This window comes from Seriola dumerili, unplaced genomic scaffold (assembly GCF_002260705.1).
Source record: "Seriola dumerili isolate Sdu_G_001 unplaced genomic scaffold, Sdu_1.0 BDQW01000108.1, whole genome shotgun sequence".
In the NCBI taxonomy this organism is placed as follows: Eukaryota; Metazoa; Chordata; class Actinopteri; order Carangiformes; family Carangidae; genus Seriola; species Seriola dumerili.
Genome location: NW_019174363.1, coordinates 243,311 through 387,489, shown reverse-complemented (window position 1 = coordinate 387,489; position 144,179 = coordinate 243,311). Strand labels below are relative to the sequence as shown.

The 144,179-nt window shown below is 39.7% G+C and overlaps 2 protein-coding genes across 2 annotated transcripts in view; both read right to left on the bottom strand.

The window, feature by feature from the left end:
• Positions 1–24,230: 24,230 nt before the first annotated feature.
• LOC111222796 (neurexophilin-1) lies at positions 24,231–82,786 on the bottom strand. The gene is made up of 2 exons (XM_022746649.1): positions 82,369–82,786; positions 24,231–26,149 (listed from the first exon to the last, which is right to left on the bottom strand). Exons 1-2 carry the CDS (start codon positions 82,420–82,422, stop codon positions 25,412–25,414), a joined length of 792 nt encoding a protein of 263 aa, XP_022602370.1. The 5' UTR covers positions 82,423–82,786; the 3' UTR covers positions 24,231–25,411.
• Positions 82,787–100,608: 17,822 nt separating this feature from the next.
• The window catches only part of LOC111222791 (thrombospondin type-1 domain-containing protein 7A-like), a 227,496-nt gene continuing 183,925 nt past the window's right edge, over positions 100,609–144,179 (bottom strand). The window contains exons 18-29 of the mRNA XM_022746644.1: positions 142,749–142,902; positions 135,550–135,691; positions 135,347–135,462; positions 135,136–135,253; positions 129,129–129,274; positions 127,224–127,398; positions 121,966–122,139; positions 121,693–121,788; positions 118,801–118,883; positions 106,794–107,007; positions 105,207–105,294; positions 100,609–100,696 (exon numbers count right to left, since the gene is read on the bottom strand). Coding sequence (XP_022602365.1) covers positions 100,609–100,696; positions 105,207–105,294; positions 106,794–107,007; positions 118,801–118,883; positions 121,693–121,788; positions 121,966–122,139; positions 127,224–127,398; positions 129,129–129,274; positions 135,136–135,253; positions 135,347–135,462; positions 135,550–135,691; positions 142,749–142,902 — 1,594 coding nt within the window. The remainder of the gene's footprint in view (positions 100,697–105,206; positions 105,295–106,793; positions 107,008–118,800; positions 118,884–121,692; positions 121,789–121,965; positions 122,140–127,223; positions 127,399–129,128; positions 129,275–135,135; positions 135,254–135,346; positions 135,463–135,549; positions 135,692–142,748; positions 142,903–144,179) is intronic.

Below are 144,179 nucleotides of genomic sequence, written 5' to 3'. Positions count from 1 at the left end.
AGCCAGTCAACATTCAAGGGACGGACATTGAGGTGGTGCACACTTATAAATACCTAGGTGTGCACCTGGACAGTAAACTGGACTGGTACCTGAACACAGATGCCATCTACCGGAAGGTGTGGAGCTGGTTCTGTTTTCTCAGGAGGCTCAGGTCCTTTGACATTTGTAGTTAAATGCTGCATATGTTTTATCAGTCAGTGGTGTCCTTTTTTATGCTGCAGTCTGCTGGGGCAGCAGCATGTCAGATATGAACACAAGGACAAGCTGGTCAAAAAAGCTGGGTCTGTGCTTGGCAGGAGTATTGACTTACTCAGGACTGTTGTGGAGAGACGCATGCAATGTAAGATGGAGGCCATCTTAGACAATACCAACCATCCTTTCCACATCATTCTGGCGGGAAAAAGAAGGATCCACAGGCAATGTCTCATCTTTCTGCACTGCAGAACAGAGAGGTTCAGAAGATCCTCAGTCCCCACTGCCATCAGGCTGTATAACACCTCAGCCAAAGACAATTAACACATGAAGTGGACTAATTAAACTATGATTGTTTATTTATTATTAACTGTTATTATTATTGTTATTATAATTATTATTATTATTACTAATGAGCTGCTGGACACTTGAATTACTCCTAGGGCACACGTGTCAAACTCAAGGTCCATGGGCCAAATCTGTCCTGCCACCTCATTTTATGTGGCCTGCGACAGCTTGCAAAGATTATTATTTTCTTATAATACAATTCTATGCTACTTTACAGAAGTACAGTGATGATAAACTACATGTCCCACAATGCATCTCAATTTTGTTACCTGCTTACTGAAGGCATCTAGCAACTAGATGGCAGTATCTCAGTAGCAGCCTTTTTCTACAGCGCTTTTCTGGTCGAGTGATGGGGTTGGAAAAAAAACATGAACAGTCCCAAAATGTCCAAGAAAAGAAAAGTTGATGCAGAGGGAAGTGCTTTACAGAGACAAGCCGGTATGTCTTCTTTGCTATGAGACAGTGGCAGTGCTCAAGGAACACAATTTACATCGGCACTTCGACACCAAACACAGAGCAAGACAGCATGCATTCTTAGCAGAATATGACTGCAAAAGTTACAGCAAAGTGTTTTTCAGAAGGTGCATGTTTAAAGCAGTGTTGCATGTTGAAGGTATGTGGGCAGGTGTGCCCTGACCAGAAACAGGCTTTTAAGTACGACACCTTGTCAAAAAACACTATTGGAGACCAAGTCAGGGAACTTGTGGGAAATCTGACGTCACAGCTGGCGTTTTCGTTAGCTTTTGACAAAAGCACTGACAATATTAATATAGCACATCTAGCCATTCTTTTAAGTTGCGTGAAGGCAGACTTGTCTGTTAGTGAGGAACTCTTGGATATAGCTGCCATGCATATGACGACGACAGGGAGGGACATTTTCAATGTGGTGGAGAAGTCAGTAACTAAAATGAAATTTGGAAAAGTTGGTGGGGATTATTACTTATGGCACACCTGCAATGTGCGGAGAGAGAACTGGCTTAGTTGGACTGGTGAAAATAAAAATAAAAAGTAGCTGCCACACACCATTGATGATTTACCATTGCATTATCCACCAAGAAGCTCTGTGTGGCAAGATTCTGGTATTGGATAACATAGTGACCACAGTCACAAAAACGTTGAACTTCCTTTGGGCGCAGGGCCTGAATCACGATAAGTTCCAACTATTTTTGAAGTAGGTGGACAGAGAACATAGATATGTGCCCGTGTTCTGTCCATGTTTGGAAGCACCTACCTGTGCGAGCAGATGTTTTCAATCATGAATCTGAACAAAACCAAGCACAGATCACACATCAGCAATGACAACCTCCACACTATTTTACAGATTGCTGCTGCACAGGACCTAAAGCCAGATATTGACAGAATGACCTCAGGAAAACTGTCAGTCATCCGGCCAGAAAATTAATAGGTAAGCATTTTTAAAAACCTTCAGGTATATACAATATCCTGAAATGTATTTTGATCAAGAACCCCAGAACCCTCTGGATACAATGTAATATGTGAGCATTCTAATGGTTGTGCTTGCATTTTGTTTGTCTGTTGTTTGTTGTGATATGCAGAGATTGATCAGTGGATAAGGTTGGTGTGTTATATGGTGTTTCAGGGTGAGGAGGGATTTCCTTGGTGTGTACAGGGCCAGGCAGTATCACCTCAGGGCGGCTTCATCTGTGCATCTCCAGGCACTTCTGACAAACACCAATGTGCTTGTCCAGGGAAAGGATGGTCTGGACTTGAGGCCTGCCTGGTGTTGCGAAGCAGTGTAAAGAAGATCAGGCTAGGGTCCTGGTTGAGGCAAAATAGGGTTGTTTCCAACAGCTCCCCCCGACTAAGTGTGCTCAGTGCTTTCTGAAAGGAGTTATGAAATATTAGTACACGATCATTTAACCTTCCTCTTGTGTTAGCTTTCTGTTACTATCTCTTATGTTAACAGGTCGGTTTTGACCTGTGTCTTAAATCAGCCATAAAATACCCTAAAAACAATTATTTATCATCCAATTTGTTTCTTACCCCTTGGTTACCTTGTTAGGCTTCCTTATCCATGAAAAGATTGGTTTTAATATTTTTGTTGTGGCGCCCTGGGCCTTTTGACAGCATACCCCTCGTTTTCAATATAAAAAAATTGTCAAATGAACCTCAAGAGAATAATATAAATAAATAAAAGGTTGTTATGTTACCTGACTATTACTCAGGGGTATTAGAACACATCTCTTAAATGTTCAAAAAAAAATTTTTTTTGATTTTAATATTATTAAGTACAGCAACATCTATGGTGTTACGGGTCAATTTCGACCCATATATATTTACTTCAAGAAAAAGGCAAAAAACAAGTCTTTTTTTTCAAAAATAGAACTTTAATACAAATACAAAATGAAAAGCAGAACTAGTAATAAATAATAAAAATAATAATAATAATAAAATGTAGATTTGCAAGGTCAAACCAACAACAAACAACAACCAATCAAGCAAATCAAACCAACAGAAATCAAGTACTGGTTCCATAAAAACTCTGTGTTCAAGAACATGCATGTGTATTTGTGTATTTTTAAATGCATGTGTGGCAAAAAGTGACAGTTTTAGTGTGTTCTTTGCAGAGATATTTTTTGCAGGTGAAGCACAATCTTTTTGTTATTTTGTCCTTATTGCTAGGGTAGACCTGACACCTCTTTCTTTTAGAATCAGGTGGTCTCACTGGGGTTGTGGTTGTGGCTGTTATGGTTGATGTTGAGGCAGGGCTGACTGAGGAGGATGCTGGAACTGATGCTCTTCATGTTGCTGTGGGCGTGGATGGAGTGCTTGGTGAGCTCTGCAGCTGTCTGACCAAGGCTGCAGCGGCTGGGTCTCGGGGCACCCATTCCCATTGCTCAATGTGCGCCTTGACAAGGGAACTTCCTAGCTCCTCAAGAAACATTCTCCGCTTGTTTTTTTTGGTTGAGTTCCAACCTTGGTGAATTTGGGTCCACAACACAAATGGATTGTATGCAGACATATCGAGGATGTTGTAAAACACAGCCATTGGCCGTCTCCTGGTCATCCGCTGGCAAGTGTAGGTGACAGTCAGCTTGTCCAGGTTGTCCACTCCTCCATTGTTTTTATTATAGTCCAGGATGATTATGGGCTTTTTGTCACTTCCTCATGACACAGCTGCATCTTTGTGAAAAGTGGACATCAGTATCACATTCTGTCGTTTTTTTGTACAGTATGAAACAGCAGTGGTGGTGTCTGTAAAAACAAACTTTGAGGAAAGTGGAGCCCTGTCCTTCACCTGCAACATTTCAGCGAGCAGCTCAGGTTTATTTTTTTTACTGTGCCCACCATGGTGAGTTTCCTCCTGAGAAGTTCTTGTCCAAGGTCATAGCTGGTAAAAAAAATTGTCACAAGTGATGTTGTGACCCTGCAGTCCAGTAGTCATATCGAGGACTACACGTTTTCCTTGTTTTTTTTCAGGGATGCCGCTTGCAGACTTGCCTGTGTAAATCTGTAGATTCCATGCATAGCTGGTTTTTGCATCACAGGCTGCCCAGATTTTTATTTACTGGGCATGTATTGCCAGAAGGGGCATTTTCCACAGAAAGGGAGAAAACATTCATCTACTGTCACCTCTGGCCCTGGGTTGAACATCAGTGGAAGGAGCTGCACCCATCTCTCCCAGACATCCTTGAGGGGAGCAAGCTTGTCAGATTTTGCTCTGGTGTCTCTGTTGTCAAATCTGAGGACTCTTGATATCATTTGAAAGGTCTGAAAATATTCCTGCCTGTCAACACGTCCCAGAGACTATCAGTGGCCTCATTGCTGGATCTGTACACTCCAGCAAGGAGAAGAACACCAATGTAAGTATCCAGGTATTCCTCATCAATGTCATTCCACATGTTGCCGTGGACTTTTTTTCCTTCAAGGCATAGCAATGATTACTTTTTTTAGTGACAATGGCATAAACAGATCAAAACATGTCTTGATGTCACAGCAAACCTCGTAATCCCAGGGGTCATTTTGATGACATTTGTAGCAGCTGCCCTTATAAACTAGAAGTACACAAATGAAAATAAACTAAGAAAAGGATTAAATTTAAGTGTTCATTGAGTGAATCAGAAAAATATCAATACATACTCTTTCGGTGTCAACCCTGGCTGTTTGATGTTCTTGCACACATACTGCTACAAGCACCTCTCCCTACTCTCCCTCTACCGCAACAGAATCCTGGTCTTCCCCTGCCCTGTCCTGCAGCTCTCACTTTTCCCTGACCACGTCCAGTTGGTTCATCTGCCTGATGTGAACTGTGATGGAAAATTATAATATTACACCAAATCAAATTAAAACTAAATTCTGACTGACAGCAGCAGCTTCATAGCTTTGGTGTCAATTCAAATAGTTTGCTCACAAGTTGCCATTAGCGAACTCATTGCCTTTAAAAACACTACTGTCTTGTTTCGTACTAAATGTACAAAAACCCAGGATCACACTGGCGTGATATAGATCATAGTTTATTAACTAGTTTGGGAGCAACATGTGAATCGCATCGTTAGTCATTACACTCAAGATAAATACCGAGCATGCGCAGAAAGAATGCAAGTTACAAATGATGACGCACACTGATTGGCCAATGAGAACAGTCATCTCATATAAGTGATGCTTTTAACTACATTATCTATTATATTCAATGTGAATATTACAACTACAACCAATTCTCAGTTGCTCTATTCATATTTGCAGGTGATGTTATAATTGTCTAGTAAGCCAGCTGTGTTTTATCTGCTCATTGATAGCTAGCAATGAGCAGATAGTAAATAGTCCCCGACTTCAATAGATGGCTGGCAAGCTACACTTATTGTCAGTGTTTAATTTTACTGTGCATACCTGTTTGAAGTAGATGAGCCACTGCTCTCCATTGCTGCGATGGCTGATTTTGTAAGGTGTTAGGACGAAAACCAATGCGCATTCCTGTGGTGACATGGGACGTGCTATATGTACAGTATGTGTCTTTTTTATTTAGGGTTCTTTTGGAGGAATGAGCGAGAAACACAAAACTTGGCCAAACACGTGGAAATGATGTGCACTCAATGTGCTCTACAAAAAATTGATAATAATTTGAAAAACAGTGAAATGAATAGAACTTAATGAATTTTAAGTTTAGCAACACCAAATTTGGAACACAGGCTTGGGGGACTAACAGACAAATTTCTATTATAAATGAGCAAGATTCGTCAAAAAACATAGCCGCCATCAACCATAAGTACTATTGGCCATAATTCATTAACCATTGGTCCAATCATTATGAAACTTGGTCCATATCTTTGTGTCATGACAGGGAGTAGGCCTACCAAAGAATTTTGAGCCTGACCTCTAGGGGGCACCATAAATACTAAAAATATGAACCTCAAAATCTGGTGAACAGATTTTCATGAAAATTGGTACACATGTTCTGGAGGCGAGTATTAGTGAAAATCTGAAGTGTAAGTGAGCGAGGCCCTTTTTATCAATATAAATAAATAAATATAAATATATATAAATATAGATAAATATATTTATCTCAAGCCTTTGCTCAATTTGCAGAGAGCTGGAACCAGCCAGATCAAGAAAATTGGTATCATAAGTCCAAATGGTGTGTAAATGCCTCAAAAAAAATATGATCCCGTTCGGCCATGTGGTGGCACTATAAATAAGAGTCAAAATTGTAAAAAATTACCTCACACTTACAGGCCCATATTCTCTACAAAAAGCCTTTATGATAATAGCAACTACCATTATGGATTTTGAGCTAAGTAGCATGACATTAAAAACAGTAAAATTAATAGAAATTTTTGAATTTTTACTTTATCAATACCAAATTTGGTATATAGCCTTGGGCGAATGAGAGGCACATTTCTATTACAAATGAGCAAGATTGGTTGAAAAACATGACCGTCATCTACTGAAGAGTCTTTGCGAAGGGCGGGGCTTAGCTAATATTGGCCATAACTTATTAAACATTTGCTCGATCATCATAAATCTTGGTAGATATCTTCAGGTTGTTATGGGGAGTAGGCCTGCCAAAGCAGTAATTAGCTATAATTCGGCTGCTTCTCTCCATTGAGTGCAAAATGGTTGTATTGTAAATTACGGCTGTAATTTATTTATTTTATTTTATTTCACCTTCTCACTTGTTCATGATAGTAATTTTTATATATTTTCCTCAGCTTTGTTGTCCTTGTTTTTGCTGTGTTCATGTGTACCTTCCTGACAGAATCTGCAGTGTCTTTTTACACAACAAAAATTCTGGACACCATTGAAGTGTGCAGCAACAAGAACAACAATGGTTTACTCCAACTGCAGGTGTATACGGTATGTAACTTGAGTCAGGCCTTTGACATCTCATGTCATAAAGAACCCCCCTAAGAGCTTGTTATTGATGAATACAGCAAGCAAACAAACAGATTTGCAGCTTGTCTGCTTGCAAGTCTCAAAATTCATGGTGATATCAACATCATCAGAATAAAAAACTGGGGCTATTGATTTAATTGGCTTTGGATACATACAATGTATAGAAACAAATTTCATCACCGTACATAAAAACACAACAATTCAAAAGCAGCAAGGTTGCTGTGATGAGATGTCTTCTGATTTCAACTTGGAGATGTCTCCCAACATATACAACATTTTGTTCTACAAATCCCAAATGTAATGTGAATAAAACAAATGAAAAGGGAATATGAAGGTATGTGGAATCACTTTTTAAAAAGGTAATAAAAAGCAGAATCAGGTCTGAAGAAACAAGATAAACAGTCTTAGTGCTGCACCTAACGATTATTTGTTTATCAATTACTTTTTCGATTAATCAATTAATTGATTAATTGATTAATCAATTAATTGATTAATCTATCAATTTATCTATTATTTTTTATCACTTGATTAATATAACAAATAATTTACCCAAAATACATTTTTAAAACTTTTTATTATATAATGTCATGTATATTTCACTATTACAGTCATGTATATTTCCCTATTACAGTTCCCTCGTAGGCCACTGTGATGTCATAGACAGCATCCAGGTGGCCCTTCATGGTCACGATGGCTATATGAGACGCTTTCATCCTGGGTGTGAGCGTGTGCTTCAGAATAGCCAGTCCCTCTTTCGTAGCAAAAGCCTGACTGTCTGCAATAACTTTCATGAGCTCTGGAATACCGAGTTCCTTCTGGGAAGATAACAAGGTACATCGGTGCTCCAGATTGAGTCTGAGTGAGGAGCTTCTTCTTCATCGCTTGTAAATGAAACTTTGCACTTCGTTTCACATACTGTAACCCCGTGTTCCAACCCCTTATAAACATTCATATATCATTTAGAGCTGCAGTTGTGTGTGTGTACAGGATCACAACAAAGTAAAATTATTCATCTCCTTTAATTGTGTTCGATTGAGTAATAATTGTGAGTACTGTATGTACTGTATCTTTAATACCTTTGTGTTGTTCCTAATAAAATTTAGAATCAGCATAACCTCAGCTAATAATTAAATTAAATGTCACTCAATAAAGACTTCAGTATAGTATAATAGAGGTTAATAGGCCATAAAACAAAAAAACAAAAACAAACCTTGATTTTTTTTTTCCTTATTTTATAGATAAAAACATGTAAACTGTAAACCTGTTAAACATTATATAGAAGAAAAAATTCATCACAGAAAATTGTATTTTTTTTTTTTTGAGTTGTTCTAGAAGTGATCTGAAGTTTCTATCTTTATTTGTTCATGAGATATGCTCATTCTCTGGAGCAGTATTTATGGGCGTTTTTGCCCGGTCCCTGAAAAATCAGCTCCAAATCCTCTACTGTACTAAATATGTGACTGTCACAACCTTCTATCTTTATTCTGTCACTTCAGTAAACTCTAAACAACTTCTACTCACTTTGATGATAATTCAGTCTGGGTATAAAGCCAAGGCAGGCCAAGCCTCTGAAGCACTCTGATTAGCGGTGACCTCACCAACTGGAGCCAATAGGAATATCTGATTCAGTCACGTGACCCTAAACGTCACTGGCGAAGAAAGCAGATCAGAATCGCTCAATAAACACAGACAGAAAGCAACAATGTGCCAGAAAAACAGTAAAACTACTCCAAATATTTATTAATCTTCAATGTTAGTGTCTCGATCTCAGTCAGTGATGACACACGGATGATCAGGGGCTTGACTGAAAGCACTGATCATTTAGTTTAAGGAGAAAAAACAGCACAATGGTCGCAGAGCAATGAGGCTCTACAGACAACGTGAAATTTGGAAGCGCATATGCTCCAATGGGCTTAAGAGGGTTAAAACAAACAAATATGATAAAGTATGCACTGCAGGGCATTATTCCCCAACAAAAAATAGCCCAGTCTTAACTGGTAATCTATGTTTTACAGTCCGATATGAAGTCTCTTCAAAATAAGGCTCCGCTCCAAATGCTCGAGCATGGTGGTAGTACTGCTGTGATAAGCCATTTCTAATTTGTAGAGCACCATGTTGCTCGGTCCCTGCTTAACTTACTCCCACACTTTAAGATGATCGTGGGCGAGTTGTTTTTGCTCATCTTGCTCTTCGCTGGAGTCCATACTCTGGTACAGCCATGTTACTTCCTCCTTGTGACGTGTCGATGCACGTTACGTAAATCAACATATTTGCATAATCGATAACGTTGATTACGTTGACGCACCGCCACAGCTCTTATCATTCTTGAGTCCTGGGACAGTCATTGGACTCAGGCGAACCTCTGGTTCAAAGTCAAAGTAGAGTAGATATAGTGTGAGTGAAGAAGTGGACCACAGTGCCAGCCATGACACAACTCACCTTAAGACTCAAAATACTGTGTGAGAGAGCTTTCTAACCCCCAGTCAGAAGACATCTAATTGCTAATCTATAATCCTTTTAATGCGCTTTTGCCTTTTTCCGATTGATCCTTTTCCAACCGGAACAGCAGCACTGGGGGCTACATTAATCCTGTTATTGAAAGCCTGGAGTGTAGCTCTAGAAATCCAAATAGCTCTTTTACCCTTGTCACCCACACTCCCCACCCATCGGGTCCCCTGTTATTGTGTGTAATTGATAACCCCATCAAAATGAAACAAAAGGAAGTTAAGGAAACAAGAGCTTTGTTCAGCTGCAGAGGAGTGGAATTTTCTCTGCATTGTATCTGTTGACAAATCTTTCCTTTTCATGAAGAAATATGTCCTGCAGTCTGTAAATCATTACACCTAAACACACAACATTCATGGCATTTAACTGTCTGTAAGGTGACTCATTGAGTCAAAAAGTGGCAAGGGAGTATACATTCTGTGAGGTAGTGAGAAGAGATGAATGTTATTTCTATGTGTATGTTTTTTTTATTTGCATGTACATAATGGTCATATGTTTATTTATCTTTTACCATATGTACCATTTGTCTATTTTATTTTATTTACCTAATTACTTCTACATAATAGTCATATGTTTACGTTTCTTTGTTCAGCTTTGTTGTCCTTGGTTTTTCTGTATGTTCATGCTTAAACTCGTGTGTGTCAGAAGCCCAATCTGGTCACTTGTGTCTCTGATTCCTATGCAGTGGTGTGAACTGCTCCAAATAGAGTGTTCTTACATAGAGTCAGCCTGCAGACTCCCCAATCATGTGTATAGTGTAGTTCAACCACTGGGATTATTTAACAATGACGTGTCTGCATTGAATTAGTGAAACAGACTTATAAAAGACTATTCAGTATCTGAAACTGATTACTAAATATTTCTTCCCCATGGTTTGAGCCCCTATGCCTTAAGTCAACCGCTGTCATCAGTGCACACATCAAAAGCGGAATTGCCAAAATTCTGGCAAACAACAAAATGGTGAATATTCCAGTCACTCTATGTTTTTAATAAAGAGCTACTAACAAATAAATTGTTGTTACTGCATGGCTTTCAATGAAGACGAAACAAAAAATAAGTTAGGATAATTCTGTGTAGCCTGATATTTATGAGATCAGATGTTTGTGTCCCTCATAATAAATACAACTATCTGACACACGGCCAAGTGTGCAGGAGACATACAGAACAATGTGTTTAATTTCATCCATTAGAAAAATAAGTTCTGTTTGTTCATGCTGTGGATGGTCATGTAACATGTTTCACTCTGACACCATATATGTGGCAAATGTGGTGGTCTCAGACTAATAAATATTAATATTTGACCATGGAAGTAGCATTTCATGAACCCTTAACAAGCCTGTTCAAATTTTACTGAAATGTAGCCACTAGTGACATTAATGTGAGTGTCAGAGGATAAAATAGATAGGAGTTGCCAGTTCATAAAACAAGTAGTATAATTTCTATGTAAATAACTATGTAAAGTTTGCATGTTTTTATTCTCTTGTGCTGATTAAACAAGATGTTAACATGTTAATTAGTAAGCTTTAGAGGTGCAGACAGAGCCCAGGTACCTGTTTACTCCTGTCCCCAGTATTTGTGGCATCTGCCTGGTATTTACAGAAGAATGTCAAGGTAATTATTATAATAATAATAATAATAATAGTGTCAACCCTCTCATCTAACCCTCCACCAGGAAGCAACCTGAGCCAAAGCTGAGCCAAACAATAGTTGCCCTGCACAGAGTTGTGGGTATTCTGTCAGCTGCTCACAGTAGTGGTTCATCCATACAAATGCAACATTGGAAACTCAAGGAAGGAGTTGTTTGGATGCAGCTTGGGAGATCTCTTGGTTTTTCTTACAACAGAGCAGATGACAAAACAGAAGAAGGGCCCTGATCTGCCAGGTCAAACTGAGCTGAGGATTTCACAGTTTGGAGTAATGGATTTATTATCTCTTATGAGCTTTAGTGTCTTATTTCACCTAATGTGTTAGGAAATGTAAAACCATGGCATAAGATAAAAGGTAACAATGGTCTCAGAAGTTTACAGTACTTGTACCAAGGTATTAGTATTAATGTGACAATGATCCATTGGTGCTTGAAACTGATTCATGTAGAATATTTAAAAGGAAGCTTGTCAAGCATTTACATTTCAAGTTAGTATTTTCTTTTTTAGATTTTTACTTCTGCTTATGGCTGCTAGCAGACCATTTTAGACCATAGTGTTAGCACAGAGTGCAGCATCACTTTCATTTACTGATCATTTACTTATATTATTAAAAACAAATGTTTTGCCTGACCCCTGAGGTCATATATGTGTGTGGAGAATGTGACCTGTCATGCATTTTACTGTATTAAACTACAGTACTACAACTACAATAGAGCACATTACTACTCCTACTGCTGAGTTCATCAGGCAAAAAGTTTTTACAGAGCAGCAGTTTACAGTAGTTTGTGCTTAAATAAAGGAGAAGAGAAAGGGAAAGGTCAAAAAGATAAGGCCTGGAAGGAGTGTGGCAAAAAGGGGTGTGTACTTTAGCAGGTAATTAACTCTCCTGGATTAAAATGCTACATGTTTCATCAGACATTTTCTAAGGCCCTGAGGCAGTGCTCTTTTAGACAGAATCAGTATTAATTAAATTGTTTTCCATAGTGTTATTGAACTTTTAATAGGGATAACAAACACCCATTGAGAGGCCCTGACAGCGCTTGTGAAAGCTCTCGAGTCCCTTGGGAAATGTATGTCATTAAACATGAGGGTAACTTTTTATCTCTGTCATTTCAGGCTCCCTGATGTACAGCTGCATTCATATATCTTGCTTATAATTAGAGTCAGTTTTTGATTTAATTTCAATCACTGTCCTTATAGATCTACTTTGAAGTTTGAAATGTGATAGGAACAGGAAGCAATGTATATCTGACTCAACAGATCATTTGCTAAAATTGTGATTACAGCTCTAAGAAAAACTATAATTATATTGGAAAGACAATATACTTGCATATTGACATGTTACAAGCTAAATATAAACGTATAATATCTTTCCACACATTTGTAGTAAAATTACACATCTAAAAAGAGGATACTTTGTTTTCATATGGCAAAGACACACAGGCTGTAGTTTAGCAGTGGAAAACTGATAGTGACTAACTTTAACGCATTACAATTATAAATGAACAACGTGATCCAGTCTTTGAGAATGACGCTGCAATTTCTCATCCTGGATTGCAATATTGTCGAAGTTAAAAGTTGAACTGTGACCAGCGAGTCAGCTGAAAGCATATGGAGATTTCAATTAAAAAGGAAACATGCTGGAATTTGTGTATGGTATTGGATTTAATTGAAATGAATGGGACAAAAAGTATGTATTTAAAAGTGTAATCTGAATTTATATGTACAGTAATCACACAGTGCTTTGTGCGACTACACCATTGTTCTTCTGTACAATATTTGGTCTCAAAAGAATTTGTGGAAACAATGGTCACTGCCATTCTCCATGAAAAGTTTCCTGCAGGCTTTTAAAATAAATTATTATTTTTTGGTTCAAAATGTCTCTTTTTTTTACAATTTTTTTTACAAAACAAATTTCCCAGAAAGTAGAAATAAAAAGCCACTTTTAGTTCACTTTTGCCCTTTAAAAATGTTATGCAAATACTGTGTCATCTTTTTGCTCAGTCACAGTCAGGTAATATTCAGTGACTAATGCGTTCTGCTAATGAAAGAAGGTGGACAGGCTCCTGCTGAGAACAAATATGACGGATGCAGAGGGCCACACGGACACACGGATAAAGAAGGCCTGCTTGCTGGGAGAATTCATAGAGGTTTAAATATCTAATCCTGTGGATTTTTTTCACTGTGGTGAAGAGACCTCAGGGGCTTCTATCAAACATCTTCCAGAAACAACTTCACTTACTAATCCAACAAAGACTGCCTGGGATGCAAAATAGAAAATAGAAATTGATGTTATTATTATATCAATATTTCTGTAACTATATTGGTTCTTTCAGGTTCAGTTTAATGCCTCCCTGGAAACTGTTTCTTGGAATTAATGTTACCTTTAGGTTACTTTGGTTACTGAAATTCTCTTCAGCAACTGAAATTCTCTTCAGCGATTTCTCTAAAAACAGCAAGAGAAACCTGGAGACCAAACATCTTAATGAAGTATACATTTGTCCAACCTAAGACCAACCTTTCCATCACTTAGAATTCCATGTGCTCTCTGTCTCGGCCGGCATCATCCAAAACCTTCCGGAAGCGACAAGCAACAGTTTGGAGAGGAGTTGTAATGGCTGGTGTCTACTGTTAAGATTTGGGAGAGATTAATGAAAACTAATATTTCATGGAAATTAAAATGATTAAAGCTGGAGGGCTTTATGCTGTTAGTCTGAATTGCTGTAGGAATGAGGGGCAACAAAGCTGAGAAGCAAATTGCATTAGTAAGTTGAGGAGAAGTGTATTAAAATGCAAATGTACAGCTGTTAATCGTTCTTCAAAAACCAATAATCCCCCACAGTCATGTGTCAAAATGGTTAATGGAAAAATATCCCAGAGGCATGGAGGGTCCTTTTTCCATTCCACTTTTGATTAAAGCAGAAATTCTGTTCGGGGAAAAGCACAGTTTAGGTCAGGATGGGATTGGCAAAGATGGCTTAATGTGGGCAGGATCCCAAACTCATTGTTCTGATGCCCTGATTTTGCAGATATGTCTCATGGGAAGAACCTTTATCATGAACAAGAGGACACCAGGGTGCATATCAGATCTGCAGTTATTACAGGCATTCATCATACAGCTGAGTGGGACAAGCACATTTTGAAATGAAATAATGTTATGTGCTGTTGAATGAAGACCTAGGGGTTTAGAATGTGCAAGTGGCGAGACCACTACTAAATACAGGGCTTAAAGTAAAAAAAAACCTGAGCCTGAAATGTTGTTGGGGTGAGGGTGAAGGTATTTTTATTTAAGAATATTATATGTCAACAGTAACAGTGCAACAGGTCTAAAGTGCAAGCAACTTTGAAAAACTTCTGAATAATTAGAATTTGGGAAAAAAGATTTGCACATATACAATATGTGCGTCGCACTATTTTTCATAAAAGCATGTGCAATGTAAAAGACAACTGTTAACAATACTGCAATACTTTACAGCAATGTTTAAGTGTTTCCTTCTGAAAAACAGATTGGTTAAGTTCAGTGTCTGGTTAGGTTGAGAGCAAGAGCTGCGTTCCTCTCATACCATTGGTAGCTGAACTTTATTACCACATGATAAACCGCATCCACAACAAATTCCCAAGTGTATTGACTTTTCATTTTTCATTTTTTCCTCTTACAGAATACTTTAAGCCCTGGAAAAACATATGAATGAAATGTGTTGAGCCAGCACTAAAGATATTTTGTCAGAGTTAAAGATTAAAAAGGTCAATGTTAAAATGAGAGTGGCTCATATTTTATTTGAGTATAATTATAGTATAACACCCCATGTTATTAGCCACATTGTACATCACATAACAGCAATTAGTCTAATTTGATTGTTTCTGAGAAGATTCTGTTATTCAAATATGTAATATTTACTATACTATACTATACTACTACACACCAGCCTGTCAGTTCAGCAGAGTGCTGTGCTGTCACTCAGCTTCCTAGTCACATCCCATAATGCCCCTATGCTGCCCCTAGTGTTCATGTGCATACTGCATCTTCCATATGTGTAGCATTCATTTCTGACAATGTGCACAGCTGACACTCCATACTGGCACAGGATATGCGAGGTAGCCTACTTGTGCACGTTAAAGTGTAGTTAAAAGCCAGTATATCTCTGGCTTCAAAGTAAACTTTAAAGTAAACTATCAAATACTGTGTGGTTCTAGAGAGCTTGTAGCTTCTTTCTTTCAAGGAGGGCAGTTGTAGTCAGCTTTGATTTTCAACTGTAGTGGCCAAGTTTGACATTTTCCAGTGTCACATCCGCTCAGTAGCAGATGTTTCAGAAATCCTTTTTTGAAGTAATTAGAAAATATGAATGTATTATAAACAGTGTAGCATCACAGCACCGCCAACATGACTTAAGACATTTGTCTTACAACAAGCCTACTGTGTCAATGGTATCCAGAATCTACACACAAAGATTTCTATAAGAAAAAAGAAAAAAAAATACTGCTGAGGAAATGCAACAACGAAGCAGAAGCCCAGGCTGCTGCCCAGTGAGTATTCAGGCCTGCTGGCTCTCAAGCAGCCTGCCTTACTGCAGCATCACCAATCCAGTACAATATTGTACTACACTGTGTTCCAGTTGCCCCCCAATGCCAAGTGAAACCGAGTCATTATCCAGCAGTACACTATACTGGACTGCTTTTGTTGGATTTTGTTGCTGATGTGTCCTTTGGGCAAAAATAAACTGAAATTGAATGTGAGAACATTTGTTTCTCTGATGTTATTGTAGCACTTGTATCGACCAATACAACAATAAAGCTACTGGACCAGTTCTAGGCTTGAATGGAGTGGGGGTAGCAGTATAAAAATAGACCATAGACCAGATGATTTAAATGCAAAAGCCGGCACTTTACTGAACATTCATAAGACAAAACCATAAATAACAATCAATCAACATATATTAATAATCCTGCAGGTACCCAAAAGGTAAGCAAAATTCATAAAAGGTTAGTAAGAGTCACTTATTCCTTTTTTAGACACTTTAAACTATGTTTGGAATAGTTTAGTTCAGTCCGGTCTTTAATTGACTATTCTATTTTAGGTAAACGTAGTGTCATGGGTTTGGCTCGCCATCTTGTCTCCAGTTGTGTGTGTGGCCCCACACGCACAGCATGGAAAGATCCTCACTCTATATCCAACTTTGAACAGGTACACGAAAAAAAACCTGACCTGATGACAGGTCATGAAGAAAATAAATTAACTCAATAAGATTTTACATTTGCTGTGTAATATTACTGCTAAGCTGTTCAGCCAGGCCCAATATAGCAGTGTAACATTATTGCTATGTTGTTTACACAGACCTAACATGGCATAACATTCCTCTCACTCCTTAATAAACTAGAAATATCAAGCCATAAGGAGTTTATAATGTTTATCACCTTCTACACACATTTATTTTAGCTTTTAGCTGGCATTCATTCATTTGAGTGTAAACATTACAGGCAAAGTGCATCATGAGCAAAGTTTCAATTAAAGGAGTCAAAACTCACCAAAACTGTTGTGGTTCATAAAGATAATGTCCTCATGGATTGCCGACCAGGTAAGTATTGTTTCACAGGTTATACAGGTTCAACTTATAATCAAATATTTCACTCCTTAAATTCCTCTGCTTCTCTCCTGCTCCGCCCTCTGCTGTCAGCTCCGAGGTCTGAGGCAAAGATCCTCTATACAGAAGATACTGCATTGCAGGCAGTGCCAATGCTATGAAGTGGGACACAGTTCCGGTCTCCTAAGTGGGCGTTGTCCCTCAACCCCTCCTTCAAGCTAATATTAAAATCTATCCCTGTCTAGACCATAGGTCTAGACTTACCTCTCTGCATCCTTTGGGAAAGAAAAGACAGATCTATTTTTCTAGTTATTAGAGCCTATTGCTGCACAAAGCTTGGGCATTTGTAACACTAACTGATGGATTACTTGTCCCTGCCAAAAGAATACAACAATAGACGATACAACATGGACAAATTTAATAGGCTAATAATCTGTTTTAGCAATTGTTAAGCAATCAAAGTTTTATTTAAGTTTCAAAGTTTAATCCATGGTTTAACGTATAAATAAGTCAACCCAAAAATAACTGGTCCATCTAAACATCTTGTTATCGGTTGGCAAACAATGTCAGCAGTTGACAGATCTCGTGAGGGTATGGCACTGAGACAGAGGCAAGTCTCCAATAAAGTTAATTTTCTCCTGATCTGTTCGTCTGAAAAATGTCATTTTGATGTCAGAATGTTCTGAAGATGTGTGACTTGTGAAAACTGGGTCTAATTTATTTTGGCGACTATGTAGCGAAAGAATCTGTAACAATCTGTGATCTCCTTCACTTCGCCCATTGAAATGAATACTCAGACCTGCTTCCGGTCTCCTAAAGGGGCCGGGAGGTGGAGAAACTCACGTCACACAGATACAGGAAATAAACGGAAAGGAAACGTCTCGGTTTCTCTACTGTCGCTGTCTGAGGTTAAGCTGCCGTAACAAGGTGCTTTGATCCTCTAAAGGGGAAGCATCAATACCATTTTTTTTGTAGGCAGACTTTTAATTGTTCCTATTAAAACTTTTTTAAATTGACTCTTAATCAATGAAATGTACACATTTTAACCATTTAAATTTAATTATAGATTTTAATCACTTATTTATCCATTTTATTATTATATTAGTATTTAAGCAATTTAATGACTTGTTTATGCATTTAAATGGCTTTTATATTTATTTATATCAGTTTTTAAGATGGGTTACATTATGAACATATAACATATAACTAGTTACATGTAACAGGATTAAGTAATTACATTACAAAATAAATGTATTTGTCATCTGTTACAGTTACTTGTAGTTAATTTACAGTTACTAATGAAGATGTTGGTGATTACAAAGGTTTTACATCAGAATATATTTTTTTTGTTAAAAAAGCTGAAATGAAGAATAGCGCATTCATTCTGTTGCTTTGCATATTTTGTGTGAACGGGCACAACCTCTCCTTCCTGTGCTATATCTGCAGACAGCACAGGTCATACAGGTGACACGTGTGCTTCATTCAGCTTTGTGTTTTCATTAAATATTAACGAGGAGAAGTCATTAGGTTGTGACATTTCTACAGGACACCAACAGAGTAAAGATGGAAGGAACTCAAAAGTCATCAAAAAATAACCAAATGTAATAAGTGGCATTATGTAATTAATTAAAACTGTTTTAACAGGGTATTTAGTGATCTGTAACCTGTTATATTTCAAAATTAACCTTCCCAACACTGGTTACGAATGAGTTAGTTAACAACATTACAGCACAAGTTAAGACCAGTTACGCAATTTCAACATATAAACCTTACACTGATCTCAGACAGGGATTCATAGTATTCAAGGTCCATATTCACAAAATTTGTTGCTTTTATTTCTCTGACATGTCTGTGTCACTACACAAGTTGCACATGTGGTGATAGGTTCACAGTTAAGTTCATGCAATCATAGACTATATGTGCTATTGTTAAGAAAATTTCAAAATAAACTCAGGAACACCGTCTGAAAATTCACAAGAGCAGGATATTTATTCTTGCAACAAGGGAACAAGTTACACACAAGAGCTCGCAGTGCAAATGTTCAAAGAATGCAAGATTCACACAGAATTTATACACAGAATATATGAGAGTGACCTCACATTTTTGCTGAAATGAGATAGACACAATAGAGACTCGATTCATGCCTTATCATAGCTAATGTTTGGGTGTAGTGGCTAGGAGGAACAGCGAAGGTCACTGCACTCCTCTCTGACAACTGCTGTCTTAAAAGTAAACACAATAATGAAAAGTTCTATTCAGGATAATACAGTTATATATATATGCTATTCTATACTGTGCTGATAATGTACCTTTTTTTTATCAAATGTTGGATGTTTGTCATATTTGGTTTTCTTCAAGACCAACTCAAATTCAAAATCCCAAGGAAGTGGCTGAGGTGGATGATGGGTGTAGCCATGGGTATAACCACAGGACAGTGACACCAGAGATCAGGGTTCACCTCCAGACTCTGGTCTGTGGTGAGGTTTAGGCCACATAAGTACTTTGGTTAAGAAATATTACATTAATAAACTGTCACTGTGGACCAGACTACTGCTGCCAGTGTCTTACCATAACCATTAAAAAATGTAATAATGCTGTAGTTACTACAAATTGATCTTGTACAGACATCAGATATTATAAAGTTAATCCTAATATTGACCAAGTGTTTAGTTGCCCAACCTTAACCCTGCTCTAGCCGCAGTTGATTTTCCACGACCACAGTCATTGTAAAAGTAAAACTTTTGGCATTGAACATTAAAGGACATTTAAGACACTTAAAACCCAGGCTCAGGGAGAACATGAAAACTCCACACAGAACGCCCTCGGTGAATCTTACTGCTGCAAGGCGACAGTGCTAATGACCACCCTTTATTTTACTCTGCATAATTTATCAATGTCCATACAAAATGTAATGTTCCCTTTTGGATCCTCATGAAAATCAAATCAAAACATTTCCTCAATGGCACCAGTAAAATGTTGAAAAAACTGGCTCTATATATTCGTTGCATTTACAATTAACAGGAATTGTTGTGTCATGTGTTTGCTTCTGCTCTGATGGTATTTAGCCATATACTATCACATGTTCAAGAAATCCCTGCAGGCTTGTTAAAGTGAGCATGGAGGGCAAACTGAAGCAGCTCCTTAATGAGGACAGCGATAAAAGTACCCTGCAGGCCGCCAATGAACACACAAACCTGGCATCCACTTTAATTACTGATAAGTTGTGAGCTAGCTAAAGGCAGCGGATTTCCCTCCCCCAGAGGCTCTAATCTGTTTAAAGCCGACTGCTGATCCTAACTGCCGAGTTGGAGGATTCGATGGCAGGTGCCACTGTGAAGTCCCAAAACAGACGCTATCAGTCTTGCATCCCAATCTCCACATCTCCCAGGGACTGAAATACAAGTTCGCCTCCATGTGTCCAACTTTCTGGCATGCTTGATTATTAGGAAATCTGCTCAATCACACATGGTGCGAGATCAGAAGGAGCTCCAAGAAGTAATTATAGTCAGGCACAGAGCTTTTGTGTTCTGGGTCGCTTTCACTGTGGGAGCAATGTGACGCTTTCCACAGACTGTTTACATACTCTCTGTTTGTACACTATACACGTGGGAAATATGGAGATAGATAGATAGATAGATAGATAGATAGATTAGATAGATAGATAGATAGATAGATAGATAGATAGATAGGTAGATTGACCTATCTACTACGTGTTTAAATGAAAATATAGGGCAGACTATATAACTTGTACTTTGTACTGTGGGAGGAAGCCAGAGTGGCAAAGGAAACCCACGAGAACATGAGAACATGACAACATGCAAACAGACAAAAAAGATACAGAAACATAATTTTTTGTTTATTTGTTGCCTTTTTCCAAACACGTATGTGTAGTGAGGAGAGATGTCTAGTGGGAAGCCTGTGTGGAGGATGCACACTGACAGGAAACAGAATTGAAGTTGCCAGCCTGTAATTAACTATTTTATTTTTGGGATGAAGTGGATGGTTCCACTGAGGATGAAGAGTACAACAGTGAGTCTTAGGCTTTGTGTGAACAACTGAAAATTTATTTCTGGATCTCTACAACAAACCAGTTCAATAACATAACCTATAAATGCTTTAGACTGAAGTTAAATAGCTTTATTTAAAATATGATGCATTGAAGAGATTGGTGATGTTAGTTTTCATTGTAACTTCAAAAATCCATTATAAAAGCATTTGAGTGAAAACCTATGAGGCAGAAAATAGTGAATAGCAAAGTGACTGTGTCTGATTATTATTCATTATTTACATTTTCCATCACATCAGAAACACTCAGGTCTGTCCCTGTTATGCTCTTTCTGTCATGCGTTTAAATGCTAATGTGCACGTTTATTCTCTTCATATAACTGGCTGATGTGTTTGTTCAACAAGCACAAATACTTGGACCAGATGACGTCTTCATTGCAGTCAAGTCTTACCAAAGTTGTTCTTCTCTGATACACAACATGAACTTTAAAAGTGATTGTGTCACTGCCAGACTCCAGTGTGTATTGTTTCAGCAAAGAAGAGATAATAATGTGGGGCTGAAGTTGCATTTGGTCAAAGTATATTCACACTTCTCTTGGTTTTCTTAGTGCTTTTAAAACACACATTCATGCGAGATAACCCAACATAAACTTCTTATGATTACCTAGTCAGTTTTAATTGGTACATCTCTTCTTGAATTAAAGTGATATGCGTAGTTGATCTGAGAGAGTTGTGTTATTATAGATTAATAATGAGAAAAATCACCATGGAAACAGGTAAATTAAGAGCAGAGACAGTTTTTTAATCCAGTGGAGCTATAAGTATCAATGTGTGACCATTCACATTGATCTTAAAAAACACAGCAGCAGTAGCAATGAAAGGGGCTTAACACTTAAGCATAGTTGCAGACTTTAGGTTTTTTGCTTTAATGTATATGAAGTAAATCATCGATGTTTAGGCTCGCCTCTGTGTGCCACTGGGTCTGAAATCTCCCAGGAAAATAAAGGCTCAGTTTACAGCACAAATGAAGTGCTGCCATTGTTCTGCCATTGTACAACCAAATAACTAACAAAACACAATGATTCATCCCCACATTTTCTGTATAGCTGCAAAAGGAATCCTTTATATGCAAATTATTGTGATAATATACCACAGTATACTATAACGTTACTATTACAAACATTACCCAGAGTAACTGAAATGGTTATGTTTAAAAAAGGATTGGCTTCATAATAGGGGCAGAGCATCAGGTAGAGGTTATTCACAATAGTCTTAAGTTACTGAAGAACTCCCCATGCACAGCCATTGTTAGTAATCAGGTGCCAGTTTGTTACAGGAACATCTTCAGTAAATATCAAATTTAACCATCGCACATTGAAATGACTTGCATTAAGAGCATACAACGCGTTTGACCTGTGGCTTTGTCAGGTTTGCTCCGGTTTGTTTCTTGCTTAGCGAACATGAATGGACCAGAAGGGAAAAGCGTTGTTTGCTTTTAATAAAAGTTAGAATAAAGGGGCACCTCGTGGCTCACCTGGTAGAGCGCGTGCCTTCAGTACTCAGTCCGCAGCGGCCTGGGTTAGAATCCGACCCTAGGCCCTTTGCTGAATGTCATCCCCTCTCTCTCCCCCAACTTTCCTGTCTCTCTCTCACTGCTACTGTAATAAAGGCATAAAAAGCCTGAAAAAATGCCACAGTAAAGTAATTCCAGTGTGTAAGTACTTAATTTTGATTTTGTCTTATATTCTTCACTTTTTGATTTTGCATCTGAGGGCTGGTTGAAAAGGGACCAGTTCTTTGTGTCCGCTGTATCCTTGTACAGGCACCAAGAGTGGGATGGAGAAAGGAGTTTTGGCGCGAGCTGCAGCCATGTGACACATATTTTGTTTGTCTTCAGCTTTAATAAACTTGGTTATCTCAATGAATGTTATGTTGTGCCAGCTCTGAATACAAATAATAAGTGCAACAGTGTCCGTTTCACCTGTATGCAGCATTCAGCTTCAAGGTTCTGCTCAAGAAGGTTCCATTTCTTTATTGTACATATGGATAAAAGATCACAGTTTTTCACCCCCTTGTCCACCCGTCAGTGACTGTGAGGTTTCTGACTGTCTGCAGCCACAGCGCTCTCACAGTTCTATGGCTTGTAGTCACAGTGCAGATTTCTGTACATTTTTGTCATGTTTTGCTATGGCAGACACTTTTTGTTAGTTTTGTTTGGACTTTTTGCACTTCCTGTTTTATTTTGTAATTGGTTTCCTTGTGTGTCTCAGTGTTTTGCTTCCTGTCTTGGTCCTGTTTTCTGTGTGGTGATTGTCTGCCCCGCCCTAATGTGTTTCACCTGTGTTCAATCACCCTTGCCTCCCTTGTCTATATAGTCTTTGTGCTCCCCTTTGTCTTGGTCGGTTCGTCTGTTGTCTCTCTGTTGATTTCTGGGTTTGTCCTCAGTCTGTTCATGTTTCTTGTACCTGTTTCTTGTTTAAGTTCCTGTGTTTCCCTGTTCTTCCCCCGTGTTGTGTAAGCCTTTTTAGTTTAATAAACCTGTCTGCACCGTCTCCCATGCGTTGGCTGCATTTGGGTCCTACTTGCCACAACACCCTGACAATTTTCACTGATCTGCATAACTCGCGTCAGTTGTTCAGTTGTTGTTTTTGTGATACAGTACAACTGGACTCCATGATAAGTGAAAATAATTGTTTTAAATGAACAGAAGCCTCAGCAAAGTGATATAATGCCAATGCCACTTTGTTTGCTAAAACAGTCGCTAGCCTGAAAAACAAATTCCTTGCTTCCTTCCATAAACAACCACTGTCCTTTGGGTGAGCAGACTTGAGGAGAATTGGGTGAACAATTAATATTATCTTTTTTCAAACCATAGGTACAATCTTTCATGAAGCATAGCCCTAACCCCGACCCCGATGCTAGTGAACTAACCCTCAAACTTGAACCATAGTTTATTTGGCATAACCATGATTTTCCACTAATCTTATCATACGTTACTTTCTATGTGCAGCTATTGTAAAAAAATCTTTTTGAGGTGTCATATTGATTGATGGATGTGAGTGTGGCCTATTCATCTCTCTTATGTCATCAATTCGTGGCTGCCATTATTCAAAAAACTTCCCAAAGGGCGAGGCTTAGCAGTAGCAGAGGGGACACTATCCTGAGCACACGCAACAAAATGCTTAATACTAGAGAGTGTAAGATACACACTCCATTGTGATGATGAAACAAGTATGTGCTTGGGCTTGCTCCTTCTGTAAACAATTAGTTAATTAATTAGCTGAAGTATCTACCTATCTATCTATCTATCTATCTATCTACAACTTGAAACTACTATGATGTAATTCAGTCTGTCCCTAGACACTGGTGCCTGGTGTTGTCGCCCTTTCTTCTTCCACAGCTGACAGGTACACTGATATGTAAACTTCAACAAATCATTTCTGACTCATTAGGACGAAAGTCACAGTAAGAACTCCAATGTACCAGCATTCAGTTGATAAAATTTAATTCATATGTACATCTCCAGTCCCCACCCCCACCACCCCACCACCCCACCCCTCAGTAAAGAAAATTTCAATGAATACTTTTAATATATTTAGTCAGTTTTACAGCTTATGTACAGGATTGCTGTTTTCATGAAAATCACATCTAGGGCAGCAACATCATTTTCTTTGCTAGAGGAGTCAAGAACGAGCATAAATGAGTGAACAAGAGGACATAGCGGGAAGTGGAACACAGCTCATGGGGGCATGTATAGAAGTAGCGCAAATGGGATAAACTATGTACAATACAAACCATTCATACAAATTAGGCTCTAAGATATAGAATTCAATACATTACATTTGATATATTAAGTGACAATGAGCAAGCCCCATCTCCCTGAACAAATCACTGATCAATCAGTCATGTAATCAGACATTCAATCAGCCAAGAATGAAGCAATCACCCAACAAACTCAACATCTGTCTGCACTAGCAGGAGCACAGCTGAGGAGTGACAGCGTTTCAGTGTCTGAGCGCTTTACCACATTTTCTCTCCTGAATGAGACTTGCCTGAGGGAGACGTCTGCTCAGTCCAAGCTCACCACTAGATAGATAAGACCAACTTACATTTCTAAAAGCATCAAACTCACATTTAAATCTCCACTGTCTTCTTCAGATGCCTTGCAGGTTTTGTAAAAAACATCTGAGCTAGCTATTTTGTTTTTTATTCTTTTTAAATGAGGAGTTAATTTTGTTTTCTATTTATGCAGGATGAACTGCAGAGTGTAAATAGCACAGCAGGGGCAAACAGTCAATATGTTGTTGTCCAGAGAGTTCATGTATTACATATGAAATATGCTAAAAGAGGAAAACATGGTTACAAACATGTAATTTGATAAAGAGTGTGAACTAAACATGAAGTAAAAACAAAGGGCAGAATTTATAGGATAAAAAAAGGATTAAAAAAAACAAATGACCAATAAGCCCTAGTTAGCTACACATGGTTCAACAGGGATAAAACATAATTCAGCAACAAAATTCAAACTGATAATAATTATAGTAATCAGAGTTTTTCAGGTCATTTTAAGCACATTACTTTCTTTACATACTTTCTTTTAACAACAGTTAACAGATAAAACTCCCTCAAAATCCAGAACAGTAAATTGGAAAATCACTTGGGATGGTTGACTCGCTGGTGTGGACATGTTTAGGGACATAACGGCTAACATACACATTTCTCTGGAATGGGTAGAGGCCCCAGTCTGTACTCTGCTTGTCCATGGTGAAAGTGAGTATGGGACTGTCACCCAGAGGGGAAATAGGGTGTGTCACTATGGTAGTTGTAGTCTGGGCACACTTTCTGCACCAGTTTGTAGTCGGTGCTGTAGAAGGAAATGAAGATGCAGATGACTTTGAAAGGCTTGGAGCAGAGCCAGGAAACATGGCTCTGGGTCTGCTCCTGGTAGCAGGTCTTGGATGGGTCGAAGTTGCAGAGCGTGTTCTTGGCACCTTTCTCCACCTTCTCATACTCGATACGGCAATTGAAGGACTTTGAGTCCTTTGCATCGATGACAGACTGCTGTGAAGCCACATCGAACTCCACTATCTTGGTGGGTGGGACCAAGCTGACTGACACGTTTCCCTGACCAGTGGAGTTGTGGCGGAAGTAGACACTGAAAGTGCCATTACCATGATCCACAATCTTACCAGTGATCAGCAAGTTGAGTTTGACCGTCTTGATGTTGGAGTGGAAATCTCCCCAGCCGAACATCTTCTTGAATTTTCCTGTCTTAACCATGGGCCGCCGTTTAGCCCGTGGCCGCGAGTCCTGCAGGTCTGTGGAGTTCCTCAGCCAGTCCCACAGGTCCTGCTCCGAGTAGGGCTCTGGAGTGTCATAGTGAAGGTCCAAGGCTGTACTGTTTTCTTTGCCATGCAGAGTCTGTGATAGCAGCCTACTGATTGACATATCCTTACTGCTTTCTGTCCATATATGCTTTAGCGTTGATTTGGGGCTTCCTGACTTCACATGGGCACTTGTAACCTGGGGAAGAGAGAGAAAAGCATCCATCAGCTGATATATCATATTTTTCATGTGGTTGGCTACGTTTCTCCTTGAGTCTCCTGTTCGCTTTACTGTTCGGTTGCAGTAACACTGTGTGTGTACTTGAGGCCTAAAAATGTGTTGAATTCATTCATTCTTTCTTCATAAAAAATTTGCAAAGCCAATGCCTGGACTAATTTGAAACTTGCAATGTTTACATGCATGTTTGCTAACTAGCTAGTCTTCTTTGGTAACACTATCATATGATGCCCTTATAACTTCCAAGAATTTTCCCTGTCTAATTTAATCTGTGTAATTTAGAATTAATGATAGGTAAAGTTCAGTTCTAATTAACAAATTCTGCTAATAATAAATAATAATTCTTTTGGTCAGAGCCCAGTTGGTCAGCAGAACATGGTGTTACCATGCAAGCATAACAATTCATCATATATATAAAATAAAATTATCCATAATAATTCAATATTGAATGAATATTTGCTTGGGCTTAAATGTAACTGTTCTGTTACTCCCATATTATATGAGGTGTTACTGTCTTCTTTTGCTCTTTACTTGCACATTAACACATTGCTTTGTAAGCTACCATCACCAACTGTGCATCAGTGCAACAGGATAGAACCAGAGGTGTGTGTACTATTTCATGGACTTCTGTGGGTGTTAGTTGAGACCAGCTCATTAAAACATTTCTCCACAGGGCCACTGGTGGTCAAACATTCCATCGAGTACCTTTCACAGCACAGCGCCCCCTGCCTTCAGCCTGAGGTGAGGTCTAAGTGAAGTAAGTGAAACTACTTGTGTTGGTGTAGAGATCCTATAAAGGGCTGTCTTTGAATTTCTAACAACACCCAGTAGCTCCCCTAAATCCATCTTATAGCTTATCTTTTATATCAAGGTGGTCAATGCTACATGTACAAGGTCAGGGCGCTGGATTTTTTTAAAAGTTCTGTTCAGTATTTAATGTTCCCAGTGCCGTTATATAATATGCTTGTGATGTAATATGCCTGTATGTATTATTTAAGAATTCTGTGGAATTTCAAGGAGCTGGATGAGTGGAAAGGGGGTTACAGTTGAAGGCCCTAGAAGGGCTTTAGCTGGCTCTTCCACTACAAGAACATATTTCTGTAGTGGGTGAAGTGATGCGTCATGAGATATTACTTATGTTTATCATCTATATCATCTATATCATTATATCATTCAGGAAATATTGACTTTCACATTTGAGCATGCCATTTTGACAAAACTGACCAATCAAATATATTCCATGGGGGTTAGAGATAATCAATCTTTGCTTCAAGCTTCAATTTCAAATGCCGACAGCTCCAAATTAGGAATTATAGCCCAACAAGCTGTGCGAGAAAGAGAATACAGCAATCAAAATAAAACATATTGCTCCCAGGGAGTATCTGCTAGCTCACACAGATAAAGGCAGTGGCTGTTCAGCAGTAAAAGACCAGACTATTAACTAAAGAGTGCCCCTTGAATTGATGATTGATGAACCCAAGGGTTTTCACTATTTAGCGCCAATGAGTGGAATTATGTTCATACAGGCCCCACTGGAGGTATATGACATTGATTGCCTGATTTCTACTGTAAGGCGTGACAGCAGATTTGTCTTGCTGAGATTTTTGCATTTTGCTGGTTGCCCCCACGATCGATACTTGGAAAATAAGGTTTTGCTACCAATCACCTGGTCTTTGAATTGAATTGCCTCACAGTGTGTCTCTCAGGACCATAGGGACATACAGTCTCCTTTACACATACTATTACTAGGGGAATGTATCTGTACTGTAAAGTATGTCACAGCAACCCTGTCTTCTACAAATTACATTTCTATACAACTAAACTGCAACATTATCACTGGATTATGTTTAAAGGGAGGATATATTTGAATGAATGAAGTGGAATATTTATTAACAGTAGCTGAGTCGCTTGGGTGTGGATGGTGGACGTTCTAAGTGCACATCTGTCATCTGTGTAAGAAATGGATGGATGGATGGATGGATGGATGAATGGATGGATGGATGGATGGTGATTTATAAAGTATCAGTATCTGTACAGATTTGAATGATTCTGGTATTACATTCTATCAGGTTGAGATCAAATCATGCAGTATTACTGCATGATTTGATCTCACCCTGATACAATGTAATGTACAATGAGTTTGACAACTGGATTTACAGAAGAGAGTAAATCTGTTGTATCGCTGTGTGGTATGTTAAACTGCCTTTTCTGCTAACCTCCTGTTAGATGAGAACAAATGTAAACATGCCAACATCAAGCGTGGTGACAGCTTCAACCTCAAAATACTTAAAAAATATAAAAAATAGATAGATAGATAGATAGATAGATAGATAGATAGATAGATAGATACTTTATTTATCCCCTATGGGAAATTCATGTATCCATCAGCTCATTGTTGATAATAATAAAAACTGTTAATAATAAATAAACAATAATAATTAAATTAGTCCACTTCCTTTGGCTAAGCCTGATGGCAGTGGGAACAACGGATCTCCTGAACCTTTGTGTTCTGCAGTGCAGTGCGATGAGATGTTTGCTGCAGCTGTAGCTGCTTCTCTGTCCTGGCAGAATGATGTGGAGAGGATGGTTGGTATTGTCCAAGATGGCCTCCATCTTACATTGCATGCGTCTCTCCACAACAGTCCTGAGCGAGTTCAGACTCCTGCCAAGCACAGATTCAGCCTTTTTTACCAGCTTGTCCATGATGTTAAATTTCACTGATGAAAACTCTTAAACTCTCTTAAATTTATTTGATCTAAAATCATAATATAAATGTAATTAAAAAAAGACACTAGACCAAAGTCAATTGCCAAAATGAATAGTAATCATTAGAAGCCAAGCTTTGCATTTCACAGGTACAAACTGATGAATAAAGAGTTAATTTAAAAGGGTGTAACATTAAAAGGACATTCATTATATCCAGACCTAATTGTATACTAAGTGTAAGACTGTTGAATAACAAACGTCACCCCCCGGAGAATATGTTCTACAGTAGACATGAAGAAAATCAAAAGTGAAGAAACAAACAGAAGCTGATTGACATTAACAGCCCACTCAGTGGCGCTGAAGAGGATCTCAGGGGATCTGTAGCCTGCAGGTTTAAGCACAGAGAGCACTTGCCTGTGTGAGGCAGACACACTCAGCAATCATTTCCTATTCAAACAGTCTGAGGTGCCCTTCTCATACTGAAGAATATCACAGTGTGGTGGAGAGTGAGGATTACATTGGAATGGATTTATGATAATATGACTGCTTATGAAGAGGATCTGGAAAAGTCCCTTTCTCAGAGTGCATTCAGTAGAATTTACTAAAAAATGAACATAAAACACAAGACAAAGCGCCTGAGATGCAGTTGGATCTTTTTTTTCTTTTAATCCTCATAGAAATTCAGTTTTTCTAGTCAGCTGTAGAAAGTGACATAAAAACTATGTCACACACCAGCAGAGAGAACTTATTTCATTTCATCTGAACCAGTGGAGGAAGACAATTTATGGACCTTCACTTAAATAAAAATATCAATACCAATACCAATCAATGAAACGCCTTACAGTTTATATTACAGAGTGATTATTATTTGATGCATTAATGTGTATGCAGTATTTTTAAGGTGAAGCTTGTGGAGGTAGGGCAAATTTTATATACTGTTGGTTGAAATAATTTACTGTATAGGATTACATGGTATTCCATATGGACATTACTCACTCTTAAACTAATCTGCAAAGTAACTATAGCTATCAGAAAGATGTAGAAGAGTAAAAAGTACAGTGGATTAGAAGTTTATCTTAAAATTTAAATACTTGAAGTACAATTACTTTGTTACAGCAGGGACAGATTAACTCTCTTAGAGCCCAGGGGTGAAAATTAACTATATTGGTTAGATTGGGTAAAAATACACCAGCCATCATAGAGCTTTTACCATTTGAGGTTTTAATTGGGCTTTAGTGGTGCATGTTACTAAACGAATTTGTAATTAATCTGACTGCCACAAAATAATTGCCTCACAGACAACAGAGGGCCTTCAGGGCCCATGAGAGTCTTGATTCCCTGGGCAGTTTCCTGCGTCCTTTAACATTTGTTAAAAACTACACTGCACAGCTGTTGTTAGCCTGATATATAAATTGAATTGTTGCAGTTAAACAAAATGTTTAACTGCATTCATTCAGTCTGATGTTCTGTTACAGAATGGGTGTGTTTGGGAGGGCCAGTGTCATTTTAAGTCAACACAGAAGCTGCTAGGAGTTACTTTAATGTTTTTCACAAAGATCTAAGAAACATGCCATTTTAAAGTTGTCATATATACACATGTAAGTTGACTTAAAACAACCTGTACAACTGCAACAATTTTATCATAAATTTAACACTATTTATAAGCCCATTTTTTCTGTCAGTATTTTTCATGTTGTAAGGTCTTGGCCTCACCCTGTAAGTTGCTTTGAGATAATGTATGTTATGATTTTGCGCTACACAAATGAAAAATTTAATCGAATTGAATAGATTGAATAGATGTAGGAAAATAATAAGCCTTTTCTTAATCCTGTTCACAAAACTCTGATTGGTCAATTATTTTTCCGGCCAGTTGTCAGGATCGAACATCATCCAGTATGTTTTGGCTGAGGGCCAGTGGGTTTGCTGGATCCTGGAGCTGCCAGCTGTAGTATGCTCACCTGAGGGAATGGTGCATCTGGTAAACATGGCCAGCACAGGCCTTGCACATACCTGACAAACAGCCAGAAAGCCATTTGGTTGCCTCCAGGCAAGGAAGACTTCTGGGCAAGTCAACCAGCACTGTCTTTACTCCAGACATGACTTTACTAAAGTTTTTGTCTTTGACTATAATTTCATAGTTATAAATGCTGGTGTGACTCAGCTCTTAGGCTGTGAGTTAAGCTTTTTTGTTTTATATATAGTACATAAAGAGATATTTGTGTGACAGATCCTCTGTTGGTGACTCATTCATTAACCGGACATAAAAGCCCATAAAAGCTGCATGCTGCTTTACAGTGCTATGAGACTGAGCTGTCTATTCAAGTGAATTTTATCTATTTTTATTAACAAAAGTCATCTCAAGGTACTTTTCATACAAGGTAGGTCTAGACCATTACTCTTTGTAATCTTATTTACAGAGACTCAACATGTCCCCATGAGCAAGCACTTGGCGACAGTGGCAACACAAAACTACTTTTTAACAGGTAGAAATTTTGAACAGATCCGGGGCAATCTGTCTCAGCTTGTTGGGTGAGAGAGAGGGGTAGAGAGAGAGAGAGAGAGAGAGAGAGAGAGAAAGAAAGAGACACTCCTGCTTCTCCATGTCTCACCTGTCCTTTTTTATATTACTTGACCTTTTGACTTCAGCTTTACACCCACTGCTACGTAGCAGTTTCAAGTTGTCTCAGCTGCTTCCAGTTCCAGGTCATTTGGCACAGGAGGTGTCATTGTGTGTGTGTGTGTGTGTGTGTGTGTTTGTGTGTGTGTGTGTGTGTGTGTGTGTGTGTGTGTGTGTGTGTGTGTGTGTGTGTATGTGCATGTGTATGTGTATGTGTATATGGTGTAAGCTGTCTGATAACCACAAATGCTTACTCTCTGACTGACTGACTATCACCACTGACAAAGCCATCTCTAATACAGTCCCAGATACATGATGTTGTACTGACTGTCTGCAGTGAGACAGGTTTGTAATGTTTACATCACTTTGACAATAATGTTGTAATACATGCATAGCATCATACAGTATGTCTACATCTACTGTCTACTTGGAAAAAACAGCCTTTAAATCAGAGTTCACAGCATGACATCAATTTAGCATAGCTGTTCATACACTCACTTTAATATTCAGCACAGGGTGGACTGGTAATCTGGTTGTTCTGTCAAAGCCCAGAATTGCTGGTGGAATTGTAATGTTATGTGGCCATCAATGACCCAGATTGGGCCTGCAGTTTTTATTGAGTGAAAGTTTGAGTGAAACAGCAGCCATCTGGATTGTTGTCTGAGGTAAATATCAGTAAGGTTGTGTGGTGAAAGATGGTGTTATGCTGCTATTTATGGAGTCAACATAAGAGAAGTCAGATGAAGTTGAGTAGTTCTTTCATGCCACTGGGGGAAAAAAATCTGTGTTGATTAATGATGTCAGCTTTGTGTCTCTGACTATTTAGTGGGCAGCTTTCAAGGTTGGATTCCTGAAATTCTGGCAAAAACAACCACAAAAATGATTGAAAACAGAATTTGATGGGAAGCTGAGCTTCGCTGAAACTGGAGCTGTGCACTTTGTGTACAGCTGCTCTCGGTCAATCTCAAAGACTTAAGATCCAAGATGTGTAGGTTGACTGCTGGGATGGGTGCCATCTTACATTATATTAATATTATTACCCATACAGTCTGCATGAGTTGGACCAGTATAACTTCATTTGCAAAGAGAACTTCCCAAATCAAGCTGTGATGTATCTAATTAGCAGAAGTGCCGCTTGTGAACAGCAAAGGCAGGCAACTGCTTGGGGCCCCAGGGATGTTGGAGGGCCCCCGCGGACTGACAAACTTAACTCCAATGTCTCAAAATGCAGCTCCCTCCCCCTTAAACAATTTGTAACGACATCTCAGAGACAGTGTTGCCAATTATTTTCAGTAAAGCCTTTTAAATCTAATCATAATTAAATTAAACTAAACTGACTGAAACTACATATATTAGCTTTTTTAAGGAGCTCAGTGTACATCTAAATCCAACATTCCAATATTAAAAATTTTAATTCTTTTATTCAGGCTGAGCTATCATTCGGAGGTGGTCTGGGCCACATGTGTCCACATTCTTTTCACAGTGTGAAGACAAATGCGTCCTGGCCACATTAAAGGACCAGCTACTCTACTGACATCCTCTGTCACAGTCTAATTAGTCCCAATTTTATTTTATTATTTACTATTTCAAATGGATAAAACCTTATTTCACTGTAGAGCTGTGCACAGCACATGATTTTTCTCAACCCCTCCTTGCCCTGCTATCTCTCTCACTCCTTCCCTCTCTCTCTCTCTCACTCTTTCTCACTCACACACACACTAACAACGAACTGTCTCTCAATTGGCTAAAAACAACAACACATACCTGTTTATTTGGATATAAAGGTGGGAAGTGTTCAATGGAGACAAACGTGAAGACGCATTTTAAAGCAGGTGTGAACTGATGTACTTAGGGCTGATCACTTGTGATCGGATCACTGAAGACGCATGTTAATACTAAGTCTGAACAGGGCCAGAGTCGGCGCATTAAGGTCAGACGTCATTGTAGTCTGCTACAGAGACAACATTTATACTCCAGGTCAGTACACCATCAATAAATACACAAAAGTATTTGTACAAGGAGGCCTAGAATATGGTTTCACTCCTCTGATGGTAATCATCACACTATGCTACAGATCTTTAAATAATAGTAGTTATTATAGTTATAGCCTCTACACTCACTATACACTCAAAGTAAAAATGACAATGCATTTTTAGGAACAGAAATTATCATAGAATTATCTGAGCTGGAAGGAACAGCATGTAAGTCCAAAGACATCCTGTAGATCATCCGGCTCCAGGCCTCTGTCATCTCACTGCATGATTTCAGCTGGAGGCTGGGGAGGCCAGGTCAGAGGCCTTACTGGGACAGGTGTTTAGAAGAAGTCTCTGAACTATGTACAGTACATGTGGGTCGTACAGTTAAATGCAGGTAATAAATATCTTGAGCTACGTTTGGCTCTTGTGAGAGATCAACTTCACATCCATCTGGAGCGGCTTCTAAAATTATTATTATTCACCTACAAAATAAGAGTCTCGACCAGGTAAGATGCACACACATACACACACACACACACACACACACACACACACACACATATATTGATAGAAACACACAAACATCATATCCACAAATTGGATTAACCTTCAAAATAAGTCTCAACATGTTTTAGGGAAGTATTGGCTGTTATACAAAACCTTAAGCAATTTATACTGCCAAACACAGAAGCACAGACACTTTCAAAGTAAGAATCTCAAAAAGGTAAGAGGTAAGATAGGTCATAAAAGTTCGATCTTAGAAGCTATGGTCTATATGGTCTACATGGGGATATAGTGGTATAGCTTTATTGCAGATCAACTTCTGTTTGGGCATGTACATGTGTCAAATGATGCGCTGACAACAAGTGGCAGTAAGTCCGCGTAGCTCATAGTTTTTTGCAATATACTGTATTTGTATATATTAGCATATTTTTTGTCGATTGATGTTTTTTATTCTAGATCGTTTCGTCTCACGATGGACAAAATAATGTACATCAAGGAAGAACTCCTGGCTTTGAAGTTTACCAGATATGGAGTTAAACATCCCATACCGGCTGAGCTGAAGAAGCCGTACTGTGGATGCAGAGCCGGGACTAATCTAAAGGCTAGGAGATGGAGATACAAGCCTTTTCTACCATCAATCCTCATGAGAAATGTCAACTCCCTGGCTAACAAGTATGATGAACTGGAGGCTCTTGTGAAGAACCAGCAAGCATATCGTGAGTGTAGTCTCATGTGTTTCACAGAGACCTGGTTTAACGATAACACTCCTGACTATTGTGTGGATTTAACCGGCTTCACTGCAGTACAAGCAGACAGAGACGCCAGAGCAAGTGGAAAGAATAAAGGTGGAGGACTGGTCCTGCTTGTGAACAATAGATGGTGCAACCCTGGTCATAACACAGTGAAGGGGAAGATCTGTTGTTGGGATATTGAACTGTTGGCACTTGGTCTTAGACTATGTACCGAGAGAGTTCTGACACATCGTCGCAATTGTTGTTTACATTCAACCACGAGCAGAGCCTGCAGACGCTTGTGACATCATTCACGAGACTGTTGTGAGACCCAGCACCCTGATGCATTCATTGCAATATTGGGGGATTTTAACCATGTCACTCTCCCCTTTCACCTGACTGGCTTCACTCAGTATGTTGACTGTCCCACACGGGAAAACAAGACACTAGATCTGTTGTATGCTAATTGCAAGGAGGCCTACACTGCGTCAGCTCTACCACCACTTGGCAGATCAGATCATAATCTGTTTTTCTTCAGCCTTCCTACAAGCCCTGTGTACTGAGGCAGGCTGCAACCACCTGCTCATTCAGGAACTGGACCCCGGAGGCCAGTGATTGTCTAAAACACTGTTTTGAGTACACAGATTGGAATGTACTGTTGGAGTCACAGGAAAATGATAACAGCAAGGACCCTGACCTTGATAGTGTTGGGACTCATTCAAGAGACCAAAGGTTTCTTTGCTCCACAGACAAAGGAACTCTCTTCCCCACAGTTCCTCACTGTTCACAACTGGGGACGACCTCTCCCCCAGGGACCTCACTGACCAGTCAGTGTGTGACATACGACCCCACAGGGTGTCACCAAACAAAAGCAGATCTCCTTCTCTCTCTCTCTGTTCTCTTCTCAGCTTGCCCTGGAGAGCAGCTCCTGCTCTCCCCTCTCAGCTCTTCAAGGGGCAACAAGGCCCCAGCCCAGGTCAGCCCTGCTACCTGACACAACAGCTCTCTTGCCGGCCTGCTCATGGCAGACTGCAAACACTCTTCTCCTCAACAGCAGCGACCTGCTTCGGATAAACTAAGAGTAAACCAAGTTCTCTTCAGAAACAACAGCTACAACGCAAGGCAAGCCAGCTGATTTTCCAAGCAACAGGAGTCACAGCAGAGGTAGCATGGAACAGCTAACTCTGAGGAGAACAAAGGAGATAACAGCGGAAGCCACACCGACAGACAGGACTTTACTCCACCAGGAAGCCACCCAACTCACTGGACTTTACAACAACACTGGAAAGGACCTCTTTGTTTGTTCCAAGGACTGGGTAGCGTTAACTGACTGGGCCTAACCTCTCCTAGCTTAGCATAGTACAGCACTACTAAGCAGCAGAAGTCTTAACTTTGTTAATGTACATGTGGATTAATGTCTTGTTGTTGAAATGTTTGCTTAGGTTGTGGTCAGTTATACAGTTAATTGGGTACTTGTATGTTCACACACATACCTGTAGTACGTCTCAGTTCTAGAACCTGCATGAAGCTAACCTTTTCCCTCTAACCTGGTACCTTTAGATTACATGAGCTAGGCTAACAAAGAAACTCACACCTTCCCTCCCACACACACCAGGTGGTCTTAGTGGCCATTTTGAGTAGTTTCTTTGTTTACTGCCATCTTGTGTAGCCTTCTTTGTTCAGGTCATGTGGTCACAGTGACCACTTTGAATTGGCCATCTTGCCTTTGTTTGTGTCCCCACAGACACACACACATACCCCTACACACACACATACACACACATGTATATACTATATTAGACATTGTGTTTTACTCTGCTCCATTGTAAATAAATGCCTTTAAGTATAACTACTGGTGTGTTAAATGTTGCACAAGCGTGAATATTCCAACCTCTACTTTGTAGAATTCCAATCCTTCAACTTTAACTTACTGTTGATATGGTAATTTGGTTATAGTTAGTAAACTCTAATTGTTAATCAGAGTTCCAGATTAATGGTAATAAATTGAGACTGAAACCATATTGGCTATTTTGCCTATTAGTTTAGGCTGGTGCCCCGAGGACTTTAATTAATTTTAAAGTTATTATTTAATATTAATATTTTTAATATTAATACATTTCTTAATTTATGATAGCCAATAAATTGATAGACAACCGAAATCCAACATATTTGGTGTCCAGCTCATGAGGTAGAGCTCAGACCCAACAATAAACAAAACTCTATCTACTCTATGAACGTTGTTTCATGTCAGTAGCAGAAATAAAAAAAAAAACTTCAACATGATAAAAGTATAAGTACAACACAAACACAAACACAAACAGCCACTAAAAGCTGTGTACCTCATAGTGTTGCTTTCGTCAACGAGAATTATGACTAAATATTTTCGTCAACGAACCTTTATCACGTGACGAAAACGAGACGAGACGCAACGTAAATGCTGGTCATGTGACGATAACTATAATTAAATATATAATGCAATATTGTTGACGAATAAAAACGAGACTAAATTTGGTTTACAAAATAAATACTCTGCTAAAATGTCTCTTTATTTTCGTTGACTAAAACGAGACGAGACGAAATGTTATAACGTCATTTCGACTCGTTTAGTCGAGTTATTATTATTTTGCAGTATTTCTGTTTCCTGTGTCTCACATCATCAGGTCGCACTGCGCCGACGCATGCGATGTCACTTCCTCAATCCCCACTCGCGGGCGGCATTTAGAAGTTGCAGCTGCAGTTGAACGACAATTTCAGAATCATAACGCGACAGAGAAAAGGACCGATGGCCGGCAGCCAGTCGGGGTTCTTCTTTGGAAGAAAAAGACGAAATGACATTTGGACACACTTTCATTACATAGAGGTGGAAAAAACCCCAGAATGTGTTGTGGAAAAAGATGGGGAGAAATGCGACCACAAAATCACAGGAAAACACGTTTGTAAATTCAAATCAGAGCGTCTTGTGTGTCTGGAATGGATGTATTCTTGAGTCTATAAGGTAACAATAATATAATAATAAGATAACCTTGTTTGAACTGTGAAATGGGTTTGGCTAAAAGAAAATTTTGGTTTTGTCCATACTACTAGGTACTTATACTATACTGGGTTAAATAGAATTGCATTACTAGAAAGGGACTAAAATAAAATTTTCATTGACTAAAACTAGACTAAAATGTCATCAGTTTTCGTCGACTAAAACTAGACTAAAATAGTCATGGATGATTCTGACTAAAATAAGACTAAAATGCTCAGACTTTTAGTCGACTAAAACTTGACTAGACTAAAAAGAGTATGAACGTGACTAAAACTAATAAAAACTAAAATGACAGCTTGACACAAAGACTAGACTAAAACTAAAATTAAAACAGGCCGCCAAAAACAACACTAGTACCTCAACCAAACTGTAGCAGAAATCTCTCCAAAGTTTGCCAGCAGCAGGAGTTATGAGTAATATCCACTGGCTGACATCAGGCTGACTAGCACTGAGTTTATTGTTTGTCTCTCTTACATGAATGAATCTGGTGCACCCCAAGGCTCCCAAGCAGCCTCTTCGGCATTCTTTAGTGTATGTGGTGCAGTTCAGCGTTTACAGGCAGTGTCACAGAACTCAAGTGTGTGGAACAGCTGGTATCAGCAGCAGCCGAGTCTTCGTACTGGTTTGCAGTACTGAACAGTCTCTGTAGTGCAGACAGCTACAGTAAGCCCAGGAAGAAAACTGGATGCAGTCAGTCATCACCTGCAGTGCTTAAAGCTAAAGTTTATCAGACAGTACTCAAGTGAGTCTCATTATACAGCTGCAGGTTTGTTGGTGACATATAACAGCTGTACAGGTGGGAGAAGGTGAGAACATGTTGGACTTTGGAGTGCAGCATGTGGTTATTTCCTGGAGTTAGTACATACCAGTGTAAACTTTTGATAACTTGCAGATGTATGTGCAGGGAAGATTAGTTTGTTCACTCTTGAACAGCGTCAGTCATTTGGATTGAGGAAAACCCCTGATAATAAAACTCATAAATACAGATTTACTGCAGTGCCCTTAAATTTTCTCTCTTTAGAAGAAATCCAGGGAGTTCTTTCATTTGTTCTTGTAATTAACTTTTTGCTGAACACACAGGTATTATTGATGTGGCCATGTTATTGCCAACAGCTGCGGAGAGGGACAATAAATCAAATCATAACACTTGCATTGCGATCCATGTTGTATTGTGAGCACTGTGGATATTTGCTCCTCAGTGACTGGAGAAAGAAATGGCCTGAGAGCGCAGATTGTATTAATTCATACTGTACACACTGTAGTGATGCAAAAACAGATATGATAGGTAAATGACACCTAGCGAACCATATATTGTTAATTTTAGTTATATGACAAGCAGAAAGCAGACGAACAGAATCTAATCCCTGGCTTTGGTTTCTAAAGAATGAGCAGCGTCGACACCATTTCATTTGCTTTTTTACAGTCAAATAAGACAGAAGACAAAAGATCTGAGATGAGATGAGCTCCAGATTCTCTGGCTCTTTTGAAAATTTCCAATCATCATACACAGGCAGAGGGAGCTGCAAAGCAGGGCCAGAATAAAATGCTGGGCAAAGAATGAAGGCCTGAACACAATGTGGTGCATGAAAGAAACCTTATGAAAGCTCCAGAGAATCCAAACAGAAAGGAGGAAGAGAAAAAATTTGAGGGTGTTACAATATAGGAAGAGGAGGACTGAGGAGGACTGACCCTGAACATATGGACTATTAACCTTCAGTTCAGCAGAGTGTAAGAGAAAACGGAGTTCTACACTGGCTGTACACTGATAAATGAACATACTTGATAGGCCTGTAAGGATGTTTGATTCACAGACATGGACATGTACTATTAACATGTTTTCAAAGGTATAACAATTTACTATTTAGATAATTACACATGGAACTACACACTGTGCAACTGTTTTTGTCATCCACCGTTTCAGCTGGTGGCAATATGTCAAAGTCACTATTAACATGTTTTAGTTTAGATAGTTTCCTGCTAGATCATATGGTAATGATGCTAACACATGAATATTGTACTGATACATAACAAAGTTAAAGGTGTGTTGTGTTTGTGTCCTGCTCTGTGTATTTTAGCAGTTCCTCATTAAAAGTGAGTGAAAAGTAGTGACCCTGCCCCTGAACTCCTCTCTAGTACACTGCACACCTTTTACCCATCTTAATATTAGCTTGGCATTATTCATGTGAGGACCAGTTACAGTGTGGAGTCAGTCTCATGAACAGACTCTTTGTGATAACAAAGAAGATAAATAACCACATCAGGTTCAGTCAAGTGCAGCATGATCTGCCATCAGTCATCAGAATTAGATTTTCCTATGTGAGCATGGAGCACAGATGATGCAGAATGACCACCAAAACCAAAACTTTCCAATCAGTACATTAACTCTAAGTCCATTTGACTTCATGTTTACAGCTCTTCATGTGTAATAAGTCAGTATGAACATGAAATTGATCAGAACTAAAATTAACTAGGATGTGATACACTGCAATTCAGATTTTACTGAATTTTAAATATGCGCCATAAGTGAGGAAGGCTACAAGGATTTTAATGGATTCAAATTTGGGTGCTTTCAATAACCCTGTATGTGCACATGTTCTCGTCTAGACTGGTGGTGTAACACCTCACATTTCCCTTACACCACATCTTTTTACATTGACATTGAAAGCAGTGACAGTAACCCCGGTCTTCAAGCTGAGAGAGATGTCAGCAGATGGGGCAGAGGCAACGGAGAGTGACAATATAAAGGATGTACCAAGAACATCATGGATTTTTCACATTCCTTGTCTGAATTAATTTGTTTTTCAGTGAAAAGGGACAAATAACTGTGCCAATGAACACTATAGACTTGGGCTCAACAATATGCAATATACAAAAAACAAAAAAAAAAAACATATACATACTGTGATTGCAGTGACTCATGATTTTAATGGAAATGATCAATTTTGCATTTCATTTTCACTGGGAAAAAATATAGAAATGATATGGTTTTTGCTTGGGTCTGTGCCAAACAAGACTGTTCCCTTACATCTGGAAAATATTATTTGTAGGCTAGAGCGTCTCTGTAGCACCACAATGCTTCATTTATTTATTTTTTCACATGTAACCAGTTACATGTGAAAGGATTACATAATTAAATTACAAAATAAATTTAATAGTACAATACTTAATTTAGTTGCTGCTTACAAAGGTCAGAATATATTCTTTTTGTTAAACAGATGAAATGTAGAATATCACATTCATTCTGTTGCTTTGCATCTTTTGAACAGGAACACCTTCTCCTTCCTGTGATATATCTACAGACAACGTGGTTCTGACAGGTGTGAGGTCTAATAACACTTACTATCTTCATTCAGCTTTGTGTTTTCATTAAATATTAACAAAAAGAGGTCATTAGGTTGTAAAAGTCACCAAATGTCACCAATGTACTTTAATGTAGTTATTAAAACAGGTAAAACAGATCGATTACATTTTAATCTATTACATTTCAAAAGTAACCTTCTCAACCCTGATTATAGACTGTTATTTGATTCAATTAATAGTATAATTAAGTGACTATAAAAAATAGTGTGTTAGGGTTGTGCCGATGGATGATCACCAATCAGATGAAATTTGATTTGTTTTCCCGTTAATGTAGTAACTTATCATTTGTAAATAAATACATTTAAATAAATTTAGTATTAAATTAATACTAAATTTAATTTACTTGCCACAGTTTAACATATAAAACCGCATATAACCATCATTGCAATACGTGCACGCACACACACTGCAGTTGATTGTAATGAAGTGCTGCTTGTAATGCGTAGGAGCTGTACTGTAATTCAAGAGTGGAGGTGATCGACAGACAGACAGAAGATTTCATTTAGTTCGGTTTCTTATCCAAGTTCAAGTTCAAGCGTATTTTTCATATGTAGGTTTACACAAGGTTACAACGGTGCAATGAAATGTGGTGGATAAAATCAGGTCAACTCAGCAATAAAAACATGCATAATATAAATTTGAAATAATAAAATAATTTTTTTTTTAATTAGATTAGATTAAAATTTTGTATTGTAAAAGTGCAGTCACAATGGCAGAAATGGCATGAGAGAGTGTTAATTCAGAGAGTTAGTAGCCTGATGAACTGATGGTAGAAACTGTCACTGAGTCTGTTGATACATGCAGCCAAGCTTCTGTATCGTCTGCCAGACGGTAACAAGGAGAACAGTCTGTGTACTGGGTGATGGAAGATATCCTGAATGTCAGGGAGACTGTTGCCAATAATGTGCTTTCACTACACTCTGTAGTGATTTACTGCTTTGGGCAGAACAGTTCCCATACCACCGCGGTGCACCTGTATTGAGGATCAATGAAGAGGAGGTGTAGCTAGTCTCAGTCTTAAAGGTAAAACATTGGTGAACACCTCTGCCAGTTGATTAGCACACACCCAGAGTGCTCAGGTTGGGATGCTGTCCAGCCCCAGAGCTTTACAAGGGTTGACTCTTTTAAATGACTGTCTCACATCAATCATGGTCAGTGTGGCAGCCTCTTCATCCAGGTAGACTTGTGGCAAGCATTGTGTTAACTGCATCGAACCAAGCATAAAAGATGTTGAGCTCCTCCACAAGCAATGCGGTGAAATGAACAATGTCCTTGTTTTTCATTTTGCAGTCCGTGATGCAGCATAGTCCAGTCCACATCCATTTGGTGTCAGAGTTGTGGTAGTTGGACTCCACTTTGTCCTTCCCTCTTGGCATCCCTGATGGACTTCCGGAGGTCATATCTGGCTGCTTTGTAGGCGTCAGGGTCTCATGAGTTAAAGATGGTGGTCTGTGCTCTAAGGGCGCGAATCTCCCTATTGACCCAGGGTTTCTAGTTGGGGTAGGTACAGACAGTGGGTTTTGGAACCATGTCGTCAATGCATTTACTTATTTAGCCTATGACAGAGTGTATATTCATTGATGTTACCATCAGCTGCATCCTCAAACATCTGCTAGTCAGTTGTCTGAAAGCAGTCCTGTAAGACCCCATCAGCCTCTTTGTTACTTTTGTAAATTACCCTGGAAACCAGTTTTACCTGTTTCAGTTTCCGTCTGTAGCCTATGTGGGTTATAGTCGAATGGAACAGTGGCCTGCTTTTTCAAAAGTGGGACGGGGGATGGGTTTATAGCAGTTTTTGAATGGGGTATAGCAGTGAACCTTCTTCATGTTGGCTCTGTTAAAGTCTCCCAGAACAATGAACGCAGCCTCTGGGTGTGAGTTTTCTACTCCAATTACCATCCTATAGAGTTCGTCTAAGGCTAATGATTTATTAGCCTGTGGGGGGATGTAAACAGATGTACGGAGGACTGAACTAAACTCATGGGGGAGGGTCTAACTTTGAGTCAGCAGCTCCAGAAGCGATGAGCAATTCTTAGTTAAACCACAAACTCCCTGGCCAGCAAGGAGTTAACCATTAAGCACACAACCCCACCCCTCGACTTGTCAGAATGCTTAGTTCTGTCATGCCAGTAGACAGTAAAACCCTCCGGCATAACAGCGCAGTCTGGCACACTTTGCTCCAGCCATGTTTTGGTGAATGCTAGAACAGGAGGATTATTGTTTCTCTGCTGGTTTATGCACAGGTTCGCTGGGGAGTTCAGCATCCGTCATGTAGAAAGTCAGTTTAAAGTCGGATCTGGGTGGCAATCGTAATTCCAAAAGTGTTTTTTGTTGCCGTATTGAATATATGAAAGCGCTGTATAAAGAGCAACCAATGAGAATAATATATACATAAGTTTGCTGAGGTGACTCGGAGCTCTCGTTAGTGCGGCCAACGAGGAGGCGCAGAGGTCCTGTATCCTGCTGCTTTTTATGGTGGTAAACAGAACTTTTGGACAGTCAATGAGGGAGAGAGGCGAGCAAAACAGGACACACTCACTTTTTTGGTCATTCCTCTTTCTCTCGTAACATAACAGTGAATTAAATCATGACATCGTGACATGTCGCATAAAAAGCACTATGTTATGAATTAATAAATTCATGAGTTTTTTTTATAAAGATCAGCTATACCTGTGAATAAGACAGAGCAGAGGAGTATAATCGCTTGTTGATTGTTGGAATGAAATGCACTTCTGGACATGGAGTCCTGCAACAGATGGTCTGATCTGAACATCATAGAGTCAGTCTGGGATTACATGAACAGACAGAACACAAAATTGGAACAACCAACTTGCCAAATACCTTGAAGAATGCACAAGAATACTGAAGATAACTGGTACTGTTTTAAATACAATAGGGGGTTACAGCAAATACGGATTTGATTTAGCTTTTTTTCTGTTTCCTGCACCTAATATGAAATTCATCGATAAATTAAAAGTGCAGCACTCACCTATCAGTGATGGTGCAAAATGATTGTGTCTGTAATGTCTTTTTACTGCTAACACTGTTCTATAGTGAACAAGAGAGGGATTTCAGACACAGACTGGGTGTTTGCCTAAAGACTCAAGTTGCAGCTGCAGTTCATTCTAAATAGTCACTGTTTTTCCCAGACTGTCCTCCTGAAAAAAACAAGCCCACAGGTTGTCTGTGCAGCAGGTTCATATGACCCATAGTAAGATTTTGTTGCTAGGCGACATCTAGTGGTTGTAGTAATTATGACAGGAGCAAAGGAAGAGCGGTGACGGTGTATAAAAAGAGACAAAGGCCACGTCAGGAGGATTTATAATTATATGTTATAATTATAGTAACCATGGTGATGGAGGTAGGTATGCACTCTCAGTTCAGTCTGCGTGTTTATTATTGTAACCATGACAACCAAGGTCTGGTACGCTTGCAGCCGTAGAGGCACTATTTCAGGAGACACTCCTATGGGTTGTATTGTTCAGGTTGGAGGAGTTGGGTTTTTCCCATTTCACGTGATTTCTTTGTGGAAGTTTTTCTCTACTCAGCTGAAAGCTTTCATGTACAGTAGATGCTTAATTTGAATTTGTCAATAAAACCAAGTCACATTTATCAAACAAGCACTATGTGATTCAATATTGATTCACAGCTGATAAATTCTAGTAAAAGTCAAACACAGTTCCCACTCCCATTGTCTTGGAGTTTACATTCAGAATTCTTGCCAGTGAAATTCAGAAGATAAAATGTCCTGAGGTACCATAAATCAAAGCTGGCTTTATTTTGTCTGCACACAGATGGCCCAAATATACAGCTCACCTCAATTAAGAAGTGAGGAGGGGAGCTAAAAGAGAAAAGTGTTTGGAGAGGAAAAAGGGCACCTGTTCGCCTGTCATATCTGCAGCTCTTCTGATCAGTAGCTCGAAGCTTCCCCCTGAGTTGGTTCAATGCTGAATTAATGATGGCAAACAAAGCCAAAGCCTCCTCACAGCCCCTTTGTGAGTTCATTCTCTTTCCACTTTGGTCCCTCTCAACTAATCTTCAGTGTCACACTTAATGAGATTTTCAGTTTGTAAAGTAAGTGGAGCAATAACTCCCCCAGCACACACCACCATTGCCATTCCAACTACTGCCTCCAATGCTTTTAAGCAACCACTTCTACACCTTCTGTCTATTCCTCCTCTAAGTAAATGATGCATTATGAAGGATTATTACTCATAAGAAATCACATTAAATTATTCACACTGCAAATACACAGCTGAAAGTACAGTATGCATGTAATGTGCAGCATTATTATTTATAATTAGCAGTTTCCACATTTCTCCAGTCCCGAAGAGTAACAAACACTGAGTCATTAAACATCATGAGAATGAGATAAATATTTAAATCAATAGTTTAGTTAGTTGAATTGAATAGAATATCTGTTAATTCTTTTGCCATCTGCAAAGGGGGATTTATTTCATTAAATTAGTGTTTTGATTAGTGTGATGTTAAATGTAATCTTTTAGGCTGCTGAGAGGATCTCATAATGAGCAGCACATTCAAATGTTGACCTCTGTGTGTAGAGATATTAACTTTGAGGGTTAGATCCTGTTGTTCCCCTCTTGCTGTCATGATATTGTATTAATTAACCTAAGTTTTACTTTTTTTCAGAAATTCAACCTGTTCATGTGATGACCGGGAACAAGTAACACAGTGGAACAATCAAGCTAAACATCATCTACACACACAAATCAACACATTACACAATTCATTTGTTCAATAATGCTGTGCTGCGAGGTATAAAGATATGAGACATAGCTCATAACATCAGCGCATTTTGTTTGCAGAAATAATTTCTCCTGTTCATACCAGCTAAATTCCCTTCTGAACGCACTTTGAATGTGGGTGATGGACAACATCCACAGTCCTTGTTCTGTGTGAAAATTTATTTAAAAGTTTATATAAATTTAATATGAGGCCCCAGCAGTGGAGGGATGGTAACTGTGTAAACTGACTAACTGTGGAACATCCTCACTTGATGTGAAGCCTCACATTAGCCTCAGATAAACCTTTGAATAAATCTTTGTACAAAATGAGCACTGTGTATTTTGTCCCCAATCACCTACATAGAAAATGCATTAGGATGGATTTTTTAATGGCCAGTGAACAGGAGGAATGATTACAGCAGTTTTCATAAGGATACCTGAATATTATTTTAAAACAGACTTGAAAACTTATGAGGCCATTCCTTAATGTGTTTGAACATCTTAAAGGGGGAAATACTTCTATATTTCCTTATATTAAAATCTTGTCATCTAATCTGAATAGATTACTATGTAATATTTAAATAAATCTATTTAAATAATTTATTGTATTTTTTTTCAGAGGCTTTTGAAAGACAAATTCTACAGATATAAATAATCTGACATTTGTTCTATACATTATGTTGTTCTATAAATAATGACTTTTAATTGAATTTGCAGAAAATTAGATATTGCTCAAGGGATAATTTATCCCAGTTTCACACATTGTGTAAAAAAAAAAAAAGTTTTTCTTATATTTATAGAACAAATGTCGGGGGGATTTATGTCTGTAGAATTTGTCTCTCTGAAAAAAATACTAAATTAAATCTATGTAAAGTCAACAGGAGAAGTTCAATGTTAAGTTCTGTAACCCCCTTTTTCCCACTTTATTAAGGTGTTCAATACTGTGTGAATAAATTAAATATATTGCTCCAATGTTATTATTAGCATTGATCTCAATAATAGCAATGGAAGTAAATGAAGCCTTAAGTTAATGAAACAATTCCTACAGGTTGATGACTGACAAACCCTGTGTCTGTGGTAGTGTTGAAACAAACTGTTACTATAGCCTCTGATGTGTTTTTAGGACCATACTGTACTGTAAGAGTATATTTCTCTCAGAATGGTGAGACAAGTAACAAAGGAAGACTGGTTGTGTCAGGGCTTCATCCTACAGCAAAATAATGAGCCACAACACTGGAAGGAAAAGAACTAGACGGCAGCTTCACATGATTAAGACCAGCACAGTCTCCAGACCTGAACCCCGTGGAGCTGGTTTGGGATGAAATGGGGTTTTTGACTCGTCTTGGTATGACTTGCTCTTGAGACTAGTGGTCTTAACTTGAAGTGAACAGTTCAATGTGGGACATGTCTTGGACATAAGTCACCTTTCCCACTCTGCTTTCCTGACACCAATATACCAATATATAGCTACTATTTGAAATTTCATATACATATTTCATATGTTCTATAACACAAGACAAATATTGCACTTGTCTTGCCTGAAAAATATGCTTTCCTTTGAATCTCTCAAATAACACAAATGTTCCTGAATCTGAAGAACATTTTCAACACATAAAGAACAGACTTGAGAGCAAAACAGTTCAATAAAGTATTATTAGTGTATTTATACTTGTCAAACATCTGAGCTGAACTCTGAGGTGAAGGGTGCAGAGCTTGTTTCCCTTTCCCAGTTAGTCTGCTGCTGCTTGCGCACACACACACACACACACACACACAGACGCACATTAGTAATTATTTTGAGTACTAATTTAGCATTAGTCTAATTCAGAAGTCAGTTCAACACAGCAGGGTTGTTGTGTTTGCTCCTTCCTTAACACATGCTCTGCACTAAATAGGACATTTGAGGAGAGACCTATTGGCACCACTACCACACCCACTTGTATTGTAAGTCCTCCCCATTTAAAGATCATCTAACCACAGATACAAATCAGTGTGACTCATAGTTTGATTTGCAATGCTTAGCGATTTTGGTGTTGAGTGTGACTCCAAAAACTCTATGTCGTATTACAGTGTTTCTCATTATGCAAATTAGCCTGAGACCGTTTAGTGCTTTGTAGACAAGTAGTAGGAATTTTAAAATCTATACTTTGACACACAAGAAGTCAGTGCAGTGATTTAAGGAACGGTGTGCTGTGCTCCACTTTTTTGATGTTAGTGAGGACTCTGGTAGCAGCATTCTGGATGAGCTGCAGCTGCCTGGTTGATTTTTACTAAGACCTGTGAAGACACTGTTATAATAGTCTAGCCTGAATGCACGAACAGTTCAGCTTCAGTTTTTTTCTGCTCAGTTGTAGGAAATTCTGGCACATCCACCCATTGATGTGTTCAATGTACTACTTCAGCGAATGTAAGGGATGTAGTTACCTGGTGACACTGTTGAATTGTGTGTCATCTACATAATAATGGTAAGAGATAATAATATTCCGTAATCAAAGCAGTGTAGATGTTGAATACAAGAGATCCAAAAATTTCCAATAATCTTTGTTTGCTCAGTTTTATAATTACCAATTGACAGAAAGTACTCCATGTCTTATATGATTTGAACCAATTTAGAACAATGCCAGAAAGTCAGTTTTCAGTCTGTCAAGAAAGCATTAAGTTGATGAAAAAAAGCCTTTTAAATGATCTTTCCTTAAATAAGTGCAGAAGCTGGGCCAACACTATAATTGCCAATATCCAAGACTGTCTGACTGGCTGATTGAATGACTGATCGTAGTTCCACCATTGCTCAGCCAAATGTGTGATTGAGTTTGATTTCCTCCATTGGCTAGTGCTCTTTCAAAATGAATAGGCACAAACAGGTTCCATTAGCAGGGCATCTACAGCAGCAGTGTTGCCAGCGTAAAACATTTGTCAGTAGATTTAGATACTTTTTTTCAACAAAGCACATAGTGTACTGCCCTCTCTCTGCATCTACTCTGTTCAGTGAGTGGCAAAGAGGTGGCGCAACAGTTTGTCACCCAGACGGAGGTGTAAGAGACAAGATAATTAAGATATTCTGTTGCTTTTAATTTTCTCACTCCACACATTCTTGTTTGAGTAGATTTGCACTGAGCAGTCTGGATCCAGTGATGTGTGGATGAACCCTATCAGGTTTAAATGGTCTTAACAGTTTAAAAAAATATTTAAATTAGTATAAAGTACAAACTTTATCCCTTGGGTGAGGCCCACCATTATCAGCCATGTACTCACATCAAGGAGTCTGCTAAAATATTTGATCCCTTTCCACAGAGTTGGAATGGGGCCTGATGAATACATGATGAAAATGACAGTTGCTCAGTTTCTCCAGGAGCAGGGAAAAGCCTTTTTTCAGGATCTCACAGAATGTCAAAAGACATCGCTTGATAATAATCTTCATATTGCCTGGATGTGTAGACAGGATAACTGGCAACCACCCCGTTGCTGGCAACACGTCCTGTCCTTGACAAATGTGTCAGCTAGAGTTTGATTTTCATTTTTTTCCATTTTTATATGCCTGGTTATAGAGTAGCCACTCAGAATAGTGTCTGGCTGAGCTGTGCAGCGAGCAATGTTTCTTCTGGTCCGTGGCAAAGCAAGTGTGATTAGTTTCCCTGGTATCAACATTGTTAGTAGTGTCACATACAGTATTTAATTTGAGTGAGTGGATCATAACATTTTGCAAGTTCAGGTGGGGGAGTGAGCATTGATGGGCTTTTATTTGATTCTCTTCAGCATCAGACCAAGTTCTGGTTGGAGTTTACAGTTTAGCACCAGCAAGAAGTGTCATTAGCCAGGGCTGGTTTGGGAGCCACCATATATACAAACTATGGTAGCTGCTACGGACTCTCATTTATTTGATGTAGCATTTCAATCTTTTCAAGATGATTTAACCTCTCAATCAGCCGCTCACACTCAGCAACTTCACTGCGTTTGGAGACATACAGAGGCTTTTATATTGTCTTTTGTTGGTCAGAGAAGCTTCATATGCTAGACTACACTAGAAGCTTAGTCTATGGCACACCTCTGAAACTTTGCCATCCTTTCTGCAATCCACAACAGACATTTCCATTAGCACCAATGTAACTGGTAATAGCTCCCTTTGGTAGATTTAGGAAACTGAAAATGTACGAAAGAAAGTGCATTATAAAAGCATATAGAGTTGAGGAAAACACATCTGTACTATAGCACAACTGAAAGCTCACTCTATTTCCAAACATTGACTGAAAATATCTACCAAAATGACTTGACAAATCATTAATGACTTAGACATTTGTCGATTTGGAGCATGTTTCTCTTAATGTTTGTGCTTTCTCTCTTGTATGTGCTTTATCCTTAGAGGTCACCATAGTGAGATGAACATTATACTGAATTTATCAAGACAACATGGAGGAAAATCTTGATCTTGATCTTTCCCCTAACAGGAAACAGCAATAACAAATTAAAACAAGAGCAGGAAACAGGTAGGCTTCTTGCTAAAAGCACATTGAAATGAAATATAGGGGCGTCGAGTAACTCAGTTGGTTGAGCATCCGCCCCATGTGCAGAGGCTATGGTGCTCGCTGCAGTTGGCTCCGGTTCGAGTCCCGCATTGAACAGCCCTTTGCTGCATGTCATTCCCCCTCTCTCTGCCTCCCCATTTCCTGTCTCTCTCTACTGCACTGTCAATAAAGGCATTAAAAAAAAAAGAAAAAAAGAAATATAATACAGGGGGAAATTTCAAATAAAGGCCTGTCCTTATGATCCTGTTTCAAATAAAGGCCTGGATCTCTCTGCAGTTCAAGTAAATAATTCAGAGTAATTGTTTTTATTACATGTTATACTGCTAACATGAACCTTATATAGAATTGTACTTATTTAACCCTTAGTCACAACATCTTTTTCATCTAACTCTCTTCTGTCAGATTTTAATACAAATAGCCAGATTACACGTCCTGGGATTCATGAAACCAGACTGAGGACAGAGATGGACAGAGATGGAGTGGAACAAGGAGGTCAGGAAATCTAAACAGTATGAGTCTTTAGCACTGCGATGTGAAAAAATGGCATTTAGTCACTAATATACTTTTTTTCCTTGAAGATAACTATGATATATGTTTCCCCAAACCATAACAGTGCTTTTAAAATAAAGTATATGTATTAAGTACAGTAGTTTGAATTATCTTGGTAAAAATAAAGAAATATTATCATGAAGACATTTAGGCCTTTGTTTGAGAAACTGATACAGCAGAAGCAGCCATAGATGACTATAGTCATCTCAACTTTTACTTGCACACTATAATTGAACAGTGTGAGATGTCTGAATGTATATTCATCATTATCCAAATGTAGGCAGGGAAAAATTAAGGTCAGCACTAAAGGGTTGATAAAGTTTTTTTTTTTTTTTTACCTAAATGCCACATATTCTATGTTAAACTTCAGACTTCCTTTATAACTTTGATCTTTTACCAGTTACATTGGAAAATATATATTCAGATGGAAACTGGTCTGAAACTTTATTTGATTTGCTATTTCACACACAATGATATTTGTTCTTCTCCCAAGAACAGAGATGTAGAGAGATGAATTGGGAGTGTGCTGGAGCTGGCCTGGGGTCAGTATTAGCATGGAGTCAAGTAAAGAAAGAGCCACAGGACTCCATCCACAGCTCATTGCTATGCAGAGTTTTTGCCTGAAATCAAATTAAACCAATTATCCAATAAACTATTCAACTGAACCATTTTTGCTTCCACTGACCCCAAAGGACCTCATGATGATGATGATGTCATGAGGTGACATTAAATAGGAAGGTGCCAATGTGTTCTGTGGCAAGAAAAAGAATGTGAACCCTTTGAAATTAAATGGTTTTCTGCATGAAATGGTGATACAATGTGATCTGGGCTTCATCTAAGTCACAATGTGCTGAAACTAATAACACACAATTATAATATTTTGTGTCTTTATTGAACGCAAACATTAAATGTTCACAGTGCTGGTGGAAAAAATAAGTGAACCCTTGTATTGGAGTGGAACTGGTTGAACCCCCTCTGAAACCAGATCTTCCAGTAGCTGCTGATCCGACCTGCTCAATGTTCAGGAGAAAGTTTGGATGATTCTTCTTTATAGAGCTGCTTCAGCTCAGGCAGATTCTCATGATGTCTGGTGTGAATGTTTATCTTGAGGTCGTTCCATAGCATCTATGTTGGCTTAAGGGCTCTGACAGGCTGACTTCAACAAGTGGATTTTCTTTTTCTGACGTCATTCTCTAGTAGATTGACTTTCTTTAGTCATTGTCCTGCTGTATCACCAACCTCTACTGAGCTTCAGCATGTGCCACCAACAGCCACCCTGATAACTTAATTTTCTCTTGATTATGATGATGTCTTAAATGATGTTTTCATGTTGGTATGCAGTGCTGTTTTTACACCATATGTAGTGCAGCATTTTCTCAAAATCTGTAAAACATTTTCCTCTGTGGTGTCCTGCCATGGACACCATGCCATAACCATAAAGGTAACCACAAAGAGCTAGTTAAAGTTCAGTTCACAGGGGCTAAAATGAAGTAGTTGACATTCAGAGTGGCTGCTGGCTCGTGGTATGACCCTTTCTTAATGATTTCTTGTGATTATCATTCACTCAGATATTTCCAAAGATGCTTTAACTCAATGTGTCATTTCAAATGCGTTGCCCATGTGGCTGAAGTTCGTACAATTTTTTTCAGACATAGAAATCTGGAATGTGAAGCTGTTGTGGTGTCCTGTGGATGAATACGTGCTTCCTGTACCTTCTGAACTCCAGCACCATGCCTTTGGTCTCATCAGCATGCTAGCATTTTCACAGTAGTGCCTCACAGTGCCGCTAGCAAGGCTTTAGACTAAGTTTTGTGCTCTGTAATTACTGGAATTTTAATGGATCAATCCATGAGAAAAACTTTGTTTGGTCAGCGGAGAACTCTGCAACAGTTGTCGTAATTCCTATTTGTATGAATACAAGACATGAAGCAGAATGTTGTAATTATAATGAAAACTCAAATAATCTCAAAGAACTTCTCAGAAGTCATAAAATGAAAGTATTCCAACAGCTTTTTTTAAAAAATAGAATCAAATTGACAGCCAATAGATGGCTTTAGCCAGTTTCATCATTCTATTCCAATTAAATTCTCACCAGCTGCTTCCTATTCAAAGCATGTTGCCCAGCTGCACATCTTAAAAACACTCCTGTGAGGAGAGTTCATTTTCATTCCAATGAAGCCAACCAAGTGCTCACCTGGATCTCAGAATTGCAATAGCCTCTGAGAGGTCAGGATGAGTGGATATGAGGCCCGCCACACAACATCAATGTGGAATCTGGGTAAGCTGTAAATGAACAGATTAGCCCTTATCAGCCTGACTGAAGCCCCTGTGTGGGGGAAGGGAAGGAGGTGGTGCAGGTTAGCTTAAAACTATCTCCACTGCTCATTTTTGAACATCATAAGCCAGGTAGGTTTAAGCTGTACATCCTCTATTCCAACTGCTAATGTGAAAATCAAAGGCCTGTGTTGCATCTGAAGCCAGAGGGTGCAGGGTGCTAAGTGAACGCTGTACTTGATTTCATGCCATGTCTGTCTTTCTCTCTGTGTCTCATCAAAGCATAGCAGCAGAAGAACGTGAGCTCTTATCCATTACCTGGGGACTAATTGGTCCTATCATATCATTGCTCACTTCAGTGGCTCTGAACCAACTGAGTGGTACACAGTGTCATTGAATCAAGGTAGTCTGTTAAGGTATGGCGTAGAGCAGACCTATTAAAAGTCATCCAACCTTTTCAGGAGGTGTATCTGGGGGCAGTAGGGTATGAACAGGTCACATCATTGCCATACAGACTTTCACTGTGACAAGCTGTCTAACAGAGAATAGGACCAAAATGACCTGCAATGCTTTGCTGCCAAATTATATGTGACATGAAGGAGGTCAAATGTTTTCTGATTATTAAAGGCACTGATTTATGTTTAATTCCCTCAGCGAACCAACAGCAGGATGATACTTCTCACAAACCTGGTGTTATGAATGTAACTTAAGAAAACTAATTTGTCTTTCACACTAAATGTACAACAGTACATTCCCTGAAGTAGAGTGTAGGATTAAGAGTATTATGTAAAGCATTACCCATTTTATAAAGAAACCACTAGGATGCTACACACTACGTCAGAATGCTTCAGAGGAAGTGCTGAACAGTGGCTGAAAGCTCCACTCAATCACAATCATGCATACTTTACATGTGACTAATGTGTGGAGGTATGAAAGTTGAACTTCTTGTCACTGAGTGCAACACGATGAATGCCTTTGCAGAGACACTTACTGAAAGTGTGCAACGTTATTTCTATTCGTATAATTCAACATGTCAGGACTTCAAAGATGCAATAGACCGAATTTTTGAGACAACTTGGGGAGGCAGCTAGAAGGAGGCCATGACATGATGACAGACTCAGCATTTAATTTGGAACAGGTACAGTATAAACATATGTATAAACATATCTGCCTGTAGACATGGTTGTGAAACATGTCCTAATCTTACAGATTGATATCTCCATCCTTTCTGATCTTCCATCTTTTTTAGGAAATTGTAGTGTTGATCATTAGGGCCCGAGCACTGAATGGGCCGAGCACATTTTTGAGGGCCTTCCCATGCTCAGAAACTGATGAAACTTTGCTTGTGAGAGGCTGGTTATCGTCATGACCATACAACATTTCCACACAAGCAAGCAAGCAAGATTTCCCACATGGACCACACAGCGGAGGAGAAGGCGATTTTCAGAGTGAAGCATACTAAGTTGGTAAAGCATTTTCTGACCAAGATTGGAGAAGATTGGCCAAAATATATAGGCATTACAATGACTTGACACCTGAGCCGAATCCCCATGGAATTTTGTATTTCGTAACCGTCCGCAAGAGTGCGAGGGCCCGCTCAACACTGCTTGCAGTTTTAATTAGGGCCTGAGTACCGGAGGGTCCTTGCACCCTTGTGTGCTTATTGCATGGTCTCGGGCTCCACCTGGTGGACCCAATTAAGAATGCATATAAAAATGCTTTAAATCTTTTCTGCTGCCACACAGTCAGTGCAATAAATCTTAACACCTGAGCACAGTGTCCAGCGCTCATTACGATATGCGACTGTTTCAAATGGCACGCTGCGAGCCCAGGAGCACAGGAATGTGAGGGCCTACTCAACGCTGCTTGCAGCTTTAATTATTATTATTTTTCTGCTGGAAGATTTGATTTTTGAGGGCCTTAACATTCTCGAAAACTCACAAAAATTGGCACAGACCTCCAAACGGTTACTAAATACAAAGTTCCACAGTGATTGGGCTTGGGTGTCACAAGCGGGCTCCATAGCACCCCCGAACATAGGGCAATGTCAACATCGAGGTCCTCGGATGTTCATGAAATTTGATGGGGTGATTCCACATATAGTAGAAGATTTTTTTAGCCAAACAGGAAGTGGGCCATTTTGGATTTCTGAAGTCCTCCTAGAGTTTTAATCCGATCCACTCCATGTTTGGTGCATACCATTTTAAGACCTTTGTGATCTTAAATTGTGAAGCTTTTTCACGGTTGTTGAAAGACGTGTCCATGGCAGCATGGTGAATTTCGATAGTTCGCTAACAGAGGAATGTCATGTTTCACAGTAGCCCCCACAGTAGGATTCACCTAGATGTATGAAAATTTGTAGGCATGTGTAGTTCATGGGAATCTACAAAAAAGCCTCTTGGACCCACAAGCGAAATTCGATTGGAAGTCTGCAATTTTGAATTTAGTATGCTTTTTCATTTTTTTGCCATTTTCAGCTGTGGTACTTTAATGAACTCCTCCTCGAAATTTAATCAGATCAACTCCACGTTTGGTGCATACCTTCTTAAGTCCTTTGTGAACTGAAATCGCATAGTTTTTCACAGTTGTTGAATGGCGTGTTCGTGTTGGCATGGCGATTTTTGATTCTTTGCCATGACAGAGGAATGTCAAGTTTTACAGTAGCCCCCCGCTACTGAAGGCATGTGTACCCCATGTTTGATAACAGTCCTGGCCTGAAGACATCTTCATGCCCCTATTTAGAAATACTCATAACACCACCAAATAGCAAAATTAAATTTACTCTTTGATTTACTCCTCCTAGCAGGTTGTCCTTGATGATGTTTTATTGCAAATATTGTGAGTTGTCATTTAAGGGCAAGGCTCTGGCGGCATGGCAAATTCCCAACAGAAAGTGGTTGTAAGTCTAATATACATTGTCCAAAATATAGGCATATGTAACACATGGAGAGATTTTCCAGATTTCCAACGAACTCCTCCAAGAGAATTAATTAGATCTACATCAATTTGGTCAGTCTAATCTCAAGACCTTTGCAATGCTAAATTGCTAAGCTTTTGAGTTTTCGTCAGAGGACCTACTCATGACAGCATGGTGAATTTCGATGATTCACCATGAAAGAGGACGTTATAACTATTAACTATAACACCAACACACATTTGCTTCTCCTAGCAGATTGATCAACACCACCCCAAACTTGGTCAGACTTGCTGGACACCTTGATGATGCCTGCCATGGCGGTGTGGTGAATTTAACGTTTCATCATGAACAATTAAGTTGTTTTAACTCCAACATACATTGTCCAAACTGCCATAAACTTTATTTGTTTGATAAGAGTCCTGAAGACATCTCAATGCATAGTAAATATAATGTTTTATTTACTCTTCCTATCAGGTGGTCCAGACCCTACTCTGACTTGGTCAGAAAATACTTCTCCCTTTGATGATGACTTTTCACGTAAGGGCGTGGCTGTGGCAGTGCAGCAAATTCCCAACAGGAAGTGGCTTTAACTCCATTATACACTCTTCAATCTTCCCCAAACTTGGTCAGACCTTGCTTAACACATAGAAGATGTTTTATCTTGAAAATTTTGGGTTTCAGCTGAAAGACGTGGCTCTGGTGGCACGGCAAATTTCGATGTTTTATTGTGTGGTCTGACTCACAGACATATAATGTGTGCATATTGCATGGTCTCTGGCTCCACCTAGTGGACACAATTAAGAATGCATATAAAAAAGCAGTACATCTTAATCTGTGTAGGAAATGTTAACCTGAAAGTTCAGTCGCTACCAACCAGCTAGCCCCCAGCTAACTTATGGGCATGTCTCCCAGGCATACTTTAACTCCACCATTTGTACTGCATCTGGTGACAGTGGTTCTTGTTCTGCTCAGGTGGAGAACTGCTATGTGCCACTACGCCAAACTTGTGAGGCTGCAGAGCAGAACAAGGACTGACATTGCCAGCTGCAATTAGCGGGCTAGCTGCTAGTTTTCAACAGTTGACAGTGGGCTTGTTAGCAGTGACTGAACTTTTGAAATTAAATATCTAAATATAGCACCTTTTATTGACGCGAACTGTATGATTGATCTGAAAAGTTGATCATATGCCAAAGTAAGATCTACAGATCACCCACCCCTACGAGCACCCCTGAGGTGCACAGAACAGCAAGGGCCTGCTCAATGCTGCTTGCAGCTTTAATGTAAAATTGTATTAACCTGAGTCCTGATAGAATCAGAGAGTGAAGTTACATAACTCTGGAACTTCTGCCTCCTTTCAATGTTGAAATCAACAATTAGACCTCTGGCTGATAATCAGGACAACATGCATTACAAGCTGCTTCACAATCCTCGCAAAAAATAATGGCCTTGCTCTGCGAAATGTCATATTTGCACATTTGGTGAAAGCAGGGTAAAGGTCCAAAGCCCTTTCAGCATCGCTTGGAGGAAGAAGTTTTCATTATGTTCAATACAAACAACTGACTAACAAACAACTGAAAATTTTCCTGTTCTTACAGCATATGCAATAGTAGGCCTAATAATGTGAATTCTGTCAAGAGGGTTGCCACAAATGAAAGACCATTTGGTAATTAAAATCAGAACAGTTTGTCCCCACTTGGGTGCATGAACATGTTCAGCAAATTCCACGACTCTTCCCAAAGGTGGAGAAAGGTCAAGGGGTCAAAAGGGTGCATTGGATGAATTTGCTAAGAATATTTCATGGCAATCTGTCCATTTCACTTTTATATTTCTTTTTTACAAGTAAAAATATTGACTCGGAAAGGCCCCTCAATAGGTCACTATAGGCTCTGAGGGTTGATCTAACGTAGCGTAGCCCAGTCCCGGCTCATTGTGCCCAGGCACACAGACAGGACCATCATCGCGATAAATAACCAAACTGGGGGGATATATTGCTTTTTCACTGTGAAAAGAAAAAATACATTCCAGTTTTACTCTGATGACCATGAATACCCACTCAAATTTACAGTTTTTTTCGATTACTTAAGCACGATTTTGGAAAACAGGGCCCAGTTTTTTAAAACACTACACACAATTAGCACAACCACACCCCCAATTAGCAGAACACCTCAGTTCCTTTGCAAAATGAAACACTCTTGTAAAAACTATACATTAATTTATAAAAAAATATATTTTGTTACCATATGAAACACACACGTTTCACATGACTTAATTCTGTTTGAACTACTTACACACTGCTGTGCTTAACCTAAAACACTTTTAGCAATTATACTTGTCAGTGATTAGGGTACAGTAAGTGAAGTACACAAAGATCATAAATCCTCCACCGCCATGCCAAGAAAAACTCTTCGATCTGGTTTAGAAACGGAGAGTATGATGGAAGGTATGGTACTGTAAACTGTGGATAGTGTTGAAACCAGTTCTGGACCAGAGCAGAGCCGTGGAATGACACATTGTCCCAGATGACAATGTACTGCATTTGGTGCATTTTGTTTACTGCTGTGACAATGTTGTGCAATCGGTTCAAAGATGTGAGAATGTGAGGTGTGTTGTAAGGGCACATATTGGCATGATGGAGGAGGACCCCATTCTGTTTAATGGCAGCGCAAAGGGTGATGTTACCCCCACGTTGCCCTGGGACATTGCTTATAGCCCTGTGGCCAATGATATTTCTGTCTCCTTCTTGCTTTTGTGAGGTACCTCATCTATGTATATGAATTTCCTCAGCATCTGTAAAACTCTCTGAAATCCAGTGAAAGACAAGATTGTGTAGTTAGTAGTTAGTAGCCTAGATCTAGTATACAGTAAATTTACACGTAAAAGGGTTACGTGTGCAGTATGCAACATCACAGTGCTAAAGTGAACAGTACATACCTCCACATACTCATGCTGCAGCTGTTTGACCCTCTATAAATACCGCTCAAAAGGCACTCAATAAAGTTTTTTCATTTGAACCTGATGTGTGCCAGGATGCGTGCTAGTGTTGACAGAGAGACCTGATGGACATTATTGAAAATGGCATGGTCACTGATAATGTTTGCTTGAATTTCTCTGAGCCTGATAGCATTATTGGCCAGAACCATGTTTATGATCTCTCTCTCTTGTTCTTGCATGAATATGGACCCCCTTCCTCCTTGTCATTCTCGATCCTCAATCCTATGTAGAAAAAAATACATGTAACCTACTGTAAAATGTCACAGGAAGGGGTATCAAAAGTGTTGATATGGTGCATACAATAAGCAGCTGATTCCTGTAACTGTAGACAGATTTTTTTTTACCTCTTTTCTTGTGGAAATGTCCTAATGACAGATACCACTGTATATCTGCAAAGATTTGGCTGAACTCTTAGTCCAGCCTCCCTCAGTGTCAATAATAATTGACAGGAAGTGACATCATGATATACTTCTGTGTCTAATGTATACAAGTTTGTTCAGTGTTTTGCAAACCACTGTGTGTATTGTTTTGCAAAAAGTGTGAGGCTGACATTGTGCTTATAGTGGTGCAAATCTGGGCTGATGTTTTGCTCCTTGAGTGTAAGGTTTTGATAATTGTGTAATACTTTTGATTTTAGTGTTTATGCAATCGAAAAAAAACTTTAATGTGATGCAGGCATAGGCCAGCTTAGCAAAAACATGGATGTGATGATGAATTTAACATAACATGTGTTCAGGAGTGTGATACCTCCTCTGTAGCCTTATATATTTTAATAAAAATTAACCCAAGTCCCCTTCAGGTCGTAGGTAAACATTTCTCAGCCTCACATATAGAAGATATATAAAGTTGAGCAACCCCCTCCCCCTCCCCCACCCACTAACACCCTTCCCTCCAAAAACAAGCACTGATATTTTAACAAAAGGCAGCACAGATTGACCTTGACTGTGTCAAGACCTTGTCTATTGCCCAGCAGCACGATGCAGGAATAATGTCCATTTAAAATGCTCATTGTCCTCCCAGCCTTTCGCTGTCCTTTCAGCCTGATGCTGTGTACCATTAATCACAGAGGACAGCAGCTGGCTGTCATCCTCAGACTGACGGGCAGAGAGTTTAATCATACAGGCCAGAAAGGAAGTGAGTTACACTGTGTATATTCATGATAGTGTGAGTGTGGGGGGTTAAAGGGGATTTGCACAGCAAACAGAAAACATTAAAGACCTAATTTTCACTGTTATCTTAAAATAACATAACTTAAAATGCTCAATTGTTGTCCATTAACTATTAAAAACACATCAGTGAGCCACACTGTTGCACTGGGTGATATGTTCCTTCATTACTATGAGCACACTGTAGTTTATTTTGATTCAGTCCCATATACACCATCCTGCTGCTGCAAATGAGGAACCCTCAGAAAAAAGATTAATTATTTATTTTCATTATACTTCCATCCATAAGTAACACAATGACAGAATTAATATTATTATTAATCTTCAGCTGTTTTGAAAGTTTTTATTGAAAGCTGATGCTTAGGAATATGTAAACAAACCAAGTAGTGTAAAATATGGCTTTATCCTAAAATATCAACTCACTGTCTCACATTTATAGCCATGCCACAATCAATATATGAGCAACACAGTTGCTTTAGATCAGAAAATCAGACATCAAATTCTACATTCTACGTTGGTTGTGCTGTGTTGTGCATGAACACGCTAAATGAGCATGTTCATTGAACATGTAACGTGTAACTGTGGAACGTGTGCTTGGATCAGTTAGATCAGTTATTATTATATTATATATTATAGTTATTATATTGAAGAATTATACGCATGTATAATAATGATGGAGGCCATCTTAGACAATACCAACCATCCTCTCCACAACATTCTGGCAGGACAGAGAAGCAGCTCCAGGATCAGCAAATGTCTCATCTCACAGCACTGCAGAACAGAGATGTTCAGGAGATCCTTTGTTCCCACTTCCATCAGGCTATACAACACCTCAACCAAAGGAAGTGGACTAATCTAATTATTATTGTTCATTTATGATTAACTATTTAACTTTTATTATTTAATTATTATTATTATTATTATCAATAATGAGCTATGGAAACATAGGGGATAAATAAAGTATCTATCTATCTATCTATGTGCATCTATCTTCATTTTCTGCTACGTATTCTGTTGTTAATTCTATGAGAAGTGGCAGCTGTTTGATTTATGTAGCTTAATATTGAGGTATATTTCTGTAATTATCAGTGTGTGTACAGGCTACAAAGTGCCTGACTGGGATTTATTGGTTCTCTCACCTGAAATTGTGTATATGCATCGGGCCTAAAGATTTTCTTTAGTGTAATAGTCTTATCATATTTTTTTGGGCTCTTTATGCCTTTATTATTTGATAGTGCAGTAGAGAGAGACAGGAAATGGGGAGACAGAGAGAGGGGGAATGACATGCAGCAAAGGCCGCCTGATGTGGGACTCGAACCGGGGCCAACTGCAGCGAGGACTGTAGCCTCTACACCTGCTTAGACCACTACACCACACGACGCCCCACATGATATCATATATCATTATGAGAGCCTAACATGTTTTACCACTCTCTTTCCCCCTTTTAAAAATGTAACGCAAGTAAGTAGTAAGTAAAATTTTTCCAGTACGTTTTCCATCTCTGGCTGGGGATGGATGAGTAGGAGTTTCGACTGAAAAACAACAGATCACATCATTTTATAAAAAAAATGGAACAAATTAACGTGAACACGTTCATTTTTTGGAACTATGAACTTAAGTTAAAAGATCTATGAACATGAACTGTGTGTGAACTGTGTTGTTATTTATAAATCAACCAAACTAAAGGTCCATCGAGATGTAATATACATGTGAGTAATAAGCTGGTTCACAAAAAAAACCTACATGTAACTACTAGAAAGCATCCCTCCATCCCTCCAAGTCAGCGGAGGGATACCTCAGAGGTCAGATTGTCTTAAACAGAGGTTCATATTAGCTTCAGCTGAACTTTGGAGTGCACTTTTGCAGAGAGTAGGCATAGTTACAGTGACCAAGACCTATTCTCATGTACATTTGGGCACATCAATATAACTTCAAGGTACACTTAAAGAATCCCAAACCTATGCTTTAAGCCATGGCAAAATGTTTAAGTCTAGTTCTTGTCTGGGACAGACTAAAGCAATTGTACAGGTACTGGTACAATTGTGGCAAAGGTCAGTCAGCAACTTTTATGTATCAATGAAGTAATCCCAATGAAGACTGTTGACAGTGTGTTCTGTGGATTTTCCAGTAAATTTTATTTCCTTGAAATAAAGTGGGTTTTTTTGTTGTTGTTGTTGTTTTGTCATTCCATGTTTCAATGTTTAAGCACAACAAATGAAATTACAGTCACTTCTATTGTACTGGGGTGCAGTCAGAGCTCTCAGACAGATATCGCAGAAGCTGGAAAACTTAAACCAAATAACCTCCATTGCTGGATAAGACCAGAGAAGACAGAAAACAAAACATATTTTTGGTTAGGTGTGGGTAGAATTGTTTTTGATTGCAACTGAATTGCTTCAATGCACCTGTAATCACACCTACCAATGATGTCACAGTGTACTGAAACACCCTGCAGTGCATTTGTACGTCACTGCAAGGTGAGAAGTTAAACCACCAGAGGAAAACAAATATTTTAACATTTTAAGGAGCTGTTAAGTCACTAATAAATTGAAGTGACTCAGGGTCAGTTGAGGGATCTTTCTTGTCAGTATGTGATCTGATCTTAAAAAACCCTCCCAAACATAATTTCATAAATTAATGAAAGCTTTATTGTGAAGCTTACCCCAAGTCTGAGTTTCATAGTCAGAGGCAACTTCAAAGCCAGCAGTGATAATAGACATATCCCACAACCATTATTTTCCCTGACAAGGAAAAAGACTATGAACTGTAAATTCTCAGTAAGTCTGGCACAAACAAAATAGAATTAGTGCTGATTACAGGAAAGATGGGACAACAGGAAATCCCATGTTGACATCCCATGTTGGGGTCACAGCTGATGTGATCCCATCGTCTTTAGTTTTACCAAATGTTTTGGAGTGAACGGGAATGACGGAAACTGGGATCTGCGAGTTACGCCAGGGGCATAAAGTGGGAGGACAATGGCCCCCTTCCATCCTTCCTACTCTGTACTTCCAGCGCCCTTGTTTGGACAGCACCCATCTTTGAACTTGGCCTTCATTCTGGTCTCAACTACACATTTGTAAAGTTTAGTGATTGTATGTTACATGGTTTTGATGCTATGGCTGTGACAGAATCTGTCCGCAGACACACATATCAAAACCTGCCAAAATACTCAAAACCGCTTCTGTGGTAGTTCCTGCTACAGTTGGTATCTTCAGGACCACATTTTGCGCACACATATAAACACACACACACACACACACATATTGTGACAGAGGAACATATTATGAAACGAACCACCTCTCCACTAGAAAAAAAACTACACAGATTATGCACATCACATATTTTTTTGTCCAGTAGAAAGATGTGTACTCAATCAATAAGTCAGTGATTCTGAATGAGGCAATGACACTAATCCATACAGAAACAAATTGACTTAAACCACGTCACATTACATCATGTGCCTGATCCCAAACTCATCCTACTTGATGGCACACATATGCATGTACAGTCAGACTGACACTTCTCCATTTTAATCTGGCACAGAAATGTCTGATGTGATGCTGCGGAGTTAAACTGCCAGATTCTCCACAGTATTTTCGTCACAGTCATTTGAACAGCTGCAGTATTAGCTACAGCATATCTCTACTGGTGACTGAGAGCTGCTCAAACCCTCTGAGGATTTAGTCCAGGTTTTTCAACTTTTTAAAAATGTGTGGGTTAGAAAGTCGATTCCATCCCTGCATTCCCCACTAAGGGGCAGTGCTGGAGCTCAGCTGTGTGTGTGTGTGTGTGTGTGTGTGTGTGTGTGTGTGTGTGTGTGTGTGTGTGTGCGTGTGCGCACAAGCAAAATAAACAGTAAAAGTGAGGAATAATCTTATAGTGCAGTAACAGAGGAATTTGAGGCCAAATACATAAACATTCCTTGGGGGCAAGGAACACATTTGTAAAAGGACTAATGTATTAATAATAATAGGACATGATTATGATTGACAGGTGCTTTTTGGTGAGTAACAGCAGGTAGGCAAGGGGTTGTAAGAAAGGATGCTCAGGGATAGAGCATGGTTAGGAGATCCTGCTCTCCTTTGAAAGATGATTTCAGTGTGTCAGTCAGGCGGGATGACACAGCAAGCTCAATATCTGGCTGCTCAGGAGTGGTCACACAGTGTCAGTACAGTATTTCCTGTCCCATCCTCTCCCCCTGCTCTGCTGCAGCTTAAAGTCTGCAGTTATGCTGACTGTAAGGAACCTGCTAGAGCAAACACATTTAATTAACTCCACAGAATTTTTTTTTGGAATGGCTTTACTGCCTGAGAACCTGAGACTTAGAGTCAAATACTTTTTAAATTTTAGCTGAGTCAAAGATACAAGATGGAGTTTTATAGGGGAATGTGCAACTACAAGAGACGTTCTGCAGCAGCAGTACTGTACCCAGCTCTATTCCATGTTGGCCTCATTACTCAAACAGTAATTTTACTACTTATTACTGTCTGGGAGCAGCATTGTACTTCATTACACTGCTGCTTTACTGTTACACCTCTGAAAGTGGTGAGTGTATCTCTTCACATCATCAGGGGTACAGGGGAGTGCTCTGGCTCCGTTCCTGTTCACCCTGTATACAGCAGACTTTAAATACAACTCAGGAGTACAGGGATCTGACGATGGCCTTCAGTGAGTGGAGCGACAAGAAATGCCTCCTTCTGAACACCTCCAAGACCAAGGAGATGGTCATGGGCTTTCAGAGGTCTAGGCCCACCCTTCAGCCAGTCAACATTCGAGGGAAGGACATTGAGGTGGTGCACACTTATAAAAACCTAGGTGTGAACCTGGATAGTAAACTGGGCTGGTCCCTGAACACGGATGCCATCTACCTGAAGGGGCAGAGCCGGCTCTTTTTCCTCAGGAGGCTCAGGTCCTTTGATGTCTGCAGTGAAATGCTGCACATGTTTTATCAGTCAGTGGTGGCCAGAGTCCTTTTTTATGCTGCAGTCTGCTGGGGCAGCAGCATGTCCGACATGAACACAAGGAGACTGAAAAAGCTGGTCCAAAAGGCTGTGTTTGGCAGGAGTCTGGACTCACTTTGGACTGTTGTGTAGAGATGCATGCAATGTAAGATGGAGGCCATCTTGGACAATACCAACCATCCTCTCCACCACATTCTGGCAGGACAGAGAAGCAGCTACAGCTGCAGCAAACATCTCATCTCACTGAACAGAGAGGTTCAGGACATCCTTTGTTCCCACTGCCTCAGGCTGTATAACAACTCAGCCAAAGGAAGTGGACTCATTTAATTATTATTGTTTATTTATTGTTAACTTATTATCATTATCACCAATCAGCTAATGGACATATGAATTTCTCTATCAAATAAAATCAGTTTCTTCTTTAAAATTTCAGTTCAATGAATTAATTTGTCTCTGTGAGGCTGCAGCATCTATGATATTCTTTGTGATGTAAATGTTTATTCAGAGGAGCAGTCTTACAGCTTTTCGAGCAATCAGCAGCTTAGAAAAAAACATCTTTGATCATGACCACCTTTTTTTGCTAAACAGTATGCCTCAGTATGTTGATGCATGTCAATGTCTCACATGGGAAAAATATGCATTCAAACTCTTTTTGTTGGACATGAACATTTGTTTCATGAGCCCCTGCTTTTTTTTCTTTTGCCTTCGATGTGAAAACAATAATGTGTAGTTTCTGCAAAATATGTATTACACACATATATATATATATACAATAATAATATGTACATATTATACATATTCTGATGGCATCACAGCTACTCAGGGAGCTCTCTCTGGATTTGCATCTGTAACAGTCCAGTCCCTGCCCTCCCTGAATCTCCCTGCGGTCACACAGAAATCTCCTGTTCATCATCATGGCGGAGCTGCACTCTGCGTCCTGAGCAGCTAATGTTTTAAGTAATGGCTTGTGAGTCCTGACAGATCAGCCATGCTCTACCCGAGCTGTGGGCCTGACGCTCAGAGAACTGAGCGAATCCATCAAAGCGACAGGGCGAATTAGTGCCAAGACACCTCACTATCTGTTAGGAGGAACTCCCATCAGCAGTAATTGATTTGATAAATGCTCGAGGGGAGCTCTCTGTGACAGAGAGCCACACAGAATGAGAGAAAGTTCTGTACCCTGTGAGTTTTCACAAGAAGCCATGAGTTAGAGCAAGAACTTAAATTTTGAATAAGAGAAAACATTTCTTTCCCTGTATGTACAGTACATGTAATGAAATAGAAACACCTACACAAAGATTATATTAATATGATTTTGCAATGTTATAGCCTAATTGTTATTTAAACAATTAATTTACAAATTCTATTATGATTTATTTCTATAGTTGTTGTATCAGAACTGAACCTTTTCACATCAAAGTCCACAACCACAACAGCAAATTAGCTCAGTATCTCAAAAATAACCATATATCTGAGTCAACACACTAACAAGTAGTAACAAACACTGACCAGGCAGATGGAGTTTACTTCTGCTCAATCTGCATTGCATTAAATTGTATTTTATTTTTCACATTCCATTCTTTGTAGCTACAAGTTAGTAGACTATGGATAGAATATAAGATTAGAATTTAAATTGCACAGTACACATCAAATATAGTACTGTAGGTCTGAGCTGATCACACAGACTGTGAGTACTTTCATTAATATATGAAAATTTCTGATGAAATTTCCTGTTGTCTGAATGCTGTAAAACTTGACTGGTGTTTGTACTGGACTCAGTGTGGGCTGTGGTCCTGAAGCCTTTCTGCTGCTCTGCTCCTCCTGTCTGTTGTCTGCACACTGCTGCCTGATGCACAGCTATGTAAATCATTTGGATTTTTGGGGATTTTAATTTTTTTTCTCTGAGCCACAGCTTTATGTTTTTTTAAGATCTGTTATTCACGTAAAGCAATCAGCAGCAACAGTCCACTACGGTCTGCCTCAGTACAAGTTTAAGCAAGTGGGTGGAGCCACAGGACCATATGGAAAGCTGGGGAGGGAACCAGACATGAAGGAGATGATGGCTGTGGGCTGTGCAGCCTGTTCGACTGGACTGATCTCCACCACACATTCATCCTTCCAATAGCTCTACTGCTTGTTCTTTAAGGTTGCCCTATTACAAGGGACATCAATCATTCACATTTACACCTACAGGCAATTTAATTTTTTTTCATTTTATTTTTTTCAGATTGAACCACAAGCTCAGTTTGTGAAGTGACCCAAAAAAAAAAAAAAATCCCAGTTCTCCCTATGGCCACTTCGCCATTGCAGTATAGTGTGTGCACTTTATGTGCACTTGTGAAGCACTTTGTTAGTGCAGTTTTTGACAAGTGATCTTACAAATAAAGTTGACTTACTTATCCAGGCCTACTTATGGTCTACATGCAGTTTTTTTGTTCTTGCTTTTTAATCATTTTTAACATACGAGTTGGAATTGGTAAAGTATGCTAGGATTGAGCAATAGAATGTTACATGTGGTGTCTGCCATCAGAGATTTTTCTGTACTCTTTATATAAAGGTAGATTTCATATCATTTCAACATCTCTGGTTACATTAGATCATTGTGGGTAATGTTGCAAACAACTGAGCAATGGTTGATTCACAGGATTTCAAAAATAAAGTAACTTGATTTTTCTGGTAAATAATGAATTGCATATCATGATAGAGTATAACCTAACCCTGTATCTATACTCGGTACATCTTGCTAAAACTTCAGCAGTCTTGCAACAAATCCTCCTCCATGAAGGTTTAATGTTCAGTTTATGTTGAAACTGTTTTAGACAGGTGTTGGTTCAACTGTATGGTCATTTTAGAGGCTGCAGTTTGTGGTGCTGCTGAATGGTTTTGCGTTTTTTCGTCGACCCTAATAATGTTAGGCAGAAACTCACAGAAACACCTGTCTCAATAATCCAAAACAGTTCAACAGCTCCACAAACTCTAGCATCCAAAATGATCATACAGTTGAATTGCAGTACTCTAACACATTGCAACCTTCATGAAAGAGGATTTATTACAGTACTGTTGTAGTAGACTGACTGAGCTTTGGCTCCACTGGTGTACAATTAGGATGCAGGACCTGTTTTCTCATAGGTTGTCACTTTTTGCTGAATTCATTTTGTACAAGAGTTCACAATCTTCTGAAAAGATGGGGATGAGGGTAAGTACAGGAAGTCCAGTCCACAATATAATAACAGAGCAAGTGTGAAAATCTACTTGGAAATAGTAGTTTGACAAAATTATCTCAACTTAGAGTGCAATTATTATCTTGTTATGGTGTTTTCAACCACATTACATGGTCTGAGCTGAGCTCAGTTACTGTGGGATTTACTGTATATCATTAAGTGATGTTGCTATATTATTAATGTACTTCCACCCCAGGAAGAGGGTGATAGCTATCTCAAGTTCCACGAACTGACTTTTTCAGGATTGGGTGTGGGGTCTGAGCAGTAGAGCTATCTCAATTACTGTGAAACTTATTGTGTAATTCCTATAAAGAATGGTATGTTATATTAAGTATTATTATAGTTTCTGAAAGAGATTGAAAGCTCTGGAAAAAGTTATTAAAATTAAGATTTTTTTTTCAATCCACAGCTTTATTCTCTTGATAAGCTTGATTAAAATCAAGTCTGTGATAACTAAAGGACAAAAATCTTGGTTATTTATCTGGTTCTGGTGGAGTTATGAACTAATGGAGTTTCAACTGCATTCCTGTCCTGTACTGCAGTATAAGCCATTACACTGAGAAAACACTGATAAATAAATCAAACAGGCTTTATGTTAGCAGGCAAACAGATACATGACATCAGTGTGTGCTGCTTTAAAGGTGATGCTGACAGAACATTAACTCTCTTAGGAAATGTAACTCCCTCCCCTTTCTGTCTGCTCCATCACCTCCCACAACTTGAATCACTCCTTTACAGCACAGATCTGAATTCAGTCTGTTTTAACAGTAAACAGTAAACAGGAAAATGCATGTGAGGATGTTTTCACTGTATATTTGAACAATGCACTGTATAGAATTAATTTCCTCTGCCTCAGGTAGAAAAACCTGAATTGATGGCACTGAAATGATAAGAGGTAAAAAAAAAAAAAAGACGTAGAAAGTGGCAAACAATAAGGAGGAGTACATCTGATTCCCAGGAAGTAAGGGAGTATTTGAAGTCGAGGGTCAGCTAGATAAGATGAGTTATTCATGTGAATCTGAGGAGAGTGTGGAGAATAGAAAGTCAGAGAGAGCACGATAACCAGACAAGGAGAAAGAGAGAGGTGGTAAATGAGAAAAAGAGATAAGGGAGGAATTAAAGGTCTCTTCCTACTCCTTCTTCTCATCTTTCGCCACTGCACCACCTCTCCAAAGGATGACTCTCATCCCACTGACACATGATTGACAACTGTCAGATGCAGACACACTCGCCTCGTGGCTTTTTTTTCAGCCCTCCGTTGTGACTGCAATCCAAGTAGAATTGTAATTCTGAAAATAATAATGGCCCAAATCGTCAGGGCTGCAGTAAGCAATGAAGCCCTGTCATTTAGCAAATAGGTGAACTGAAAAGGATCGGTCTATTCAACACATGATAATTTAGGTCTAAAAGTTTATGTATCTGTTCAGTTACTATGCATAATGAGAAACATGCTACTCATAGTGATGAGCCCTTATGTGAGCTAATTCAGCAGTTGCATTCAGCTCTATGGAACTCCACCAAAAAGCAGACAAATAGAGCTAGCGGCTAGCTGGTAGACATAGTGGCATACATTTTTCACAGGACTAATGGACCAAAACAGAGCAAAAGGATTGTAATATGTAGATATTGTGTTTTCAGTTTGTTCCGCTGACCAAAGTGGCCAGAAAATCAATTAATTCAGTTTTTTGTTATTGTATACACAAGCCATTTACACCACAATGACCTCATAATTGCACTGATACCAGAACATCCTTATCACAAGTGAAGCACTCATTTACAGACTTGGAGACTGGAAAACGTCTGCGGCACGCTTTCATGAGCACCATGCATTAAAGGCACAGAGAGAGGGCTGGACTGACAGACATGGTTAGAACTTTCTGGATATGTTGACAGTCAAAGCAACGGTCATCACTAAACGTTGCTTGTGCTGATTAAAATGTCACAGACAGTAGATCACATCAGTTGTAGTTTTTTAATGTTAATTGTGTAAGAGTTCCACTAAAATCTTAGTCTGATGTTTAATGTGCTCTCTCCAACCCGCTGACTGTATTCTGCTGCTGCGGCACAGGACAGCCCCAGATAACCTTTTTATGCACATCAGATCAATTATTTTAGCACGTTACTCTCATAGCTGTGAATCAGGACCTCTGTTACTTGGATCAGTGAAAATGTGTAAAAGTGTAAAAGTCAGTCTGTTCCGGCTGTTATTTCATATCAATAAACAATCAACATTTCATTTCATTTTCAGGTTGTAGCTACAGGTTGTGAAAATTAATTTCACTGGCTTGATTAACGTTAATGTTGATTAATTTAATAACCACCAGTAAAAATTGTCATATTCTATCGGCTTCTTGCCCAACAACAGCTGATGAGAGATCTCAGCTGAATCTATGACTTATACTTATGTCACAGTGAGACAGTGTTTTAATCACTTGATCCAATATTAGTTGTGTTAAATCCTTTTATTCAGTATTTCATGTTTATTTATTAGTGTGGGTTTTATCATGTGTACATAGTTTCTATATTGGTTTAATTGAACTTGTGGTGTTGCATGTTGTATAGCATTATTTATTCCATATTTAGTTTTACTGAATTGTGGCCAGACACAGGGGGATGAGGATGCGGAGCTGGAGAGTAGGAAAGAGTGTAGGAAAAGAGGCTGCTTGATCGGTATGTTCTGCTGCAGGAACACGGGCCGACAGAGCGATGGTTCGGCCAGGACGGGGTACCAGAAAAATCACTGCGGGATGAGCCAGACAGAGGAGAAAAGAGTTGCTTCATCACCCAGAATATGATAAATAAAGCGTCAGCGGCAGATGGGGATCCAGCGGAGCTGCAGGGCCAGAGCAGAGGAGCCGAAGGCATCAGGACCCCCTTCATCACAATGCTAATCTGAATCTTAAGTACTCCCTTTCTTTTAACAGATTAATCCCCACTGTGACATTGGACTTTTAACATCCCCATTTTAAAGATATTTAATGCAAACGTCTTGCCACATCCTTTTTGTTATCTGATCTCATTTGTTTTATTGTGGTGGTTTAACAGTTTTAAATAAATCATTTAAACTGTTTATGGTGCTTTGGGTCCTTCTTAACAGTGGATACTCATTTCTAGTATTTAAATAAGAACCTCACACTCTTATGACACTTACTTGTGTTTAAGGAGATTTGATAAGGTGTATGTATAAAATTTTATTGTGAGAACATTTTTATAGGGGTTAAAATGCTACAAATAAAACTTGATGGATGTCTGAGTACTTTCTATTGTACTATTTGTATGTTCATCACAAAAAAATTAAGAATTACTCAGAGCATTTCAGCAGTTTTCCTGCTAGGCACATCATTTATGAATATATTTTTCTTAAGTATCTCAAATGTTTCCTTCATGCTGACAGCTCTCTACCTTTCCTCTCATCTATGGAGAGAATGTGAGAATGAGGCAGGAATATCAGGGTGGTTGTCAGTTTGCTGTTAAACCTAACTGACTTTATCATTTGTTCCTCTTCAAAAGTGTTGACAATTTGCAGCCTGCGTCTCCTCAGCTGCATTATATATCAGCTTGTTTGCTTGGAGTGACAGCGACAGCACAAACAGCCCTCCTGACAGACATGTGGGAGTTCACGACAAATTGGAGTACTGTACTCATAAAGCAGCCTGCGCATAAAAGTCACTCATGCTCACCTCCCACCTTTTCCCTCTTTCCTTTTCCTATTCTGTTCTACATCTCTCACTCTTCTTCTGCCTTTGGACTAAGAAGCAAATGAAACACAGGTGTCAGAGAGAGTTGCTGCTTTGAATATTCAATGTCAAGATTTTGCTGTGCTCTGATCTGAAGATTGCAGGAGAACAGATACAGCACATGGATGACCTCAGTATTTAACAAACAACCCATAACCATCTCCATCAGCTTGCAAATATTCTTCTTGCAGTTTTTATAACAGCACCCCAAAGTGACTGAATTTCCATTACCCACTCTGAATAACAGGGGTGTGACTTTTTATGTGATGTAGTGCAAGAAATTGTGATTAAGAAAAATATGTTTAAAAGTTTATATAGACAGGCATATTTAGTGTGAGAGATGTCTATGCAAGTAGTTATGACCCATAGTGACCTCTAGTGGCCATATTAATTATGAGGGGAGCAAGTGAGAAAGTCAGGTGACAAAGTCCACATTAGGAGGATATATGGCTGGATAAACAAAACACAGGCCTTTATCCATACCTGTTTCACAACCTCAACCACATATTTATCATTATGACCATGATGACAAAAGTCCTCAAAGTTACAGGAAGTGCTTATTTTTACCGAAACCATGATCTTTTCCTGAACCTAACCAAACCATGACCTACATCCCCGACAGCCTATTTATTATTGGTACCATGATGGCACAGACAATGTAAGCTATGGCACTATGGTACACTATGTGTCATATCCAAGGGTAGGGACAAGTTTCCAAAATGATCATTTAGGTTGGAGAACCTCTTGGGTGACCAGAGGCCTGATTTCCCCTTAAGTCCATCTGTCAGGCACTTTCCCTGAGGTTGTCCGCACTCCCCACAAGCTCCACAAATCAAATCATTATGAGGTTTCATGTTAAATTAGGTTTAATGATGGGGAAAATAAATAATAAAAAAAAAAAAATTAATTTATTAAAAATAAATATAAATTAAAATAAATTGAAATAATAAACTAAATAAATGTATTTAATTTATTAAAAATAAATGTTGGATTAACTTGCTTGCAAGAAAAATGGTTTGCTGGATGTCTGGATGGCCGGATTCTTGCAGCCTCTCCTGAAATCCTGTGTCTGACCAACAGCATCGGAAAAATACTGACTTTTAATGTGAGATTGCTTTATTCACTGTTTTTACCTTTAATTACTAGTTTGTTTTGGAGAGAAGACCTCCTGAATGATGAATACTAAAGGAAGCCAACCAGAAAAGTGCATTTTACTTTACTTTGTAAATGGAATGCTGTTTGTTACCATTTTCCCCTTTTAAATAAAAAATAAAAAAAATGATACAGCCTCATACAGCCTGTGATGATGGACAACTTCAGCTGACGCAGCTCATACATGTAATTTGGAAAGCAAATAAGAACCATAGTAGTCTACTTTGGGGAACCAGAGGCCTGTACTATGAAGCAAGCTCAATATACCCAGGATAACTTTGGGTTAACTGAAGCTAACATTGACTGTCCTGATAACCTGTACCATGAAGCTGGTTATCAACTAGCTCAGTTAAGGGTTTACCTATCTGGTTACGAGCACATTCATATGAAACGCAGATTTGTTAATTATAAGCAACATCATCAGAACCCTGAATGAAGTACTTAATATGATATGATCACATCCAAAAGTGACATTCAACAAGGTGAAATGTAAATATATGAACATATGACTATAATAAAAAAATATATTATTTCTATGTCTAAATATAATTTCTATTAAAGTCTGACTAAGGATATATTGTAAATGAGAACATGAATTATTATTGAGTTTCTTGCTGAGTATTTTTGTTCTTTTGTCTGATGAACAAACTATTATGAACATGAGATGCAGTTAAAAAAAAGTTAAAGTTAGTGTCAGACTGTTTCTGCTGCAGAGAAGAGAGAAGTAGTTGATGTCTGTTGAGTCAGACTTACTGAAATTACTGAATTTATAATGATGGAAATATATATAAAAGTATAATATATAATAAAAGACACCAGCAGTTTAGTTTTTATTTCCTGTTATCATCACAGAATCCCCTCATGTTATTCTGAGCTGCAGTGATGAAGAAGAGATTGACACTGTCAGGAATCCTGTTGGAGTAAAGAATGTGTTCAGTTCAAATGCAGCTATGATAGTTATGATATATTTATTTATTTTGATAAACTCACATTTTTGAAAAGCTTTGTTTTAAAATAAGAGTGATGGAAAGGCTCAAACAGGAAAACTATTCCACTGATTTAAGTTTGATTTGATTTGATTTGATGTTGACCTAGAGGTTCTCTGTGAGTTAATGTGTCTGACTTCATTAAACTTAAAAGTGAATAGTGTGTGAATAGTAAATAGTGAATTAATAGACATCATTTTATGTGTTTTTAAAGGCTCATCACCATGTGTCATTAGGGTGCAGAGGGAAGTTTATTGTTTATTTATATAAAGATACTGGCTGGAAAAAACTTACTCAAAACAAATTCAGTATTTTTTTGCTAAAAATTTTATAAATAACTTTTCTCAGGGGTTTGATCAATTCTATGATGGAAAATCTACTGAAATAGCACTCAGAGCTTTTGAAAAAACTCTCCAGTGAGACTGAGAGAATTCTTTCAGAGCTCTTTAGACAGGGCAGGTTGGGTGCATTGCAGGTTTTACACTGTTGAGTGAAATCTTTCCACATTCATTGTAATGATTTCTCTGCTTCAAAAATAGTTCAATACTGTCAACCAATAGATGGATTTAAACCCTGGTTTCGAGAGCTCACAAGTATGCATCACTCATTGATTTTTTTTAAATCATCCATGCATGTCTCTGAAGCAGGGCAACAGCGCGTGCATGGCCAGTCACTGTAACATAACAGGATGGAAAGATCTAAAGGAGTAGATAACAGACATGTGTGGTACTTTCCGTCAGTGAGGGCTGTGACTGCTGGACTGTGCAGCAGACACGAGCTGCGATGGGAGATCCATCACTGCCGACAGAGCAGAGGGAAGCATCGCGGTGCTCACCCCTACCTCCTCTTCATCTCCATTTCCACTATTTTCACCTCCTCCTCCTCTTCCATGAGGAGTGCAGACTCTGAGCCTGCTCTGTTACACTAGTCAGTCAAGCCCATCATAGAAAGCAAGTCAATCCATCACTATACAACTCATACAACTCCAAATCCACTGCCTGCATCACCATTGTATCTAGTCAGAGTAGAGACAGTTAGCTGTACACCATGGTTAATAACTATATTCAGCCTGAACAACCGGAGCTGAAACACTTACTTATCTCCTCAGTCTGTGGATATTATTGGTCATGTACTGCAAAAAACTGTCATGAGCCATCTCAACCTTTTAGACATATTTTTCTTCAAATTGGAGAATTCCAGGAAAGGAGTTTGTCTCTGGGAATTTATCAAACCTTGAAATAAAAACAAATAACATAAATAAATGTCCAAGAAACAAAATATCAGGTTTATTTTGAGGCTTTTTTTTCCAATATGGTGAAAAAAAGCCAGTAAAACATATTTTGTACAAATCAATTTCATTTTTAATAAACAAATCAAACTAAAAGTTATATAACCATAAGAACTGTATTTTATAATGGCAATTTTCAATGTCTAGTGCCACACAATGACAATGTCTATGAGGAGTGATCACTGTTTCCAACTTGAAATTTGATAAAGGTTCCTAATTCAGTGAACATCACATATTATTTTAAAATGACTTCTGTACTTCACTATAATTTCAAATTCCGCTGAACATCTTTGTATCCAAATCATGGTTAATGATATCACTTAACTGGAGAAAATATTAGAACTCTGCCACACAGTATAGGTTTAAATAAACAGCTATAGAACAGTTATGTCCTGTGTGTGTGGGATCAGGGTATCATGTTTGTTGCCCTTTTTCCTTCCTTATCCAAATCAAAGCTCCACTGTTGTCATATGTTGGAGAGAAATGTTGCTGGAGGCATTTCATCCCTGTTTTTTTTTCAACATTATTTTTATTGAGTATTAATTAACAGATTTGTGACTGTCTGAAAAAATTAAAAATGATGCACTTTGTGGGTGGGTTTGTGACTGGGATTCCACTGAGGGATTACATCCTTTTCATAACACTACTGAAGCCAGACAGGGAGGCTGTAGTGAATGAGGTGCGGGAATAGCGTTAACCCATCCAGTGAACCTCTTCTTATAAAGGAAAAAAAAGGACTCGGACTTAGAACTTAAATTTTATCAGGTATATAAAAAAGTGTCTAGAGGCATTGTGGTGTTCTGTTTGAGACAATGATCATGTAACTGCACCACCCGTCATTTGCATCTGGCTGAGTAACATAGTAGCATACATGCTTGATTGCACTCTGATAAATCTAATAGAGGCAAAAATGCCTACAGAATTTAGGTCATGGTTAAACAAGACTGAAAACTGTAGAGAAGCTGCCAAAATGTCAGCGACAGAAAAGAGTGAGATGTGGAGAAGATTTTATGAAGCATCATTGCAGAGGAGTTAGTGAGGGAAAGCCAGATTCTGATCCAGCCAAATGTGTCCAATGGGCCCAGTCACCAGTGAGCCATTGCTATTACACACTCATTCACACATTAGTTAATAATGCTGTTCATTTGGACTGACCAGCTCACTGTTAACACAACAGTAAAAATCTGTATAAATCCTTTTAGCTCTATTTAGTCTTCACCAACTTAGCTTTCAAAAGCATTTGGTATGTTAACCAGCTTGTCACTAAAAGTCTGTTATTTGATTCTGGGCAGGTAATGGACAGTTTTGAACTGTTGTGGCTGCAAATGAGAAGAATGAGTGGGACTGAACTAAACAGTGGAGCTGCAGGTCGTAAAATCACACCAATGATCTGAATAATACTGACAAGTGACTGTGACAATGACAATGATGATGTAAAAACATTTTAAATGCTCAATGCTCAGTTTCAAAAATTTAAGAAAATATGGTGGACACAGGGGCCAGAAAATCGTGCCATCAAAAAGACTGTTGAATCATCTTGTGAATGCAGCTGTCAGGGTGAGTATTGGAGAGGTATTGCTCTATCACTTCAGCTGTGACGAGCCAAGCTAGCGACAGACTCTGGAGTCACAGAGGTACCTGGAGATGTAAAATAGGGTAGACTACGTTATCTAGTCACTTTCTGCCTTTAGAGACATTTCTCTCCCTGGGCTACTTCAAAGTGCCACATGTGTCACCATAAAAGTATGGCTCTATGAGGAGAGAGAATCGAGGGGTGTGAAACTTCCCTTACAATGAAACCTGGGTCTCAAGCGGGGCTTCAACACCCTTCAATGATCAGTTCCAGCTTTGACCTCTGAACTGTGAATGCCCCACACACACACACACATACACACACACACACACACACACACACACACACACACACACACACACACACACACACACACACACACACACACACACACACACACACACAGCTGTTGAGTGTTTATTCTGGGAATATTTAAGGGAGATTCCTTAAACATTTAACACCATCAAAGATCTAAATCCATGGGGAATTTCCCTCATTCACCACCCGCTGGACTCTAGACAGCACAGGTGCTATTACCATTGACTTTATGGCCAAACACCAAGGTCAAGTGTTGTTTTGGCTGTTTGTGGGAATATGCAGCTGCTTGAGGAGGCTGAGCTCAGATCAGACAGCCAAGGACTCACAGGCAGGCTCACAGAGGTAACAGTTCACACAGTGTAAAGCCCTACAACAAGAATAAGTCACCTTGACATGTCATTTCCAATGTCATGCACCTTAGTCTTACTGCCAAGATGCACAGTGGCACACTGATTAGAGGTGAAAGGTCAGCTTCACACCAGCAGCCTCAGTTTCAATTATAGATAGATTTCAGACTTTTCCATATTTTTTCTTCTCTTATTTTTTCTTCCCCAACAAAACATACATGCTTTGTGGCAATTATTAAGACTGGAGAAAAAACTGTGCAAGTTGATTACAAATTGATTAATCCTTTCAGTCATTTTTCATGCGAAAAAGTCCAAACATTCTGGTTCCAGCTTCTCAGGTGTGAGGATTTGCTGCTGTTTATTATGTTAAATCATTGTAAACTGAATTTCTTTTTGAATCCTTGGTCAGACAAAACTTCACTTTGGGCTCTGTGAAACTGTAATAAACATTTTTAACATTTCTTGACATTTTAGTAACTAAATATTTACCAGAATATACTTCCAAGCATAGTGGATGTTAAGGGTTGATACCAACATTTACATTTGAAAGTTAAAGATTAATAAATGAATTCATTAATAATAAAAAAAAACATATCACAATAATTCAGCCAATAGATTTTTTCTGAATACATGACATACACATGAACACTTTTTATATGAATTTTTATATAAATTCCCTCAATTTGTTTATTAAAGATTTAAAAAATAATGCAAAACAACCCAAGGACTTGTGGAATACTCCCAAGACCTCTTAAACCCCTCCAGGATCCCTAGAATTTGAACAACTCATAGAACCACCTGAATCAACCCTAAAACACTCCTAACATTGCATGAAACCTGCTAAAGGTCTCTGGAACCTCCTTAAAAACACCTGAAACCTCCTTAAGAACAAGACAAACCCCTTCGAGCACCATCCTGACGGATGACTAAAAACCCACTGGGGCCCCCTGGAGGCCCTCAAGCCTGCCTGAATTTGGGCTTGTCACTACCGTGAGAGGCAGTTTCACTGAGCGAACACTGGTAAATGTAACAGAGCTGGGTAACTAGGCTGAGCAGAGGCCACTGAGATGGCGGTGGGGGAATTGCAGTGTTGTTCTCCAAGACTGAACTCTCAGCCCTTTTGTACTCGCTCTCTCCAGCAGCCGGGCTTGAATAGCTCTAAAGTGACACCTCCATGCTGCTTTAAAAGCTAAGTAGCACAAAGGTTGAACAAGGAACTGAGAGACATGTTCACTTAGTCGACATCTGGGCTGAAAAAAACATAACACTCCACACTCTCCATGGCTCCCACTTGATGGCCACACAATGTACTTGTCCTTGTGTGTGTGAGTGTATGTGTGTGTGTGTTCAGTCGCGCAGCATGTGGGCATTTGCACAAATGCATTTGCTATATAATTGATTAATACTGGCCCGCGCTTGATTTCGGCTTCAAAATGCTCATTGAAAACATATTGCTTTTTATTCTTATGAGCTAATTTAGAGGTCTGTGGACTGAAGAGGGGGTGTGGTGAGATGGGGGTCAGAGAGTGGGGGGTTCACACTGTGTGAACTGTGCTGTAGTGATCTCAGTGGGACTTTCTTTCCTCCCCACCGTGCAGACTGCTTGACACTGCAGGCCCCATTTGTGCTGTTTGATAATAACACTTTAATGTGGCTGCTATGACCATTGCCAGTGCAACCATTGCATCTGTTTCTCCCAGGGGAGACAGGAGGGAGAAGAGTTGGGGGGTGGTAGTGGTGGCGGGAGCCAGCAACCAGCAGAGAGCTCACTGCCTTATTTCACATAATGCTGCACCCAGGCCCAAGCGACTGATTTTATATCTATGACAACATGAAATCTAATGAATCCTCTAAAGAGAAAGTGTCATTACAGCAGCAACTGATAATACAACAATTTTTAGAAAAATAATGTTAGAGCTGTGTTAAATTTGTATAGGATAAACAATGTTAAAATAAATATAGAACATCAATAAAAACAAAAATAACATTTTAAACAGCACCACTGTTTATGCTAATAAATTAGACACATTTTCAGTAAAAGCTCAAACAGCTGTTTTTTAATTTCAGCACTGAAATATGGTTCTTCTGTCACAATATTATCGAAAACCAGGACTTCATATCTAACTTGTTCATTAATTAGGGGAATAGGGGAAACAGCAATATGGCATGATACATACAAAATTACATGAAAACGCTTAAATACAGTTTGATCACAGATCACAGTATTATAAAGATGTGTAGAGAAAAGTATTTAACAATGAGGCGAAATTAACGCAACAACTTTTAACATTTAATCCATATGAACTGCTCTGGATTAAATGTATAGAAATTCCATTAAAATAATGTATGAATACAAATCATGATAATCCCACGTAGACTTCTTTTGTCCAGGAACAATAAGCTAATTGAAGTTGATTAAATAGTGGACCCGTAGGTAATGGTCCCGCTCAGCCTCATGTACTGTAGCAGTCTACCTGAGCTGTACGGTTATCGGGGTCAAGGCGCGGCTCTCAGACAAGAGGCTTAAGTAGAGACAGGAGCCTTTAACACGAAATAAAACCATCAAAGTTCAGCTCTAATCCCCGCTGCTGTGGACTGATTATTAACGGGCTGCACAATAAACTCGGTTTACGCTGGGCGGGATGGCACCGAGCGTTCAACTCAACAACACGGCGAACAGGATTTACTTGGAGAGCCGACTGGATTTTTTTATCCCCAGTGCGCTGTATCCATTTCAAAAACACACATTTCTCTCGAGAGCGGGAATTTTACAATAAATTCCCGCTTGTATTTAACGTCTATAAATGACATACATTTAAAAGACAGCACAGGGAAATCAGGGGAAATATTTCAGGGAGAAGAAGAGAGGCCAGAAAAATTTGGACTCCACAGGCACAAAATGTGACAAGAAGAGAATCGTGTCAAAAAGAAGTCAGACAATACAACTTCGGCTTTAGTTTTCAATTTCAAAAGTCCTATTTAAAATGTACTCTTCCATTTTAAATATATTATCAGCTTCTTATTAGTCCCGTCATGGCTCATAAAGCAAATTGGTTCTTTGGATATTTAAAAGGAAAAGAGTGTTTAAATACTTTCAGCACCTTGGAGAGTTCCACATCCACCACCTGTGTGTGTTAGCTTTCAGATAAAGGAAGAAGCCACTCACATTTACACACTAAACCCAGTGCGGATAGAAAAGGTTTACACATATTTATAGTATGGGGAAAATACATTGAGGTTATTGAATTGGATAGCCTATTGTAATGCGCGTGTAATATATTTTTCATCAAAGCTTAGGCTATATTTATTTTCATATGTAACACACTTCAAATTTTAAAGTGATAACACCTGTTGACAGATAGCTGCAGTCCATTAGCTGAGATTCCTAACAAATAGAAATAGATTATTAGAATATCTAACCTGTGTATATGAAGAATTAAATAAAATAAAGCAATGCAGTAATGGATCTGCCAGGTGGATGTTTAATTACAGAAAATGGAGGATTTAGACGTTCTCTGTTTCAGGCCTCTTATTTCATCTCATCTGTCGATTTAAAAAAGTGGAATGAAAATTTAAAAAGCTGACAAGAATCATTGTCCGTCTTTTTTTTCTTTTTTTCTATTGGTTTATGTCGGAAACTGAGAGCGTAAAGTAAAACTGCTTTTTCGTTGTGTCAAAATAAGGCGCAGTGAACCATCACCCGCCTGTTTCAGTTTAAAAACTATATTTTTAAACTACTTAAACTGAAGTGTGTATGAATCAACATCTGCTCGGCTACATGCATGAAATAAAGTTCATTATGGTTAATTTACTCGCGGATCGTAACTGTTATTTTCCTGGCTGATTCATGTTAAACAACCTGAACTACACTGAAAACAGCACATTTACCAGGACTTATATTTCTTTGACATGACGTACCTGGATCCCTGCCTAACCTGCTGTAGAGCGTGTGCTCTGACAGTGCAGGCAGCTTGGCTGTCGACGTGGAGTTTTGGTTTGTTAGGGCGCCCCCGTGAGACCATTTCACTGCACGTGCCGCTTAAATATCGCCGTTTTAGGCACTTGATTTCTTTAGTATTCAGACAACAACCCCTAAATATTGTAAAAGATTTTATCTTTATGACAGGAGGCATTCTGGCCCTTCCCTCGTGCGTGACAGCATGATTTCTTCAGTAATGGTAAGTAACTGTATTTTACGCACAGTGGTGTTGCGCATAGGAGAAAGCTCACCTGCTGCAGGTTTCACGGTCGAACAATTACGAAAAACGTGTAGATAAAGTTTGAATTCTTCCTTTACACACTTGACCGTTCAGCCACTGTGCCACCACCCAGTGAAATAGCCACACAGCCATGGTGTAAATGGGTCTGGAATACTGGTCAAACGAGTAAAGTACTCTCACTGTGAGTAAATAATAACGTTTACGGCTTTCAGGATTTCTATCCGAACAGTATGAAGTGGAGAAAAGTTCAACTAGAAAAAAAGACTGAGCGGGAGAATCAAACTCACCAGGCAAAGCACAGGCGTCAGGAGGAACACGGCGCACCAACACGTCACCTGCATCCTCCCGGAACTCAAACTTCCACTAATTTCCCTCGGCTGGTAGTTGCAGCTTTGCGGACCATAAATCCACCTGGTATCTACCTCACAGCACGGCCGAGCCCGTCAGCAGCCCAGGCAAAAAGAACACGATGCACCCCATGACCGCAGAACAAAGCTGATAGTTGGAGACAGGGGAACAGGACGGAGGCTGCTGCTGCTGCTCCGGGTGGGGGTGGTGTTAGGGGGTGTGGGGGCAACAAAGCGGTTACTTGAGAGTTAATCCAGGTAGAGAGAACTGCAGGGTCATAGCTGTGGGTAGGTTCAAGTCCCGATTGTCTGATAGCTGGCGCACGCAGCGGTCGTAGCGCTCCGATCTGAAGGGAACGGCGGGGCTTTCCGCTTTATAACGAGCGCCTACAACTCAACCAGGGAGACTCTCGCTCTAGGGGGGGAGGGACGAGAAGTGTGTGTGTGTGTGTGTGTGTGTGTGTGTGTGTGTGTGTGTGTGTGTGTGCGCGCGCGCGTGCGTGCGTGCGTGCGTGCGTGTGTGTGAAAAAAGGCAGGAAAAGGCGAATAAAACGGGTGGAGATTGTTAGAGGATGCAAAAAAAAAATTTCTCTCTTTCTCCCCTTTTTTCTTAAACAGACCCACTTGGAGAAACGGCGTTTCACCTTGGCTGCTGCTTGCTTCTCGTGCGGTTTATGAAGATGAATGAGCTTACATTCAAACCCCCAAGTACCAACCTCCTCCATCCAGCCCCAAATCAGAAACAAATTCTGAGCAGATACAGCACATGAGGTCATTCCAATATATTCATCATCACTGTCAGCAATCAACTGTGTTGCTGTCTACATGGGAAATGCTGTATGGATAATTGCTAATAGCCAATAACAATGATAATCCCTAACCTTTAGTGAACATCCATTAATGTGCCATGTCATTTTCATGCAAACATGCCAACACCTGGAGAGACACTTCTGTTCCACTTAAACTGCCATCAACTATAATACAGTTGATGGCATTTACTCTACATTCATTCAGTTACCATCTTTAGTTCTGCATTTGCACAAGGTATTCACAGGATTCAACACATGTACATACTGGACAAAACTGGAAAGACAAGACCTGGAGAATGTGTAGCTACTTGCATATAATTTGTGCACAAGAGCAAAGGTAATGTCATGTAAATAAGTCATTCAGAAGAGCGGAACAGCTCCAGCATTTTGAAACGGAAACCTACAGTATATATGATGTTTCTAGTGTTAGTATAGCAACAGCATATAAAAAGACTTCGAATTAATGTAAAGAGATATAAAAGCTGCTAATTTTCTTCTGTTTTTCTTCTGAGTAGCCTTGAGCATGTTTCCTCTTCCCAACAACTGAAAAACATATAATGTCAAACAGAACTCTGGATCCTGGTCTGGTTTTATACAGAGAAAGTTTACAGTGACTCGAGCCCCTATGTTTTATTTACTTACACCAAAATCACCATCTTCCCGAGTGCTTTTGTTGCCTAAACCTAGGACAGGACTGTGGATTTCAGACAGGGTCAGCTAACCCAGTGCAAACCAACACTGGATTACTGCCTTTGATTTTGCTGCATATTAACCAATTTGTGATTTTTTAATTGAATATCTGTTTCTTTAAGGATATGTACCATGTAAACTACACATTAGAGGTAATAAAGCTAGATTTTGACACAAGGTCCCTCCATAAAACAGCCTCATGATAGGTTCTGAGTTATGGATTAGCCCACCTTATCATTTCAGTTTTTTATTTTGTTTTACCAGACAAAAGTGTAGTAAATCAAATCACCACATAGTAATTGCCACAAAGGCGTGTGGAGAGTTCGGGGCCCCTGGACAGTCGCCTGCTTTATTGATCCATGCTTAGAGGGGATTTTTTTAGAGAGGACATGACAGCGGAGTCATGTAACATCATCATCATATTTATTAGTTGTAATGTAATGGCACCTGAGTGTGTGTGTGTGTGTGTGTGTGTGTGTGTGTGTGTGTGTGTTTGTGTGTGTGTGTGTGTGTGTGTGTGTGTGTGTGTGTGTGCCTCAGCAGAGGCAAGACAAGAAGACTGAAGTCTGCTCAGATGCTGAGTGTGTGTTTCTGGGTTGGAGATAGATAGGATTCTTTTTGTCAGGGAACAGAAGGAGCAGGGAGGTGAGCAGAAGAGAAAAGACGGGGGGGTGGCTGTGCTTTAATAAATCCCCAGCAGTCTCATTGCTACAACATTGCAGTGTTCTGGCATTGTCGCCATAACTCAGCCAGCAGGGCTGATGGGATCCTGCTCTGAATGGCCCAGATAGCCTTCACAGGCCCAGCATGGCATGCAGTGGCAGAGGAGGTGGATATAAATCAGAGGGGGTCAGCCGACTACCATTGTGGCTGTAATGAAACACAGTCTGCTCTACAGTAAGGTAAAGGGCCCATAATTCAGGATTAGCTCAATATTTTTTGAAGGTTCCAGTAGGGCCAGTTTGCAGAAGTTGAACTGGGAGACTCCAGGCTGCAGGTATGCCTGAAATGTCTGAGTCATCCAGGCAGAGTCCAGTGGGGTCGATATTTGGAGCAACCCACCCCAGTAGAGATTATGTTTAAATGGACAATTCTGTACCTCATGATTCATGTCCAGTGTAAATGTGTGAAAGCAGGAAGTAGTGTGCCTGTTATGTAGAGAGGGATGTAGAGGCTGGGGTGGTGAATGTGTGTAGGAGACCAAAGTTCAAAGTTCACAGACCTGCTGTGTGTTTTTTTCTTCTTACCTGTAGCCACAATCTCTGTTTTTGACATTCATGGATATTATAGAAAACAAGAATTTACAAAAAAAAAGGTATTTATTTTGAAGACATCAATGAACATAATCTAGGATTTTGCTGAATCTTGTAATGGGTGCATGTGAAGCCTTCAACCATAACCTTAACTATACTGAGGTTACCATTTAGAAAGAGAGAATTTCAACAGTTGTCACTAAATGCAGTCCATGGTTTTTCAGAATGTTATGTTGCCTGTTTGTTCTGATTACATACTCTGTAATCAATGGTCTTTGAAACTATACCACAGGTGTTTTGTAGATGAATGATTGTGTCCCACAATAATTATTTAAAATTCTTTCTTTTTACAGTAAATTTGAATGGCCACTACGGTAAAAGAGTGTGGAGATGACAAAATAAACTACATTTAAGGTATGTTTTTTGTTAGGCAACTAAAACTTAGGTTTAAGGTTGGACTTTTCGTTCTTTTGTTCTTTTGTACCAGTCATTGACTGCATCCTTTCATTTTACTATGAACAAACTTGAAACGGAACGCTTGCACATTAGAGACAGTAATGATGTACTGACACAATTCTAACAAATTTTTAAGTTTGAGGTTTCTGAAAGTACATTTCCATCATGAAATTAATGTAAACTACGACCACCAGGCCACCAGGGATGAACCAATTGATTCAGTAAAATCACAGTAAATCAAAAACATTTTGCCTCAAAACAATGTGAAATATTAATGACCAGTATAGCTAAAAATCATTTCATTTCAGTTGTCAATGAGGTTCATGCAGGAAGCAGACGAAGTGACTGACATGTATTGTCTCTATAACCAGTTCTTAATTTGATTTCATTATTATTTCATTTCAGATTCACATTTCATTAGCCTGATTATAAAACTGAACTTTGGTTTTACCTCATTTTCTAGTCTGATGATGTATTTATTTTAGTGATCATGCATGCTTATATTTTGTTTTGTTTTATTCTATCTGATTTGACGTATCAACATGGAAGGTCGGAACAGTTCAGGTTCTTTCATGACAGCAGACGAAATATGTTGAAAAAGAGTTGTTATATCTATCAGTCAATTTACAATAACTTGTATGTGAGATGTGTCCATCTCATTCATGCTTGCTATCACTTTTGTGGTAATTTTTCTCATGCTTTTTGTCATGAATGTGGCAGAAGATGACACCCTAAATCTTCATTTAGCTGATTGTTTCTTCATCTGGTAGAAAGCGTCACTGAGCACAACACCAGAGATTTTCCTATTGCTCCCTAAATTGGAGATGTGGTCTGGAACCAGGCTATTTCTTAATGATCTAGCTATTTATGTGCTATTTCATTTCATTATTTTGTTAGATTGAAACATTTACCTTTGTAACTTTGATAGCCTTTTGAATCATACATATTCAGATAATGTCTTATTATACATAAGACATTATCTGAATATGTGAATATTAACCACTTTAGCATCCAACTTTGCTACACTAATGCTTTCTTTTTTCAATATGTTTGATTGGCCACTAACTACAATTGTGGAGATGGCAAAAAAACTGAACTTAATACATGGTTTTTATTAGCCAACTTTAACAAAACTTAGGTTTAAGGTTAGACTATTTTTTTATATAAAAGTAACATCAAAAGTATTATCAGCTGCTGGATTGTGACATAAAAGGCACACTGCTTCATAAGGTGTGTTTATCCAATATGAACATAATTCCAAGGCTAACTATATTGTCTTTGGTGCTGCATGAGGACTGTGAGAAGTTAGTGGAATGGGGTAAATAGTCAAGTTCATAATACAGATTACTTACACAAAACTAACAACACTGCTGCATTAAATTGAATGCAGTGAAACCTCTCATCTTGCTTGTGTCATTAGGGATGTATGTCTTACTGCATTTCAAGGGCATCAGTGAAGCACAGAGAGTTAGAACTGAGCTGCTGAGTTGTGTCAGTGTCACAGGATGAAGACTATTCACAAGAGTGATGTGAACACAGCTGGGACCTGGCGACCATTACAAAAAGGGGAGAATGAGAATGTTTCTTAGTTCTCAATCAAACACCTGCTCTCCTTCCGCTGTTCAGCAGCTTGTCTCTTATTGATAGAATATAATAAGGAGGTCAAGTTGCTAATTTTCCAAGCACACCTTTTGGTGCCCATTCAGTGCTGGGGGAGAAAATTACAGGGTAGACTCTTCCTAATAGCTTACCATTGGGCTGCAAAGAGGAGGGGCAAGCGATAAAGACAAGAGAGAGGAAGAGGATGATTGCTCAGCTGAGTGACGATGGCATCCAGTGGCATGAATATGTTTGGCTGGCTTGGCTCCATCACCAATTGTGAGGGCAGATGTTGCTGCGGGCCCTCAGGCGTGGCTGTGACGCAATAGCAGCAGGTTTGCCATGGCTGCTGCCCAGCCAGCTGCCATCTTGAGTGTCACTACACATCCAGCAGCAAGGGATAGGAGTCAAACTGGGCTTGACCAGAAGGGCCGAGGGCACGCTTCACGCCATGTGTGGTGACAAAAGGCAGTCACAGTTGATGCTGCCAGTGCTTTTCAGGAGGATGTGGAGGGTGGGTGGGCTGAGGGGGAGCTGACAGAGACAAATGACTGAGCAGAGTGTTGGTCACAGGATGCAGCTGCTGCACATCAATCGCTTCCTCATCACAATTAGAATAACTGCCAGCTTCAGCTACAAGGAGCGGGGATGGAAATTCAAGTTTCTATTTGGCTCATTGAAGGGTGTGAATACAAGTCTTAATGTGAAAGACAGCCACCAATTGGAGACTTGTTTTTGATGAAAACTTTCAGAACTTAACTTGGGTAGAGCGCAAAATCTTTCTTTGTGCTGCTTTAAACCATTAGAGTTTCCAATAAAAGGTACTCAAAGAATTCTTGAACAAAGGGAGACAGAGTGAAAGGATGAATCAAGTTTATTACAACTTGGCAGTTATTTATTGTAACTTTGGCCATTGTTTCTATTGGTCATGATAACATGGCACTCACAAAGCTTATTATTTAAATTCGGAAATGTGGTGATCTTGCTTCCCAGTATCCCAGTGCTAGTCCTTTCTGTAGCCATCATGGTGGTGACTGGCTATGTAGCAATACTATACCATTCATTCATTCATTTTCTACTGCTTATCCTCTAGTAGGGTCGCGGGGGGGCTGGAGCCTATCCCAGCTACTATACCATGAGACATGTAAATAATGAAGAGAGCTAATGTTGTTAATAACAATATACACAAAATTCAGTAGGTTCAGGTTGGTCAGTGTTTATAATGGACAGTTCAGGAGATCATTTTATAGTTCATCTTTGTTTTCTGTTCCAGATCATTTGACCAACCACTCACCTTACACTTGTTACGTTGATTCACTCTGTTTTCCTCAAATGAAATCTATCTGCTATCTGGTGTGGATCCTTTTCCAGCCACAACAGGAGAGAATTTGGTAATTTTTTGTGATAAATCATCAAGACCAGCATGGTGATAAACATAATGACCGTACGTAGGGTTTTATCAATACCAATGTCTTTGAAGGCATAATATAGGGGACCTACACACATGCATTTTAAGACATTTAGAGGAAAAAAATTGTATAATATAATAATGTATTTATACAATAATACTATATTATGCCAGTATAATTGTGCTGTTATTTAATGATGGTATTGTTAAATTGAGCCTATATATCTATGTAGTAATTAGGTCTACACTATTTGAATGTGATGAGATCAGTCAGTTTTTGTTTGTTTTTAACAGGAAAGAAATGTATTGTTAATCTTGCAGAAACTCAATGGAAAAAAACAAATAAAATGGAGGAAATATTTTTTTAAATAAGCAGTTATTTGCAACAGAACAGGAAAAAATGTCTTGCCAAGATTTTTAAAACAAGTAAAAATAAGCTTGATACAAGTGAAATGTACAAACATACAAACTGCCTGGTAAGAAGAAAAATCTTTATCTCCATCACTTTCTCTCTTTCTTTTTCTCTCCATCTCCTTACCTGGTCCCCTATCTCTTCCCTTCCCAAAGCTGAGCTCTGTTAGTTGGGATAATCTTGCAATGGAAATAAAAATATATGGAACATGCATGTTAACCCTTTACACAAACTGAATTGAAAGAAAAGCATTTCCAGTTTCACTGAAAGTGATCAGTCTGACATTGGATGGATGGAGTTTAATGGCACTGAACTACAAACAGTAAAATTATCTAGTTACCTGTATCATGCTGTGATGGATTCAGCTGTGGTCTGGTTTATTTACATCATCAAAGATCCACCTGCTGTGTGTCAAATCATACTTTAGTCAGTGCACTCACATGTGCACACAGGTGTAATGTTGTCTCAAATCAAAGCTCAATTGAAAATGAACCCTTTACTTTCTTGTAATTGCCATGTTTCATGTATCGTGGAAATTTTGCTGCTGCCAGTGTGAGTATGGAAGTCCGTGAACTGAGACACAGTAACTGTGTTTAGTTATAGTTTAGGTTTAATAGTAACAATAAGATCACCCGCTGTCACCCACCACCACACATGACACGGGTAATGATGCAAGAGAGTTATTTTATACAACTGTTTTACAATTCTAATTATACACAACTCAGAAAAATACCGAAGGCCACAGTAAACATTAGTGTGCTACAGTATGTGCAGTTAGTTTGCTGATGTCAATCCATTCCTCACTGAGGTCTCCACATTCAAAAAGTCATTCTTCACCAATACCACCACTAAAGTCAGTTTTAGTCATTCACTGTGGCTGATGTAAAGACAGACATCTCATACATGATGTACAATAAAGAAATGGGGGTTTCTTCTCTCACAGACACTGTCTCACTGTTTTTGCAGCCTTTTCTGAAAGCCACCACTTTCCTTGATTGAGAGCGTTATTTTTATCAGGAGATGATCTTTTATCTATGGGCTCCCGGGAATAGAACTTAGAAAGAAAGAAAGAAACCTGTGTAGTTGATCTTTAGTGTTTGATCAAGTATCCTTAATCAAATTTTTCGCCAGATCTTGATGTCTGAGGTCGCAGCAAAGTCACCCGTTTGAAGTGGGTTTTATAACATGACTTAATTGATTAGGGCAGACTGTAGGACTTCCTTTTCTTTGCAGAGGGAATTTAATTGGAAGACAGAGACATAATTACGTGAAGTGCTGATTAAATGAGAGGACCAAAACCATGTAGCCTGTCTCTGTTTTTACTTCCCAACATCCGATCATAATCAGGGACTGATAAGGCAAATTACATTACTTCAACAAGCAGAGGACAACAGGCCTATCTAAATTGCTGCATTAGAACAGAATCAGTGCATTCAGGATCCATCCATAGCCAAAAACACAGTGTGGTAAAAAGAAAATAGCAGAATATGGCAGAAGAGCAACCTTCTGTGCCAGTACAGACTCTGTGACCTCAGTGTGTGTCTCCAGTTTTTGTGTTTTTACTTACATACATGGATACAGCTATGTTTCTATATTCATTTTTCATGACAGAAGTTAATTTGTACTGATCCACTCTACGCTTTTGTCTTTTAGAGAGCTGGAAGTTTTACACAACTTTTACACAAGCTTCATAGCTTGAGCTTGTGCAGTTATTAAACAGAATTTATTTTGTAAAGCACTTTGTTAACAAAAGTGCTACATAAATAAAGTTTATTATTATTGTTATAAAATGGAGACTTCATATTGTCCCACCTCTATTAAGCTGTCAGTCCTCTCAGGACAGTGATGTCAAATCATACTCCTTTAACACATGCAGGGATTTTTAACACTGCATGTGTTAAGGGAGGAATTGACAGCTGTGACTGTACCATCAAACCAAAATCCCGGTGGATGTGATCAGGCTGCTGCCTCCACTTTTAGTTGTCTTTTACTGACATCTGGTGGTGGAATATATTACGACAGCACATTTAGACTGAAATGTGCTGCAGCTGTACACTGATGAGTCAAAACATTGTTACTACCCCTGCCTATTATGCTGTTGTTTTTTTCTGTCTCTGTAGTTCTATATTTTATGAATTCTCTAGGGTATTTCTTCCAGGCATTTTCTATCCCCTTTGTGATCCATGACCTATTTGTATAATTGTATTTTCTGATGTTTTGGTTTTTGGACAGTTTTTATTAGGTATTGATCAAAGTTCTTTCAAAATATTTCATACACTTTGCCAATATCTTCTTCATCATATACTCTTTTCCAGTTTTGTGTTAATGATTGATTTCCAAATTTCCGTCGTGGATTCCTCACCTGTATTTTGATTAATTGGACTCTTATCCATAATCACAGTCATGGATCACAAAAACTGGCAAATGGTGAATAATGTCATTAATTTCATTTCTGTGTTGTCTTCCATAATATTTGTAAAGATATCTATTGACACAGTTTGATGTTATTCTGCTTGGTCTTCTGATCATTGGATATAAACATACATCTATTGTGTCAAAACTTTTTTATTTAACAGGTCTATGTTGAAATGTCTACAAATATATGCTATCTCCCTTAGTGTCACATCCATAGCATCAGTCCTATAACCTTACTTTGACAATTATTTGATGCTGGGACCAACACAGACCAAATTCTGGTCATCCCCCACTAGGATAGTGTCATTTGAAAGAAACCTTTATGCCTTAAACATATTCACCCCTGGATACACAAACTCACTCATCAGGAGGATGTACAGGATTTATTGTAATTGCACCACCACTTTGAAAATACTGAACACAATCACAATTTTTTTAGATAGATAGATAGATTTAGATAGAATCAAAATAAATAAACAAATAAATAATAAAATAAACAGATGTGGGCGGAAACATAATCTCCTTATCAGAGGTAATAAATGGTAATGGAAAATAAATTTATAACCAGAAGAGCACTCAGAGAGCACAGACCTCCACCAAGGCCAAATGGTTATCTCTAAATGAATTGATTATTAATTTTTTGGTTCTCACCAAAATAAATGTGTTTTATTTTCTACAACATATGTTGTACAATAGAAACTAAGTAATCTTACACAAAAGTAGCACTTTAATCATGCCTTCATTAGCAGATGCTGATGATGATTGTTATAAGCTGCTGCAACCCAAACCCTGATAAAGTCACAAAGAAATATTATTTTTGCACTTTTTCAATGTCAAGAAATTACCCATTGTTACCCATATCACCTGTTAAGACAAACAGTATTCAACAAATATGTTAAGAGTAATACAATTTGCATTACACAGTCCACTGCGCTGTGATGTGTCAACATTTAATGCCTCCCCCCTGTACAATTTTCTCTGCAAACTGATGATTAGTAGAATGGCATGAGGATAGAATGGTTTATGATTTCTTTTTCCTCTAATTGATTACACAAAAATCACACATTATATTTAAGCACATTAAAAAATGGTTGTTTAACAGCAGATCAAGGTCTTCACTCTAATTAGCAATTTAGGAGATAAATTCAGATCAAGATTTGAACTTGAGTCCTATGAGTTGTTATATGATGATGTGCAACAGTTTTCTTCAAGCAAAGGTCTGAAGCATTGGTTGATAAGACAAACTATATTCAACAATGTTTTCCTATACTGTATATATACTGTATATCTGTATAAAGCCTTTCGAAATGGCATATCTTGTCTGGTTTTGTCCAGACCGGGCACCTGTGGAGATGTCATGAAAATCTGTAAAAATGGCGTTAGCTTCTCTGTGCCTCTACCTACCTTGGTTTTGATGACCTTACCAGGACCTTTCAAGTGGGAAATAAATTCTAATGTACATTTTATATAATATCCGGAATATTTATTCAAAATCTTAATCGTACTTCATCATACGGCTATTCTTAACTGTTGGTATTTGTTTTGTCTTTGTAACTATTTGAATAATTTTATCTTGTTATATTTTATGTTTTGGGTTGTATTTACTTGCATTATCCAGTTTTATTTTAAAGCATTTTGTAACTTTTTTTACAACAGTTTTTGAAATGTGTTAATAAATAATATTATTATTATTATTAAAAGTAACCATTTTGTTATGTTTGACATACCTTGTATGACAATGTAGTACTACTGCTGTCCTGCAGGCTGTAGGATCAAGTAGACTGGTTGAATTTCAGTCAAGGTAAATCACATTGGTTCAATTTAAGTTTATGAGTTCAGATAAAGTCCATTCAAAAGCTTGCTTTTTAATGTATAATATCTGGGCTTTGAACATAATATGATGTGGAATGATAATGATATTGTTTTGTGTAGGTTGTTATCAGTAGTAACTATGTACCAATACTCTTTACTTCCTGTTTGCTATGTTTACTCATAAATCATTAGGGTCTTGATTAAGGTCTTGTGGTTATTATCTGCTCATTTGGTTGTCGTTTTTAAGGCAACTGTCTTAAAATGACAGGGCTGCACAACACTGGGAGCATCCCAAAGCCTGGCCATTTCAGGGATGATCCAATGCAATTGTTTTGCCATAACAATTTGGTCCTTGTCAAATTGACTCAGGTCGTTACTCCCACATCCAACACATTCAGTATGACAACTGCCTGTTCACTTATCATCTAATATATCCCAGAACTTACATCATTGTTGTGTTGCCTCTAAGGCATTTCTGTTATTCATTTGTAATGTGTGCTTTAAACAATTCATTTATATGTGATGTTGTTAAAAGGAATTACTGTTAAAAGGTTAAAAAGGTCTATTGAGAGGATTTTATTTTGAATTTCAAGTCACCGATGACGTCACTTCCTTAAAGATCACCTGTTCATTTCCTGTTTTTAGTCCTTTTCCTCTTGAACTGAGAGTGAGGCAGACATGCTAAGCCTGTGCTGGAGCTAAATGTAACCATCCACTGAGAAACATTGTACAGGCAACACCGCAAGTGTATACATTTAATGTTTGTGGTGTTAAAGAGCATAATTAGTGATGATTGGAATACATTTTATTTACAATTTAAAAAGGACATTTTGCTTATACACATTTAAAAATCATTCTGCTGGCTATAATTCATTGTGCCTATGATTATGTTAATTCATGTTTTCAGTTGTTTAAAATACAATATTTGCTGTATTTACAGTTTTCACCAATGTCTTTGAAGATGCCCGAGTAAACAGTCAACTCTACGACTATGACTCATGTTTTCATTGGACACGGTTTAACTTGATGTTGAAACAGAGTTGCTACACTCTGAGTGAGAACATTACAATTGTTATAAAATATTCAGTTTTATTTGCCTCATCTATGAGTGGTCATAATGTTTTGGGTCATTGGTGTATATAGTTATAGTGGCCTCAATCAGTGCGAATGAACTGTGAATTAATCTATGAACTTCTTTTACAAATTCAAATATTACACTGGGATCTGGTGCATTGTGGATTGGGCAGCAGACCAAGGCGGGGGCCTTGGCGGTCCGATCCTCGGTTACGGAAACTGATTATGGAACATGGAACGTCACCTCTCTGGCGGGGAAGGAGCGGAAGCTTGTGGAAGAGGTTGAGCGATACCGGCTAGATATAGTCGGCCTCACCTCGACACATAGCGTCGGCTCCGGAACCCAAGTCCTTGAGAGGGGCTGGTCTCTCCTCTTTGCTGGAGTTGCTCCGGGTGAGAGGCGGAGGGCCGGGGTGGGCCTTTTGGTGTCCCCCAGGCTCTCTGCCTGTATGTTGGAGTTTACCCCGGTGGACAAAAGGGTTGCGTCCCTGCACCTCCGGGTCGGGGATCGGGTTCTGACTGTTGTCAGGGCTTATGCAGCAGTTCAGAATACCCGCCTTTTTTGGAGTCCTTGGGACGGGTACTGGAAAGTGCCCCGAAAGGGGACTCCATTGTCCTATTGGGAGACTTCAACGCTCACGTGGGCAATGACAGCGTGACCTGGAAGGGTGTGGTGGGGAGGAACGGCCTGCCCGATTTGAACCCGAGCAGCGTTCAGTTATTGGACTTCTGTGCCAGTCACAGCTTGGCCATAACTAACACCATGTTCAAACATAAGGATGTCCACAGGTGCACTTGGCACCAGGACACCCTAGGTCGCTGGTCTATGATCGACTTTGTAGTCGTATCATCAGACCTGCGGCCACATGTTTTGGACACTCGGGTGAAGAGAGGAGCAGAGTTGTCAACCGACCACCACCTGGTGATTGAGTTTGTTATCACGATGGGTCGGGGGAAGACCGCCGCGCAGACCTGGCAGGCCCAAACGGGTTGTGAGGGTTCTGCTGCGAAACTGGCGGAAAGAACCCGTCAAGATATTTTCAACGTGCACATCGACTCTCGCAGAGTTTCGATCGTGTCACACTGAGGGCCAGTGGGGACATTGATCCGAATGGGCCTTGTTCCGCTCTGCTATTGTTGAGGCAGCTGTTGCAAGCTGCGGCCGCCAAGGTAGCTGGGCGGCCCAATCGTAGGCTGGTAACCCCCGTACCCGTGGTGCGAGACCAGGGGTGGGGGAAAAGCCGTCAGGCTGAAAAAAGGAGGCTGCAGGCGTTGGTTGGCCTGTGAGGTCTCAGAAATCATCTGACTGCGTACCGGCAGGTCACAGCGGGAAGTGAGCAGCCGCGGCAGTTTGCTGAGGCAAAACTCGGTACGTGGGAGGAGTTTCGGTGAGACAATGCAGGAAGACTATCGATCGGCTCCAAGAAAGGTTCTAGCATAAACCGTCCGGCGCCTCGGGGGCGGAATGGGCCACGGCAGACTCTGCCCACATGTTTACACACACAGATCCGCCCTGCGGCATCTCAAGGCGTGCTGGTATGTTGTCCGTGACTGTCTTCGGTTGACACGCCTACTGCAACATTGTCGTGACATGGGGGCAGTGCCTCTGGAAGTGGCAACCGCGGGTGGTGGTCCCCATCATTCTCCAAGAAGGGGACCAGATTGGTGTGTGTTCGCAACTACCGCGGAATTACACTCCTCAGCGCTCCCTGTGGTAATAGTCTATGCCAGCAGGTAACTAGAGAAAGAGGGGCCGGAGTCATAGTTGAACCTTCAGAATCGAGGATAGGCGCAATGTGGTTTTCGTCCTGGGCGTGGAACTGTGGACCAGCTCTTTACCCTCGCTAGGGTGCTGGAGGGAGCATGGGAGTTTGCCAATCCAGTCCACATGTGTTTTGTGGATTTGGAGAAGGCTTACGACCGTGTTCCCAGGGACTCCCTGTGGGGGGCACTCCGGGAGTATGGGGTGGATGGCCCCTTGTTAGTGGCCATTAAGTCCCTGTACCAAAGGAGTGTGAGTCTGGTTCACGTAGCCGACCTGTTCCCGGTGAGGGTTGGACTCCGCCAGGGCTGCCCTTTGTCACCGGTTCTGTTCATAACTTTTATGGATGATGCGGGCGCTGAATCGGTCTGTTGTGGGGAAGAGGGAGCTAAGCCGGAAGGCGAAGCTCTCAATTTTCCGGTCGATCTACGTTCCAATCCTCACCTATGGTCATGAGCTTTGAGTAATGACCGAAAGAACGAGATCGCGAATACAAGCGGCCGAAATGAGTTTCCTCCGCAGGGTGGCCAGGCTCAGCCTTAGAGATAGGGTGAGGAGCTCGGTCATCCGGGAGGGACTCGGAGTAGAGCCGCTGCTCCTCCATGTCGAGAGGAGCCAGTTGAGGTGGTTCGGGCATCTGGTGAGGATGCCTCCTGGACGCCTACCCGGGGAGGTGTTTCGGGCATGTCCCACTGGGAGGAGGCCTCGGGGCCGACCAAGGACACGCTGGAGGGATTATAACTCTCGGCTGGCCTTGGAATGCCTTGGGATTCTCCCGGAGGAGCTGGTGGAAGTGGCTGGGGAGAGGGCTGTCTGGACCTCTTTGCTGAGGCTGCTGCCCCTGCGACCCGGATCCGGATAAGCGGGAGACGACGAACAAACGAAATATTACACTGGAATTGTTCTGATTAAAGAGGCTCCATGATTTATCTTAAAACAATACTCAGATGTTTGAATATTAAAGTGAATGTCATGTGACTGGCACCTGAAAGTCAGACAAGTTACTGGTTGCTACAGTCATTCCACCTGTCGACATTGGCCCTGAAGAATTCCTTCACAAAGCCAATTCAATGTAAAAGATGGGGAACTAAATTCAGAGTCCTCTTTCCAAAGTTCAGAGTTAATATATTAATATGAGGCTTCAGCAGTCGGATAAATCATGAATCAAGGTTTTATCACACCTTCTCCAGTTCAGAAAGGAAACTGGCAAAGAACAACAGCAAGATTTTTTCCATAAAGGCTGTAACTTTGAAAGATATGCCCTTGATTTGTTTGATCCAGACTGATGAAGCTTCATATAATCTTTTAGTTGAATTTTGCAGAAGTCTGATATACAGGAGCTTATGTGTCAAAGCAGGGCCAGCCAGCTTGACTCAAACCCACAACTTCAACAACTTTCTGCTTTGAGCTAACAGTGTTAACCACTCATCAACATACAGTTATTCATCAGTTCATTCATCTTTACTAAAGAGCTGGATCGGCTTCATAATTTTAATCAAATAACAAAGTTGATGTAATTCCTTACTTTTGATTTAAATACTGTAGCTTCCTAAAAGCAATGTTACTTTCATCCCTGTGTGATTGTATGACATTTATAATAGATATAGATAATAATTGGCAAAAACAAACTGAAAACTGCATATGATGGTCCAATGTCAGCATGGACTACAGGGTAAAATTATACGATACATTACAATATTATGTAATACTAAAGTGTGAGAATGAAACCCTGAGCAAAAGACCAAACTTGTATTTCTATAACCTTCAAAAGTAAGACAGCACATTGAAATATTTCCATTGTTTATTATCAGCAATTAATCAAATACATAAAAACAAACAGTAGGAAAAGGTCATGTTCATCGGTGAGTTCATCTTTTTTTTCTTTTTCTTTTTATGTATGCATAACATCTTGTGCAGTAAAAAATGAAACATATTATAGTACATGAACAATAAATAAAAAAGGAAATATTTAGCACTTTATTTACAACTCATAGTCCAAGAAATATAAATTAAACATTCTGTTAATTTACTAGCAACAAACTCCACAGAATATTAAACTACTAACCAATATTAGACTGTTCACTTTGGGTGACTGGACTTTTAGTTTCCCTCAGGCAGTTACATTAGGCAGCACTGTATGGTTTATATTGTTCATACAAGTGATTCTACTTGTATAAACAGAAAAGTGCCTGGACAGGATTTGACACAATCATGGGATAATAAAGTCACCCAGAGTGATACAATTGGGCTGAAAGCTCATTAAGACAGAGGGACCACAGCCACTGTTCCAGTAGAGTCTCTCTGGGATGGGTCATTCAGATGAATCTCATTAAACATGAATGGATGAATAAAACCTGTAAGACCGAATCCTGAATCCTTCAGGTTTTTCAGGCTTTTTTTCTGTAGTTGTGAAGAGGGATGAGCCTCCTGCAGAAGTATGTACAGAGAACTGTTTCTTGGTATGCTACAACATTAGATTGGATATGAGGGCATTGTAAATTGGCAAAGACAGGACATCTCAAATACCTAAAGGCCTGACTAAATTCAAACTAGAAAATGGTTAGTGCAAAAAAAAGTTGCTGTTCTAATAAGGCATTTTTTATTAAGGCTTTACAAGTTAGAAGTAATGTCTTAATTAATGGTAAATAAATAATTTACTAACCCTATATAAGTTTGTTATAGGAGAACATGCTTTGTGTGGACATGTTGTGAGTAAACCTAACAGTGTAGGCTTATAAAGATTAATAACCAACCCACAAGTCAGGACCAACCTAAAAGGCCCTATGCTTGTAACTGATCATTAGTAAATTATTTATTTACCATTCATAAAGCTATTAGTTACAACTTATAAATAATTTATAAAGGGTCTCATTAGAAAGCAGTGGCAAAACCAAAATTCTAAGATGAATGCAGCCTCTCAATTCTGGAGAGCCTCTGGATCCTGAAACTGCAAAAAATGAGGTCTAGCCTCATCTCAGGGTGGAGTGGGGAGGACATCCAAGACACCAAAACTGACGGTCATTTGAAGGCAGCCTGGTAGAATCCATTTTCAGTGGTGGATGTAACTTTCTCAATCTCCTCATTTTTCACACAATTACCTGTGTCACTTTTTGTGTGGACAACCAAATGAAACACAATGACTATTAGTGAGTGTGTGCTGTCTTTACAGCACCCAGAGTTCCTGGAGATATATTAAAGAGGCAGATCGATGCAGCCAGGAAGAGAATATGATGGCAGGCTTGTCTCACCATTCAAAACATGCAGGTTCAAACACTTTTATAATATATCATAATGAACTAGTAGTTTGAAGCATACTGAGATCTTTATATCTCTATGAGTCTCATCAAGGAAAAAAAATAATAATTCTGATGTTCTGATGTCCAATGTAATCTCCAAACTCAGATGTCACAGGCCCAAATAATCTTCATCCACCTAAATACTTGAAGTCAAAATGCAATATAATCTTATACTAACACTATTAACTGTTTTCCATGTTTAAGTATTGTCTCCTCTTATCTTCTTCCCATTTCACAGCTACAGAGTTTCATAATGGAAGGGATTTCTATGTATCTCATGTAGTCTGAATCGATAACAGTGATATATATCAATAACTTACAAAAGTAAAAATCCAGATGTTAAGTCACAGTCAAAAAATTGTCAGAGAATAAACAAACTCAGAGAGTTTGGGACATGTAACTGTACATATTAGAAAGGTAATGTTGAGACCACAAAGAAAATCCTATTTACATCAAGTCCTGTCCAAGAGTCACATACAAGAGGTAATAGAAGAAAAATATTAACAAACATTAGTGAGTTCTGCTGGAAAAAAAATCTACTTTTTTACATTTCTAGCACAAGACTGTACATCATCTTGTTGAGAGAGGCAGTTTCCTATGGTGAAAAGCTAGACATAAGAAGATACCATGCTGCACTAATATAGTGCAAAATTATGCCTGAAAACTGAGAAGGAAGAGGCAGGCAGAAGTAATGGTTGCTCTGGGATTCATTACACTCTTTTTCTCTGGTTTTATCTTTTTTTTCTTGCGAGATGGACGCGGGCCATAACAACACTGAAGGTTGTAAATGTTCTTAATTGGAGAAAGAATTGACAAGTGTCCTCCAGAGATTATCCCACCCAGCTGTGACAAAATTATTAAAAAGACATAAGAAGATTTGTGCTTTTAGAGCAATATCTTTTCAGGTGACCCTCAACTGTGCAACAACTGTGGTATGGCTAATACTGGCAGTAGTAGATGGCAGAGAAGCAAAGGCAAACTTCTGAAAGAAGTTAAAGAATTCATGAAGGCTCTTTTGAAATGATCAAAATGGAAATACAAAACGAGGACAGGAACATCATGTTCCTTGGGTGTCTGCGTGTTGGATGAACAATGCCCAGTGGCAGCCCTGACATTGGGGGGTGCCCATAGCAACCCTGTGTGCCCTGCACAAGGATGAATGTCTATAGGTCAGTGTGGTTAGAAAGAAGACTTCTACATATCAGCGTCTCCATCGTAAGCTAGAGTCAGTGGCTTCAGTCTGTTGTTCATCTGTCGTCGCTGTGGCTTCTTTGGCTTTTTGCTACAGAACAAACAAAAAGAAAACATGTTTAGAGAATCAAACATGAGGAAGCCTGTGAGAAGCATAACAGTGTTGAATCTGAGGAGAATGTTTCCACATTCCTGACTTGTCTCTGCATCAGCTATACAATACCCTGCTCCTTCCACCACAAGAGGGCAGTAAATTAGATGATGGAGGCAAACAGGCATCACATCCTTTAGGACAGGACGCTGTTCTGAGATCAGATGCAAGGACAGTTATCAGTTCCACTTTGGTATCAATGTCTATTTTTAGTTTTAACTGGTCAAACACTGCTTGCCATGATGGTACACCACTGGTTAATGCATAAAAACTACTTGGTTTGGGTTTATTGAATGATCATTGGCACAGTTTAAAAAATAAGAGATGAACATTAATCTGTCACTGTCAAACAAAAAAACTTAGAGAAGTAAAGAAGACCTACTTTATTAATAAAAATCTTTGTTTACACTATGGCTCAGTGAGTTGTCAGCTCAATAATCCATGTGACCGTTCTACTAAGAGAAAGCACAGCAACGAGCAGGCTATAAATTTAGTTTTTATATCAACGTTTTGATCTTTTGGACTAATTTGGCAAATCATTTGTCCACACGAGGCCTATTTTTCTGCATTTGCTGTTTAGAGACCAATGGAAGAACAAGTGCTGAAAAGTTTGAAAGACAGGCATATTGCATATTCTTTATAGAGTTGAAATTTGGGACGTCTAACATTTACTCAGCTTTTTTCTATGATGACTTAAGATCCAGACATCTGATGACTAAAATACTTTGTCTTGTTAAAATATATAGTTGAAAACCATAAAGGTGTAAAAAGTGTATATGGCTTTAAACTAGAAGTCCATTTTGAGTTTCTAACAGGAAACCACAACACTGACACATGATCATAGAGGATATGTCATTGACAGGTGACAAAATGACATGTATTGTTACCATGATTAAAATCACAGATTTCTCTGGTTTGAGAGTTGATGAAATGTAGAACATAGATCTAGTTGTTTTTAGATTTTAATATGGAAAAGTTACAGATTATACCTTTAATCATTGTGGAATGTTTGGGAAAATGTTGAGCAGTAAAGTGTAAGTGATTTAGAGTAAATGGGATAAAATGTGCAAAAACACTGGTATGGACCTAAGGAAGTGCCATGCATTGTAGACAGTGTAAAGATCTCCTTGTATACTGTATCAAATGAGAATGAATATGTGCAGCATGATCACGATAAATTCTTTTATCCACTAGAACTCAGTAATGATGCCATGGTGATTGTGTGTCTACATGAAATGTGAATTGATGACCACAAGATGGTAGCAGAAGAAAAAGACTAGTATTGATTGGCCTGCAGGTGTAGATCCTGGATTCCAAGGCTCAGGAGTAGACAGAAATAACTGGTTAGGGGTTGGGATAAGGTTCAGGTTAAGGTAAGAGGAAACACATATTAATGGGGAAAGAGACTTCAACACAACACAACCTTCTCCAGAGTCTAGGAATCCAACATTAGCTGCTTACAACCACAGAAGTCAAAAGCTACCCATGGCCCTTTAAACACTGATTTACACAAAAAACTCATATTGTTACAAAAAAAATGTAACTTAAAAACATTGTGGATGATGTATATCTTCTGAATGCTCTTACATAACCGACAGATATTGAGAAACCTACACAGTACACTGGTTTACAGCAGTAGCAGTAACAATGGGATTCAACTGAAGGTTTTTTTTGACACATGATCATTTGCATGCTGCTGTACAGGTTTATATATCCAGATAAGGATTGAAAACTGATAATCTGTTTTTTTCTTAAGTGTTTTTCAAATTATACCGGAAGCTTTAATCCTATAAATCCTTAAAGGAAGTGTCCAATATTTTGGGAATTAGGCTTCCTCACTTTCTTTCTTAGATTACAACTGCAAAATATACTCAGTACAAAAAAGAGCAAACATGGAAAATATAGTCTGTAGTTTACATCTGCAGTGAAGCCTTACAGTCAGGTGGTGTGTTTGATGGAAGTTGGACAGCTCACCTCCAAGAAGTAATCCACTGAAATGAGTGAACAGGCATTCTGGGTGTTTGGGTACAAATGGAGATGATGTGGAATGAGTAACAAGGAGGTGAGGTGAGGACTCGACTATGTGATGATAGTTTCAAAGTGAGGTGGTAGATGTGACAGCGCCTGCTTTTGCTGCAGCTGTTGTTGTGATGGAGGTGGCTGTTGGAGCTGTGCCTCATATTGCTGCTGATGATGTTGTTGGAGGGGGCTGTGCCGCTGTAACTCGTCTTGCTCTAGTTTCTGGCAGGCAGGACAGGTGTAAGGTACTGAGTCCATTGGGTAAGCCCCGTCTGAAGGGCACTTGGATCTTGACTTGCAGTAAAGGCAACAACCACAATAACTGAACAGGTAGTGTGAAGGTAGGGATGGAGAAAGAAAAACAAGAAATAAAGGGACAAATGATGAATGAATGAATAAACACTAACAGTGATGTAATGAGAATCTATTATTCTACCTGGATCAGCATGAATGATGGCACAGATTTGGGCTGACGAAAATAGTTTTTTCATTGTATGGCCTCAGAAAGCCACACTATAAAAAGTGTACCAATGTGTAAATCATAGAGCACACATACAACCCTTTAGTGTTTTGCTGTGTGTGGCTTATGACCAACATATTGACCTTTGTCAAATAAAATACTAATTGTTGGAGCAGCACTCCACTGATTTTCTGCATCAATTTCATTTTATTAATCACAGGCATGTGAGAGCAGTTTTTAAATGTCCTCTGATGATAAGGCTGATGACATCATGGTGATGTCATAAGTCATCTCAGCTTGGGTTTGGAAAATACCAATTTATAACAGAAAGCCTGAGTAACAAACTGGAGGCATAGAGTTTTGAGAGACAAGAGTGTTCAACTGGCAGAGAGTCTTTAACTGAATATGCTATTGAATTGAATTAGGGGAATTAAAGGACTCAGCTGAGCCTCTCCAGAGGATCATTAACTTAGGCCTTCAAACAGGGAGGGTCCTGGTCCTGTGGAAAACATCATGTCTTGTTCCGGTACCTAAAGTAGGACGACCGGCTGAGATAAATGACTATAGACCGGTGGCCCTCACATCACACATCATGAAGACCCTGGAGCGGCTGCTTCTCCACTTTCTGAAGCCACAAGTTGAACATGCACTAGACCCCCTACAATTCTGGCTCCATTCCTGTTCACCCTGTATATGGCGGACTTTAAATATAACTCTGAGTCCTGCCACATCCAGAAATACTCAGATGACATAGCTACTGTGGCGTGTATCAGGAATGGGCAGGAAAAGGAGTAAAGGGATCTGATGATGGCCTTCAGTGAATGGAGCAACAAGAACTGCCTCCTTCTGAACACCTCCAAGACCAAGGAGATGGTCATCGACTTTCGGAGGTCTAGGCCAACCCTTCCGCCAGTCAACATTCGAGGGAAGGACATTGAGGCGGTGCAGACTGGTGCACCTGAACAGTAAACTGGACTGGTCCCTTAACACGGATGCCATCTACCGGAAGGGGCAGAGCCGGCTCTTTCTCCTCAGAAAGGTCAGGTCCTTTAACGTTTGCAGTGAAATGCTGCACGTTTTATCAGTCAGTGGTGGCCAGTGTACTCTTTTATGCTACAGTCTGCTGGGGCAACAGCATGTCAGACATGAACATAAGCTCATAAAAAAGGCTGGGTCTGTGCTTGGCAGGAGTCTGGACTCACTCAGGACGGTTGTGGAGAGACGCATGCAATGTAAGATGGAGGCCATCTTGGACAATACCAAGCATCCTCTCCACAACATTCTGGCAGGACAGAGAAGCAGATACAGCTGCAGCAAACGTCTCATCTCATTGCGCTGCAGAACAGAGAGGTTCAGGAGATCCTTTGTTCCCACTGCCATCAGGCTATACAACACCTCAGCCAAAGGAAGTGGACTAATCTAATTATTATTGCTCATTTGTTATTAACTGTTTTATTATCATTATTATTATTATTATTATTATTATTATTATTATTATTATTATCAACAATGAGCTAATGGACACATTAATTTCCCCTAGGGGATAAATAAAGTATGTATCTATCTTTTATCTTTTTGCAGTCTGACTGATACTAGGGAATTATATGTCAGTCTATTCTTATTTATTCTGTCTATTACAAATCCCTGAACTTAATGAGGAGGCAATACCTTCCTGGGGTATTCTCATAAACAAACAAATCAAGCCTGTTCCAATAACAGTTTAGATGTGTTTTTATCAAAATTAGGTTTTGAACACATAATTTTGAAAACTTCAGTCAGAAAAGCACTGCTTTTGTTCACCATCAGTCTACCATTAACATTTTGTTTGCAAATATGGGTCTTTCCTTTATGATGATCTTCATTACATCACTGAATGTAGGTGAATGATGGCATGTGATAAGTTAAATGATGATGGGATCAAAACATATGGCGGAGACACAAATAAATAACTTTTAGGTATTGGTACATTACCATGCTAAGTATGTCATGGAGATTATAAAGACGAGCAGAACAAACGCTCCAGCTGCTACTCCATACACCCAGGTCTTCAGCTTCCCATCTGCATGGAGAGTCCCACAGATACTGACTGTTAATACATTGAATGGCCTCAACTCAGTTGGGTGTTTATTAGGTACAATTAGCTAGGCTTTAGCATCTACCTAAAGCTAATGATTTAGCTAGGTGCTAAAGGCTAGAGGGGCATTAGAGTGTGGAAACAACTGCTGTTCACTGAATCATGAATGTAACACAAAGGTACATAGATCAACAATACACAGGCTTTAACACCAGTGAACAGTACAGTATGAGGGGAGAGATGTGTTATTTTACTGCACCTCCATCTACAGTATAAACATGTGATAAGTCAGTGTTCAGAAGAAAATACAGAAATATGCATGGTCACTGTCACATGCATGTTCTGTCCTTTTGGAAATGTAATTATAAAAGCAGCTGGTAATTTCAATATGCACATGAGATGAACATGTGATTAGAAACTATTACAATGTGTACCAGGGGTAAATGTATACATTTATTCTCTTTTGATTCAAATTTGCAATATTTTGTATTATGCTAAGATTTTTAAAATCATCTACTTCTGCATTTGTTTCTTTTATTTCTTACTTTTCCTAATTACTTCTCTTCTTTTTTTCTCATGGAACATCCCTGTTCTATATTATTATTTTATCTTTTCCTTCATTCTTTGTTCCTTCCTCCAATCTTTCTTTTCTTATCATTTCTGTTTTTCTTCACTTCCCCCCTTCATGCCCTCTTGTCTGTCACCCAATTTTTCTTTATTTTCCATACTTATTCTTTATCCTTGTTGTTTCTTTCTTTCCTCATTTTATCCTTTATCTCAGATTTCTCACCCTTTATTCGTTCTTCATCTGACTCTGTCATATTTTTTCTGTTCTTTTCCATCTTAATCCCTTTCTTACTTTCTCTACTTTCTTCTAGTTTTTTGTCCCTTATCCCCCTATTCCTTTCCTTCCCATACTTCTTAACTTCATCCTTTCTGCCCTTCTTTTTTCTTCTTTGCTTTCTTTTATCCTTTGTCCTTGCTTTCTTTCATAGGACCTATGACCTGCATTCTATTCCTCCAACTGTTCCTCCACTCCTCCTTTGATAGCCTTTGTACTCTCATCAATCACACATTTCCTTCACAACCTGTATTTTTTTGGATTGACTGTATTGTAATTTAACCTACTTAGTGATTCTCTTCGTTTGAGCAGGACATTCTGTTTAAGTCAGTGTTTGATGATGTCTTCTGTATATTAACAGAATTGCCCATTCACTCGTATTTTCTCTTATTTGTTATGGAGTTCTGTAAGGTATGAATTGTTTTGCATGTATACAACTTTGGTTTTAGCATGTGAGAGTGTCTGACTTGGATGAAATGGTGACCATTGGGGTGAGCAGGACACCATCATGTTCACTTTTTCATCTTTCAGTCACAAGAAATCATCTTTTCATGTTCATTATGCTAGTCACTCAAACCATTCAACATGAGACTAAGAGCAGGTGAAGCACTGGGTTGTCACAGACTGTGTTGAGGTGTGTTACCTGGACCAAAGGGCTGCAGGAACCAAGTGCGTCCCACCCTGCTTGGTGTGCTGATTGCAGGCTTGGTGGGGTTAAAGGCTCGGATGGTTTTGACATCAGCCTTGTTGTCACCTGCAGTGGGGATCTCCAGCACCGGGATGACTGTACACTGGTCCAGTAGGCCATCAGATGTCATCACTTCAGTGTAGCCTTCTTCACAGCCACACACACCAACCTGACACAGGAAGGACACAGGTATAACACATTGACATGGACAAATCAACTTTTTTCTACAGCTACCAGAAACAGTGCTTCAAAACGATGGAGCAAATTCACTGTCAGATCCAGGCCCCCTTCCCCACAGATGTCTATAAACCATACCACACCATATATTTAAAACTCTAGGCCATTTTAAAAAATAGCATCTTAACTAAAAATTATCTTTAGATAGAGGTAGCAGCTCCGAACCTTTCTGACTTGTGACCTTTACAGCAAAGCATAGTGTCTGTGAATTGCCCTTCTCAGATTGTTTTATTTAAACAGTTTCTCAAGGCCTGAAAAGGTAAACTGTCCCACATGTCACAATAAAAATCTAAGATTAGAGAGGAGACTGAAAAAAATAAACATCTCTTCTTCCATATAAATCAGTGAACACTGATCATATGTCTTTTTTTAATTGTTTATGCATATTAAAACATGTTTTTCAAATTTAGTAAGAAACCTTGCATTATAAACCCTTAAAGGAATCGTCACGGATGGCTTACTTTGGGAATTAGGCTTCCTCCCCTTCTTTCTTTGATTTAAAAAAAACTACAAAATACACTACATGCACAAAAAAGCAAACATGAAAGATATAGTTTCTAGTTTGTATTTGCAGTAAAGCCCCACAGTCAGGTGAGGTGGTGATTGGTAATTGTACAGAACAGGATTTATTCTCTTTTGATTCTAGTTTGTCATATTCTGTTCTGCTCTTACTTCCTCCCTTTTGTAGTGTGAACACCACAGTTTAGAATTTGCTCTTGTTGATCAGTGGGCACCAGTTCTCAGGGAGGACAACAATGAGTTACTTAATTGATTAATGTGAAGCCGTGACCTCTTGATTCAATGGATCTCCAGTCTCTACTTCAAAAGAACACAACCAGTAGGCATTGCCAGTTGCCAGTAGACTTTCTGTCTCAGGCACTCTTGATTTCTTCTAGGCTTCTCTGCAGGCGGTCGTTGGCTTCTCTTGCGGGTTGATGTTAAATAAACTCTAATGCATGCTGGATAACTTTAAGGAGACCGGCATTGACCAGATGACTCTAAAACTGTCAAAAATCTTCAAAATTAAAATGTGATAATAATTTAAAAGTTACAAAAAGTACAAATTACTCTGATGTACTTCTGTTTTTTTGGTTCAGTTGGATTTGACTTCGCTTATAGAAATAGGAGATCATGCTTGACAAAGGAAACGTTCCTTGGAGCATGTGGCAAAGAAAGAACAAAGAACGCATCCAAGCAATGAAGAAGAAAGTGCAAAATGGCTAAAAGCAAGTAGCAAAGAGCTGGGAGCTAAGAGCTGTGTGTGAATTGACCACTACTATTTTATCCCCTGGGGGCTGGCGCACATTTACGGGGTGTCACCTGTCTTCTCTTTTGTTTCAACTTGGAGATGGGAATAATTTTCCACTTTTGAATTGTTTAATTCTAGAGTTTACCTATAAAATCGCACATCCATCTTGAACCATGACCATAAACATTAAATGAAACAACATATAAACCCAATCACACTAATAATGATAGACAGGAACAATACAAATGTGGATTTCATTTTACATCCTTCAAAACCTGAAATTAATCACAATATTAAAGCTGCAAGCAGTGTTGAGCAGGCCCTGCACACCTCGGAGGGCTTGCAGCATGCCACTTGAAGCAGTCGCACATTGTAACAACTGCTGGACACTGCGGTCATGGGTTTATTGCACAGACCATGTGCTAGCAGAAAAGATGTACAGCATTTTTATGTGTATTCTTAATTGTGACCACTAGGTGGAGACCAGGACCACACAATAGGTACACATGAGGCTCTGTATCAGACCACACAATGAAAATGTTATGTAAATTAATTGTCATACAAGCGATACTTCTTATTTTCAGTAAGTGGCACAATCCCCTAGGCAGACGATAGCTTTTAAGATCAAACTTGTGTTTGAAAATTGGATCACACAGGGAAAACTACAAATCCCATTGAAAAGATTAAACTTTTGAGATTGATATATTATATGTGTACCTGAAACTACCCCCAACTCTGTTGAGAGCTCAGTTTAACATGGACGTCTATGTTAGCTTTGGACAGCCCTCTCTGCACTTTGGGGGGATTTCCTCAAAAACCGTAAAATATATCACAATGAGACCAAAACTGGCTGATACAGGACAAAAAAATGTCTAAATTTTTTATATAAAAATTGTCAATAAAGGTTGGAAATTGTGGCATTTAAAAAGAGTTTGTCTGACTTATTTTGAGGATAATTTTCAGGGATGGCAGTTAAAGTGCACAGTTAGCTCCGGGTTAGCGAGTGGAGCTGTGCCCAAAGTAAGACAGCAGACCTTGCTGAAGATGTAATAAAAAAATCACAATTCTCTACACTGAAGTTAAAACAACACCACAGTGAGCAAGCAAGAGATAGGGAGAGAGAGAGAGAGAAGCTAGTGCTTACTGCTAAACTAAAGTAACTAGCAGATCTGAGCAGCATGTAAACAAGTTAATGAAGTTAATTGTGGAACAGAACTAGTGTAAGTTTAAATGTACAGCCGGTAATCGGACACTGTGACGAAGAAAACAGTGTTCAGACAGAGCAGCAGTAAACTCTACCAATAACAGAAACTGACACCACACTGATGTCAGCACATCAACATGTGAAATGTGTCACTACTTTTAGTGAAAAGGCATCAGTAGAAGTAAAATCACGGTGTAAACATTTTCTCAGATAAAAGAACAAAGTAAGTCAGTTAAAATGTTTCTGAGTAAACTGCATTACAGGGAGGGGTAAAACATGTTATAGGGTGATAATAATAATAAATGATAAAACTATTAAATCAAAGAACACCTTTAGGTTACCAGATATATCAGTTCCCGGGTGAGAACAGCAACAAAATCAACCAATTAATTGCAGTTAGGCATTTTGGAGCTTGGTCATGCACCAGATAATTACTACAAGCATCACCTGTGTGCAGCTGGAAGAGACAGAGCTGTCTATCTATCTGCCTGTCTGGCTGTCTGTGTGCCTCTCTGCTTGTCTGTATGTATGTGATTCTGTGTCTGGTAGAATGACAAACTGAAACTAGGAAATGCATTTCCTGCTGAAAATGCGTATGAATGCTGAAAGCTGAATGAGATTGCTGAAGCAATGCTGAAAAAGCTGACGCAACTACGAAAGCAATGCTAAAGTAGCCTAAGCAATTGCTGAAGTAATGCTAAAGTAGCTGATGTAATGGCTGAAAATTAAAAACAAAAAATTGGAAGCTGGAGGTTGAATGGTATGAAATGATTGAAAAAGGCTTAAGTTGTTGTTGGAAAGTGTAACAAACAGCACAAAAATGTAAAAAATATACAATGTGAAAAACAGAAAAACATGCTAGTTGAAAGCTAAATGGCCTTAATTGGCTGAAAAAAACCTAAGAAAGAAGAAATGTACCAGTAAAACTTGTAATGTCACACCTGAAGGAGATTTCTGACACAATGCTTAAATAGTTGAAAAAGCAGCTCATATTAACTGAACAACCAGTGTAAGTTTAAATGTACAACTGTCTTGAAGAAAACAGCAACGTAAACAGTGTTGAGACAGAGCAGCAATAAACACTTCCACAGAAACAGAAACTCCAGAGACTGGAAATGAGACACCACACTGATGTCAGCACGTCAACATGTGAATGGGGTCACTACTATTAGTGAAAAGGCATCAGTAGAAGTAAAATCACTGTGTAAAAATGTTTTCAGATAAAAATAAAAGAGAGTGTTGCCTCAGTATTCACACTAAATATAAGGATTTGAAGAACAATAGTGTGAATGCTGCGGCATAATAATATATGCCTTCAATGCTATTGCATTGCAGGCACATAATAAGTATGGAGGATAGTAATATATGCCTTCAATGCTATTGCATTGCAGGCACATAATAAGTATGGAGGATAATAATATATGCCTTCAATGCTATGCTATTGCATTGCAGGCACATAATAAAATAGACATTCTGGATGTCATGTAATGTGTGTTACCTTGAGTGAAGGATTTACTTATTACATAGAAGCATCACATGGGTTACAGAGCAGTTTAATTTCATATTCTTCCTCAGATCAGGATTGGAATGTGGGTTGTAGTTTGTGACTCTTATCTAAAGAGGGGCAGAGTGAAAGGATGTTGTTGTTGTTGTTGTTGTTGGTGTGTGTGTGTGTGTGTGTGTGTGTGTGTGTGTGTGTGTGTGTGTGTGTGTGTGTGTGTGTGTGCATGTGTATATTCATGCATGGGGCACAAAGAGGCCAGGATTCATGTGATAATCAGTCCATTTGATGTTACTTTTCCTATATAACAAACAATCAAATATCAATAGTCAGAGTCTTATTGTTTCAAACTGCAGATTTTGCCTATGCTCTCCGGTTTGCCTGGTGTCCATTCGATGATCCTCTGGAGCTGACCTTTTGACCCATGATCTGGGTGAGCGTCTCTCTGACATGCTAAAAGCATAGTCTGTTTGTGAGAGAAGGGTCCTTTTTCTCTGTTTACAATCAATTTGAGAGATTGATGGTGGGCAGAGTAACAAAGTGTCAATTTTGGGTCCATAACTATACATGTCTTTAAAATGAACTTCTTTAATTGTTTGTGACTGATTCCAGGCCAGGTATGTCCAACTACACTTTATTCCTTTTTTCTTTTGTTCCTTTCCTGTTTTACAATTTCTCTTTCTCTCTCTCTGTTTTTCTCTCATTCTTTCATTCTTTTTTCTGTTTTTCTTCAATTCCCCCTTTACTCAATTTCCCTCTTGACTTTCTTTTTTTCCTATTTCATCACTTTTTTACTCATCTTGCTTTCTTCCCCCTTCTGTTTTCTTTGTTTTCCCTCTTTATTCATTGCTCCCTTTTGGTTATTTCCTCTTTCTTCCTGTGTTTTTTTCCTTTCCCCTTTGTTTGTCCATTTGTTCCTTTCCTTTATTCTTGTTTTTCTTCCCTTGCCCCTCGATTCCTTTGCCTTCTGTCCTTCCTTCCCAATCATTTTGCAAGCCATATGATTTATCTTGCAATCCCTTGGGGGGTACAAACCCCCGGGCGAAAACTGAACATGAATAATCAACAAATACAGAAACATGCATAGATTGTCTGAATAAACAAGAGAGGGGGGAGGGAAAGGAGGGAAGAAGAGATTTAGAAAGAAAATTACTAAAAAATTACTTAAAATTGTTAAATTACTTGCTGACACTCTCCTAAAGTAGCTCTTACCCTCAGACAATTAACATCTACCAGTCTGTGACCTTCGTGCTTCCTGAATGTCACCCTACTTTATTTTTTGTGTTTGTTGTATCTCTGTTCTGGTTGGTCACATTGTGTGACACCTTCAGGAAGCAGTCAATGCATACCTTAGTAAACTGACTTTGTTTTTACTTTCATCTGCTTACATCATGCGTTAAAACTGTAGGACAGTGTCCTGTCCTTGTGCACATCTTCTTGTTAGGTGAAATTTAGTGACTGTGACAGAAGCAAAGGAAGAATTCAGGTGACGCAGTATATTGAGGGACGAAATCTGCATCAGGATGAGGTCGGGTCACGTGGATGGGTCAACGAAACACAGGAATTTCACACAGGAGACCAGTGTTCCTGTGATTCCAGGTTCCAGTGTGACCCCAGCAGTTTATGTTTTTTCTTTTAACCACAACCATAACTACATTGTTATTATTGTAACCATGACAACAAAGATCATCTAATCTTCAAGAATTACTTCTCAAACCACAATCTTTTCCTAAACCAAACTAAACCAGCGTACCATAAGGTTAGTTGCATGTTTATTATTGTAACAATGACAACCAAGATCTGGTACACATGCTGTCATAGGGGCACCATTTGAAGAAACACTCATATCAGAGGGTTGGTATGGTAACAATGGTATGGTTGTTCAAATTGGAGGAGTGGTTGGTATGGAATGGTAGGCTGGATAAATGTAATAAATGTAAATACTGTTCTGAACTTTATTTAATATATAAAATGGTGAACAGAAAAATTGTTTAACAAACAGCTGATGCCAAAGTCAAGATGCATATAACTGTAGAAGCCTCCAAGGCTCTCTACTCTTTGAGAACAGCCATAGACACAAGCTGGGCTGGGTCCATATTATACTCAGTGTAATCAGATTGGGCAGGTCTCTAGTGTATCCTGTGAGTCTTGGGTCTGTGAGTCACAATGTCCACTATCCAAATCCATCAGCACTGATCACGTGGTGCGTCATCATCACCACAGCAGGAAAATGTTTTTTAAGGCATGTGATTTATAAAGTTCATGGGAAATTATATGTTTCAGCTTCCTTTAACTGCTGCTGCTTGTTAATTAATTAATATAGCATTACACTGGTGTGTGTGGGACAAAGCTTTGTACAGTCTTGAAGTCTACACTGTAAACTGTTAGTAACTGTTTCCTCTCAACCATACAGCACCTTTGATAAAGCTTTGATTTAGCTGTGCAGTCTCATCACAATATCAGCTCTGTAACAGTGGTCTGATGCTGCTGTCTCTTCTGTCAGACAGGGTGTGTGTGTGTGTGTGTGTGTGTGTGTGTGTGCAGGCAGGACACCCCTCCTCCACATCTCTCTCTCACTACCAGCATAAAACTGAGCAGGAAATGAGGGATCATTTACATCTACTTAGAGGCAAACAAGGGCAGTTCAGCACCACATCTTCTTATGTCATACATATACTGTATATATATTGCTAGAAGGAAGCTAGAGATGGGGGTTTTTAGGAGGACAGGCACACATACACGCCATGAATTTATCATTAATCTCTCGTACCAAGGAGATAATTGGAAGCAGAGGGTGTTACCTGTCTGTACCAGTGATGTTTTCACTTATTGCTTGCACTGGCAGGAGGCTGCAGCAGTGAGGAATGAGTTAGAGATGCCATTATTGTCAGAAAAAGATGTAATTACCAATCACTGATCTATCTAACATCTCTGGGCTATGTATTGCCATCGATTTCCCAAATTCATTCAATTCCGATTCATAAGATCCGATGCCATTCAATTTGGATTCAGTCAGAGACATTTCAGTTACAATACCAAAGTTGCTTGGATATGAATGAGATGTTCAGAGAACTAATTCCAACTCTCAAAACAGATAATAGATACAGAGGGATGATATATTTTAGTAGGATACATCGATCATAAACTGGTGACACTATTAAACATGTATAGACCCCCAGGTAATGATAAAATATTTATTAAGAAAAAGAGTAAATCCTGAGACAATCACTATCAAAAAAACTCCTTCTTAAAGTAGGTATGATGGATATTTGGAGAGAAAATCACATGACAGAAAGACAGTTTACATTTTTCTCCCATCCTCATAGTGTACATTCAAGAATTAACTATTTTTTCATGTTTAATTCAGACAGACAAAGAATCATAAAATGTGAAATAGGGGTTAAAGACATATCAGATCACACAGATGTATATCTATCCCTACATCTGAAGTTAAAAACACAACATGAAGTCTTGTCACTAGCTTATTAAATGACCCCCTGTGTAAAAAGTATATTGAAAAGGGATGTAAAGATTACTTAGAACACAATGACAATAACGAAGTATCTCCAAGTAATGTATGGGATACAGCCAAAGCAGTAATCAGGGGAAAACTCATAAGGTGGTCTTCAATTAAAAAAAGGAAAAGCAGAATCAATTATAAGACTTATTACATGAACTAAAAAAAACTAGAAATCACACATATTGATACTTAATGACCCCCAATTTTTCGATCAGATAAAATTCATTCATTCATTCATTCATTTTCAACCGCTTATCCTCTAGTAGGGTCGCGGAGGGGCTGGAGCCTATCCCAGCATCCTTTCGGGCGAGAGGCGGGGTACACCCTGGACAGGTCGCCAGTCCATCGCAGGGCAAACACACAGAGACAGACAACCATCCACTCTCACAGTCACACCTATGGTCAATTTAGAGTATTCAATCAGCCTAGTCCCCATTTGCATGTCTTTGGACTGTGGGAGGAAGCCGGAGTACCCGGAGAGAACCCACAAAGGCACGGGGAGAACATGCAAACTCCACACAGAAAGACCCTGTGTCCGAGCCGGGTATCGAACCCGGAACCTTCTTGCTGTGAGGCGACAGCGCTAACCACTGCACCACCATGCCGCCCCAGATAAAATTCACTAAACAAAATTTAAACAAAATATATTACAATCTAGAGGAGATGAAAGCTAAATTTACTAAACAAAGATATTATAACAACGGGCCAAAAGCAAAAAAAATGATTATATAAAAACAACAGAAGAATGCATCATAGACCTAATTAACATTTGGATCGACGCATATAAATCTAAGTTCAACAGTAAACAGATCTGATCAGAATCTATTCATGTTTACAATCACACGATTGGATTGCCACACTTTATATTAAATCTAAATGGGAGAAAGAAGTTAAAATAACCATCTCAGAAGAGGATTGGCTGAACATCTGTAAAACCAAACTGACCACTTCAAGTTCAGGTCATTGGAGGGAATTTATATGGAAAAATATGATTAGATTTTTCATTACTCCGAAAACAAAACAATTTCAGAAAGGTCAGCCAAGATGTGGACAGTACTGGAGGGAGTGTAGAAATTCCCAGGCGGATCATTTCCACATATTTGGGACTGCCCATCTATCTGGCCCCACTGGCTGGAAATAGTAGAAAAGATTAATTCGGTAATGGGTTTTGAGATTAAATATGATTTCTGTACGATATTTCTTGGGGATATCTCCAAGTATTTGATAAAAATAATGTTGACAGCCAGTAAAAAGGCTATAACAAGAAGGCTAACAAAGAGCCCCCAACAAAAGGGGAATGGATTGGAATGGTAAAAGAAATATATAACATGGAAAAGCTAACTTTCTCCCTGAATCTATGTATGGACAAATTGACTAACTATTGGAGAAAATGGACAACTAATCTTCATAGAGTGGCTTCTCAACATGACAACGATTAATGAAAAAAACGTGGGTATATATATACAGTATATGTGTGTATATGAAGGTGCAGATGTATATTTGTGTATATGTATATGTGTGTACACATGTTTGTCTATGTAAATATGTATGTATGTATATGCATTTACATATATTTATATACATATAACTAAGTATGTTTTTGGAGTACAACAGCCCCCTCTAGTGAGCACCAACAATATCACCAAATGGATTTTGGACTTCTGTTTTGGACTTTTAATTGAAATGCACTCTCAAGGCTCACTATATGGTCATACAAGAGGAACCACTTCTTAAATATAAGGACACAAACGGATCTAACAGGAAAATGCATAAAAGAAACAGAACAACTCCTAAATTTGACTCCTTCTCTTTAAATGTACAAACGATACCAAAGTGATTCATTGACCCAATGTGTTATTTTTGGATTAATTTATTTTACCATGTTTGTCTGTGTTTTTTTTTCTTTACTCTCTGTACAGGTATAAAACAGGTATAAAACAATAAAAAACAATAAAAAGAAAGTTAAAAAAAGAAACAAACAATGCTACTACCACATACAGTGACAAAAGATAAAGTCAACTGCACTGGCCACTGCAGAGCCACACTCACTTAAAACTACAGCTGATGGGACACCGGAATTTAATTATAATAATTTTTTTTAAATGCTATGCAATAAGATAATGATTGATTATTTAAGACTTGTTTGAGACATCACCCACAAAAACTCACTTTCCTTGCCTTCAGGGAGCTCAGGTCTCTGTTAGGGGAGCTGCGACAGCCCCTGCAAAGATTGTTATGCTTCTTTCTTAAATGGTAAATGGATGGCACTTATATTCTCATTTTAACTGTTCAGAGAGCTTTACACTAAATTGCCACATTCACCCATTCACTCACACTTTTATACAAGGCTTTTTCTATGATACACACTCACACCGATGATACATCAGGGGCCATCTTGCCCAAGGACACTTTGACATCCAGACTGGAGGAGCCTGGAAGCAACCCACCATCGCTCTGATTAGTGGGCGACCTGTTCTTCCTCCTGAGCCACAGCAGCCCCCTGAGGTAGCAGAGGAGCCTGATTGAGAGGCCTGGACAGATCTGGAGCACTTTAGCTCAGTGCGCCGCCCCAGGCAACCCTGTCTCATACAAATTACGTTTGTATATAACTGCAACAGCAAATACATTTTGTAGGAAGCATAATTGCAACTGAATTACATTTTTTATAAACATGCGTATGTTGGTCATTTTTGTGTTTGGCAAGTCACAACATATTGATTCTCTACGGATGAGTAAAATGTTCACTATCAGTGTGTTTTCTGTGTTTGCCTCAAACCTTAACGAAAGTGTTTTCGTTCCATAAACCTAACCACAGGGCTGTTAATGTGAACTTAACAAACCTAAAGTATATAAAAAAAACACTACATTGTAGCAGACATAATTTATTGCAAATACTTGCAACAAATACTAACATTGCAGAGTTACTCTACTTTGTTAATCAGCAGCATATTCCTGACTATAGACCAAAAAGCAGTGCACTGGCTTGTCCCAATTCAGACTGACAGCTGAGCAAAACATTATTGATTATCCTCCTTCTCTCCATGAGTACCACTTAAAATTCTTCCCTGCTATTCACATTTATTCTCAAAACAAATGGCTTGACATCAAAATCTAAGGATGAAAAAAATAAAGTTTCAAATTAAATGCCATGGACATCTGATTGAAGAAAATCCTCTCATAAGAATAAAATATTCTTTTGCATCAATTGCTGCTTCAGACAGCATAATTAGTAAGATATATTATAAAAGCAAATCTTGAACAGAAAAATTTAATTGAACTGCGTTTGGTCTTGGAAAGTTCATTCAATTTAATGGAAATCTTTTTAATAGTTTTTGAGCTTACCTCTTCAGATGAAGATAGTTGGTATTAGTGTTCTACAAAACGTAAACTGAAACTAACATTGGCTTCTTAGTTAAATATCCCTCATGGCTACTGAGTCAGCAACCAAAGTCAAAACCTGTTTGTTTTTTTTCATTTTAACTGAACTGACTGTTTTAGTGTACACTTGGACTTGAAACAAGTGGAGGGTCAGCATTGATGGCACAGGGAGGATGGTTCTGTCTCAATATTAATACAATACACCTTGGAGGAGAAATAACCAGAGATACTGAGAGACACCAACAGATGTTAAAAGATACTTGGAGGCACCAAACGATGCCAGAAGGCACAAAGAGAAAAGAGATGACAAAAATACACAGCGAGGGCAAGAGACTACATATACCTAAGCCACTGAGACACCTGTCAACATTGTCAAAAGATGCCAACAGACTGCAAGAGAAGCTTTAGATGTCAAAAGACAGAGAGACACCAAGAAATGCCAGAAAGTGCAAAGAGACACAAAGAGAAGCCAAAAGACAGAGTTTCTGAAAGATGGTAAGAGACTACAAGAGATGTCAAAGGTGCCAAAGTATGCCAAAACACACCAGAAGATGCCAAGAGATTCTGAGAGACTCTGAGAGACATTAAGAGAAAAGAGATGCCATAAGATGCTGAGAGATGCCAGTAGAGAAACAGTTGTTATATTGTGTGATAATCGAGAATATTCCACAAGGATGTTCGATTTGGAGTTTTGGACTGTAATAATTTGGAACTTTTTACCAAGAAAATAAAACTGATCTGCCAACATCTCACAAGCATTAAACTGATTACCTGACAAACAGCTTCACTAAAAATATTCCATTCAGAACAGCAAAGCAGCCGTACTGTGGATGCTGAAGACCACAAATGTATGCAGTATTTGCAATTACTCACCTCTGTGCAAAGGGAACGTGGTTTGGTGCAGGGCGGGTCACAGGATCGGTCAGCTATTGGCTTGGCAGTCACAGGGCATCCACCTGCAGAGCAAAGGCCAAAAGGTCAAACTCAGGTTGACAGCTAGTGTTTCCATCATTGTAAGCTGTGAGAAAAAGTCACCTTTGTTGGTAGTTGCTCAATAACAATATTACAGTCATGTCAATATTGAAGGAACAAATATGTGGCCCAGATGCCTAACTGTCTCCAGTTTGTTGAACTGGAGGTGGTGAGTATTCCAGAAGCTACAACTCTCTTTGCTCTTGCCTCTGCACTGAGAATTCCACTGAAATCACCAGACTGGTCCGAGCAGCTGATTTTTAATCCTTGCTGTTGCAGAGATAGTGCATGAAGGCTGAGAGTGTATGTTTGTGCAGAGATTTAATACCCATGGCAGAATATCTCTTTTCACCATGATATGATGATTTAATGGTGATGCCCTCAATTGAGATCTAATCAATACAGAATAATTATTAATATGAATTTACTCAGATAGCATATTGTCCTATAGCAAATGAGTGAGTGGCACATCACTCCTTGGATGAGGAGTAACTGGTTGGTTTGATAAATGCACATCTGGTTGATTTTGCCACCTCTGGAGCAGCACACAGACACTTACTTAACTCCTCCTCCTTCTCCTCCTCCTCCTCACCTTTCTCAAATAACAGAATCTTTTATCTTTTAAAAACAGAAAAACCCTTTACAGAGTCCACTCTTTTATCCACACTGGATCATAGAGAGATATCCTGCATTCTCATCCTGCTGCTATCCTTAAATCATAGCAAACTGTTAGCACAGTGCCATTTGATTTAATAGTCAAGACTGCTATTGCACTCACCACTATATGAAACGTTGGAATAGTCACTTACATCTAGAAGGCACCTCTGTGCAGTGACAAATATACAAGAGGGAAGACACAATTAACAAAATGGGATCTACATTTGATTTTAATCTCATTTCACTCCTGACTATGAATTCACAATTTAGTTATCATGAAGTCACTTGGTAATGCTGACTATGTAAGGTAACCAGTGTAGATTCCTACTGAGAATAAAATAAGATGGATAATGTAGACAGACAGTACAACTGACACTGATCCAACCAGAGGACATTCAGTGAAAACACATCTGCAAAATCATGGTAATCTATCAGAGCTTCTTGAATATTTATGAGGTGGCATGCTGAGGGGGAGAGCTCAGTAAAATATTCATGAGGGGAACACCTCTGCTTGTGAGAAAACATTTACAAGAAGGAAAAAAATGCAGTGTGCCAATCAGAGCAGCTACAGATAGGCACACCATCTGGAGTACTGGGTACAATTCCTTATTCACTCAGACTCAGAACTGTGTTATATACTGGCCTAACCCAGAAATATGACATGGCTCCAGGCTTGTTCAAAGCAGAAAAAAGCTGACACCCTTATGAGAAGAATTCATTCCTCCAGACAGACCATCTTTTGTACTAGCTGATAAATGCTTTGTGGAACTCAGGAACAATGTTGTTGGTGCAGAGTTTAACCCTGATGTGATGGAGATTGGGATTAAACTTTAACTGTAGGGCTGTTACAGATTAAAGATCATCTGATTACACTTTCCTAGATCTTGTTGACAAGAAAATCTTGAAACGCTATCTTGTATTCTGACAACCTGGATGAGACAGTTTTTAAGTAACCTGATTCACATCATTACCCTGCCACACACAGCACAAGACTTTATGTGTTGGAGCTGTGCAGTGCATCTTAGGAACTCATATAGGTCACATTTACATCTACAATATCTGAGACTACAGACCAGTAGTGACAGCAACTGAGCTTTCTCCGTAATAATTGAGGAAATCAGTCGCTGATTCTACCTCTTATCTTAAATCACACTCATTCAGAATATACATGAATTTCCCCTATAGGGATAAATAAAGTATGTATCAATCTATCTATCTATCTATCTATCTACTATTCCTGTATATATATCCTATATCCTTTCACTGTAGCATGCAGTGTGAATGTAGCAGTAGCAGAGAGAACTTTGAAAAAAAAAAAGGAAAATTCAAAATGATTCCTTAAATCAAAGGGCACCTCAAAGATGTTCAAAAATACTACAGTGTAATAGGTTCTATAGCAGATAATGATGTGTAACAGCTAAATACAACATACTAACAGGCATAATTAAAGGGAAGCATATAGAGTTCTGCAGGAATAAGTCCTAAAACCTGAAGTCTGTGGATTTGTTGAATGTGTTTTTGGTTAGATGGCTGAAATAAGGTCTGTGTTATCAAAAGCTCAAGACATTTTCACGTATTCTTCTACAACATAAAATACATCAGTAAATACCCCAGTCCTGATTTCTTTAAGCTTTTACATCTGTTAAAAAAGGCCAGTTGCTAACAAGTGTCTAAATGAGACTACAGAGGTTGTTGGGGACGTTAAACATTATCACGTTGAACATGAAAACCGATCTACTCAACAGTCCACCTTTACAGGCTTGTTCTGTTTATAAAAACTGTTACTAACTTTGTTAGAGGACAGGCTTATGTAGAAGAGGTCAGAGCTACTACAAGCTGAAGTTTAGTGCTGGTGACGTTGAAGTCGTGTGACTGTGATGTAGTTGGTTTAAGCCTAACATTGGCTTTTTACTTTTGCAGATTGTATTTAGGCTTCAAACATCACAAAGTGGTGTTCATTAGTAAAGATTATCCTGCTGAACAAAACCTGTCAGGATCATAAATTGTTGTTTATTTTCTGTAATAATCCAAAAGTCCTTGTAAAAATCCCATTGTCTTTTTGCGGAGGGAACCAGGGTGAAGCTGACTTCAGAGTTGGCCTACAAAAACACGTCATCCCTACGTCATAATGCTTACCTGTGACATTTAGTCCATCTGAACGCTGACACCACACTTGGCGAGATGAGCCTCTCCATGGTCCAGTCCTCCATTTATATTCAAAACACTGGCCATCTGCAGGAAGAACATAAGTCACATGCAGTGTCGATAACAATGCAATATATCTTTTGATTATGTTTTATTTGATTTCAAGTTTGTTTAAGGTAAGATGAAACTTATTACAGTTCTCATAAACAGATGCAACTCATGTAAAACTGCAATTTGCAACAATCAGGACTCTGCTGGACTGACCTGTACATGGCCGTGCCTCTAGCTCCTGTTCTGGACACTGCAGCAGATTCTCTGGATCCTGGGCCACCACGGCTCTGGATCGGACCTGGACTGAGCCAAAACCCAGGTCATCCCCACTCACACAGCTAAGTTGGCATGGACTCCAAACAGTCCAGTCCTTCAGGTAGCACTCTCCTACAGAACACACAAAGAGCTCAGCATCACTGTGCTGCAGTTAAAGTAACAAGTGTTTCTGCTAAAGCAAAAGCAAATACATTTAGTGCAGCCATAATTAAAGACATGTGTCACCAATCTGACAATGATGTATATGATAAAATTCTCAAATCAAGGGAAAAATTCAAGTTACGTCTGAGTAGTGACCAATATAGCTTTGACTGGTACTGATATCGATATCGCTATTTGAGAGATTGAAAAGTCAAATAATGTTACATTTGTTTTTAAAAAAAATTTAACAATTGTGACCAAGAAATGTACAGAGTAGCTACCCTCTGGTGGACAAACTGTAGAATGTTTCATTGATTCCACTTGCTTTTCCTTTGTTTACGGTTAGCTTATGATTAAGATACATTCAAACAACACAGAATAGTATATGTCTACATTTGAGTTAATTGAGTAATTTAATTTAAATAAAGAGAAAGTGAGAGTGACAGAGTGGTGGCACTGATGGAATTTGTGCTGAGGAAATTCACATTATCCTCTTATGCCCTAGGGATGCTGGGGCGTATGCCTCGCCCAGACAGACATACCCAAAATAGATTAAGAATAGCTCCACAACCATCAGGTACATTTGCAATAGCTTGGTCACTATAGATAGGTAAGACCTCAGAAAATGTATTCCATGTGTCAGTAACATTGTGACAGTTACTATAACTGAGTAAATTATAATAAACCAAAGGGAAAAATATTATTTTTTCCTCACATAGAATTTATTTTAAATTAGAGTGGATAACACCATGATAATAATAGTCCCATTCACTGGGTACAAAATACTAATGATTTCCACTACAGGGGGCTATGTGCACACAATACAACCCTTAGCCACTTCATTTACCCTGTGCATCACCAGATTCTACCATTGTGCACAACCATTGTGTGTAAAAAACAACTAAATTGTATAATAATATATATAAATAAAAAATTATAGGGATTACATGTACCATTGCGTTTCATTTCGACTGTCCGTTTACATTGATAGGTGTCTTATTTTGAAACAGAAATATTGAAATTATTGCCAAACAAATATTCTTTGGACTAAATACACTTGGACTGTTGTCTTTTAGAAGCATTAAAAAAGAAACCATCACAGCATTCTATCAACTTTTTACAGGCAATTATGTATCGCACCATTCTGCCAGATCTGGTACCAGGTCTGTCGGGCTTTACAGGTTATACTGAAATGTTGAGTTTGCATTAACAACAATCTAAAGCAGGAGCAGATCAGTCTCTACAATATGACAGAATATGTTTATAAAAAAGGGAAATTTTAAAAATAGATGTGTTCTAATGAAGGTCTCATTCTCCCTGTGGTCGAGAAAATTCAATTATGTCTATTTTCAGCATTTGAATTGGAAAGTCTTTCAGCCAATCAAGGTCAAGAACCGTGAGGGTTGGTAGATTGATTAACATCATTACAAACACACACAGGAAAACTGAATAACATTGGATCTAATCTGATCTTTGTAAACTATCAGAAAGAAATTAAATATTTCTATATACAGTGCATCCAGAAAGTATTCACACCCCTTCACTTTCCTCACATTTTGTTATGTTACAGTCTTATTCCAAAATGGATTAAATTCCTTTTTTTCCTCATCAATCTACACACAATACCCCATAATGACAAAGCAAAAAAGATTTTTTAGAAATTCTTGCAAATTTATTAAAAATAAAAAACTGAAATATCGCATGTACATAAGTATTCACACCCTTTGCTATGACACTCAAAAGTGAGCTTAGGTGCATCCTGTTTCCACTGATCATCCTTGAGATGTTTCTACAACTTGATTGGAGTCTACCTGTAGTAAATTCAATTGATTGGACATGATTTGGAAAGGCACACACGTGTCTATATAAGGTCCCACTGTTGACAGTGCATGTCGGAGCAGAAACCAAGCCATGAAGTCAAAGGAATTGTCTATAGACCTCCGAGACAGGATTGTATCAAGGCACAGATCTGGGGAAGGGTACAAAAACATTTCTGCAGCATTGAAAGTCCCGAAGAGCACAGTGGTCTCCATCATTCGTAAATGAAAGAAGTTTGGAACCACCTGGACTCTTCTTAGAGCTGGCCGCCCAGCCAAACTGAGCAATCGGGGGAGAAGGGCCTTGGTCAGGGAGGTGACCAAGAACCCAATGGTCACTCTGACAGCGTTCCTCTGTGGAGATGGTAGAAACTTCCAGAAGGACAACCGTCTCTGCAGCACTCCACCAATCAAGCCTTTATGGTAGGGAGTGGCCAGACGGAAGCCTCTACTCAGTAAAAGGGACATGACAGCCCGCTTGGAGTTTGCCAGAAGGCACCCAAAGGACTCTCAGACAATGAGAAACAAGATTCTCTGGTCTGATGAAACCAAGATTGAACTCTTTGGCCTGAATGCCAAGCGTCACGTCTGGAGGAAACCAGGCACCTCTCATCACCTGGCTAGTACCATCTCTATGGTGAAGCATGGTGGTGGCAGCATCATGCTGTGGGGATGTTTTTCAGCAGCAGGAACTGGGAGACTTGTCAGGATCGAGGGAAAGATGAACGGAGCAAAGTACAGAGAGATCCTTGACGAAAACCTGCTCCAGAGCGCTCAGGACCTCAGACTGGGGCGAAGGTTTACCTTCCAACAGGACAACGACCCTAAGCACACAGCCAAGACAATGAAGGAGTGGCTTCGGGACAAGTCTGTGAATGTTCTTGAGTGGCCCGGTCAGAACCCAGACTTGAACCTGATTGAACATCTCTGGAAAGACCTGAAAATAGCTGTGCAGTGACGCTCCCCATCTAACCTGACAGAGCTTGAGAGGATCTGCAGAGAAGAATGGGAGAAATACCCCAAATACAGGCGTGCCAAGCTTGTAGCTTCATACCCAAGAAGACTTGAGGCTGTAATCGCTGCCAAAGGTGCCTCAACAAAGTACTGAGTAAAGGGTGTGAATACTTATGTACATGCGATATTTCAGTTTTTTTATTTTTAATAAATTTGCTAAAATTTCTAAAAAACCTTTTTTGCTTTGTCATTATGGGGTATTGTCTGTAGATTGATGAGAAAAAAAAGGAATTTCATCCATTTTGGAATAAGGCTGTAACATAACAACAAACAAAATGTGGGGAAAGTGAAGGGGTGTGAATACTTTCCGGATGCACTGTATATACTGTATATATATATATATAATTTAAATGTCAGCTTCACTCATTGGCTGTAGAACGTTGTGGGGCTTGACAAGAGTTATACATACCTCAAAATCAAATGAAAATGAAAATGAAAATGAAAATGAAACCAGCTCTCAGATAGTTTCCCACCAAAAGCAAAATCTCATTATAATAATCTGCCCAGAAGCAAAGAGAAGATTCTCTGTTAAATAGGTCACAATGCTCCCTTTATAATGGCAGGCTGATGTCAGCAGCACATTTCTGAAGTTTAATTAATCATGAAGCTACAGAAAAAAGATCAAGTAATTAAGAACTGATGTGCTAAATCACATTCTCTGTCTTACTTCTATTAAATAAAAGTTAGAATGGAAATGAGCAGGAACTGGATCTGAGTCCTCTTTGACATTGTGTCCCCCACTAAGCCATTTAACTTGATTATGGGCTGATTACACCTACAAAGGACCCAAGCTGGAGTAGACAGTGTACAATATGTATACAAATGTACATACACACCTGAACACAGACTGCACACACAATGCAGCCACAGTTTTCTTTTTTTCAGAAACTTAGTAGCAACTGAAAGGCTTTCACAGAGACACAGTAGAACGTGACTGTCACAAACATCCATCATCAGCTTTGTCAAAGCTTCTTACAGTGTCCTCAGCCCCCTACCTGTTAACATCAGTTTTGCATTGCATGCCACTCTGGAGCTTAAACCTCTTACAGTCAAACACATTAAACAATAAGTGCTTAAGAGTTTTTTGTTGTTATTGTGAAAACCTGAATGAAGCACAATTGCTAGTACTTAGTCATCACACTGAGTACTGTCATATTTTTTGTAACCATTTGACAACATCAACTGGTTAAACTGGGCAGACACTGCAGGGATTAATCCCAACTTTAAGCTTGAATTTCTCCCTTTCTATTTTTATCAACAAAAAGTATCAGTGTCAGTTTATCAAAGGACAAAATCTATGGGGCTCCTGTATTTACATTCAATGTGATTCCATACAGTGTGAGCATAAAAGATGTATAATTTGGCTATTCTGAAAGGCCGTGTAGCGTGAATTAATGCAATGCACAAGATTAACAAAACAGTGCACAGCAAAAACTGGAGATCTAAAAACCATTGTAACATTACAATAAAAGGTCAAAGATCAATGGTGCCATGATGAAACATCTGAAAGTTCACATTAGCACTATGAAGTTCAGACGCCAACCACAGAGGATCACATGATCCTGTGTGAATGACAGAGTTAATGTACTTTAGCACACAGTCTAACAAATATGAAACAACAGCATCAGAGATCTGAGTTTATTCTTCATTCAAGGTACCTTTCCTATTAAAACAGAAATAAAATTTGAATGAACTACTTTATAATTCACAGTTCTGTTTAAAATCAAACTTAATTTATGCAAAAGTTTTATGTGAGAATTTTACAATCATGGGAGAACATTGAACACTAGGCTTTAAACCAGTGATGTCTGTGTGTTTATATGCTGACTGAAACTGCAGCATACTGTATTTTGTTCTCAGGTTGCATGAGATGAAACCTTACATTTACACAGACCAGAGACCTGTGGCCAGTGAAGCTGGAGCTAATCCAGACAAGGCAAACTGGCTATGGCAGACCAGAGACCAGTTCAGATCAGATGAATTCCTCAGGTTTTTAAGTTGTCAGGTTTATGTAGAGACTTGTAGTTAAATAAATTTTTTGGTAGTAGTTAAGGCAGCCTTGTGAACTTTAAGAATAATTCTGATTTATTACAACTGGGGTCTTACATTAATAGTTTTGGACATCATCTCTATTAGTTATTAATGTTCTGTCAATCAAAATCCATTCAATCACTGAATTGAAATTTTTGTTGGAGAGGGCTGTTGGAGTCTGTTGTGTCCTACCTGGACAGGGCACAGTACAGGTTTCCTCCAAAACTATGTGTGTATCTCCATCAAATGAAGGCTCCAGATCACCACATAGCTCATCATCCACCAGGCTGCTGTCCAACTGACCCGAACCATCCGACACAAAGCATGACATGTTCCTGAAGCGCAGGCCTTCTCCACACCTTGCCCCCTGATGGAAGGGAAACCAAGATTTAGGGTATATTTAACTCATGCAGCAAATTCAGTTATGAAGAGCTTCTGTAGCTGGCTTGCAGCCCCCACTCAGTCTAGTTTCAGCTTACATCCCTGTTTATTCAGAGTCATATAAGATGTGAACCATTTGTGTGAAATTTTGTCATAATTGCTGTGTTAAGTCTTGAGTTATGGCTAAAAAGTGTTCATCCTTGAGTCCCAGTGGACATTTGACAAAACTGTGTTTTGTGAAGTAATCGTGACCTTGACCTTTAACCACCAAAATATAATCAGTTCATCCTTGACCCCAAGTGAATGTTTATGCCAAATTTGAAGTTCTGTGAAGGTGTTACTGAGGTATCACGTCCACAAGAATGGACAGATGGACAGACAACTCAAAAACAATATGCCTCTAGCTCTGGCTCTGGTTGTTGCCGGCGCAGAGGCATAAAAACAGCAGCATGGGGATGAAGATGAGCTGCTCACTTTAAAATAAAAAAGAAGAAAGAAAGAACTAAAATGTATCAAATGAGAAGAGAAAATAAAATTAAGAATGTTGAAACAGGAATAACAAAAAGAACAAGAGGAAGAGCAAGAAGAGGAAGAGGAAAGAATGTGTAAATAAAGTCTGAAAGTATAACAATGATTTTAAAAGGGAAGAGAGAGCACAAAGATAGGTTCTCAGTGATAAGTAATTTAGCCAACCATTGACAGTTGTTCTCATTATTACTTAAAATGTTTAAGAAATATTTTTCATTCTTTTGATTTTACTGATCCCATGACCTCTACCCCAGTACTACTCTCAGGACACACTTTACAATTTTCACCCCTGTATTGGTGATGCTCTAAATGACTGCTCACATTAGAAAGTACAACAGCCAAACTCATTCGCTCAACCTTGTTCCAAAAGCTTGGTGATGTGGTGACATCATGTGAGATAGCTAAGCTGATATCTTCCTCTATCTTTCTCTCGTCTCAGGTCACATTCTAAACATGATTTGCAATTTGTCATCTGTGCAAATCTGCATCTCTAATTTCTGTCTAAGTCTACAGGAAGCAGTGCGTTAGGTTTATTTGTTTTGCCTTTGCATTAAGAGCTGAACCACCACTGCAGCAATTCCTTTGGAAAGTTAAATTACTACAGTGATGTCAACGGAAAAGTCAGGGGATCACCACAGGGGTTAGACATCTTCATCCATTAAGAAATACATCCGTTAAAATAATCATGGTAAGTTGCTGACATATTTCAGTTTAGACCAAAGTGGTGGAGCATGAACAACCAACAATGCCTTCCCTAGAGCCATGTTGCTAGCATGGATAAAAAAACTTGCAATGTGTGTCTGAGAATGTGAGAACATAGTATTTCATCATCACATTATCAAGGACATTTTACATTATCCGTTTCTTAACCTTAATTTATTCAAGGTAGTTACTCTGTGAGGCAACTTCACATTCACACCATTACACACTTTCACACCTGTAAACCAGAGACCAGTTCAGATCAGGTGAAGTCCTCAGGTTTTCAAGTTGTGAGGTTTATGTGGAGACTTGTAGTTAAATTAAAACCAGTAAAGTAGAACAAGTACACGCACAGTTGGAGTTAAGTGCACCACAGTGATGTCAGTATGTTATGTGAAAAAAAAACATGAAAAAAAACATGAAAAAAAACCCAAAACACAACAATGCACAACAATGCAATCCAATACTCAGTCACACATCCTGACTGACCTCAGACTTGCACTCAGACCAGGCACTGTATCTCCAGTTGTAGCAGGGTTTCACTAGACAAGGCTTCCACTGCTCCATCTGGGATGGGCAGGGTCTCCCATCACCCTGAGGAGCCTGGATCACTGTCCGTCTCCTCCACAGCTTCCCTGCAGAACAGCAGATAAAAAGAAATCTTCTTCAGTGATTTTAAGTGTCCATACGTCCAAGCTTTGTTAAGATCACGAAGAGTCAGATCAGAGCAGCAAGAAGAGTGTGGATGGCATCTGTGTCCTTTTTAACCATTTTATTTCATTTAAAAATGTATCTTAATACATTGGGATAAAGTGCTATATGTAATTAAGAACTGTGGAATTGATATATCTCAAACTCCTTGAAATGTAGTCTGATCTCCCTTATTGCCATTGCAGTAGCTTAAGCTTTACTGGCTCATCAACAGAGCACAACACAGTACGTCATCATCCTCCCCAATAGCCACTCCATGCCACTGCTATTCTTGTCTCTCTTGGTAAAATGAAAAAGAGTTATTTTTTCATTCCTTCTACTATCATTCTAATGGTGAAATCAGTGTTACCTGTCAGATTTCCATGGGAACACATGGTCAGAATGAACAAATAAAGGCAGACCATTAATTATGACCAAGTAAAAAAAACATTGATGGGAATGGAATTACTCTAGTGCCTCAGGTGATAATTATGTGCCTTCAATGCAATAGCATTGAAGGCATATATTATTATTCTGCATACTTATTATGTGCCCTATGTGTAACTTCAAACTTCAAATCTTTATATTTTATTCTTCTTCCGCCTTTCTACGGTCTCTAACTACTCCTTCATACTTTTTTGTACAAAAACCATCAACCTTCAACTATCAAAACATTCAGCTTATTCTGTAGATTATCGGATGTATACAAATTTTTTCCACTATTCTTAATATTCAAAATATTACGCTTTTTGTGCAATTTTTTTTTTGTCATTCAAATGAATGGAGAGAATGTTCAAATCCTTGAAATTTTCAGCCTCTTTAATCTTCAACTTCTTCAGCATACATTAAAATGTCCACAAGACATTCAGCTATTACACTTGTATTCAACTTTTTGATATCTCGTACAATTTTTGAATTATCACAGTTTTAGTTTCATGCTTTTTTCAGATAATTCTTGAGTTTATAACGGGTGTGTATCACCCTGAATGTTCAGGGCTAGAATGGATTATATCATTGCTAGAGTTGGAAAAGCTCTAAAATTTGTCTGAAAAAAATCTGTGTAACTCGTCCTTACGTTACATATTTCGATCTTGACACATAATTTCTTCCGCATTAGTAGAAAAATTTGTCCTGTTTCATATAAAGTGACTACCCTACCACAGAGACTAACAGAATTTGTAATGTGACCCTCCAAGTGATGCAAGCACCGTCCAACTCTCCCATAGACTGCAATACAAATTCAGGAGCGGATTTCAGAAGAAAACCAGAACTGATACTTCTTTGTTTCCTATTTCCACATTTTTGGCTCTAGAAACACCAAAACCACATACATGTGTTCAGGCGAGTCTTGTGGCTGTGATCATGTGATAATTTTGCTGATTTTATGTACCGTTTTGTATTAAATGGCAGGAGTTTAGGAGGTTCGCTGACCCCTTTCTCCCTTGGATTTGTATGAGCTCTGTGTTTTCACATATACACACACACACACACACACACACAAACTGACACATAGAAAGTTAACAGCCTGATTGATGTGTATGAGGTTTACAAGTACAGCCAGACCCACACAGCCAGACTAACACACACACACACACACACACACCGAAGTGCTTCTAATGCAGTATCGGGGCAGAAGTAACAGAAGAACAGAGCTGATTCTTATTGGCTAATTAGACTCATTAACTCTTACCCTTAGTACTCTCAAGTATAAGAGCATGTATAAGGGACATCAGTACTTTGTATGTATATGTGTGCTTGTATGTGCATGTGGTTGTGTACAGTTGTGTATTGTACTTTATGGTAGTGCGCATCCTGTGGGTTTGCTACCGCCCCACCATACACACACATGCACACATACGCACACACACACACACACACACACACACACACACACACACACACACACACACACACACACACACACACACACACACACACACACACACACATACCACCACCACCACCCTCTCATTTTTACCACTGAAAGCAGGGAAAATAACAGAAAACCCCTTTGTATAATGTAATTTACATTACATCCTCCACAGTGATTATCTGAATCAACAACTGTCTAATACTATTTTAATAATAAATTGCCAACTGAGTGTATCTTACTGGGTTAGTGTTACTGGGCAGAAATGGGCAAAGCTCAGGTATGAGAGCAACTCTAAGGTAAATCAACACTGTGTATTTGTGTGTACTTGTGTGTGCATGTTGTTGTGTGGTTCTTTGAGTGTGTGTATATGTCTTTCTATAATTGTGAGGACAATTGTGGTTAAAAACCATGATTGTGCGGTCATTTTGGCCAGTCCTGACAACTTCAAAGGGCTGTTTGAAGGTTAAGTTCACGATGCACACACATACATTGAAAGATACACAAACACCTTAACTACCACATGGATATTAACTGTATAAGTGTCTCAACCTGGTAACACAATCTTTTTGGACGCTCTATGGTAGACAGCTCTACTGCCACACAAAAACATACGCACACACATATACTATATATTGACAGAATCACACAAACAGCATCTCCACGATATGGATTAACCTTCAAACTAAAAGTCTCAACATGGTAAGAGGGAATTATTGGCTCTGTTGTACAAAACCTTATGCAATGTATACTTCCAAACACAGAAGCACAGACACTTTCAAAATAAGAGTCTCAAAAAGGTAAGAGGTAAGGTAGGTAATAAAAGTTCAATCTTAGAAGCTATCATCTATATAGTGATATAGTGGTATAGTGGTATAGTGGGATATAGTGGTATAGCTTTATTGCAGGTCAACTTCTGTAAGGGCATGTACATGTGTGTACACATGTCTTGCTATGGTTCTGGGGATACATTTGGGTTTGAAACGATCAGTGTTAGGTTATTTTGGCCAGTTTTGACAGCTTCAAATGACAGGTGGAGCGTGAGCGCGTGCGATAGGACCCGAAAGATGGTGAACTATGCCTGGGCAGGGCGAAGCCAGAGGAAACTCTGGTGGAGGCCCGTAGCGGTCCTGACGTGCAAATCGGTCGTCTGACCTGGGTATAGGGGCGAAAGCCTAATCGAACCATCTAGTAGCTGGTTCCCTCCGAAGTTTCCCTCAGGATAGCTGGCACTCAGAGTCTCGCAGTTTTATCTGGTAAAACGAATGATTAGAGGTCTTGGGTCCGAAACAATCTCAACCTATTCTCAAACTTTAAATGGGTAAGAAGCCCGGCTCGCTGGCTTGGAGCCGGGTGTGGAATGCGAGCTGTCTAGTGGGCCACTTTTGGTAAGCAGAACTGGCGTTGTGGGATGAACAAATGACACCTGCAGTGACTGAGGTCAGTGTCAGGATAAATCTCTACGTCATGAATGAAACTGAAAGTAACGTCCTTTGTACAAATTGAATCGTGAGGAGTGAAGTACATGCACCAAGCAGCAGACACCTTGAAAATTTCGCCAGGAATTTTCTAGTTGATTGTTGTTATTCTCAAACCATGTAAGACTTTTTTTTTTAAAGTATATTTTTTGGGCTTTTTATGCCTTTATTGATAGCACAGTAGAGAGAGGGAATGACATGCAGTAAAGGGTTGTCCAATGTGGGATTCGAGCCGGGGCCGACTGCAACGAGGACTGTAGCCTCTACATATGGGGCGCCTGCTCAACCCACTGCGCCACTCTACGCCCCAAACATGCAAGACTCTTAATGCTCTTCACAATCCTAGCACATCCCTGTATGATCTTTTCCCAGCAGCAGCTCTCACCAGCTACCAGTTAATCTTCCAGAAAAGCAACAAATGTGCATGAACCATATAGGGACCTTCCAAAATCCTGTGACTATGAAACAATAGTCCTCATCATATGAATAGATTGACCTATTTAACTTGGACTTGCTGCATTCTCAAATTTTATTGTATTCAGAACAAACATCCAATCGTACTAGTCCTGTACAGCTCATCTGCCTTTCTCCAAACAGCCATCAAGAAAAAGTGTGACATATACTGATGGGAAAATACACTTCTTCACCTTCTTACTGAAAGCTAGAAGAGAGGTTCATGTGAGCGGCGAGACTGATCCATATTGTAAATGTAATGAACAAAAGAGGGGGATCCCCCTTCACATTACACGTGGCAATCTGATCCAATCTAAAATTATTTAGATTCCAACATTTGGCTTGGAAGAACAAGGCACACAACATTTCTGCACAAGCCTCTACTGAATCTGGGTCCCAATTTTCTAAACAAAGTTCACCTTCTCTGACATCATGTCTAAGTCATTGGTTACTTTGCAGAAGATGCAACAACTTGATTGATAACAGCACCTTGCTGCTTCCAGGTATGCCCATTTGCTTGAAATAACAAATCCAGCTCATTGCTATCCCTGGCTCAGGAACAGAAATTAGCTCCTCCAGGGAAAACGTCACTAAAGCAGCCTGGAGATAAAAAGAGAGACAGGAAAACAAATCCTGTTCATAGTCTTCTCTAAAAGGAAAAATCCTTCTTGCCTAGGGACAGATAAGGATACCACAATAACACAATAACTGAAATCTGTATTGGTTTCATGCCTACTATTTGCTCTTGTTGCTTCAGACTGCTGCTCTTTTCAAGGACTCATAGAAAGCAGAATGCTCCCTGAGCCGCAGCGCATGCACTCATAATAGACCACCAATCAATAGGCTGATCCTATGGAATTACATGCAAGGACATTATTAGCCTTCTCTCATTTGGTTTAGACTATAACACCATCGTTTTTCACATCATATGAGGTTTCTGGTTTCCACCATTACCATCAGAGAGGCAGACTTTCTTTAGCACACAGTTCAGAGCTGAGCAACTGCTGACCTATAGCAGTGATAGATCACTCCCAGCTATGAAAATATTATGCTATCAAAGCTGCGTGAATAGGCTACCATGCTGGAACTGGAACAATCGTTACATTAAACTAAACGAAAAAGTATAAATATCCAGGTTTCTCAGTTAACCTGTATTTGAACTGACATAGTGAGACTGAGAAAGCTTAGACTCTGCTCCCACTTTAAACAGTTTACTATAGCATGTTGCTTCAGGGCGTCGCGTAGCTCAGTGGGTTACGCTGGCGCCCCATAGAGGCTACAGTCCTCGCTGCAGCTGGCCCCCGGTTCGACTCCCGCATCAGACGGCCCTTTCCTGCGTGTCATTCCCCCTCTCTCTGCCTCCCCATTTCCTGTCTCTCTACTGTCTTGTCCATTAAAAGCACAAAAAGCCCCACAAAAAAAAAGTCTTTTGCTTTTTATATTTTTGTGGATATAGCTAATGTTGGGAGGCTAAAAAGGCCAATTAAATTCATTGGGGAGTTTGCCATTCTGTCCTGTCATTCATCAGCACTACAGAGACTTCCAGCTGGGGTCTGGTCTAGTTGTTGACAACAAATCATGGTCAACTATAAAATATATTATTGATGTGGTCTGACTGCTCTGATAACAAAGAAAGAGTTGTAGTTGAGTATTAGCCAAGACAATACTTCAGGTTTAACTTCGGTTGTCATACTGTACATAACAAAGACAAGCTGGTAGGTAGAGGAAGGAGAAGCAGCATGACAGGGGAAATGGTAGCTACTCTATGATCATAGATTAAACTGTCCACTGTCACATAGCCACCTTCCATTACCCTGGTTGCTCATATTTATTTTCACCACAAAGAAAGGACATCTGAGCAGGAATAGAACTCAGACCTTCGGCTGATAAAGGCACAGTAATATAATTTGGACCAGGGTTTGAAAGGTACAGCAGGGTTCATAACACCCCTCAATCTCAGGGTAAACTTTCATAGACTCATATAAACAGAGCTACAAAGACATACCTGCCAGCCCACAGGTGTGAGAGCACTCAGACCATGGTGACCAGTCGGACAGCTGGCAGTTGACAGGGCACTCCACCACGCAGGAAGCGTTCATCTGCCACTTCCTCTCCAGACCCAACTGCAAGACAAGGCCATTAGGTTTCATTAACTCTGTGTTTCATTCAAAGACATTTTAAAAAAGTTTCAAAACAGAAAGGGACACACATCTCACCTCTTTGCAGAACTTGAGGTCAACAGATTTACCATCGCTACGTACACAGTCCAGCATGCGGGTTTTAATGCCATTTCCACACACTGCTCTGTCACTCAGCTGACAGGTACTCCAATCTGCAGAATGGTTGCATCAGCAAAAGGTCAATGTAACCCTAACCCTGTACTATAAAATCTGCATCAGAATTGCTGTTTGAGTCTTACCAGTGATATTGTAGGAGTAGTGGAAGCAGTTGCTGTTGAGTTTGCAGGGCTCGGTCTCTTTAGTTGGAGGACACTCCTTCTCCTCTCCAGGCTGGCGGAGTGGGTACGCACTCCTTTTCCGGGTACTGTTCCCACTGCATGGCTGAGAAGCAGAGGAAATGACGAGACTTGTGACTAAAAAGTGAGCAGGTTTGTCTTTGACCTCTACCTGCCGGAGACAGGAGCTCATTTAAACAACAGCAGCAGCATTGATAAGCAGGCGTTTATCTCAGTACAGTGCATTTACTTTAATGATCAGTTTGAGCACAAGCAGGCTAAGTTGAATCATCTGGTACTAATAGTCTGTAGCTCTGTAGAATATTCTGTATTGTTTAATTAGAGGCATTTGCATGAAACACAAATCTATTAAATTTAAGATGTTAAATAATTAATTACTTTTTGGCCATATTTCCCAGCATTGGGTCTTTTTTTTGCCCCAAAATAGTCCAATATATTTTACATATATGTAATAAATGTGACTGTAATTTAGTCTGTACGTTGCTCTTTCAGCCATTTTATATTTTAACAAGTGAGGTTGTTAAATTCTAAAGCAATACTTACATTTATAGTAACCAAAGTAATTGAATCATTCAGAATGAAATCAAATTGAATCCAATTGCATTGAAACAAATTAAAGCTGGACTTCCAGAATCAAAATGGATGACAAAGTGCCAGTATGACCTCCTCCTTTATCCTAACATCACCACCTTGGTGAAAGATTATCTCTCAGGTTCAACGTCACCTCTGCTGCAAATGCTCTCTCCTCCCTCAGTCTATCCCCGTTCCCCTGAGCACATATTTTACACAGGGCTCTGCTGGATTGAATCACTCATACTGAGATGGATGGATGGATGGATGGATGGATGGATGGATGGATGGATGGATGGATGGATGGATAGATAGATAGATAGATAGATAGATAGATAGATAGATAGATAGATAGATAGATACTTTATTTATCCCCGAGCGGAATTCATGTGTCCATGAGTCCATTGTTGATAATAATAATAATAATAATAATATAAAAAACTGTTAATAATAAATAAACAATAATAATTAGATTAGTCCATTTCCTTTGGCTGAGGTGTTGTATAGCCTGATGGCAGTGGGAACAAAGGATCTCCTGAACCTCTCTGTTCTGCAGCGCAGTGAGATGAGATGTTTGCTGCTCCTGTATCTGCTTCACCGTCCTGCCAGAATGATGTGGAGAGGAAGGTTGGTATTGTCTAAGATGGCCTCCATCTTACATTGCATGTGTCTCTCCACAACAGTCCTGAATGAGTCCAGACTCCTGCCAAGCACAGACCCAGCCTTTTTCACGAGCTTGTCCAGTCTCTTTGTTTTCATGTCTGACATGCCGCTGCCCCAGCAGACTGCAGCATAAAAGAGTACACTGGCCACCACTGACTGATAAAAAGTGCAGCATTTCACTGCAGTCGTCAAAGGGCCTGAGTTTACTGAGGAAAAAATGCCGGCTCTGCTCTTTCAGGTAGATGGCATCCGCATTCAGGGGACCAGTCCAGTTTACTGTTCATGTGCACACCTAGGTATTTATAAGTGTGCACCACCTCAATATCCTTCGCTTGAATGTTGGCTGAAGGGTGGGTCTAGTCCTCCAAAAGTCAATGACAGATGGTCATCGACTTGGTCTTGGAGGCGTTCAGAAGGAGGCAGTTCTTCCATTCTTTGCCATTCACTGAAGTCCATCGTCAAATCCCTGTACTCTTCTTCCTGCCTACTCCTGATATGCGCCACAATAGCTGTTTCATTTGAGTATTTCTGGATGTGGCAAGACTCAGAGTTGTATTTAAAGTCTGCCATATACAGGGTAAACAGGAAAGGAACCAGATCAGCCCTGTGGAGCCCCAGTGCTGCTCATCACTGTCCCTGAGACACAGTTACCCAGCCTGATGTACTTTGGTCGTCTTGTCAGGTAATCCACAAACCAGGATGTGAAGTAGGGATCCACTCCCATCCCTTCCAGCTTGTCTTTAAGAATGGGTGGTTGGATGGTGTTAAATGCACTTGAGAATTTAAAGCACATAATCCCCATGTATCTACCTGGCTCATCCAAGTAAGAATGGGCCCAGTGGAGCGTGTAAATGATGGCATTATCCACTCCAATATGTTCTCTTCAACCATTCTATGAAGGTCAGGGTCCTTGCTGTTATCATTTTCCTGTGACTCCAACAGTACATTCCAATCTGTGCACTCAAAACATTGTCTTTTAGACACTCACTGGCATCTAGTTGCTGAATAAGCGGGTGGTTGCAGCCTGCCTCAGAACACAGAGCTTGTAGGAAGGCTGAAGAAAAACCAGATGATGATCTTATCTGCCAAGTGGTGGTTGAGCTGAAGCAGTGTAGGCCTCCTTGACATTTGCATACAACAGATCATGTGTCTTATTTCCCTTGTGGGACAGTCAACACACTGAGTGAAGCCAGTTAGGTGAGAGTGACATGGTTAAAATCCCCCAATATTGCAATAAATACATCAGGGTGCAGGGTCTGTACTCTTGCAACAGTCTCGTGAAAGACGTCACATGCGACCGCAGGCTCTGTTTGTGGCTGAATGTAAACAACAATGGCGACGATGTGTGAGAACTCCCTTGGTACATAGTACAGTCTAAGACCAACTGCCAACAGTTCAATATCCTGACAGCAGATTTTCTCCTACATTGTGATATGACCGGGGTTGCACCATCTATTGTTCACAAGCAGAACCAATCCTCCACCTTTATTCTTCCCACTTGCTCCGGCATCTCTGTCCGCTCATACTACACTGAAGCGGGGTAAATCCACACAACGAGCGGGAGTGTTGTCGTTTAACCAGGTCTACGTGAAACACATGAGACTACACTCACAATATGCTCGCTGGTTCTTCACAAGTGCCTCCAGTTATCACACTCGTTAGCCAGGGAGTTGACTTGCATGAGGATCGATGGTAGAAAAGGCTTATATCTCCATCTCCTAGCCTTTAGCTTAGCCCTGGATCTACATCCACGGTATGGCTTCTTCAGCTCAGCCAGTATGGGATGTTTAACTCTATATCTGGTAAACTTTAAAGCCAGGAGTTCTTCCTTTGTGTTGATTTTTTTCTTCAGCGTCAGATGAAGCAACGATGTATATATATATATATAATAAAACAACACCAATCGACAAAAAATATACTAATATACAAATATATTGCAAATCACTACGAGCTATGTGGACTTTCTGCCACTTGTTGCCAGCTCATCATTTGAATGAGAATGACAGTTAGTGAGGACAGGAGAGCAAGCGTTGATTAGTGGGTTGATTTGTCTAGTTAGAGTTGTGAAAGCTCCTCCTTGAACCGTCACCTTACCGTGGTGGAGGAGTTTGAGAGCCCTAATGACCCTAGGAGCTATGTTGTCAGGGGCATTTTGCCCCTGGTAGGGTCTCCCAAGGCAGGTTGGTCCTAGGTGAAGGGCCAGACGAAGAACGGTTCAGAAGATCCCAATGATGAGTACTATCCAGAACCCGAGTACCCGGCCCGGAGGGACACCGGGGCCCCGCCCTGGAGCCAGGCCTGGGGTTGGGGCCCGTGGACGAGCGCCTGGTGGCCGGGCCTTAGCCCATGGGGCCCGGCCGGGCCCAGCCCAAACCGGCTACATGGGTTCATCTCCCAGTGGGCTCACCACCTGCAGGAAGAATCAGAGGGATCCGGTGCATTGTGGATTGGGCAGCAGACCAAGGCGGGGGCCTTGGCGGTCCGATCCTCGGTTACGGAAACTGGTTTTTGGAACATGGAACGTCACCTCTCTGGCGGGGAAGGAGCGGGAGCTTGTGGAAGAGGTCGAGCGATACCGGCTAGATATAGTCGGCCTCACCTCGACACATAGCGTCGGCTCTGGAACCCAAGTCCTTGAGAGGGGCTGGTCTCTCCTCTTTGCTGGAGTTGCTCCGGGTGAGAGGCGGAGGGCCGGGGTGGGCTTCTTGGTGTCCCCCAGGCTCTCTACCTGTACGTTGGAGTTTACCCCGGTGGACGAAAGGGTTGCGTCCCTGCGCCTTCGGGTCGGGGATCGGGTTCTGACTGTTGTCGTCGCTTATGCGCCGAACAGCAGTTCAGACTACCCACCCTTTTTGGAGTCCTTGGGACGGGTACTGGAAAGTGCCCCGAAAGGGGACTCCATTGTCCTACTGGGAGACTTCAACGCTCACGTGGGCAATGACAGCGTGACCTGGAAGGGTGTGGTGGGGAGGAACGGCCTGCCCGATCTGAACCCGAGCGGCGTTCAGTTATTGGACTTCTGTGCTAGTCACAGCTTGGCCATAACTAACACCATGTTCAAACATAAGGATGTCCACAGGTGCACTTGGCACCAGGACACCCTAGGTCGCAGGTCTATGATCGACTTTGTAGTCGTATCATCAGACCTGCGGCCGCATGTTTTGGACACTCGGGTAAAGAGAGGAGCAGAGTTGTCAACCGACCACCACCTGGTGATGAGTTGGATCAGATGGCGGGGGAAGACGCCGCGCAGACCTGGCAGGCCCAAACGGGTTGTGAGGGTCTGCTGGGAAAACCTGGCGGAAGAACCCGTCAAGATGATTTTCAACGCACACCTCCGGCAGAGTTTCGACCACGTCCCGAGGGCAGTGGGGGACATTGAGTCCAAATGGGCCTTGTTCTGCTCTGCTATTGTTGAGGCGGCTGTTGCAAGCTGCGGCCGCAAGGTAGATGGGGCCAGTCGTGGCGGTAACCCCCGTACCCGCTGGTGGACACCGGCGGTGGGGGAAGCCGTCAGGCTGAAGAAGGCGGCCTACAGGTGCGTGGTTGGCTGTGGTCTCAGGAATCAGCTGACTGGTACCGGCGGGCCAAGCGGAGTGCAGCTGCGGCAGTTGCTGAGGCAAAAACTCAGACGTGGGAGGAGTTCGGTGAGACACTGGAGGAAGACTATCGATCGGCTCCAAAAAGGTTCTGGCAAACCGTCCGGCCGCCTCAGGGGGGGAAGGCGGCAAACTCGCTCACAACTGTTTAACAGTTGGGGCGGGGAGCTGCTGACGTCAACTGAGGATATAGTCGGACGGTGGAAGGAATACTTTGAGGAGCTCCTCAATCCCACCAACAAGTATTCCATAAAGGAAACAGAGCCAAGGGACATGGGGATGGGTGATCTAATCTCCGGGGCAGAAGTCGCCGACGTAGTGAAACAACTGCGCGGTGGCAGAGCCCCGGGGGTTGATGAGATCCGCCCTGGGTATCTCAAGGCTCTGGATGTTGTAGGGCTGTCTTGGTTGACACGCCTCTGCAACATTGCGTGGACATCGGGGGCAGTGCCTTTGGAGTGGCAAACCGGGGTGGTGGTCCCCATCTTTAAGAAGGGAGACCAGAGGGTGTGTTCCAACTACCGTGGAATTACACTCCTCAGCCTCCCTGGTAAGGTCTATGCCAGGGTACTGCAAAAGAGGGTCCGACCGATAGTTGAACCTCAGATCGAGGAGGAGCAATGTGGTTTTCGTCCTGGGCGTGGAACTGTGGACCAGCTCTTTACCCTCGCTAGGGTGCTGGAGGGAGCATGGGAGTTTGCCAATCCAGTCCACATGTGTTTTGTGGATTTGGAGAAGGCTTACGACCGTGTTCCCAGGGGCACCCTGTGGGGGGCACTCCGGGAGTATGGGGTGGATGGCCCCTTGTTAGTGGCCATTAAATCCCTGTACCAAAGGAGTGTGAGTCTGGTTCGCGTAGCCGGCAGTAAGTCGGACCTGTTCCCGGTGAGGGTTGGACTCCGCCAGGGCTGCCCTTTGTCACCGGTTCTGTTCATAACTTTTATGGACAGAATTTCTAGGCGCAGCCGGGTGGTGGACGGGTTTGGTTTCGGTGGCGGGAGGATCTCGTCTCTGCTTTTTGCGGATGATGTGGTCCTCCTAGCTTCATCGAACGCCGACCTTCAGCTCTCGCTTGGGCGGTTCGCGGCCGAGTGTGAAACGGCTGGGATGAAAATCAGCACCTCCAAGTCTGAGGCCATGGTTCTCAGCCGGAAACGGGTGGATTGCCCGCTTCAGGTCGGGGGGGAGGCTTTGCCTCAGGTGGAGGAGTTTAAGTATCTCGGGATCTTGTTCACGAGTGAGGGTAGGATGGAGCGGGAGATCGACAGGCGGATTGTGGCGGCGTCAGCAGTGATGCGGACGCTGAATCGGTCCGTTGTGGGGAAGAGGGAGCTAAGCCGGAAGGCGAAGCTCTCAATTTTCCGGTCGATCTACGTTCCGATCCTCACCTATGGTCATGAGTTTTGGGTAATGACCGAAAGAACGAGATCGCGAGTACAAGCAGCCGAAATGAGTTTCTTCCGCAGGGTGGCCGGGCTCAGCCTTAGAGATAGGGTGAGGAGCTCGGTCATCCGGGAGGGACTCGGAGTAGAGCCGCTGCTCCTCCATGTCGAGAGGAACCAGTTTAGGTGGTTCGGGCATCTAGTGAGGATGCCTCCTGGGCGCCTCCCTGGGGAGGTGTTTCGGGCATGTCCCACCGGGAGGAGACCCCGGGGTCGACCAAGGACACGCTGGAGGGATTATATCTCTCGGCTGGCCTTGGAACGCCTCGGGATTCTCCCGGAGGAACTGGTGGAAGTGGCTGGGGAGAGGGCCGTCTGGACCTCTCTGCTGAGGCTGCTGCCCCCGCGACCCGGATCCGGATAAGCGGGAGACGATGAGACGAGACAAGACGAGTTGTGAAAGTATTTAAGTAAATTAAAGTGTCATTATCTGGTTGACAAACTTGTCCATAAACTCAATAAACTGCATTCAGGCTTTCAAATTCATCTCTGCCTCTTGCTTATTAAATGTCAGCCAAATAAGCAGCTTCTCCATAACCAACAGGCAGGATTTCTGAACTACCTAGTAATGGATGTCTGGCTTCTAACAAATAAGAGGTGTAGAAACTGATGAAAGCAGGATTATACATTAAAAATAGATTCCTGAATATAGATGACAGGTGACCCAGTGTTTGAGAGACTCTCCATATTCTGCTACTGCATTGTCCATGGTCCATTCTCCCTCTTTCTCTACTTGTTTCCTATCAACTGTCCAATATTGAATAAAGGGAAAAACACAATGACATTTTGAAAACTATTTTCTCTCCTGTAAACATCGAACATTGTGTAGATGAATACAGTGGCAGACAAAGTAATATACGATTCTTACCAGTGCACATAGACTCCAGGCTTCCCAGTCTGATAGCACACAGTCCTCGGGGCAGGGCAGCCGGCTGTTGCGGGCCCCCAGAGGCATCTCCTCTGGGTCACACAAGTAGTCCTCCACTTGCTCAGAGGGTCCATCTATTGTGTTCAGCATGCACCTGGAAGAAAGGATCAGAAGGCTAAGAGTTAGTCTATTTCTACTCCCATCAATCTGTGACAGGCGTTATACCCGCAGCTATCTTCATGATCAAGTGGTGATCAATAGGAAGGGTGAAAACACTGCTAGTCCATCTCTGAAAAATTATATTTCTGAATGTAATCAACCTACAGGATAAAGTGTCAGTGCATTACTATGTTGAACTTGTTAACAATGTTGCTGAAACACCATAAGAAGTTATGTTGGCCGAGCACCAAAGGGTGCGAGGACCCTATTGAAATTGTAGTGTTTATTATTCTTTCTCAATAAAAATGTATTGCTTTTTTGAGGGCCTAAACATGCTTGCAAGCTTATGAAAATTTGCACATGCATCTTGAGTCTTGCACATCGGTGTGGCAAAATGACTCAATAGCACCCCCTAAAAAAATTTATCTCTGGGTTTCAAGTACATGTATGAAATTTGATAGACATATGTAACATAACAAGACAAAAAAAAAAGCTTCTTACACTCTTAGCTTAAACCCATCAGGAAGTCAGCAAATTTGAATTTAATCTGCAATTTAGGAACATCATTTTGATATTTCCAAACTGCCACAAACTTTATATGTTTGATAAGAGTCTGGGCTTGAACACATCTACATGCCAATATTCAGTTACAAAGCGCCCTCTTGTGGCAATAGGAAATGTCATTTTTCACACTTCCTAAAGTTAACCACACCCACCAACAGCCCATGGCAGCATGGCAAATTTCGATGTTTTGCCATGAAAAATCAACTTGTCATAACTCCAGCACGCATTGTCCAAACTGCCCCTTTACATGTTTGATAAGGGTCCTGGCCTGAACACATCTTCTTGCCCTTATTTAGTAATACTCATAGCTCCATCTAATGGCAAAATGAAACATCATTCTACTCTCTGATTTACTCCTCCTAACAGGTTGACTAGACCCTCCTCAAAATTGGTCAGAAGGAAGTTGTTGTAACTCAATTATACATTGTCCAATCTGCCTCAAATTTGGTCAGAAAATAGTTCTGCATATATAGATATGCAATATTGTGAAAATTCTTAGTTTCATCACAAGAAATAATGCAAAGAAACATGCAATACACGTTGTCCATTGTCACACACAGTTTAAGCAAGAAATCTTAACTTGTGTGTGCAGTGTCCGGCGGTTGCTACGATGTGTGGCTGCTTAAATTGGCCTACTGCAAGCACCCCAAAGGTGCACAGGAATGCAAGGGCCCGCTCAACATTGCTTGCAGCTTTAATTATTATTAT

What these genes read in the sequence shown, in the direction of transcription:
- LOC111222796 (XM_022746649.1), bottom strand. Translation starts at nt 82,422, where the DNA reads ATGCAGGTGACGTGTTGGTGCGCCGTGTTCCTCCTGACGCCTGTGCTT. An exon ending in TGACGCCTGTGCTTTGCCTG is followed by an intron (nt 26,150 to 82,368) that starts GTGAGTTTGATT and finishes TCTCTTCCCCAG; the next exon opens with GTTACAAGTGCCCATGTGAA.